Here is a 144179-nt window from a genome sequence, read left to right on the forward strand (position 1 = left end):
AATTTGTTGGATTTTATATTGATATACATTTATTTTTAAAATCAGTTTGAATGTGAGTCAAAATTTCAGGATTAAAAACAGTTCTGACCGCACCGAAATATGCAAAATTTCGTATAATTTTTTAACCGTGGCCACAATATGGGATGTAATGCTAACAAAAAGAATATGGGCTCCAAAAAAATCTTAAGAATTAGCAAATGGGCTGTAAATTATTAGAAATAATGGCAGATGGGTTGTTTGCTGTTTTCCACATATTTGAGGCTTTCCCAAAAAAAGGTTGACGCACAAGCACTGACTGTTGGATGTCCATCCAACGACTGTCGTGCTTCTTCAATCTCTGCTCTTCCTGCTCCAGCCGCTCAAACAAGCGCCGGCGGGACTGCCTGCTCCCTCCTCCCTGCGGCCGGCTGTGCTGCCGCGCAGGCCTCACCACCCCACCATACTCCCATCGCTGGCCTAGCCATCCCTCTACTCACCCACACCTGCTGTTATTACCCGGCGACGGCAGACGAACCAGTAAACCCTCATACAATCGTACTCCCCTCCGCGTGGGAAACAACTGCCGAGTCTTCCCTGCCTCCGTATCGTCCCCTTCCTAGGCCTCGCCGTCGTCCACCGCCGTGGTGCTCTCGGCGCGGCGTGGTCAATGTGGTCAACGACCAACTTCCATCGTAAGAGTACTGTGCGTGGAGACGCTGACAGCTGGGTCCACGGCCACAGCAAGGAAGTGTCTCCTTATTACGCGCAAAATAATTATTCCTCCACCTAACAGCAGGGACCCACCGGACGGGCCACTGTATTTCGCGAAAAAACGTTTGCCCCCTGACTACTAGGACCCACCAGCTACACCTTCGCATGCAAGGAAGTGCGTCCGGGAAAAAAAACGAAACGATTCGCCCCCCTTACTACTGGGACCCACCAGCTACATCTTCGCATGCAAGGAAGTGCCTGATAGTCGGGACCCACCTGGTCGAAGCGTATGTAGCGTTGTCATTCTGGTCGCGAACGTGTACGTACATATATACTGGTGGGTGTAGAGGCGTGCACATGTCGTAATAGAGGAGCGCATGTAGCATGTACACGTACGTACAGCGGCCAGGGTGCAAGAAAGAAAATACGGCCACGTATGTGTACATACGGGCGGGGTCTCGAACGGCTACTCGCGCATACGTACGGCGAGGGCTCGTTGACATGGCTGGGTCGGAACGGAGAAACAACGTCGTCGTTGTGTTCATGGGGAGGCAACGGAATGCGTCGTGTTCATGGGGAGGCAACGGAATGCGTCGTGTTCATCAGGAGGCAACGGAACGCGTGGGAGCTAACCGGCTGGGTCGGAACGAAATGCGTGGTCGTGTTCATCGGGAGGGCTTGGACGGAACAGGCGATGGAAACGAGGCTTGAACGGGGTCCTGTTGATCGGGAGGGGTCTGGCGTACCGCAAAACGGAGGAAACGGACCTCCTATGGTTGAAACGGGGGTCCTGTTGATCGGGAGGGGTGTGGCATACGGCAAAACAGACAAAACGAACCTCCTACGGTCGAAACGGGGGTCCTGTTGATCGGGAGGGGTGTGGCGTACCGCAAAACGGACGAAACAGACCTCCTACGGTCGAAACGGGGGTCCTATTCATCGGGAGGGGTGTGGCATACCGCAAAACGGACGAACGGACTTGTGTTGGAGCGCTACGGTCGAAACGAGGGTCCTGTTCATCGGGAGGGGTGTGGCGTACCGCAAAACGGGACTCCACGGGATAATGTTCATCTCCACCGTCGACCTCCTCCAGCCTCCATGGGCTACCGTCGACCTCCTCCAGCCTCCACGGCCTCCTGTTCATCCGGCCTCCACCGCGCGCTACTCCACCGGCTACTGTTCAACCACCCCTCCACCGTCTACTGTTCATCCAGCCCTCCACACCACGGGGTCCTGTTCTACCACCCCTCCACGGGAACCCCTCCACCGTCTACTGTTCATCCAGCCCTCCACCAGACCATGGGGTCCTGTTCATCCAGAGGCAACGCCACCGCTCACTATTCATCCAAACCCCCCGCAACGCTCACTGTTCATCCCAGAGGCAGCATCGATCGGCTTCAGTTAGCAGCAGTAGCGAAGGAATCGCTCGATCGGGTTCAGTTAACAGCCATCGATCGATCGCTCGGGTTCAGTAACGCGTAGCCTGCAGTGCAATTGCGCGGGTTCAGTTAGAGCCCAACGCCTTGCTTGGGTTCAGTTAGAGCCAACGCCTCGCACACACGCGCGTACGTGTATGAGAGAAACGCGCATCGCTCGGCCCTCGACCTCCCACCGTAACCGGGAACTCCCTGAAATTTTCCTCCCCCTCGCTTCTACCACGAGTTTTTCCGTCATGGATGACCCAAAGAATGTCATGCAGCTGCGTCTCCGGCCCGCCCAGGACGAAAAACCCATTTTCTATCATGATTTTTTGTCAAAGAAGTAGGAGCCCACCACATCTATGATGATACTGGGTTTTGTCACAATTATCGTCATAGAAGTGTCATATGTATGACGGAATTTTTTTCGTTTGGCCCAAAATGTCATGGATGTGTCTTTTTTTGGTAGTGATACTATTGGTGTCTTGGACTAGGGGGTACTCACCACATCGTCTCCTGACCAGGTGGGTCAAGCCGAGTACCCCCATGGCAGTTCACTAATGGACTTCTTCGGGCAGCCCATGATGCATACAAGGGAGATTCTACAAGACTTGGCGCACAAGACAAGGACTCCTATAATCCTAGGCCTCCGGTGCATTATATAAACCAAGGCCAAGCTAGTCATAGACAATAGCAACTTAGATCATATTTGATAACCCACAAGTATAGGGGACCGCAACAGTCTTCAAGGCTAGTATTTCAACCGAATTTATTGATTCAGCACAAGGGGAGCCAAAGAATATTTATGAGCTTATCTGTTGAGTTGTCAATTGAACCACACCTAGAGAACTAAATATCTACAACACAATGTTTAGTAGCACAGTAGTATGATAGTTTGATAACAGTGGTAATAGTAGGAATAGTAATGGTAACAGTAGCAACTTAGCAAAGATCAATACGAGAAAAGCGTAGGCATTGGATCAGTGGTGGATATTCGTGTTGGATAACATTCATCATATAATAGTCACAACCTAGAGCGATACACATTAGCTCCAATTCATCAACGGAATGTAGGCATGTATTTCATAAATAGTCATACATGCTTATAATAAGAACTTGCATGACATATTTTGTCCTACCCTCCCGTGGGAGCGGGGTCCATAAGGAATTCTAAGGGATATTAAGGCCTCCTTTTAATAGAGAACAAGAACAAAGCATTAACACATAGTGAATACATGAACTCCTCATACTATGGTCATCACCGGAGTGAATCCCAATTGTTGTCACTTTGGGGGGGGGGGGTCTGCGGATAACACGTAATAGGTGCATACAACTTGCAAGATAGGATCCAAAGCACACTTATATTCATGAAAACATAATACGTTTAGATCTGAAATCATGGCACTCGGGCCCTAGTGACAAGCATTAAGCATAGAAAAGTCATAACAACATCAATCTTAGAACATAGTGAATACTAGGGATCAAGCCCTAACAAATTGACTCGACTACATGACAAATCTATCCAACTCCATCACCGTCTAGCAAGCCTACAAAGGAATTACTCACTCTCGATGGTGACCATCATGTAATTGTTGATGAAGAAGGGTTGTGATGATGATGGCGACGAATCCCCTTCTCTAGAGCCCTGAGCGTACTCCAAAACAACCCTCCCGATGAAGAACAAGAAGTGGTGGCGGCTCCGTATCGTAAGACGCGATGAAACTTCTCTTATTTTTTTCTTGGGGGAGCGGAATTTATAGCGTTGGAATTAGGTCAGACGGAGCCACACGGGCCCCACAAGGCATCAGGGCGTGCCCTGGGGGTTGGCGTTCCCTGTTGCCTTGTGGGCAACTGGTGGCCCCACTCCAGTGGATCTTCATTCTAGTATTTTTTATATATTCAATTAAAAAATCTCTAGAAAGTTTTGTTCGATTCCGAGAACATTTATTTCTGCCCAAAAAACAACACCATGGTAGTTCTGCTGAAATCAGTGTCTGCCTGGGTTAGTTCCATTCAATTCATGCAAATTTGAGTCCAAAACAAGGGCTAAACTATTTGGAAAAGTAGATACGATGAGACATATCAACTTCCCCAAGCTTAACTCATTGCTTGTCCTCAAACAATTCAGTTGACAAACTAAAAGTGATAAAGAAAAACTTTTACGAACTCTTTTGTTCTTGTATCCCTATATAAGCTTAATTAGTAACCAAGTTTTCAGCAAAGATCATGAAGTAACCATGCGAATGATAACACTTAGAATTAATATTTACTCATATCAATGGCATAATCAACTAGCGAGCAGTAATAACATATCTCCAATGCCAGCAATTTGTCAAAAAAATCATGATATAATATGATAACATGTCATCTCGCTAGCCCTTTATAAGACCACAAAACATAAATGTAGAGCAGCTTTGATTTCAAGCAGCAACTAAACATTGTAATTCAGGGTAGAAGAGATCCATTCATGCTCATATCCAACATTAACTAGACTCAATGCATGTTAAACTAAGAATGACAATAGCTCTCTTGGGATTGGTGCTTTAAATAAGAAGGTGATGACTCAACTTTAAAGTAAATAACACGAAAGTAAATAGATAGGCCCTCTTGGGGAACGTTGCAGAAAACAAAAATTTTCCTACGGTTTCACCAAGATCCATCTATGAGTTCATCTAGCAACGAGTGATCGGATTGCATCTACATACCTTTGTAGATCACGCGCGGAAGCGTTCAAAGAACGGGGATGAGGAAGTCGTACTTGACGTGATCCAAATCACCGGAGATCCTAGCGCTGAACGGACGGCACCTCCGTGTTCAACACACGTACGGTCAGCATGACGTCTCCTCCTTCTTGATCCAGCAAGGGGGGAGGAGAGGTTGATGAAGATCCAGCAGCACGACGGCGTGGTGGTGGATGCAGGGGTCACCGCAGCAGGGCTTCGCCGTTCTACTACGAGAGGGAGAGGTGTAGCAGGGGAAAGGGAGGCGCCAAGACTCAAGGGTGCGGCTGCCCCTCCCCCCTTTATATAGGCTCCCCTAGGGGGGGCGCCGGCCCTAGGAGATGGGATCTCCTAGGGGGGGCGACGGCCAAGGGTGGAGTAGCCCCCAAGGCAAGTGGGGCGCCCCCCCACCCTAGGGTTCCCAACCCTAGGCGCATGGGATGGGCCAAGGGGGGCGCACCAGCCCACTATGGGCTGGTTCCCCTCCCCACTTTGGCCCATGGGGCCCTCCGGGATGGGTGGCCCCACCCGGTGGACCCCCGGGACCTTTCCGGTGGTCCTGGTACAATACCGATGACCCCCGAAACTCTCCCGATGGCCGAAATTGCACTTCCTATATATAATTCTTCACCTCCGGACCATTCCGGAACTCCTTGTGACGTCCGGGATCTCATCTGGGACTCCGAACAACTTTCGGGTTACTGCATATTATATCTCTACAACCCTAGCGTCACCGAACCTTAAGTGTGTAGACCCTACGAGTTCGGGAGACATGTAGACATGACCGAGATGGCTCTCCGGTCAATAACCAACAGCGGGATCTGGATACCCATGTTGGCTCCCACATGCTCCTCGATGATCTCATCGGATGAACCACGATGTCGAGGATTCAAGCAACCCCGTATACAATTCCCTTTGTCAATCGGTACGTTACTTGCCCGAGATTCGATCGTCGGTCTCCCAATACCTCATTTAATCTCGTTACCGGCAAGTCACTTTACTCGTACCGTAATGCATGATCCCGTGACCAGACACTTGGTCACTTTGAGCTCATTATGATGATGCATTACCGAGTGGGCCCAGAGATACCTCTCCATCATACGGAGTGACAAATCCCAGTCTTGATCCGTGTCAACCCAACAGACACTTTCGGAGATACTCGTAGTACACCTTTATAGTCACCCAGTTACGTTGTGACGTTTGGTACACCCAAAGCACTCCTACGGTATCCGGGAGTTACACGATCTCATGGTCTAAGGAAAAGACACTTGACATTGGAAAAACTCTAGCAAACAAACTATACTATCTTGTGCTATGCTTAGGATTGGGTCTTGTCCATCACATCATTCTCCTAATGATGTGATCTCGTTATCAATGACATCCAATGTCCATAGTCAGGAAACCATGACTATCTATTGATCAACGAGCTAGTCAACTAGAGGCTTACTAGGGACATGTTGGTGTCTATGTATTCACACATGTATTACGATTTCCGGATAACACAATTATAGCATGAATAAAAGACAATTATCATGAACAAGGAAATATAATAATAATCCTTTTATTATTGCCTCTAGGGCATATTTCCAATAGTCTCCCACTTGCACTAGAGTCAATAATCTAGTTACATTGTGATGAATCGAACACCCATGGAATTCTGGTGTTGATCATGTTTTGCTCTAGGGAGAGGTTTAGTCAACGGATCTGCTACATTTAGGTCCGTATGTACTTTACAAATATCTATGTCTCCATCTTGAACATTTTCACGAATGGAGTTGAAGCGACGCTTGATGTGCCTTGTCTTCTTGTGAAACCTGGGCTCCTTGGCAAGTGCAATAGCTCTAGTGTTGTCACAGAAGAGTTTGATCGGCCCCGATGCATTGGGTATGACTCCTAGGTCGGTGATGAACTTCTTCACCCAAATTGCTTCATGCGCTGCCTCCGAGGCTGCCATGTACTCCGCTTCAGATGTAGATCCCGCCACGACGCTCTGCTTGCAACTGCACCAGCTTACTTCCCCACCATTCAAAATATACACGTATCCGGTTTGTGACTTAGAGTCATCCAGATCTGTGTCGAAGCTAGCGTCGACGTAACCCTTTACAACGAGCTCTTCGTCACCTCCATAAACGAGAAACATTTCCTTAGTCCTTTTCAGGTACTTCAGGATATTCTTGACCGCTGTCCAGTGTTCCTTGCCGGGATTACTTTGGTACCTACCTACCAAACTTACGGCAAGGTTTACATCAGGTCTGGTACACAGCATGGCATACATAATAGAACCTATGGCAGAGGCATAGGGGATGACACTCATCTCTTCTATATCTTCTGCCGTGGTCGGACATTGAGCTGAGCTCAATTTCACACCTTGCAACACAGGCAAGAACCCCTTCTTAGACTGATCCATATTGAACTTCTTCAATATCTTATCAAGGTATGTGCTTTGTGAAAGACCTATGAGGTGTCTTGATCTATCTCTATAGATCTTGATGCCTAATATATAAGCAGCTTCTCCAAGGTCCTTCATTGAAAAACTCTTATTCAAGTAGGCCTTAATGCTGTCCAAAAGCTCTATATCATTTCCCATCAAAAGTATGTCATCTACATATAATATGAGAAATGCTACAGAGCTCCCACTCACTTTCTTGTAAACGCAGGCTTCTCCATAAGTATGCATAAACCCAAACGCTTTGATCATCTCATCAAAGCGAATGTTCCAACTCCGAGATGCTTGCACTAGCCCATAAATCGAGCGTTGGAGCTTGCACACCTTGTCAGCATTCTTAGGATCGACAAAACCTTCCGGCTGCATCTATACAATTCTTCCTTAAGGAAACCATTAAGGAATGCCGTTTTGACGTCCATTTGCCATATCTCATAATCATAGAATGCGGCAATTGCTAACATGATTCGGACGGACTTCAGCTTCGCTACCGATGAGAAAGCCTCATCATAGTCAACCCCTTGAACTTGTCGATAACCCTTAGCGACAAGTCGAGCTTTATAGATGGTCACATTACCATCCGCGTCTGTCTTCTTCTTAAAGATCCATTTATTTTCTATGGCTCGCCGCTCAACGGGCAAGTCAGTTAAAGTACATACTTCATTTTCATACATGGATCCTATCTCGGATTTCATGGCTTCCAGCCATTTGTCGGAATCCGGGCCCACCATCGCTTCTTCATAGTTCGAAGGTTCACCGTTGTCTAACAACATGATTTCCAAGACAGGGTTGCCGTACCACTCTGGTGCGGAACGTGTCCTTGTGGACCTACGAAGTTCAGTAGCAACTTGATCTGATCATCATCATTAACTTCCTCTCTAGTCGGTGCAGGCACCTCAGGAACATTTTCTTGAGTTGCGCCATTTTCCGGTTCAAGAGGTAATACTTCATCAAGTTCTACTTTCCTCCCACTTACTTCTTTCGAGAGAAACTCCTCTAGAAAGGATCCATTCTTGGCAACAAAGATCTTGCCTTCGGATCTGAGGTAGAAGGTATACCCAATAGTTTCTTTAGGGTATCCTATGAAGACGCATTTTTCCGACTTGGGTTCGAGCTTTTCAGGTTGAAGTTTCTTGACATAAGCATCACATCCCCAAACTTTTAGAAACGACAGCTTAGGTTTCTTCCCAAACCATAACTCAAACGGTGTCGTCTCAACGGATTTTGACAGAGCCCTATTTAAAGTGAATGCGGCAGTCTCTAAAGCATAGCCCCAAAAAGATAGCGGTAAATCGGTAAGAGACATCATAGATCGCACGATATCTAATAGAGTGCAATTACGACGTTCGGACACACCATTACGCTGACGTGTTCCAGGCGGCGTGAGTTGTGAAACTATTCCACATTTTCTTAAGTGTGTGCCAAATTCGTGACTCAAGTATTCTCCTCCACGATCTGATCGCAGGAACTTGATTTTCCTGTCACGTTGATTCTCAACCTCACTCTGAAATTCCTTGAACCTTTCAAAGGTCTCAGACTTGTGTTTCATTAAGTAGACATACCCATATCTACTCAAGTCATCAGTGAGGGTGAGAACATAACGATAACCACCGCGAGCCTCAACACTCATTGGACCGCACACATCAGTATGTATGATTTCCAATAAGTTGGTTTCTCGCTCCATTGTTCCTGAGAACGGAGTCTTGGTCATTTTACCCATGAGGCATGGTTCGCACGTGTCAAATGATTCGTAATCAAGAGACTCTAAAAGTCCATCTGCTCGGAGCTTCTTCATGCGTTTGACACCTATATGACCAAGGCGGCAGTGCCACAAGTATGTGGGACTATCATTATCAACATTACATCTTTTGGTACTCACACTATGGATATGTGTAGCATTATGCTCGAGATTCATTAAGAATAAACCATTCACCATCGGAGCATGACCATAAAACATATCTCTCATATAAATAGAACAACCATTATTCTCGGATTTAAATGAGTAGCCATCTCGTATTAAACGAGATCCTGATACAATGTTCATGCTCAAACTTGGCACTAAATAACAATTATTGAGGTTCAAAACTAATCCCGTAGGTAAATTAGAGGTAGCGTGCCGACGGCGATTACATCGACCTTGGAACCGTTTCCCACGCGCATCGTCACCTCGTCCTTTGCCAGTGCCCGCTTATTCCGCAGCTCCTGCTTTGAGTTACAAATGTGAGCAACTGCACCGTTATCAAATACCCAGGAGCTACTACGAGTACTGGTAAGGTACACATCAATTACATGTATATCACATATACCTTTCGTTTTGCCGGCCTTCTTGTCCGCTAAGTATTTGGGGCAGTTCCGCTTCCAGTGACCACTTTCCTTGCAATAAAAGCACTCAGTCTCGGGCTTGGGTCCATTCTTTGGCTTCTTCCCGGCAGCTTGCTTGCCGGGCGCGGCAACTCCATTGCCGTCCTTCTTGAAAATTTTCTTTCCCTTGCCTTTCTTGAACTTAGTGGTTTTATTCACCATCAACACTTGATGTTCCTTGTTGACTTCTACCTCTGCTGATTTCAGCATTGCAAATACTTCAGGAATGGTCTTTTCCATCCCCTGCATATTGAAGTTCATCACAAAGCTCTTGTAGCTCGGTGGAAGCGACTGAAGGATTCTGTTAATGACCGCGTCATCTGGGAGATTAACTCCCAGCTGAGTCAAGCGGTTATGTAACCCTGACATAGTGAGTATGTGCTCACTGACAGAACTATTTTCCTCCATCTTACAGCTGAAGAACTTGTCGGAGACTTCATATCTCTCGACCCGAGCATGAGCTTGAAAAACCATTTTCAGCTCTTCGAACATCTCATATGCTCCGTGTCTCTCAAAACGCTTTTGGAGTCCCGGTTCTAAGCTGTAAAGCATGCCGCACTGAACGAGGGAGTAATCATCGGTACGTGTCTGCCAAGCGTTCATAACATCTTGTTCTGCAGGGAGAACAGGTGCGTCACCTAGCAGTGCTTGTAGGACATAATCTTTCTTGGCAGCTATGAGGATAATCCTCAGGTTCCGGACCCAGTCCGTATAGTTGCTGCCATCGTCTTTCAGCTTGGTTTTCTCTAGGAACGCGTTGAAGTTGAGGACAACGTTGGCCATTTGATCTACAATACATGTTTTAAAGATTTTAGACTAAGTTCATGATAATTAAGTTCATCTAAATCAAATTATTCAATGAACTCCCACTCAGATAGACATCCCTCCAGTCATCTAAGTATAACATGATCCGAGTTAACTAGGCCGTGTCCGATCATCACGTGAGACGGACTAGTCAACATCGGTGAACATCTTCATGTTGATCGTATCTTCTATACGACTCATGCTCGACCTTTCGGTCTTCTGTGTTCCGAGGCCATGTCTGTACATGCTAGGCTCGTCAAGTCAACCTAAGTGTTTGCATGTGTAAATCTGTCTTACACCCGTTGTATGTGAACGTTGGAATCTATCACACCCGATCATCACGTGGTGCTTCGAAACAACGAACTGTCGCAACGGTGCACAGTTAGGGGGAACACTTTCTTGAAATTATTATGAGGGATCATCTTATTTACTACCATCATTCTAAGTAAACATGATGCAAAAACATGATAAACATCACATGCAATCAAATAATAATAGTGACATGATATGGCCAATATCACATAGCTCCTTTGATCTCCATCTTGGGGCTCCATGATCATCTTGTCACCGGCATGACACCATGATCTCCATCATCATGATCTCCATCATCGTGTCTCCATGAAGTTGCTCACCAACTATTACTTCTACTACTATGGCTAACATGTTTAGCAATAAAGTAAAGTAATTTACATGGCGTTTCTCAATGACACGCAGGTCATACAAAAAAAAATAAAGACAACTCCTATGGCTCCTGCCGGTTGTCATACTCATCGACATGCAAGTCGTGATTCCTATTACAATAGCATGAACATCTCATACATCACATATATATCATTCATCATTCATCACAACTTTGGCCATATCACATCACAAATCACTTGCTGCAAAAACAAGTTAGACGTCCTCTAATTGTTGTTACAAGTTTTACGTGGCTGCAATAGGGTTCTAGCAAGAACGTTTTCTTACCTACGTGAAAGCCACAACGTGATTTGTCAACTTATATTTACCCTTCATAAGGACCCTTTTCATCGAATCCGCTCCAACTAAAGTGGGAGAGACAGACACCCGCCAGCCACCTTATGCAACTAGTGCATGTTAGTCGGTGGAACCGGTCTCACGTAAGCGTACGTGTAAGGTTGGTCCGGGCCGCTTCATCCCACAATACCGTTGAAGCAAAATAAGACTAGTAGCGGTAAGAAAGTTGACAACATCTACGCCCACAAAAAATTGTGTTCTACTCGTGCAAAAGGAACTACGCATAGACCTAGCTGATGATGCCACTGTTGGGGAACGTTGCAGAAAACAAAAATTTTCCTACGGTTTCACCAAGATCCATCTATGAATTCATCTAGCAACGAGTGATCAGATTGCATCTACATACCTTTGTAGATCACGCGCGGAAGCGTTCAAAGAACGGGGATGAGGAAGTCGTACTCGACGTGATCCAAATCACCAGAGATCCTAGCGCCGAACGGATGGCACCTCCGTGTTCAACACACGTACGGTCAGCGTGACGTCTCCTCCTTCTTGATCCAGCAAGGGGGGAGGAGAGGTTGATGAAGATCCAGCAGCACGACGGCGTGGTGGTGGATGCAGGGGTCACCGCAGCAGGGCTTCGCCATTCCACTACGAGAGGGAGAGGTGTAGCAGGGGAGAGGGAGGCGCCAAGACTCAAGGGTGCGGCTGCCCCTCCCTCCCCCCTTTATATAGTCTCCCCTAGGGGGGGCGCCGGCCCTAGGAGATGGGATCTCCTAGGGGGGGCAGCGGCCAAGGGTGGAGTAGCCCCCAAGGCAAGTGGGGTGCCCCCCCACCCTAGGGTTCCCAACCCTAGGCGCATGGGGTGGGCCAAGGGGGGCGCACCAGCCCACTATGGGCTGGTTCCCCTCCCCACTTTGGCCCATGGGGCCCTCCGGGATGGGTGGCCCCACCCGTTGGACCCCCGGGACCCTTCCAGTGGTCCCGGTACAATACCGGTGACCCCCGAAACTCTCCTGATGGCCGAAACTGCACTTCCTATATATAATTCTTCACCTCCGGACCATTCCGGAACTCCTCGTGATGTCTGGGATCTCATCCGGGACTCCGAACAACTTTCGGGTTACTGCATATTATATCTCTACAACCCTAGCGTCACCGAACCTTAAGTGTGTAGACCCTACGGGTTCGGGAGACATGTAGACATGACCGAGATGGCTCTCCGGTCAATAACCAACAGCGGGATCTGGATACCCATGTTGGCTCCCACATGCTCCTCGATGATCTCATCGGATGAACCACGATGTCGAGGATTCAAGCAACCCCGTATACAATTCCCTTTGTCAATCGGTACGTTACTTGCCCGAGATTCGATCGTCAGTATCCCAATACCTCGTTTAATCTCGTTATCGGCAAGTCACTTTACTCGTACCGTAATGCATGATCCTGTGACCAGACACTTGGTCACTTTGAGCTCATTATGATGATGCATTACCGAGTGGGCCCAGAGATACCTCTCCGTCATACGGAGTGACAAATCCCAGTCTTGATCCGTGTCAACCCAACAGACACTTTCAAAGATACCCGTAGTACACCTTTATAGTCACCCAATTACATTGTGACATTTGGTACACCCAAAGTACTCCTACGGTATCCGGGAGTTACACAATCTCATGGTCTAAGGAAAAGACACTTGACATTGGAAAAACTCTAGCAAACGAACTATACGATCTTGTGCTATGCTTAGGATTGGGTCTTGTCCATCACATCATTCTCCTAATGATGTGATCTCGTTATCAATGACATCCAATGTCCATAGTCAGGAAACCATGACTATCTATTGATCAACGAGCTAGTCAACTAGAGGCTTACTAGGGACATGTTGGTGTCTATGTATTCACACATGTATTACGATTTCCGGATAACACAATTATATCATGAATAAAAGACAATTATCATGAACAAGGAAATATAATAATAATCCTTTTATTATCGCCTCTAGGGCATATTTCCACCAGGCCCTTCACAGAGGGAAGCAGAGGTTTGTAGAGGTGCCGGAGCTCGAAGCTTAAATCAGAGATGAATACAATTTTGAGTGGTGCGCCTTTCCCGTCAACGTCATGCCAAAGGATTTTGATATCTTTCATGCTAAACACATTATCGGCGGTTTCCAAGAAGAAAGGTAAAGGTTTACCCCCCCTCATCCGTACAAACACAAAGCCATGGCTAGCCGAATTCACGGGTGCCCTCCAAACAACCAGCTTTGGGAAAACTTTGTTTTTGCCACTCTAGCTTTTGCCCACTTTGCTTATGCCACTCTAGAATTTGACATTTCACTTTTGCCGCTCTTAGATTTTGACAATATATCACATTTTCCATTCCGTGGAAAAAACAAAATTTTCAGAGTGGTAATTGTGGTACATTGCAAAAGCTAAGAGTGGCAAAAGTGAAATGAAAAAGTATCGTTTTTGCCATGAAGTGACATTTGCGATGTATTGTCAAAAGCTAAGAGTGGCAAAAATGAGATGTCAAATTCTAGAGTGGCATAAGCAAAGTGGGAAAAACTAGAGTGGCAAAAACAAAGTTTACCCATCAACTTTCTGGGGAAGTTTGTTTTATTATATTTTTCTTTATTTTTATTACAGGACTAGGCATCCCAATTACCAGCCTCTCTCGTGCAATGACATGTGAATAAACACCCATCATGAGAATAACCCGCTTAGCATGGAAACTATTGACCACCTCGTCGCTCCTTGAGCGGTATGGGCACACAAAATAGATGATTATTTGAATGATTAGAGATGGCACATGAAAATTTACTTGGAATGGCAGGGTAATACCTACTACTTCTTGAGCTTGCATTGGTTTTTCCTTGAAGAGGAAAGGGTTATGCAGCAAAGTAGAGATAAGTATTTCCCTCAGTTTTGAGAACCAAGGTATCAATCCAGTAGGAGGTACAAGCAAGTCTCCAATCTAAGCACCTGCACAAACAATCAAACACTTGCACCCAACACGATAAAGGGGTTGTCAATCCCTTCACGGTCACTTGCAAGGATGAGATCTGATAGAGATAGATATAAAAGATTACTAAAATGTAAAAAAGTAAAAACAAATAAATTGTAGCAAGGTATTTTTGGGTTTTATGGTTTATAGATATAAAAATATATGATTGAAAATAGATCCGGGGGCCATAGGTTTCACCAGAGGCTTCTCTCTTGAAAGAAAATAATACGGTGGGTGAACAAATTACTGTCGAGAAATTGATAGAAAAGCGTAAAGTTATGACGATATCCAAGGCAATGATTATGAATATAGGCATCACATCCATCTCAAGTAGACCGAAGCGATTCTGCATCTACTACTATTACTCCACACATCGACCGCTATCCAGCATGCATCTAGAGTATTAAGTTCATAAGAACGGAGTAACGCCTTAAGTAAGATGACATGATATAGAGGGATAAACTCAAGAAATATGGTGAAAACCCCATCTTTTTACCCTTGATGGCAACAATACAATACATGCCTTGCTACCCCTACTTTGTCACTGGGTGAGGACACCACAAGATTGAACCCAAAACTAAGCACCTCTCCCATTGCAAGAAGAACCAATCTACTTGGCCAAACCAAACCAATAATTCGAAGAGAAATACAAAGATATCAAATCATGCATATAAGAATTCAAAAGTGACTCAAATAATATTCATAGATAAAACCGATCATAAATCCACAATTCATCGGATCTCGACAAACACACCACAAAATAATATTATATCGGATAGATCTCGAAGAACATCGAGGAGAACATGGTATTGAGGATCATAGAGAGAGAAGAAGCCATCTAGCTACTAGCTATGGACCCTTAGGTCCGTGGTAAACTACTCATGCTTCATCGGATGGGCAATAGAGTTGATGTAGAAGCCCTCCGTGATCGAATACCCCTCCGATAGGGTGCCGGAAAAGTCCCTAAGATGGGATCTCACGGGAACAGAAGGTTGCGGCGGTGAAAAAGTATTTTCGTGGATGCCTCTGATGTTGGGGGAATATTTGGGAATTTATAGTGCTGGAATTTGGGTTAGGAGACCTCTGAGGGGCCCACAAGCCTAGGGGCGCGCCCTAGGGCTTGTGGCCTCCTCGAGGATCTTCTGGCCCCCTCTCCAAGTTTGTTGGGTGTCTTCTGGTCCAAGAAAAATCATCATGAAAAGTTTTATTCCGTTTGGACTCCGTTTGATATTCCTTTTCTGTAAAACTCAAAAACAAGGGGAAAACGGAAACTGGCACTAGGCTCTTGGTCAATAAGTTAGTCCCAAAAATAATATAAAATATCATATTAATGCATATAGAACATGCAAAACAGATAATATAATAGCATGGAACAATAAAAAATCATAGATACATTGGAGACGTATCACTACCGTATATAGGTATGGTGGACTCATATGGAACAACTTTGGGTTTAAGGATTTGGATGCATAAGTAGTATTCTCGCTTAGTACAGGCGAAGGCTAGCAAATAGATTGAGAAGCGACTAACTAGAGAGCAACAACAGCCATAATCACGCATTGCGAATAATTAACATTGAATACTAGCATGCGCAGGATATACACACCCTGAGCATAAATATCATGAAGGCTACATTGGTTTTGAATCAACTACATGTGTGAACATGTGCCAAGTCAAGCCAATTGAATTATTCAGAGGAGGATACCATACTGACATACTACATCAGAACTATTTTAATGCATGTTGACATTCAAGATAAATCATTATCACTCCTAGCTACTTAAGCATCGCATGAGCAACCACAATCTCTAACTGTCAGCACAAACATGTTTACTCATAATATGCTGAGTCATGGGTACTGAGTTAAACATATTTACAAAAACAAAAACAAGGAGAGTCCACACCAACTTTTCTTTGCCACATCCACTTCATCAAATCATCGTCATTATTGCCTTTCACTTGCACGACCGAATGATGTGAAAATAATAATAGTGCAAGAGTGTCGTGGACTAAGATGGAATTGCAAACAATTTATTCAAAGGAGAAGACGAGGTAATATTGGCCCTTTGTTAGATCAACAAGAAAGCATATGAGAGCCCCTCAAAAATTCTAACACAGTCTTCTCCATACAACGACTCAACGAAAAGAAAAGAATTTCAAAGAAACACACTAAAATATTTTTGGAGTTTTTGTTTTTTTCCTGAAGAAAGCAAACTAGAGAAGAACAATGAAAAGAGATAAAAACTATTTACACGGGAGAGCTCCCAACAAGCAAGAAAAAGAAGAAACATAAATCTTTTTGAGTTTCCTTTGAATACTATGAACTAACTAAACGAGAAATAAAAACCGAAAATAAGCAAGAAATATTTTTGGATTTTCAAAGTTTTTCAAACACACAAAAGAAAGGCAAAAAATAATCTAAGCATGGATATACAATGAAAATAATGAACACTGACAACTGAATGAATGTGTGATGCATGAATGTAATGTCGGTGAGAATACGTACCCCCCCAAGCTTAGGCTTTTGGCTTAACTTGGTAATCACCACAACTGGTCAGGATAAAACTCGTAATGATAGTTCGTGGAGGCGTTCTGTGCCGCCTCCTCAGCAAGACAGGTAGCCTCTACTGCCGTGTTGTACTCATGCACCTCGTCCTCATAGAAAAAGTGCCTCTGTTTGTTTTGAAAATCAAAGAGGATAGGCACAGGAAAAATAACAGGGACACATGGTATTTATCAAATATCAGGTTATTGTCATATTTGTGATTCACATACTTAATAGACTCATGGTGTTTCATCGCCTCAAAATATAAATACTTATGAGGAAATATGGGGCCATTGGGTCTGGGAGAGACCCCAAGTATTGCAACTATGCGGGAGGCATAAATTCCTCCATATAAATCACAATTCCAGCGTTTCGGTTCAACAGGCGTGCAACAATTGCCCCAAGGTTATAATGTCTACTGCCAGTTAAGGCAGCGTGAATAATGCTCAAATCATGAGCACAAAGTGCACTACAATCATGCTTACCAACAATACACCTCCCATTAAAAATAGCAAAGTATAGAATAGATGGAAAATGAATACTTTTTATTCTAGCTTGTGTCACACCTCTATCTTCACCACTACAAAGACCACTAAGAAACATATCAAAATCTAATTTCCGCTGTTCGGTGCTATTTGTGAAGTGCATTGGGATACACCTAAAAGAGGAGAGGATGATGCAGTAGCGTAGAGATAAGTATTTCCCTCAGTTAAGAACTAAGGTTATCAATACAGTAGGAGAACCACGCAACACCTCGTTAGCAGCACCTGCACACAAACAACAAATCCTTGCAACCTCGTTTGAGACCCGCCTTTGGAAATGAAAGAGTTGGATTTAGAAGCACCTCGTGGCGGCGTTTGCGAGGAACCGACGTGTTTGGTAAGCAGGAAACCAATTCCTCGATACCATCGCTTCGAGTCTTGCGCCTAGCTTTGTGCTGTTGTTTCTTCAAAATAAAGTGGGGATCCAAGTAAGCAAGAGGGTGAGAAAACCTTACTTTCTGGGTCACCTTCCGTGTTTGTTGTCTTGGCAAGTGCTTTGAGTCGGAGGCAATGATATTTACCTTTGCGGATTTTGCCTGGCTAGTCTCTCCATCATCTTGAGAGGAATTAGTGTCAATAAGTTGCATAAACAAAAAGCCAAGGGAATCAAGTTCTACCTCTGACTCATCATCCAGGGTGAATAAGTCTATTGCATCCGACTTCTTTCCTTTGGTCTTCTTTGGAGCCTTGTTTTTGGTTCTGGCCTTCTTTGTAAGACAGCGTTTGATGCGTTCTGGTCCAAACTTAAACGAAAAGCCTCTTCCCTTATCCGCTGCGTCTCAGCCTCCAAGGCGGCTCGCTCCGTGGCCATCCTGACATTTTCTGCCTCAAGATCCTCTCGAGCTTTAGTCACCTCATCGCGTAGCTTTGCAACATCCGCTTTATGCTGTACCTGATTCGCTAGAGTCACCTCCACGGCTAACAAAGTCGCCAAAGCATCCAAGAGTTCGGATAGGACTTGAGCCGGCGGACGTGCAGAGCCATTCGCTCCAACCGTTGCAGCAACACTTGAGCCAGATGTCATGGCCGCAATAGTTGAAGATTGTAACACTGGTTGTGTGCCAACCATGAAAATTGCAGCCCTGCTTGGCGGCTCATAGGGCTCCGGAATACTGTCACCATCGGTATAGCCCCCAAGCCCGCCGTCTTGTAGTTGATAGATTGATTCGGTTTTGCCGGTTGAGGAGTCATCAGCTGAATAGATGGTTGTCTCTCCACCAGACATAGAACCTTCCTCAAGACCCGCCCCATGAACAAAGCCAACAAAAGCGTGCTTCCGGGCGGGTTGGACCTTGACGGGTCATGCGCGCCGGGCTGTCTCAATGATGTTGGTGCAAGCGTCCGGTTCAGGCTCTGACTCGCCGACCTTGCCAATGAAGACGTGAATTCCGCCAAAGGGGACCTGGTACCCATACTCAATTGAGTCGGCCTCGGGACCCCAGCCAGCATTGTCGATGTAGATCTTGCTACGGCGACTCTTGGTCATCTGGCCCACGGCCTATCCCTTGATCCCTGAGAAGCTGCCGTTCAAGAACTTGAAACCACCGTGCTCAGGCCCCACGGTGGGCGCCAACTGTTGTGGTTTTGTCACGGCAGATGCCCTAGTGAAAGGACTTAGGTGTGGAGCCATCAGAACGTAGGTTAGCTCGAAGGGGTTGAACGGGAAAAGGACACAAGAGTTTACCTAGGTTCGGCCCCTCACGACGAGGTAAAAGCCTATGTCCTGCTTCTAGTTGTATTGCTTGAGTTTCGATTACAAGGGAGGGAATACGCCTGAACTAGCTTTCAATCAATTGTTTCTTGAGTTAACTCGCCGTCGGGTCTTGCCTTTGTATACACAGGTCGAGACCTGAGGCTTACAGAGTCCTAGCCGGATCACGCAACACGACCGGCTCGGTTCCTAACTTGTTCTATCTTGCAAGGGAAGTCAGCATCGGGCGGCTCATACGCCGGTTCATGGGCCATCATCAGGCCCCCCTGTTGATCCGCAATCTTCTTGGGCTTCCTCGAATCATCTTTGTATTAAACCGCCAATGGTGTAACCCAGCCCCAGCATGGCAGGTCACACCTCGGGGTTATATCCCCAACAATATCCCTCTTAGATATTCATCATACTGGGACCAAATTCATATCTTGTGTAAATTATCATTACTATTATCAACTCTCAAAAAGATATAAGTGAAGTATGAGAATTCATTTATTTCTTTAAAATATAATCACCGCCATGCTAGAAAAGATATAAGTGAAGCACTAGAGCAACTGCCTAGTTCAAAAGATATAAGTGAAGCACATAGAGTATTCTAACGAATCACGAATAATGTGTCTCTCTCTCAAAAAGGTGTGTTCAGCAAAGATGATTGTGACAAAATAAAAAGCAAACAAAGCAAAGACTCATATAATACACGACGCTCCAAGCAAACAAAGCTTAATTTCTTGGGAGTCCTTGAATATTACCTGGGGGTCCCTCAGGCATTCCCAAGTTTAGGCTCTTGCCGCTCCTTATTCCTTCATCCATCGTGATCTCACTCAAAACTTTAGCACGCAAAATTCAACAAAACCTCATGAGATCCATTAGTATAATAGCACGAATCACTACTTTAGGTACTGTTGCAAACCCATTCATATTTTATTATTGCATTATGCCTATTGTATTCTTACTTCACCATGGCTTATACCCCCTGATACAATCCATAGATTCATCAAAACAAGCGACCAACGCAACGAAAACAGAATCTGTCAAAAACAGAATAGTCTGTAGCAATTTGAACAATGACCATACTTCTGTAAATCCAAAATTCTGAAACATTAGGAAAACATCGGAAATTTGTATATCAATCATGTTTAAAAAATTCAGAATTTTATCACGCTCCAGCAAATTTTTAACAATTCTGCTACTGGACACAAAAGTTTCTGTTTTTGCATAGAATCAAAGCAACTATCATCCAAATCATCCCAAAGGATTTACTTGGCACAAACACTAATAAAAACACAAAACACAACCATAACAGTAGCATAATTGTGTTAACAAGAAAACTAGGAAAAGATAACTGTTGGATTGTCTCCCAATGAGCTCTTTCTTTATAGCCATTAAAATAGGCTTGAGATTTCAATGATGCTCATACGAAAGATAATAATTGAAACAGAAAGAGAGCATCATAAAACATGTGACAAACATATTTAAGTCTAACATACTTCCTATGCATAGGAATTTTATAAGAAAATAGATTATTAAGACAAGAAATATCTAGCATATGCAAGGGACAGGAGTAAAACATTGACAATCTTAACATAACAAGAGGTAATTTAGTAACATGAGAATTTCTACAACCATATTTTCCTCTCTCATAATAATTACATGTAGGATCATAATCAAACTCAACAATATAGCTATCATATAAAAATTTCTCTTCATGATCCACATGCATAAAAGTTTTATAATCTTCCAAGATAGTGGGATTAACATCAACTAAAGTCATGACATCTCCAAACCCACCTTTATCAAAAATTTCATAAGATTGAACACACTCTCCAAATATGTGGGATTATTTTTACCTAAAGTTGACGCTCTTCCAAACCCACTTTCAATATTATTGCAAACATATTCATCACGAGGCTTAAATAAATTTTCAAGATCATAAGAATCATTATCACCCCAATCATGATCATTGCAATAAGTAGTATACATAACAAAATGATCATCCCTAAGCTTGTAGCTTTGCATATCATCAGCATAATTTACATTAATAGAATTTATAGTGACATCATTGCAATCATGCTTTTCATTCAAGAAGCTATCATGAATCAATTTATACATCTCTACTTTCAACACTTCATCACAATTTTCAGATTCATGATTTTCAAGAAAAACTTCATAGAGATAATCAAGTGCACTCAACTCACTAGCAATTGGCGATATAATTAGATATTTTGAAAAGATTAGAAAGTGGATGATGATCCATATGTCTTTACTTTTCTATTTTTGAGTGTTGACATGAAGGGAAAAAGCAAGCAAACCAGCAAACAAAAATATTTTTGTGAAGATGTCTTAGAAGTGGCGGAGATGAAAACAAGAGGCAAATAGCAATAATGTAAATGCAAGGAGATGAAAGTTTATGCATAGGTACTTGATAGATGTTGATGATGTCTCCCCAACAACGGCACCAGTAATTCTTCCTACTACTTGTGATCTGCAAGGACTGCATCTACAGAGTCCTCCATGACGAGCAAACCCCATGTCAATGACGACAACTCCATGATGGCATCTGCAAGGACTGCATCTACAAAGACCTCAAGACTTCAAGACTCGAGACAAGATTTCAATATACCTCTGGGTGGAGAATGTGTAAGAAGGGTATATGGTGCGCCCAATACTCAGTGATTCCGGAGAAGCGTCGTGATATCATGCGGAAAGCTCCACCCATGCTCAAAGAGACGGAAGAATACTTCATGCCTGGAAGCTTACCTATGCAACCACAAGTCACTATGGGCTCTGGCTTGGTTGACCTTAGATGTGACTCTGGCTGGGACGGTGCCAGCAGATGTAGTACTACGATAGGATTGGATGGGCACCAGATAGTGGTCAGAGGAACTCTTCGGAAGACCATGTTTCGATCATCCTGTTCTCAAACATTCTAACTGCGAGAATGAAAATGGAGGGATCAAATCTTGTGGGTAAAGTGTACAAACCTCTACAATGGGTTAAAACCTAATCAATTAGCCGTGTCCCCGGTTACGGACAATTTGAGCCTCTGGACTTGGATCTATCTCGGAACTCTCAACACCAGATCAAAAACTTAACTGTGGGCAACTTATCGATATTATGGGTTATGAGACATCGGTTGGCGGAAACAGGTAGGTATCTGCTTTGTAGTAGAGATTCCTGGACTATTCTTTGTTGTAGGGAAAATAAAAGCAGCTTTTACGCAAACAAAACTCAAACACAAAGCCATATAGTCTTATTGCATATAGAATAGTTTATCATCTGCTTTATCATATTGTGATCTTGCCGGTACATTCAATGTACTGACCTACACAGCTGCAACGTATCATGTTGTAGGATTTCTTCGATGAGTAAGAGTTACGATACATGGTTACAGTCTACACTCAACTTGTCGCTGGCGTTCATAGGACTCCACACTTGATTATTTGTTTCCGCTGAGACTTATGATGTATATATATCAGTTTTACGTTATTTATACATTAGATTGCACTTTGATATATACATTGATGTACTGTGTGTCCCAGCATACTGATCCAGCGATTCCACCGGGGGAACTTCCCTCCCGGAGGGTGAAATCGAAACCATCATCATCACCAACAACCCTCTCATCTTTGGGAGGCCAATTGATGCAGCTTGAACTACGTCGATATTTCCCTAAAGAGGAACTGATGATGCAGCACAACTACGGTAGGTATTTCCCTCAGTGATGAGACCATGGTTATCGAACTAGTAGGAGAACCACGCAACACCACATAAACAACTCCTGCACACATAGAACAAATACTTGCAACCCGATGTAAGTGAGGGGTTGTCAATCCCTCACAGGTAAAAAGATAGGTAAAATTGTAGTAGATTGGATAAATAGATCTCACGCAACGCGAGATAAAATAAATAAATAAAAATTGCTGCAAGGTATTTTTGTATTTTTGGATCAATAGATCTGAAAATAAAATCAAATAAGAAAAGATCACGAAGGCAAATATAATAAAGAAGAGACCCGGGGGCCGTAGATTTCACTAGTGGCTTCTCTCAAGAAAAATAGCATAAGGTGGGTAAACAAATTACTGTTGGGCAATTGATAGAACTTCAAATAATCATGATGATATCCAGGCGATGATCATTATATAGGCATCACGTCCAAGATTAGTAGACCAACTTCTGCCTGCATCTACTACTATCACTCCACACATCGACCGCTATCCTAGTGTATTAAGTTCATGAAGAAATGGAGTAATGCAATAAGAACGATGACATGATGTAGACAAGATCTATTTATGTAGAAATAGACCCCATCTTTTTATCCTTAATAGCAACTAGATGACTCATTGTGCCAATGGCGCAAAGGCCGAGAGGGAACCAAGTATTATGAGAATATTTAGACACTCAAGTCAAAAACCAAATGTGGCCAACACTACCACATCCTCTGCTTGTAAGCCGCCTTTTCTCACCGGATCTAATATAGATACATGATTCTTCAAGAGCAAATTTCAGAGAAAATATAAAGCATGGAAGGCTTTAAGTTGTACTATTGAGACCATACCACCATATCTTCATTTAGTTTCTTTGAAAATCTAAAGGTCTAAGAGGATGGTACATGTGAGAAGCTGTGAATCCACAACAAAAAACTAAACTAACTTCCAAACAAACATTTCAAGTTTGGAAGCCACAAAGAAGCAGCCCAGATCTCTCGTTGTAGTGCAGGTACATGTCCTTAATCCTGCATCCACAACCCATAATTTTTCAACAACTAAATCCATGAAATCCAACCGAAGGAAATCATGGCAGAAACATGCGCCGTGGCTTACGTCTCCGAGAAGGACTTCTTGGCATTCTTGTGCAGGTTGAACACAGCAATCCTCGCCGCGAGCTGCAGAAAAACCACATAGGCACCTTTCTTCACCTTGCCCTTGGGGAGGAGGGGGGCAACACTTGCAGCGCCGCGACAAATATATCTTTTCTGTCCCTCTATCCCTGCTATTTGAAAACAAGGATCTCCACTGATAGAACCAGAATAAGGACAATAAACAAAGTGTACCCGGCAGTTCAGGCTTTACCCCAACAAGAACAGACCATGGTCAATTCACACAAGTATGAAAAAGCAGGCAAAGCACACCATGATACACACACAACCACAAAATATGAATGTCATGAGGCAAACGAAAACACAACGTCGGGCCAAACCCATATAAACACGATCAATGAAGCAAGAATAATGACAATACATAGGTCACACAATAAATGCAATTTCCAGAAAAAAAGGAAAGGAAGAAACCCTGATAAGCATAAGAAAGAAGAAGAAAACTTGATCAACAGAAGAGAGAAAAGGGGACCTCCAAGAACATACAACGTAAAAAAGAAAATAAAAGAAGTAACCAGCCCACATGCATTGCACTAAACAACCCATTATTATTAGGATCTGTGTGCATACCCAAACTTCTTAAGATTCTGTGTAGAGCAGAAATTTTGAAATGACCCAGAAAAATGTAGTAAGAAATAAAATACAGGAACTACAAAAACTAACTAATCCAGGTGGTCTATGCACCACAAATCAGGAATCCTACAATTGCACTACTATAAACATATGTCTACTGCATTCCAAGTGCTCATATATTGCATCCTTCTTTTTAATATGAAATCCATCATCCTAACACATATCTCGTGCTTGATTTTTCTCTAGCAAAACATGAGGCGATAAACGGTTCAGTTCTATGTACATACTCCGATATCCAGGAAGTGACTACTTCCATGTTAGAAAATCACGTAAAGACATGGGTTTGACATAATTTATAACCACTTGATAAAAAAGGGCATCCAACAATTATGGTACCGTAAAAATCCATCATGATGAACCCAATTGACTATCCCATCAGCGTGCAGAAAGGGACACTAACAGCAATAAGTACCTTATAATAAATCAATGATGCTACTCGACAACCACATTTCTGTAGAAACTTAATTAGAAATACATTTAACTATAAAATGTCAGTGACAATGGAATACTACCTTCAGTATGCTTACCACCAAAGTAGCCAAGAATATTTTGAGGAAAAATGTTGGTCTATAAAATGTTAAACTGAAATTTGATTGGAATCCCATTTGCAGAACAAAAGCGAATCTCAGTTGATTCCTTTGTTGATAAACAAGAGATTGTATTTAAGCAATAGCAAAGAAGTGAAAAGAAAACTCATATATTACTTCCTCCTTGAAAGGAAACAAATTAGCCTCTGGATTTGGCCGCCAGCACCAAAGAAAGAAAAAAAATACAGAAGGAAGAAAACAGTAGACAATCGAAACAAACGAAAGCTTACAATAGGAAGCAGAAAGAGGCCATTCTAGAACACAACTGAATAAGTGAATATTAGAGCACCACTTGTTAGAATTACCATACTGATTCATGTTTGGGTAGGCTTCAGAACCACCGCCACTATTATGCCAAGTAAGATAAAATAACATTCAGATGTGCTTTAGTTAATATGTATACTTGACTTGAAAGTAACTAACTTGTAATTTCATAACAAAGTTAAATGTTAGAGTACCACTTCAAGCAGCACAAAAGAAAACAAATCACAAAAGGGCACCACGCCGAGCTCCAGAAGAAATCCCTCCGCAACACCCGTCAGGCACCGTCCCCTAGTAGTTCATGCTCTACCCAGCAAGAACTTGGCTATTTTCAACATAACAATGTAACTATGTTATGGTAGTTCATGTTATATTTATTACTTTGACTAAATTACTGATCGAATTTGAGAGTGCAGCATGAGATGTATACTATCCTCAGCTCACCACAACACTACCATATGACTAAAAAATCGGCGCTGGTTCTAACATTTGCATATAATTTACAAAATGATGATACTAAAACCAATCATGACCAGTGAAGAAAAAATACAAAGAAGGAAAATGAGTATGGATGGCCTTATACCTTATTATGTTCAACACCAATCTGGTGAGGCAGTGGTTAGCATGCAAGGAAGGAAGCGGGAGGCAACAAGCTACTGTGGCCGGAGCTGTGTCGCGGAGGACAAAGAGCAGTGGATAGGAGGGCGACGATGCAGCAAACGAGGCAGGGAGGTGGCGAGCAGTGGCCGTCCTCCCCTCCCCCTCGACCGGTGGCCCTAACCCATCACCTGAATCGCTGCTCCTTCCCCCACCTTCGTCCTCCTCACCCTCCCCGCTCCTCAACACCCACAGTAAAACCACGCCGCCCATGCTCTTGAATTGACAGTTACATGTGCCCAGCTGGACAAAAATGATGGCACTCAACAAGCAGAATCCAGAATTAGAACCACATTTAACTGAAGAAAGCCATGATAATGGAGCACTAACACCTTACAAACATGGATATGAACCAATGGCATATGAGTACTCAATAAAGCAGGAAACGGGCCAGGAGGATATCTATAAAGATAGGCATTCATAACATTGGGAATAAATTGCTGCGTAATGATTGGATTTAATTACCTGAATAAAAATTAATCAGATGCTACCTAGTGCTTTCGGTGATGGGTATCAAGTATCGATAATAATTGAGTTAAAGTGCACTAAAACTAATCTTTGGGAGCAGAACTTTGGTGATCTGAATATGTAACATAGTATGATGATGGTTGTGTTGTTCCGGTCAATAGCATCACCTAAATAGTATGTTTCCCTGTGCAAACCCAGAAGCTAAAGAAACTACATTACATTACATAGAACTGACATTGTTTAGTACATAACAATGGTTCAAAAATTGCATGTTCAACAAAGCGTATACATTTGTTTAGATTCATAAAGCCAAAAAATTATATACGGAATTAACATTACTATATTACTTTTTTACCAATTAACATATTAGGAGGTACACTCAGTCAGCCACTATTGACATCAACATTCGCTATCTGATAATTAATTTGATAAGAACCAACTCTGAAACAGTCAGCCGGTGAAAACTCCGAAACAGTATTGAGTCTAAAATAGTCAACAGTATTAAAAATGAGTCACTTCACATCAACAGCCAACTTTGAAACTAATTAGCAATGGTCACTATTTAAATCAACAGTCACTATTTACATTAGTATATTACCATCTGATTAGCAATTAACATCAAAAGTCAGTTACCACTAAAGTCTAAAACACTCAGACTATGACACAGGAGAGTTTCACTCAATCCCTTGGTTGATACAAAAAATTGCAGATAGTATCCAAGTATTGCATAGAAAGGGCAAAAAAGTACCAACTCTTCCATGAACGCAAGAACATGTCAAGAATGGATTATCTAGGTAATCTGACTCCCTGACGGCAACATCAAATAGGAGAAGAAGAACCATCATCTTCTAAGAAATTAAGAAAATGATGTCATATCAGAAATGTCATAAACGCCAACTCAAATAGTTAATTCACGAGGAACACATAAGATTAAAGAATGAATTATTATTCCTTGATGGTAGACAAAGCAAACTTCTTTATTGTCACTGCAATCAAATAATATATAAAACTGCCAGGCTAATTCTGTACTTCTGTTGTTGGCAATCCATCCATGATTAGATTAATTAGTAGAAAATAGTCAATGGAGTTAGTGAGTGAGGCTCACTGACCATCCCAACTGGAACTCTTGTGCTCTCTTAGCGGACTCAACATCAGCTGTGGAGTTTGAGACAGGCTCGTACCATATCACATCCAACAACACCCCCACCTCTGCATTCTGCTCTGCCTGCATAATATTAATGCACAGAAACTCAATCGTTTATTGTTCATTTCAAACTATATTGCAACTTCAGGCCCAAGGGAAAACCACATCAATTTTCAAAGAGCAAAACCTGAACTAAACCAATATATAGGATGTTCCGACTTCTGACCGACCTTGTACTTCTTCCTGTAGATGTCTGAAACCGTGGCATGAGCGAGGATCATGTTGTGAGTGACAATGTAGGGCTCAGTGCCGGAGCTCCCTTGTTTGCAGTAGAGGTGGCGGAGCATAGAGCAGCGACCCGACGCATGGATCCCACTGTCGTAGCCCTGCACCGCCAGTGTGTGGCTCGTTGAAGGTGATCCAATGCTTCACCCTATCCCAGACGCCTTGAAACACGTCTCTGCATACGCCACGCAGTCATTGCTGCATCTATAATTTGCATGTTTTGGTTGTTTGACCACCATTGCAGGACCCAAGAAAAGTTGCTCCAAATCAAGGTGCCTACGGTACATACATTATCTGCCTGTCAAGCAGCCCACTGTACTTGTCTTCCAGGGCCTGGGAAAGGTCCCAGTGGTAGAGGGTAACATATGGCTCAATCCCTGGAAAAATGATAATTCTAGTTCACATTGTTAGTGAGCTCATAACTAATTTGGATTTAACAGTTATTTTCGATAAAACTTCAACACTGGTCAACAATGTTTTGATCTTTAGAGTGTACAAAAGTTCACCTTTTGCTAGGAGTGCATCAATGACCTTGTTGTAGTGGTCGATGCGTGCCTGGTTGACCTCACCGGTGCCATCTGGACATCAAGCAAAACACACAAGGCTATTACTATTAGTGTGCTGATATATATATGTTGATTTAATTCTCCATAATTGGACAACCCTGTCTATCAGTCAAATTATTAAGGGGCGCAAAAAATTTGTACTGATAATGCATACTTGGGATAATCCGAGACCATGCAATTGAGAATTTGTAGGCATCCAATCCCATATCTGCCATGAGTTGAATGTCCTCCTGAAATAGTTAGTTGTTTCAAGGGCCATGAGTATATTTTACAACGTGTGCATAATTAACTGCTCATGTTCATATTCGACAACACATCCAAGAATCATAGCAAAAATGGGCTAATTAAGAACAAATAAATGCAAACGAGGCACGTACCTGACTGAGAGGGCTGAAGATTTGCGAGGCTGCTCCCCTTCTCCAGATCGAGGCCACACTCCTGGCCTCTCCTTCTCCAGATCGAGGCCATGCTCACCGCCGGTCGACCACGAGCTCCGCCGAATCGGTGATGGCAGAGAAGGAGGACTGGGGGCGAGGCCCTGGATGCGGCATCAGGGGAGGAGGCGGGGGTCGCGGGGAGAGGGTGAGGGCGAGGCCCAGGAGGTGGCGGCAGCAGGGGAGGAGGCGGGGGTCGCGGGGAGGAGGTGGCGGCGGCAGGAGAGGAGGCGGGGGGGACGCGGGTTAGGTCGCTCTCGCGCGGGGGCGGGCGACGACCAGGTTTCTCCATCGCAGCGGGTGACTTTTATACTCAGTACGCGTTTGTACGTGAAGTTACTAAGATGCCCTCGGTGGGGAACGGAAATTACAGGCGGTGGCAGCAGCAATTTAAAGGTGACGTGGCTAGCTTCGTTGTGCCTATGAGTTCTTCAGGGTTTATATGTTCAATGATACATACGTGTCGGCTCCCCTTTTGTCACTGGGATCAAGCACCATAAGATCGAACCCATCACAAAGAACCTTGATGGTGTCCTGGACTAGGGGGTACTCACCACGTCGTCTCTCGACCTGTGGGTTGGGCCGAGGACCCACATGGCGGTTCACTATTGGGCCACTTCGGGAAGCCCATGCCGAATACAAGGAGGATTCCACAAAGACTTGGCGCCCAAGACGAGGACTCCTCTAAACCCTAGGCCTACGGTGCATATATAGACCGAGGCCAGGCTAGTCAATGGACAATCTCCTATTCATTACTATCATCTCGTGGTAGATACATGTACTCTGTACTACACTCATATCAATACAATCAAAAGCAGGACGTAGGGTTTTACCTCCATCAAGAGGGTCCGAACTTGGGTAAAATCCCGTGTCCATGTTACCATCGCTCCAAGACGCCTAGCTTAGGACCCCAAGTACGAGATATGCCGGATATAGAACCGACATTGGTGCTTTCATTGAGAGTCTGCTGGTAGTCACCACAGTGCGATGAGAATTCAGATCGTCTCCCGTGCGATCTATGCGTCAGAGCCGAGCTTTAGTATCGATGTCGGCATCTTCATCGACGGCTCGGTTAGTCACCTTGGCTCGACCGAGGACTGCACTCCGTCTCGGATCATTATATTCGGACGAGGGCCTTCATTATCAACTCCGATCTCTATCAAGATCTTGGAGGAATCATCGATGGAGCTCGGGGGCTCAACATCAACATTGCCCTCGGGCGATCATGCTGTTTTTCTGGACAGAAAACATGTATCCGCTGCCACCGCCTCCTCGAGCGTCGCTTTTCTGATTGCTTTAGTGGAATTGTGTGGAATTGAGTGTACAACAACCCTGTAAAATTTCGTTGCATTCCGATGGAGGAATCTTCGGCGATCTAGGATATACTGTAGGCCTGTCGAGTCTGGACGGGAATCTAGACGAGTTTAGGCGTGCTCACCAGATCCTATCTCGGAGGTTATTTGGAAGATCCAACCGTTCATCTTTTGTGGAATTTCCATATCTACCACCTCTCAAAATTTTAGCTCGATCCGAACGTTCAAACTCCGGGAACCTTCCGATTAGTGCATCACTTTTTGGATCTGTTTTCTGCGCAAATACGAATCCGACCTGAGTTCATCTTTCTTCCTGAACGGAATATTTGACAACCTTTTTGAAAGAATCTCTTTCTAGGGTATTGTGTTTTGTTTCCGAACACATGTTCACAAAGTTTGCTCCTTTTCATAGGTAATCTTCACCGTCGCGCCGATGTCAAACCAGCCCTTACTCCACGTCTGCCGACCTGCGGTAGACAGATCGTCGCTTCATCGAACCGAGCCTAACCTTATTGGATCATCAGCTCGGCAAGTCGAACAAGAGTTCAACATCGCGAAGGCTAAATCATCACCAACACCATTGCCCCACGGATTGCACGGGTCAGGTGCGCCGACATCGTTGCTCGGTCACTTCATCAATCCGGCATTGACCGCATCACAAGTTATGACCAGTGTCGGCATGGCCGCACTGTTGCTTCTTCAAGCCGATGTCCATCACGCCGAACTGCTTCAACACCTCGGCTAACATGGCAGCTGCAATGTCTACTTACCGACCCGCTCCGTCACCTCGACTAGACCGGGGGCTCCGTCATCTCTTCATCAACCTACTCCGGAGACTTTGGCGTCACCAGCCGACCAACTTCGTCACATTAGCTGGACCGGGGGCTTTTCCTCAGCGAGCCAACCTTTTCCAGCATCGCCATGCCGTCGCTTCATCGCCCATCAGGCAATGGGTGCACGGATCAAGTCCCAACTTTGGGAGTAACCTTTCTTCAGATTGCTACAACAGATAAACCAGGTGCTATTAATCCTACTAATTTTTTCTTGCTTGGGTTTTCTTTTTCTGAGGAATTATTACTCTGGTTTGTTCCATCATCTATACACAGGTCTATCAAGTGATGGCCGCATTAACAATGGTTGCGTGATGGTTCAGTAAGTTTCTTGTCCGCAGTTCGGCAAACGCCTCATCAGGACTCAGACCGCCCTATGAATATATGCTTTGTCACGCTAGCGCCCTGCACCAACATCGGCTTCGACGCCAGGCCACATCTCTTTAAAAAATATTTTGCATAATCGACTTTGACTATGTCACGCAGTCACTTCGGCATCGCTGAGAGGGCTCTACCTCATCGAGTGTTCGGCACACGGGCCATATTTCTTATTTCTTTTATTGCTCACTTTGCATAAATTATTTATGCTACGAATTGTTTCTAATTTATTATTATTACTATTATCTCCGGCTTGCACAATTTTCTGTGCATAGGTAAATGATCCGGGTTGGGCAGCGCTGTCACCTCCGCATACTGACATACCAGGTCACCTCGGCTGGACCGGGGACTTCGTCATCACTTCATTAACCCACGCCGGGAACTTCGGCGTCATACTGCCCGCCTGCTCCATCGCCTCGGACGGGCTGGGGGTTCCACCTCGCCACATTGGCCGCACTATGTCGCCACTTCGGAGTGCCGAGCTCTTCACTCTGCCACCTCGAGACCGGCTTGGAGGCTGGGACCTTGTCCCGCCGTAAGCTTGGGTTGTGCATCAACATCGAGGACATTAACCAGGTAAGTCTCTTCCATGCTCAGTTTTTTAAATTCTTGTTTGGTTCGACCAAACATTATATTTGTGTTAAAAATCTAGTTTGTTAACAGACGTTGTTTATTAAAAACACTTCCTTTCCCATGTTAACTGGCGGCTCTTAAATTTATATGAGCCGTTTTATAGTAAATGTGTTTTCTTCTTGGTCGTTGCACAGACTTTTTCTATCACTCCCTTATCGACTTGAGTGTATGGTCAATAGCCGGATAGCCTGTTTTCTCTCTAATGCCGCTCGAGTTTAGTTCAGTAAACTGGCTTAACGAGCAGTACTCCGCCTTCGGGATATGAGGTGGCTGCGGTAGGCTGACCCTCTTGAAGTCTTGAGATCGGATGTGTCATATTAATGCACGACAGAAGCACAAAAGTAAGACCAATTTTCGGATTGGCACCAAATGAATTGATTTAGTTCGGGCGTAAAGTTTTTACTGAAGTTTTCTGTTTTTCCAAGCCTATGGCACTTTTAAACTATTTGTGTGTTTCCAGCATAAGTCTCGCAGTGCAACGCCGGCCACCTTTAGAGATTCGGCAAAACATTCTCGGATATTGCTTTATATGCATCGGTTTCGAATTGTGTCTTCGGTCAATAGTTCGATTGCCTAGCTCATGTGCTTGCCTCCTATGTTCTGTTTTGTTCGGCTAGGTGTGCAAAGGGAGAACCACTGTGATTGTGCTTCTAGTTCGAATGGTTAAGTGCCTCAGTGGAGAAAGTTGAAAACTGACTGCCACAATAAGCGCAAACTGGTCAGTGATCCGATGACTGTGTTAAACTATCAGACCGATAGAGGTCACCCCGTGTTAGATGACGGGCCATTCATAACATTGGCCGAAGTGTTTACGGCTTGACCTTGGCTGTCGCGGAACAATAACTGGGGGCTAGTAACTGGCCTCCCAACTTTAAGCTCCTATGACTAAGTGAAAGTTATAAAGCCCGCATATCTGATTGCCTTGTTTCCGCTAACACAACCGCCTCCGGGCATCGAGACGTCGGCTAAGGTTGTCTTGTTACTATGGAAACACCCTGCGTAGCATCTACAAAGGGGTAGAAGCCGACGATGGGCCACTTTCAAATGATAAACGGTCGTAATGGAGTCAAAATAAATATATATCATCAGCGTTTGTATTCATTATACAAGCGTCTCCTTCCGTAATTATCGTTATAAAGCCATAAATATGCATCAAATTTGACTTAAGATTTTGGCCAAGATGGGTTGCCTACCTCCTGTGTTTACACCCTACATTCCCGATTGTTCGGCTAGGGGGTAAAGGGAGCACCTCTGTGATTGTTACTTCCAGGTCATCTGGGTTAGTACCTTAGACTGGGTGAAGCCGAAAGTTAGCAATCTTAAAGAATATAATTGGTCGGCAATGACGGAAGTGAAAATTTTGGTTCATTAACACCATAGAGTTCGGGAACTTTCCCCGAACTAAATCCTCAATATTTTCCTCCCACATTGATCGGAGGTGAGGTTACATGATTATGATCAGCATGACAACCCAAATAATAGAATCGATAGCGGGATTATTTTCTTTGGAAGATGTTTCATATCTCTCTGTGTACCTTTGTTTATAAAACCGTATGGTCGGATTGCCTTGTTTTCCATAAATCTTTGCCCATATAACGACTTTATAAAGTAGGAAAATACTCCTCGGCTACTAGCCGAAGAGGTTGAAGCCGATGGTCGGTCAACAAAGTTTTGTACAATGCGGATCAGAGCATTAATGATGTAGAGTACTTGGATACATAGAATCATTACACATAATTTGTGATTTTACTCTGGCTATCGATCCTTAATTCGGCCACTCGTGCCCATATTAAGGCTCGGGGGCCATTGGGCTTCAGGCTTATCACTTACAAATATTAAAGGGGTACATCGATCCCCTGATCTGGTGTTGCCACCCGACCAGTGGCTCGGGGGCTACTGCATTGCCTATTCAATGTAGAAAATTCAAAGTGCTCAGTGTTCGGCTTGACCGAACTATGGGAAAACACGTCTTCGGACAACAATAGGTACCATCTATGACTTATCCGGCATCAAGCTAATATATTACGGTGACTTCTCAAGACCCTCTCTCAAGGGCCCGTCTGCCAATCACTCTCTCCTCTAACGCGCATCTCGGGTTTTTAGGCCGACACACACTTTGAGGGCTACTGGCTATATATCTCATCAGTAAATAAATTGCATCAATCGGAAATAAAATCCACAAACAATCAGCCCAAGCCCGAGGTGGTGGATCACCTCGGAAGCAGTCCGTCATAAAACTCGGGTGCAAGTGGCTAGCTCTATAGATGGCATTTCCGACATTAAAAACTCGGCTAAACTCCTTTGACTTTTTCAAGCCAGGTGATCTATGACACCTCGGATATAGTCCGGCATTGGAGCTCGGATATAGTCCGGCGTTGGAGCTCAGATATAGTTCGGCGTTGGTGCTCGACTGCAAAAGATACCTTGAATGCAGTCCAGCGTTGGAGTTCGGATGCGAGAGGACGCTGCCGCATGGGAAACACTTCAAACCCGAGGTGTGGCATAAAAAATAACAAGGCATTAATAAAGGCCGAGAACTTAAAGGGGCTCCTCGGATACCCAACGTGTAAACTTTTCGGATTTAGTTCGGCAATCCTCAAGATCGAAGATTTGTTGAACTAGTTTTCAAGACCGACGACCGAAAATGAAGAATAGTTTGGAAGAATCGAGGAATGTCCCCAACTTGAAGACCGGTTCAAGGGGCTACTAACGGTGTCCTGGACTAGGGGGTACTCACCATGTCGTCTCCCGACCTGTGGGTCGGGCCGAGGACCCCCATGGTGGTTCACTATTGGGCCACTTCGAGCAGCCCATGCCGAATACAAGGAGGATTCCACAAAGACTTGGCGCCCAAGACGAGGAATCCTCTAAACCCTAGGCATACGGTGCATATATAAACCGAGGCCAGGCTAGTCAATGGACAATCTCATATTCATTACTATCATCTCGTGGTAGATACATGTACTCTGTACTACACTCATATCAATACAATCAAAAGCAGGACATAGGGTTTTACCTCCATCAAGAGGGCTCGAACCTGGGTAAAATCCCGTGTCCATGTTACCATCGCTCCAAGACGCCTAGCTTAGGACCCCAACTATGAGGTATGCCGGATATAGAACCGACACACCTCTTCCCATGGCAAGAAAAATCGATCTAGTTGGCCATACTAAACCAAAGATTTGAAGAAGAAATACGAGGCTATATGTAATCATGCATATAAGAGATCAAAAGACTCAAATAACTTCCATGGATAAAAACAAAGATCTGATCATAAACTCAAATTTTATCGGATCCCAACCAACACACCGCAAAAAGAGTTACATCAAATAGATCTCCAAGAGATCATTGTGTCAAGAATCAAAAGAGAGAGAAGAAGCCATCTAGCTACTAACTACAGACTCGTAGGTCTACAATGAACTACTCACGCATCATCGGAGAGGCACCAATGAGGATGGTGAACCCCTCCATGATGGTGTCTAGATTGGATCTGGTGGTTCAAGACATATGATCGTCATCATAAGAGAAATATCAAGAATTAGTCAAAGGTTCATGCCTTGCATGTATCCAAATGGAGTTTCTACTCCAAGTTTGAGGCATCAATGATGTTCAATTCACCTCTCAAACGGCAAAATACTTCCTCATCAAGCAGTTTGGTGAATATATCCGCCGATTGCTTATCAGTACGAACATGCTTAAGATCGATGTCTCCTTTAGCAACATGATCTCAAATGAAATGATGACGAACTTCAATATGCTTAGTTCGAGAGTGTTGCACGGTGTTGTGAGCAATCTTAATAACACTTTCGTTATTGCAAAGCAATGGAACATGTTTCACATATATCTCACAATCTTTAAGAGTTTGGGTCATCCAGAGTAATTGAGCACAACATGAACCGGCGACAATGTATTCCGCTTCGGTGATGGATAAGGATACCGAGTTTTGTTTCTTGGAGGACCAAGACACAAGAGATCTACCAAGAAATTGACAAGTTCCCGAAGTGGACTTTATATCAACCTTGTCACCGGTATAGTATGAATCGGAGTAGCTAACAAGATCAAAAGAAGACCTCTTAGGATACCAAATGCCAAAGTTCGATGTATGAATTAAGTATCTCACTATCCTTTTCACAGCCTTAAGATGACATTCCTTAGGGGTCGCTTGATATCGTGCACACATGCACACACTTAGCATAATATTGGGACGGGAGGCACATAGATATAACAATGAACCAATCATAGAGCGATAAACCTTTTGGGCAACTAGTTTGCCATCCTTAGTAAAGTCAAGATGTCCACTAGTAGGCATGGGTGTTTTCATACCTTCGCTTTCTTGCATGTTGAACTTCTTGAATAAGTCCTTGGTATGCTTTGTTTGGGAAACAAAGGTACCCTCCTTAGTTTTCTTGATTTGCAAACCAAGAAAAAACTTGAGTTCACTCATCATAGACATCTCAAACTTATCCGACATTAGCCTTCCAAACTTTTCACTAAAATGAGGGTTAGTCGAACCAAATATGATATCATCCACATAAATTTGGCACACAAATAATTCACCATTAACCCTTTTAGTAAAAAGAGTAGAATAATTTTTTCCAATCTCAAAGCCTTTTTCAATAAGGAACTTGGTCAAGCATTTATACCACGCTCTAGGAGCTTGTTTAAGACCATAAAGAGCTTTGTGAAGTTTGTAAACATGATCGAGTTTCTTAGGATTAACAAAGCCGAGAGGTTGTTTAACATACACTTCCTCCTCAATTTCACCATTTAGAAAAGCACTTTTAATGTCCATTTGATATAATGTGATATCATGGTGATTGGCATGAGCAAGTAAGATGCGTATGGACTCAAGTCTAGCAACGGGGGCATATGTCTCACCATAGTCCATACCTTTGACTTGAGTGTAGCCTTGGGCGACGAGACGAGCCTTGTTGCATACAACTTGTCCATCTTCATCTTGCTTATTCCGAAACACTCACTTGGTTCCAATGAAATTTTGGTTGTTGTCTGGCTTTTCTACCAAGGTCCACACTTGGTTCCTCTCGAAGTTGTGTAGCTCTTCGTGCATGGTGTTCACCCAATCTGGATCATCAAGCGCTTATTCAACCTTCATAGGTTCAATACTAGAGATGAATGAATAATGTTCACAAAAATTAGCCAAATGAGTTTTAGAGCGAGTAATTCTCCCGGTTTGAATATCATCAAAGATTTGTTCGACGGGATGGTCTCTTGAAACTCTTGCTCTAACTCGTGAGAGCTTTTGTTTGGGTCGGGGTGGAACATCCTCTTAATCATCTTGTTCTTCCTCTTGGCCTTCTTCGTTGTTGGTGTTGATGTCCTCCTGTGGTGGAGAAGGGGGTTGATGAGGTTCATCTAGGTGTACTTCCTCGTTTTCTCCATCTTGGCGTGTCCCACTTGTGGATGCCTCCGAGTCAACTCGTGGTTCACCTTGTCGTGAGGTAGAAGCTTCCACTTGAACGGACGAGGTACTCTCCTTCACATCCATTGGACGAATCTTGCCAATAGACAAGTCTTGGATTGCTTCCGAAGGGTCTTTGTCTCCTACGTCAATTGGAAATGGCTCTACTTGTGAGCCGTTAGATTCATCAAATTTCACATCTACCATCTCTTCAACCTTTCGGGTGAAATTGTTGTAGACACAGTAAGTGTGAGAGTTTGAGCCGTAACCGAGTAGGAAACCTTCATGAGACTTAGGAACAAATTTCGAACAACGATGCTTATCAAGAATATACCACTTTGAGACGAATACTCGAAAGTATCCAACTTGGGGTTTGTTACCGGTGAGAAGCTCGTATGCCATCTTGTCGAGTAGCTTGTGAAGATATAGATGATTTGTTGCATGCCAAGCTGTCTCAACTGCTTCCGCCCAAAAGTGTTTTGGCGTATTGTATTCATCAAGCATCGTTCTTTCCATATCAATAAGAGTTTGGTTCTTCCTCTCAACAACTACATTTTGTTGAGGCATGTACGTAGCCGAGAACTCATGTGAAATCCCTTCTTCATCAAGAAAGGTGTCCACATTGGCATTCTTGAACTCCGTTCCATTGTCCCTGCGAACCTTCTTGATCTTCACTTCAAATTGATTTTGGGCCTTCCTAGCAAAGTTCTTGAAGATCTTTTGGACATGCGATTTATCATCAAGAAAAAACACCCACGTAAATCTTGAAAAGTCATCGACAATGACTAAACCGAATGAGTTACCACCGAGCCTTTTGTAGGCATTGGGACCAAAAAGATCCATATGAAGCAGCTCGAGCGGTCTTCTCGTGGTCATGATTTTTTTCATGGGTGGCTTCCTCCAACCTGTTTTCCTGCTTGACAAGCACTGCATAGTCTATCCTTGTCAAATATAACGTCTTTCACTCCAAGGATATGATCACCTTTAATAAGCTTATCAAGATTTTGCATGCCCACATGACCTAACCTTCTATGCCACAACCAACCTTTAGATGATTTAGCAATTAAGCAAGTTCTAGGTTGAGCCTTTTTAGTGAAATCAACAATGTATAGATCACCTCTACGTATACCGGTAAAGACCATATTATGATTATCTCTTCGAAACACTTGGTAGTCTACTTCAGTAAATAAAACATTGAATCCAAAGTTAGCTAGTCTAGATACGGAAAGTAAATTATAGCCAAGAGATTCGACAAGCATAACATTTTGGATGGAGCTGTCATGTGAGATGTCCACCTTACCAAGGCCAACCACTTTACCCTTTGAGTTATCACCAAAAGTGACATATTTTCGAGGCCGTCATTTTCAGCAAGCTCACGAAACATATCGTTATCTCCGGTCATGTGATTGGTACATCCACTATCAAGAACCCATTCCTTTCCTCCAGCCATGTAGCTGCGAAGGTTAGCCATAAGACCGAAGTGTCTCATAGACTCATCGAGATCAAAGTCACTATCATCATCCTCATCATAGTATCCATGTTCAACATCATCTTGTGATTGATCATCACCTAGAGAGAGTGATTCATTAGATGTATGACCATGGCAATGTTCATCTTTATGAATTGTAATGACTTCAGAGATAATGATACTAATGACTCCAACATCTCCTTTGGCACACATAAGGTCATGAAGCTCAAATAGACAATCATCAAATTTGGGATCACTAGGTTTCATTTTATGAAAAGCTATGGACTTTTGAAGAATCACAACTAGATTTTTCAAGGAATAGTTTGGAAACCCTTCCTCAAGAAATCTCCATATGGTGTAAGCACATTCAAGAGTAGGCAAGGAAACAATCAAATTTCTAGGCAATCCTCTAATGATAAGGTTGATAGTTCTGAGATTGCAGATCATGTCAAGAGATTCATCGGGGGTAGGATGCAATGGGTCAACAAGGGGTGCACCTAATGTACTTGTTCAAATGATATTCATTAAAAAGCTTAAGCATCTCATTTTTCCAAGCATTAAAGAATTCTCCATCAAGCATAGGCACTCTACGTCTAAAACTCCCCATTGTAGACTCATCCATCTTCCTCCAATGGTGATTAAACCAAAGAAATGGAGACCAAAGCTCTGATACCAATTGAAAGGATCGAGAAGAGGTGTCTAGAGGGGGGGGGTGATTAGACCCTCAACAAAGAAAAGTAGCAGTTTTTAAGTTCTTCAAGTTGAGATGGAATTTTAGCACAAGTTTTAGAATTCACAATACATTTCAAGAAAGTGTGGCAAGAGTATATGTGCAGCAGAAAGTAAATCATGCAAGTTGCAAGAAAGTAAAGGGATGGGATTGGAGTATGCAAACGCAATTGGAGACACAGAGATTTTTGGCATGGTTTTGATAGGTGGTGCTATCGTACATCCACATTTTTTGCGAGGGCTATCGTACATCCACGTTGATGGAGAATTCAACCCACAAAGGGTAACGGTTGCGCGAGTCCATGGAGGGCTCCACCCACGAAGGGTCCATGAAGAAGCAACCTTTTCTATCCCACCATGGCCATCGCCCACGAAGGACTTGCCTCACTTGGGTAGATCTTCACGAGGTAGGCGATCTCCTTGCCCTTACAAACTCCTTGGTTCAAGTCCACAATCTTGACGGAGGCTCCCAAGTGACACCTAACCAATCTAGGAGACACCACTCTCCAAAAGGTAATAGATGGTGTGTTGATGATGAACTCCTTGCTCTTGTGCTTCAAATGATAGTCTCCCCAACACTCAACTCTCTCTCACAGATTTGGCTATGGTGGAAAGATGATTTGAGTGGAAAGTAACTTGGGGAAGGCTAGAGATCAATATTCTTGTGGTTGGATTGGAATGTCTTGGTCTCAGCACATGAGTAGGTGGTTCTCTCTCACAAAATAAATGCTGGAAGTGTAGGCACATTCTGATGGCTCTCTCACTCATGGAGAGGAGGGTGGAGGGGTATATATAGCCTCCACACAAAATCTAACCGTTACACACAAAAGAGGCAACTCGGTCAGGCCGAATAGATGAACTCGGTGAGATCGATTCAGTTCAAAATGTGAACGTCAAGCTTTTCGGTGGGACTGATATGCTAGGGTTAGGGTAAAACCGGATCTCGGTTTGACCAATTACTTCAACTCCGTGAGACCAATTTCATTAATAAGCATCCAGAGAGTTGGCTAGGCAAACTCGATGGGGCCGACTGCATATTTCGGTGAGACCGAAATAGTTGCAACAGGCAACAAAGAGTTTGCAATCCCATCTCGGTGAGACCGAGATCCCATCGGTGAGACCAAACTGATTAGGGTTTCTGGCAATGGCTATGTCAAGTGAACTCGGTGGCGCCAGATGAATCAAATCGGTGGGGCCGAGTTTGACTTTAGGTTTAGGACATATTTGGAATTGAGAAAGTGGTTGAGGGCTTTGGAGCATATCACTAAGCACTTTGAGCAAGTAGATCATTAAGAAACACCTCATCCCCTTTTAATAGTATTGGCTTTCCTATGGACTCAATTGATCTTGGATCACTAAAATAGAAATGAAGAGTCTTGAGCTTTTGCCAATCTTCTATCCTTAGCATCTAGATGGGGTTCCACATCCTCTTGTCCATGCCATGCCTCTGCTGAACTTTCTGAAATATACTAGATGAGAATATTAGTCCAACAATAGATATGTTGATATTAATTACCAAAATCACCCAGGGAGCACTTGTGCTTTCACCTTTTTCACAGCAGGTGCAACAGCCATGGATCTCTTGCTGTTGGAGCTTTCTAGCAAGTCATCAACGGGCGCAACACACTCCAAAGAGATATATTCCCCGGATCCCTTGCTGGCATCCTTGCTACCTCTCTTATTTTTCTTGCTTTCCTTGGCGGGAACAGCGACCTCAGTGGCCTCTGCCGCGAATGCGTCCCGGTACATCTTGTCCACGCAAGTGATTGCGTCCTTCTCATCTGATTGAATGGAAATGACACCCACCGACCCTGGCATTTTGAAGGTATTGTAGACATAGTGAGATGCCGCCATGAATTTGGCCAGAGCTGGGCGACCAAGGATCCCATTGTACGGCAGGGGGAGGTCGACCACCTCAAACACAACCTTCTCTGTCAGGTAATTCAGCCCCCCCCCCCGAATGTTACCGGCAACGTGATCTTGCCCTTAGGGAAATTCCTCTCGGGGTTGATCCCTTGGAACGTGCCAGTAGCCTCAAGTTCCTCCTCTGCTATCTGGAGTTTGCTGATGACCTTTGGAGAAATCAGATTCAACCCGGCCCCGCCATCAACCAACATCTTTGTGACTTTGAGGCTGCGGATTGTTGGTGAGACCAACAATGGAAAGCACCCTACCGCAGTGGTGCGATCAGGGTGGTCCTCCTCATCAAAGATGATGGGCGTGCGTGACCACTTGAGTGGCTTCCAAGAATCTGCCGCTGGCTCCATGACATTGACTTCACGTGCCCACCGTTTAAGTTGGCGGTGAGAGGAGTGCAGATATGCACCCTCGTTAATGCACAAGGCGTTAGTGGCCTTCTGGAATTCCTGCTTGCTGGTTTCCTCTTCATCTCCTCCATCACTCTCATCATCGCAATCCTCTTTCTCACGGCCCTTGGCGGGTTTTCCCTGATACCGAGGAGCCTTGTTGGGGCGGCTTACTTCACTGCCTCGGCCCTTCCCGCCATCACCATTTTGACCTTTTTCCTTATCTCGTTTCTCATACTCAGCCGTCTGCTTCTTGACAAGTTGTTGGACCTGATGACACTCCTGGAGATCGTGACCCTTGCTCCCGTGGATCTTGCAGTATGGCCCATCACCTTTCCCAGCCTTCTTGACAGCCACAGCCTCTTAGTAGTTAGTGCATGCGGCAACTTCCCTGCCATGGGCTTCGGTCTTGGCTTTCTTGCCAGTACTAGGAGTGCCCGATCCCTCAACGGTCATTACAGCCTTATCTTTGTGCCTTTTGTTGCGCTTCTTGTTCTTCTTCTTCTGATTGGTGGCCTCGTCATCATCCTCTGAGTCGATGTCGACACCATCCTCTACTCCAAGGAGCTTCCTCCCCTCCTCCACCTGAGCACACTTGTCCACCAAAGTGTAAAGCTCCTTCACAGTCTTGGGCAATCAAACGTCCATCTTGGAACGTATCCGACGATTGCGTACGTTGGACTGGAACATAGCTATCACGGCTGTCGGGTGGATGTCTAGAATATTTGTGTGGACTCGGCTAAACCTATGCATGTACTTCCGCAGAGTCTCTCCTTCCTTCTATAGGAGAAGCTGCTAATCGCTGGGCCGCACTGGTTCTTGATGGCTGCCCGTGGAGGCGCCAACGAACTCATGGCACAGGTCTGCCCAGGACGAAATGGAGTTCTACGGCAGGTGCATTAACCAAGACCTCACATTTGGCTTGGGTGCCAAAGGGAAGTAATTGGCGAATACATTCTCATCTCTTCCCCGGTAGCTTGAACAGCGATGGTGTAGATGCTCAAGAACTCTGCCGGGTTCAGTCTCCAATCATACTTCTCTGGTATCTCTGGCTTGAACGTGCGAGCAGACAGCCAACGGACTTGCCGAGGCTCTCAGGTGAAGGCGGGGCACCCAGCCTCGAAAGGCAGGTACCCGCCCCCGCCGAGCATGGGCTCGTCGACATTGGGGCCATCACGCCCACTGAACTGGTGGTGGTTGTCGCGGCGTCGCTCGATGGTGACATGATGTCTACTACACAACCTTCTACTTGTAGACTAGTGTTGGGCCACCAAGCGCAGCGTTTTGTAGGGCAGTAGCAAATTTCCCTCAAGTGGATGACCTGAGGTTTCTCAATCCGCGGGAGACATAGGATGTAGATGGTCTCTCTCAAACAACCTTGCAACCAAATAACAAAGAGTCTCTTGTGTCCCCAACACACCCAATACAATGGTAAATTGTATAGGTGCACTAGTTCGACGAAGAGATGGTGATACAAGTGTAATATGGATGGTAGATATAGGTTTTTGTATTCTGAAAATATAAAAACAGCAAGGTAACTAGTAACAAAAGTGAGCAAAACGGTATTGCAATGCTTGGAAACAAGGCCTAGGGTTCATACTTTCACTAGTGCAAGTTCTCTCAACAATGATAACATAATTGGATCATATAACAATCCCTCAACGTGCAACAAAGAATCACCCCCAAAGTTTCTATCAAAGAACGTAGGACGAATACGTGCATCAACCCCTATGCATAGATTACCCCAATATCACCTCGGGAATCTGCGAGTTGAGTGCCAAAACATACATCAAGTGAATCAACAGAACATCCCATTGTCACCATAGATATCCCATTGCAAGACATACATCAAGTGTTCTAAAATCCAATACTCAATCCAACATAAAGAAATCTCAAAGAGCAAGACTCAATTCACCATAAGAAGATAGATGGGGAGAAACACCATTTGATTCAACTATAGTAACAAAGCTCGTGGTACATCAAGATCATGCCAAATCAAGAACATGAGAGAGAGAGATCAAACACATAGCTACTGGTACATACCCTCATCCCCGAGGGTGAACTACTCCCTCCTCATCATGGAGAGTACCGGGATGATGAAGATGGCCACCGATGATGGTTTGCCCCTCCGGCAGGGTGCCGGAACGGTGTCCTGATTGGTTTTTCGTGGCTACACAGGCTTGTGGCGGTGGAGCTCCCGATCTAGGTTTATTTCTGGGGGTTTATGGATTTATAGGAATTTTTGGCGTTGGTTTCATGTCAGGGGGGTCCACGAGTCAGCGACAAGGTAGGGGCATGCCCTAGGGGGGTGGGCGCGCCATCCACCCTTGTCGTTGACTCGGGACTCTTCTAGCCCAACTCTTGTGCTTTGGGGGCTTCTTCTGGTCCATAAAAAATAACCGTAAAGTTTCAGCTCGTTTGGACTCCGTTTGGTATTCCTTTTCTGTAAAACTCAAAAACAAGGAAAAATAAAAACTGGCACTGGGCTCTAGGTTAATAGGTTAGTCCCAAAAATAATACAAAATAGCATATAAATGCATATAAAACATCCAAGATGGATAATATAATATCATGGAACAATCAAAAATTATAGATACGTTGGAGATGTATCATGGCGCGCGCGCCTTCCCTCTGTCTATCCTCCGGGGCTCGCCGTTGGTCTTGACGTGCTCGAGGGTCGGATGAAACCATCGAGATGTCGTCAAGCTCTTGGTTGTGTGGCTCCCACGCTGGTTGCGCCGGAGGGGTTGCACCGTGGGGGCGGCCCCTTCCGCACGGCCAACAACGTAGGCCATTGTCATCGCCCAGGGAGGCCGTGGCGGGCCAGCTCGCTGTGATCCTCCCACCTCGGCGAAGCCAATCAGGCTCTGAATGGTGGCTCTCCACTCATCCATCTGATCAGCTACCGGCGGAAATCTCAGCAGGCCCACACCATGGCCTCTGAAGTAGTGCTTGGCATAGGCGATGATGATGTAGATCGTAGTGCCACTCGGCTTCTTACGGTGCCGGTAGTGACCACGCTGTGCTCATGCCGCTGTGAGCCAGCCGCTTGGACGGTGTGGTGACGAGGTGGAGGTGCTTGTGGACCAATCGCTTTGTTTGGTGCATTGGCTGGGTTAGCTTGCTTCGGGGGTGGTGCATGTACTACGACCGCGCCCGCTGTCGGATTGGAGGTTCCGCTGACCCTTGAGAGGTTTGAACTTTGGGGTGCATGCGAAGAACTCCATCTTCCCAATCTTCCTGCCCAACGATCCCATAGCCTAGCTCGACGAACCCAAGGTACAAGGAACACATCAGTTTATCCTGGTTCAGGCCACCTTGTGGTGTAATACCCTACTCGAGCTTTGTGGTGGATTGCCTCGAGGGGCTGAGGATGAACTAGTAGAGTCAACGAACATCGTCAGGAGGTGAGGTGTTCTTGAGCTCGATGAGCTAGTGAGGTGGTCAGGGTGGAATGGATCAGATCCCCTCTATGGTGGTGGATAGGTCCTATTTATAGTGGCCTTGGTCCTCTTCCCAAATGTAGGCGGGAAGGGATTCCTCAATGGCCAAATTTGAAGGGAGACAACTAGTACAACCTATCCTGACAAAAGTAGTCTTCGCCTGCAAAAGGGTCTGGTGGTGACGCTGCGGTGGGCTCTGTGATGACCCCCATCCTGTCGTCCTGGCGGTCTTGGTCTTGTTGCGCCGATATGGAAATCTTTGCTTCCTTGGGACTCCGCGCATGCGCTTGCCTCCTTGGTAGCAAAGGGGAAACTGGTACACTGCGCCCGCTGGCGCCCGCCTGGCCTTGGTTGTCATGGCTCACGTCACATGAACCTCGCGAGGTGCACCTTGCCTTGATATCTCCACTCCTCGGGAGCCAGCCTGGTGAGGCCGCCCCAGGGAGGTCTTGGTGTCGTCCGCCTCGTGAGGCTTGGCCCCTCGCGAGGGCTTGGATCGTTGTTGCTGAAGCTGGGCCGTACCGGGCCGTTGATGGAGCCACGTCGTGGGCCATAGGCAGGCAAGTCTGGGTACCCCTGTTACCAGGACACCGATAGTAGCCCCCGGGCACAAGGCGCGCTCGTACTTGACTTTAAGGCAAAGCCAAAGGGGAAGGGCGGAGCGCTGCGGGCCCCAACCGCCTGTGGCCTTAGACGTCACGTGGCGATTAATGGGACATGGGCGCCCGCGCTTCCCCATGCTGCCTTGGCAACCGTTCGACTTGACGAGACTCTACTGCATGCAGAGAAAAAACATCATTGCGTGCGATTGTGGAGGCCGGCGGTTGGCCTCCTATTGGCTATAAATGAGGGGAGGGGCGGAGCCCCCTTGCTCGTCTCTGTCTTCTCGCAGTCCGCTTCTTCGTTTTCTTCCTGGTCTCTCCACCCTGCTGACTTGCTGTAGCACCCATGGTGCCGACGAGGAAGTTCTCCGCTGCTGAGAAAGGGAAGTCCCACAAGGAGGGACTCGGCTAGCCGCCACCTAAGAGAGGGCGAGGCCGCCCCCGCAAACATGCCGCGACCCCTACAGTGGCTCCTCGGGGGCGTGGGTGTGCCTCGACCGGTCATGGTGGCGCTTCTTCTCGTGGTGGGTGCCGCCGGGGGCGAGGAAGCCCTTGCGAGGAGGGGAGGTGTGCCATCGTCACCCGACCTCCCAGGCCATGCTTCCACTCGGTGGAGGTGCTTCCAGAGTTCATCGTGTGGCCAGAGAAGCCGGCCGGCACCTGGCTCCAGCTTTTGCGCTCCTTCACCAGCGAGGTGCCAACCATGGGTCTTGACGGCCTCTGGCTGCAGGCCGACGGCTACTGCAGCAAGGCCTCATGGGCTGCGGTCGAGATCTCCGCCACGGGCAGCGTGGCCTTGATCCACGGCTGGAAGACGTTCGCCCACGCGCGCGGCCTGAGCGGGAGGTGCACCCTCCACTTAAAGTACAACAGCATCGCGACCCTCTTCGTGAGGGTGTTTGGGGAAGATGGTCATCGCGCAGGGTGCTGCCCCGAAGACAGCGGCGGCAATGAGGAGCTTGGCCTTGAAGTTGGCCGTGACAATGCCGAGGGCGAGCTCGCCCTTGGCGACGGCCGTGGTTCGTCCAGCGGTGGCGGCTCCTTCTCCAGCGATAGTACATGCAGCGGTGGCTATGACCAGCCGCCACGCTGCCCAGCTCTCTTCGAGGACGGTGGTGGGTCGTCTCGTCGCCATGCTTCGATGGAGCGTGAGGAAGGCTCGGGCTGAGCTGGGTCCGGGAGGCCCTTGGAGCCAGGCCTTGTGAGCTGCTGCGGTCGTGTGGGCCGCTTTTTTTAACCTTTCCTTTCTTCCTGCATTTGAGAAAAGTAGAGGGCCCTGCAGGGGCGTGTATTGAACCATGGTATTTATGCTGCTATGCTATGTTTATTGTTCCAATGTTATGCTGCGGTGTTCATGCTTCAAATGGGTATGGTAGGATAACCTTAGCTTGATATACCCGCAGTAGTCTTTCGTCTCGTGATGGCTTGTCCTCCATCGTCTCGCGAGGTCCCCTTACCGCTGCTCAGGGGTCGGTGGCCTCAGGAGACATCGTGAAGCTGCAGAATTGTTGGAAAATTTTTTGTTGGGTGTCCTGTTCTTCCTTGCGCGAGCCCTCGGGCATGAGGTAGTTGTGGCTTAGTGCGCCGCGTCGCGGTACCCTAGGGGCACGAACTTAAGGAGGCGCACAAATCACAAGCTCATTTGGGAGCGTCTCACGAGGATAGGAAAAGCCAAGGCCCTGGGGCATAGGGCTGTGGCGAAGTATGTTCGTGGCACGGGGCGGGCCCGACGTGCATGCACATACCTGCCCAGCCCCCGCGCGTGAGGAAGGGTGGTGGGCAACTTCCGCCCCTCCTGGGCTGTGACCGACTATCAAGAGAAAAGACGAGAGGGAAATCCAACTTGGCAATCCAAAATGGAAGAACTTCAAATTCCACTAAAAAAGATCACAAACCAACTACAAAAAGCAAGCAAACGAACAGCCGCGTCCGGCCCCTAGTCTAGTCTTCTCACCAGCGCGGAGCTAAGTGCTGCCACTAGGATGTTGGAGGGAGCCCCCGAGGCCCGAGGGAAGCTCTCCAGAGACTTCGAGGCATGTACAGCCCCACTCATTATTACGTTAGAGTGTCACGACTGGATAGAACTTCCAGATGTGCTGGATGTTCCAGGCGTTCTGGATGGGGATCCCGTCCTGCGTGTCTAGGCGCGCGGCACCAGGCTTGGAGACGCGGGCGACCCTAAACGGGCCCTCCCACATGAGTGAAAGCTTATGCAGCCCTTCCCTGGAGAGCACCCGCCGTAGGAGGAAATCACCCACCTCGAGCGTCTTGGAGCGGACGCTGCGGAGTGATACTGCCGCATCGCCTGCTAGTACCTTGCCCCTCGGAGTGAGGCTTGACGGCGGCATTCCTCCCCCGGCACGAGGTCCATCCCCCGCGTGGCGTCCTGGCAAGCCTCGTCAAATGCCAAGACCCGCGGAGAGCGATGCCTGACCTCATGTGGGAGAACCGCTTCAGCTCCATAGAAGAATGGAGTTTCGCCAGTCGGCTTGGTCGCCGTGGTGCGGACGAACCACACCACAGACTGGAGCTCATTGAGCTAGCCCTTACCGTAGGCCTCAAGCTTCTTCTTGAAGGTTCTTGTCTTGAGGCTTCTCAGGATCTGCGCGTTGGCGCGCTCAGCTTGGACGTTACTCTGCGGGTGTGCCACCGAGGCGTATTATATCTGCGTTCCAAGGTTAGCACAATATGTTGAGATTGCTAGTGAACTGCGAGCCGTTGTCGGTGATGATGCGATTAGGGACTCCGAACTGGCTCACGAGGCCCTTGATGAACTTGATCGCCAAGCCAGCCGGGATGGTGCGGACTGCTTCCACCTCCGCCCATTTGGTAAACTTGTCGATGGCGACGTAGAGGTAGCGGTAGCCCCCGGGCGCTCGGGGGAACGGACCCAAGATGTCCAATCCCAAGACTACAAACGGCCATGAGAGCGGGATGGTCTGGAGGCCCTGAGCGGGCTGGTCGATTTTCTTGGCATGGAACTAGTAGGCTTCACAGGATCTCACTAGCTCGGTTGCGTCGCTGAGCGCCATGGGCCAATAGAATCCACTGCGGAACGCCTTGCCCATGATGGTGCGTGATGACGAGTCATGCCTGCAGTCTCCGCCATGTATGTTGGCTAACAGCTCGCACCCTTGTTCCCTCGAGATGCATTGCAAGGAAACATCGTTTGGTCGTTCTCGGTAGAGCTCACCGTCCTGAGTGTAGTAGGCTGTGGCTTGCCGAGCCACGCGCTCAGCGTCTTCTTCCTTCTCCGGCAGGGTTCCCCGAAGCAGGTACACCTAGAATTCTTCGGTCCAGCACCCCTCCTGAGGCTCGAGCGCTAGGACCAGGCGTGCTCCTGAAGTCGGGCCACAGGCGGGGGCTCCCGAGGTTGGTGCTGGTGGGAGCTCCTCCTGAGGCAGTGCTGGCTCAACAACCGGAGGGGCCGCCAAAGGCTTGAAGAGCTGCTCCTCAAAGACACCGGACTCCTGAGGCTGGCTCTTGGATGCTCTCTTGGCGATGTCTTCGACTTCCTTGTTCGTGTCTCGGGGCACGTGCTGTAGCTCCAGGCCAAGACTTGTTTCTCCATCTTGCGTACCTCCGCCAGGTATGCCTCCATGTGTTCATCCTTCAGCTTGTACACTTTGTTGGAGAAGTTGACGAGGAGTTGGTAGTCGCCTTTGATGGTGAGGCACTTCACACCCAAAGCGGCTGCGGCCTTGAGGCCGGCAATCAAGCCTTCGTACTCTGCGATGTTGTTGGAGACCTTTTCTCCGTGTTGGTAGCAGAGCTGCGCGGCGTAGTAGAGCTTGTCATGAGTAGGCGAAACAAGCACAGCTCCAGCCCCCGCACCCTACCATGTGACGGCACAGTCGAAATACATGACCCAGCCGTCTGGTGCTTCGCTCCCCGGTGAGAGCGACCGGTCCTCGCCTTCCTTTGCTCCTAGGGCGTCAGTCCATTCCGCCACGAAGTCGGCGAGTGCAGCTCCCTTGATGAACCTGGTGGTGCTGAACTCCAGTTGAAATGCCTACAATTCGATGTTCCATTCGGCGACCCTACCTGCAGCATTGGGGCTCCGGAGCACCCTCTCTATTGGGTAGGCTGAAACAACCTTGATGGGGTAGCCTTGGAAGTAGTGGCGTAGCTTGCGTGAGGTGACGAGAAAGCGCGAGCAAGAGCTTCTGCGGCATGGGGTAGCATGCTCGCACATCCCGTAGTATCGTGCTGACGAAGTACACTGGATGCTCAATGAGGGCAGGACTGTTGGTGTAGTCCGAGACCTCCTGGGGCTGAGGCACCTCCTGAGGCTGGCGGACCTTAGGAGCTTGGTCGCCTGTTGGCACAGCCGTGGCCTCAGGAGCACTGCCTTGAGGCTGCGTCGTCTTGACCGAGCACGTGGAGTCGTGTGGCAGGCCCTTGGGCTGGCGCTCCTCCCTGACGGCCACCAGCACCGCACTGGCTGAGTGAGGCGTGGTGGCCAAGTAAAGCACCAGGGGCTCGAGTGGACACGGTGCCACCATGACCGGCGGGCTGGTGAGGTATCTCTTGAGATCTTGGAATGCGGCATCAGCCTCCGGAGTCCACTCGAACGGTCCCTTCTTCTTCATCATCTAAAAGAACGGGAGGGCGCACTCCCCCAGCTTGGAGATGAAGCACCCTAGCGAGATCACACAGCCCACCAGCTTTTGCATTTCCTTAAGGGCATGCGGCGGACTCATCCTTTCTATCGCCTTGACCTTCTCCGGGTTTGCCTCGATCCCCCCATGTGACACCAGAAAGCCCAATAGCTTGCCGGAGGGGACGCCAAACACACATTTCTCCGGGTTGAGCCGCAAGTCCACCTTGCGCAGGCTGGCGAACGTCTCTTCCAGGTCCTCGATGAGGGTCCTTGCCTCCCAAGAATTCACCACTATGTCGTCGACGTAGGCGTCTGCGTTCCTCCCTAGCTGTTGGCCCAGAGTGATGTGCATCAGCCGCTGGAAGGGTGCTCCGGCGTTACGCAGCCCAAAGGGCATGCAGGTGTAGCAGTACACCCCACACAGGGTCAGGAAGGCCATCCTTCCTGACATCTTGTACCGCCATCTTGATTTGGTGATACCCTGAGAATGCGTCCAAGAAGCACAGCAGGTCGCACTCAGCGGTGGAGTCGACAATCTGGTCGATGCATGGTAGCAAAAAGGGATCTTGAGGGCATGCCTTGTTGAGGTTGGTGAAGTCGACGCACATGAGCTCCTTCCCCCCTTTCTTGGGCACGACGACCGGGTTTGCCAGCCACTCTGGGTACCCCACCTCGCGGATCACACTAGCTTCTTGTAGTTTGCGGGTCTCCTGGACGATGAAGGACTGCTTCTCCGTGGACTGCCGCCGCGCCTTCTGCTTTACTGGGCGTACATTGGGGCACACATTCAGGTGATGCTTGATCACTCCCCTTCGGACTCCAGCCAGGTCCTTGGGCTCCCATGCGAACACCTCCTTGTTCGCGCGCAAGAAATCGACCAGTGCCCTTTCTTGGTCCGGGCCGAGGTTGGCACCTATGGTGAAGGTGGCTTCTGATGCCCCATCTTGGTCGACAGGCACCTGCTTCATCTCGGCCTGGTCTTGAGAGAACAACTACTTATTTTTTGCTGGCGGAACCCCAGAGCCTCTGGGTTCCTTCCTACACCGGCCGCGTGGCAGCCACAGTCCTGAAGGCGAGCTTGAGAGCCGCTAGTGCTTCCTTGGTATCCCCGGCCACTATGAGGACGCCGCTTCTCCCTGGCATCTTCATGAGGTTGTAGGCGGGGTGAGTTTCCGCCATGAACTTGGCTAAGGCCGAGTACCCGAAGATGGCGTTGTACGGGAGGCCGATGCGGGTGATGTCGAAGTCGATGAGCTCGGTGCGGTAGTTGTAGCAGGTTCCGAAGGTGACTGGGAGGCAGATCTATCCCAGGGGGCTGGTGGAGCCGTCGATGACCCCGAAGAACGGCTTGGTGGGGCGAAGCCGGCCGTGTGATACGTGAAGAAAGCCAGAAGCTTCTACGGAGAGCATGTTTAGCTCGGCCCCATAGTCGATGAGAGTCTTGGTCACCGCCACATTACAAATGGTGGGGGTGCAGAGCATCGGGAGCGCACCTGCACCCGCGGTGGTCACATGATGGTCTCTTGAGTCGATGGTGAGGTCGGCCTCAGGTGCCGCCCATCCTGGAGGAGCTCCCTGCTGCACGCATGCGGCACCCGCTTGGTGAAAGAACTGCTTGACATGGCGGTCCGAGGGCTGCGCCTGAGAACCGCCGAGGAGGGATGCAACGGCGTGGGGCGCCAGTGCCGCGAAGCGCGTGAGGAAGAAGCCGCGCAGCTCATCCCAGGAAGCCACCGAAGATGCTGGGAGATTGAGAAGCCAGGCGTGCGGTACGCTGCTACCTCTTGAGCACTCCGTTGGTTTTCCCTTGAAGAGGAAAGGGTGATGCAGCAAAGTAGCATAAGTATTTCCGTCAGTTTTTGAGAACCCGGGTATCAATCCAGTAGGAGACTACAGGCAAGTCACCTCGCACCTACACAAACAAATAAGAACCTCGCAACCAACGCGATAAATGGGTTGTCAATCCCTTCACGGTCACTTACGAGAGTGAGATCTGATAGAGATAGGAAAATAAATATTGCAAAATAAAATAGATTGGAAACTTATATGATGGAAAATAGACCCGGGGGCCATAGGTTTCACTAGTGGCTTCTCTCAAAATAGCACAAGTATTACGGTGGGTAAACAAATTACTGTCGAGCAATTGATAGAAAAGTGCATAATTATGAGAATATCTAGGCATGATCATGTATATAGGCATCACGTCCGCGACAAGTAGACCGAAACGATTCTGAATCTACTACTATTACTCCACACATCAATCGCTATCCAGCATGCATCTAGAGTATTAAGTTCATAAGAACAGAGTAACACATTAGGCAAGATGACATGATGTAGAGGGATAAACTCTAGCAATATGATATAAACCCCATCTTTTTATCCGCGATGGCAACAATACAATACGTGCCTTGTTGCCCCTGCTGTCACTGGGTAAGGACACCGCAAGATTGAACCCAAAGCTAAGCACTCCTCCCATTGCAAGAAAGATCAATCTACTAGGCCAAACCAAACTGATAATTCAAAGAGACTTGCAAAGATAACAAATCATACATAAAAGATTACAGAGAAGAATCAAATATTGTTCATAGATAATCTTGATCATAAACCCACAATTCATCGGATCTCGACAAACACACCGCAAAAAGAATTACATTGAATAGATCTCCAAGAAGATCAAGGAGAACTTTGTATTGAGATCCAAAGAGAGAGAAGAAGCCATCTAGCTAATAACTATGGACCCGAAGGTCTGTGGTAAACTACTCACACATCATCGGAGGGGCTATGGTGTTGATGTAGAAGCCCTCCGTGATCGATCCCCCCTCCGGCGGAGCTCCAGAAAAAGCCCCAAGATGGGATCTCTTGGGTATAGTAGGTTGCGGCGGTGGAAATAGGGTCTCCTGGTGCTCCTGGATGTTTTTAGGGTATATGGATATATATATAGGAGGAAGAAGTAGGTCGGTGGAGCTGTGAGGGGCCCACTAGGGTGGGGGCGCGCCCGAGAGGGGGGGGGGGTAGGCACGCCTCCCTACCTCGTGGCCTCCTCGCTCCTTTCTTGACGTCTACTCTAAGTCCCCTGGATCACATTCGTTCCAAAAATAACTCTCCAGAAGGTTTCATTCCATTTGGATCCCATTTGATATTCCTTTTCTGCGAAACACTGAAATAGGCAAAAAACAAACAATTTGCACTATGCCTTGGCTTAGTAGGTTAGTCCCAAAAATAATATAAAAGTGCATAATAAAGCCCATTAAACATCCAAAACAGATAATATAATAGCATGGAACAATCAAAAATTATAGATACATTGGAGACCTATCATATGCCAGTGAGAGCCATGGGGAACCAGTTGGCCACGACCTTGTCGCCGCCGCCGGCCGCCCAAATGGCCTCCTCATAGGCCTGGAGGAAACCTGTCGGATCCGCCACGCCGTCGTAGCGAGGCGGCATCTCTGGCCTAAACTTGTGCGGCCACAACACCTATCGCAAGGTGGGGGTGAAAGCCCTGAGGCCCACAATGCCGCCGCGCGCGCTCGTCGGTCCGGCTGGTGCAGCGGCGCTTGCCATGGGAACTGGTCGATGGAGCGAAATGGCCGGAGAAGCGAAGCGGACGAAGAGGCGAAGCTTTCAATGCACCCCTACCCGGCGCGCCAAATGTCAGATTTGGAGTTCCCCTGACCCTTGAGAGGTTCGAACTCTAGGGTGCATGCGAAGAACTCGCTCTTCCCAATCTGCCTGCCAACGATCCCACAACTTAGCTCGATGATACGTCCATTTTGCATCATGCTTTTATATCGATATTTATTGCATTATGGGCTGTTATTACACATTATGTCAAAATACTTATGTAGATCGTAGTGTCACTCGGCTTCTTACGGTGCCGGTAGTGGCCACGCTGTGCTCACGCCGCCGCGAGCCAGCTGCTTGGACGGTGTGGTGACGAGGTGGACGTGCTTGTGGACCAACCGCTTTGTTTGGTGCATTGGCTGGGTTAGCTTGCTTCCGGGGTGGTGCATGTACTACAGCCGCGCCCGCTGTCAGATTCGAGGTTCCGCTGACCCTTGAGAGGTTTGAACTTTGGGGTGCATGCAAAGAACTCCATCTTCCCAATCTGCCTGCCCAACGATCCCATAGCCTAGCTCGACGAACCCAAGGTACAAGGAACACATCAGTTTATCCTGGTTCGGGCCACCTTGCGGTGTAATACCCTACTCGAGCTTTGTGGTGGATTGCCTCGAGGGGCTGAGGATGAACTAGTAGAGTCAACGAACATCGTCAGGAGGTGAGGTGTTTTTGAGCTCGATGAGCTAGTGAGGTGGTCAGGGTGGAATGGATCAGATCCCCTCTATGGTGGTGGATAGGTCCTATTTATAGTGGCCTTGGTCCTCTTCCAAAATGTAGGCGGGAAGGGATTCCTCAATGGCCAAATTTGAAGGGAGACAACTAGTACAACCTATCCTGACAAAAGTAGTCTTCGCCTGCAAAAGGGTCTGGTGGTGACGTTGCGGTGGGCTCTGCGATGACCCCCATCCTGTCGTCCTGGCGGTCTTGGTCTTGTTGCACCGATATGAAAACCTTTGCTTGATTCCTCGGGACTCCTCGCATGCGCTTGCCTCCTTGATAGCACAGGGGAAACTGGTACACTGCGCCCGCTGGCACCCGCCTGGCCTTGGTTGTCATGGCTCATGTCACATGAACCTCGCGAGGTGCACCTTGCCTTGATATCTCCACTCCTCGGGAGCCAGCCTGGTGAGGCCGCCCAAGGGAGGTCTTGGTGTCGTCCGCCTCGTGAGGCTCGGCCCCTCGCGAGGGCTTGGATAGTTTTTGTTGAAGCTGGGCCGTACCAGGCCGTTGATGGAGCCACGTCATGGGCCGTAGGCAGGCAAGTCTGGGTACCCCTGTTACCAGGACACCGATAGTAGCCCCCGGGCACAAGGCGCGCTCGTACTTGACTTTGAGGCGAAGCCAAAGGGCAAGGGCGGAGCGCTGCGGGCCCCAACCGCCTGTGGCCTTAGACGACACGTGGCGATTAATGGGACATGGGTGCCTGCGCATCCCATATTGCCTTGGCAACCGTTCGACTTGACGTGACTCTGCTGCATGCAGAGAAAAACTATCATTGCGTGCGATTGTGGAGGCCAGCGGTTGGCCTCCTCTTGGCTATAAGGTGAGGGGCGGAGCCCCCTTGCTTGTCTCTGTCTTCTCGCAGTCTGCTTCTTCGTCTTCTTCCTGGTCTCTCCACCCTGCTGACTTGCCGTAGCACCCATGGTGCCGACGAGGAAGTTCTCCGCTGCTGAGAAAGGGAAGGCCCACAAGGAGGGACTCTGCTAGCCGCCGCCTAAGAGAGGGCGAGCCCGCCCCCGCAAACATGCCGCGACCCCTACAGTGGCTCCTCGGGGGCGTGGGTGTGCCTCGACCGGTCGTGGCGGTGCTTCTTCTCGTGGTGGGTGCTGCCGGGGGCGAGGAAGCCCTTGCGAGGAGGGGAGGTGTGCCATGGTCGCCCGACCTCCCAGGCCATGCTTCCACTCGGTGGAGGTGCTTCCGGAGTTCATCGTGTGGTCGGAGAGGCCGGCCGGCACCTGGCTCCAGCTTTTGCGCTCCTTCACCAGTGAGCTGCCAACCATGGGTCTTGACGGCCTCTAGCTGCAGTCCGACGGCTGCTGCAGGAAGGCCTCATGGGCTGCGGTCGAGATCTCCGCCATGGGCAGCGTGGCCTTGACCCACGGCTGGCAGACGTTCGCCCACGCGCGCGGCCTGAGCGGGAGGTGCACCCTCCACTTAAAGTACGATGGCATCGCGACCCTCTTCGTGAGGGTGTTTGGGGAAGATGGTCATCGCGCAGGGTGCTGCCCCGAAGACGGCGGCGGCGACGACGAGCTTGGCCTTGAAGACGGCCGTGACGATGCCGAGGGCGAGCTCGCCCTTGGCGACGGCCGCGGTTCGTCCAGCGGTGGCGGCTCCTTCTCCAGCGAGAGTACATGCAGCGGTGGCTATGACCAGCCGCCACGCTTCCCGACTCGCTTTGAGGACGGTGGCGGGTCGTCTCGTCGCCATGCTTCGTTGAAGCGTGAGGAAGGCTCGGGCTGAGCTGAGTACGGGAGGCCCTTGGAGCCAGGCCTTATGAGCTGCTGCGGTCATGTGGGCCGCTTTTTTTAACCTTTCTTTTCTTCCTGCATTTGAGAAAAGTAGAGGGCCCTACAGGGGCGTGTATTGAACCATGGTATTTACGCTGCTATGCTATGTTTATTGTTCCAATGTTATGCTGCGGTGTTCATGCTTCAAATGGGTATGGTAGGATAACCTTAGCTTGATATACCCGCGGTAGTCTTGCGTCTCATGATGACTTGTCCTCCATCGTCTCATGAGGTCCCCTTACCGCTGCTCAGGGGTCGGTGGCCTCAGGAGACATCGTGAAGCTGCAGAATTGTTGGAAAAATTTTGTTGGGTGTCCTGTTCTTCCTTGCGCGAACCCTCGGGCATGAGCTAGTTGTGGCTTAGTGCGCCGCGTCGCGGTACCCGAGGGGCACGGACTTAAGGAGGCGCACAAATCACAAGCTCATTTGGGAGCGTCTCACGAGGATAGGAAAAGCCAAGGCCCTAGGGGATAGGGCTATGGCGAAGTATGTTCGTGGCATGGGGCGGGCCCGACGTGCACGCACATACCTGCCCAGCCCCCACGCGTGAGGAAGGGTGGTGGGCAACTGCCGCCCCTCCTGGGCCGTGACCGACTATCAAGAGAAAAGACGAGAGGGAAATCCAACTTGGCAATCCAAAATGCAAGAACTTCAAATTCCACTAAAAAAGATCGCAAACCAACTACAGAAAGCAAGCAAATGAACAGCCGCGTCCGGCCCCTAGTCTAGTCTTCTCACCAGCGCGGAGCTAAGTGCTGCCACTAGGACGTTGGAGGGAGCCCCGAGGCCCGAGGGAAGCTCTCCGGACACTTTGAGGCATGTACAGCCCCACTCATTATTATGTGAGAGTGTCACGAGTGGAGGCCTTCAGAGGCACTGGGCCTTGCTTCATGGATAGAACTTCCGGATGTGCTGGATGTTCCAGGCGTTCTGGATGGGGATCCCGTCCTGCGTCTCTAGGCGCGCGGCACCAGGCCTGGAGACGCGGGCGACCCTAAATGGGCCCTCCTACATGAGTGAAAGCTTATGCAGCCCTTCCCTGGAGAGCACCCGCCATAGGAGGAAATCACCCACCTCGAGCGTCTTGGAGCGGACGCTGCGGAGTGATACCGCGGTAGCGCCTGCTAGTACCTTGCCCCTTGGAGTGAGGCTTGACGGCGGCATTCCTCCCCCAGCACGAGGTCCATCCCCCGCGTGGCGTCCTGGCGAGCCTCGTCAAATGCCAAGACCCATGCGGAGCGATGCCTGACCTCATGTGGGAGAACCGCTTCAGCTCCATAGACGTGGAAGAATGGAGTTTCGCTGGTCGGCTTGGTCGCCGTGGTGCGGACGAACCACACCACAGACTGGAGCTCATTGAGCTAGCCCCTACCGTAGGCCTCGAGCTTCTTCTTGAAGGTTCTTGTCTTGAGGCTTCTCAGGATCTGCGTGTTGGCGCGCTCAGCTTGGACGTTACTCTGCGGGTGTGCCACCGAGGTGTAGTATATATGTGTTCCAAGGTTAGCACAATATGTTGAGATTGCTAGTGAACTACGAGCCGTTGTCGGTGATGATGCGATTAGGGACTCCGAACTGGCTCACGAGGCCCTTGATGAACTTGATCGCCAAGCCGGCCGGGATGGTGCGGACTGCTTCCACCTCCGCCCATTTGGTAAACTTGTCGATGGCGACGTAGAGGTAGCGGTAGCCCCCGGGAGCTCGGGGGAACGGACCCAAGATGTCCAACCCCAAGACTACAAATGGCCACGAGAGCGGGATGGTCTGGAGGCCCTGAGCGGGCTGGTCGATTTTCTTGGCATGGAACTGGTAGGCTTCACAGGATCTCACCAGCTCGGTTGCGTCGCTGAGCGCCATGGGCCAATAGAATCCACTGCGGAATGCCTTGCCCACGATGGTGCGTGATGACGAGTCATGCCTGCAGTCTCCTCCATGTATGTCGGCTAACAGCTCGCACCCTTGTTCCCTCGAGATGCATCGCAAGGAAACATCGTTTGGTCGTTTTCGGTAGAGCTCACCGTCCTGAATGCAGTAGGCTGTGGCCTGCCGAGCCACGCGCTCAGCGTCTTCTTCCTTCTCCGGAAGGGTTCCCTGAAGCAGGTACGCCTAAAATTCTTCGGTCCAGCACCCATCCTGAGGCTCGAGCGCTAGGAGCAGGCGTGCTCCTGAAGTCGGGCCATGGGCGTGGCTCCCGAGGTTGGTGCTGGTGGGAGCTCCTCCTGAGGCAGTGCTGGCTCCACAACAGGAGGGGCCGCCAAAGGCTTGAAGAGCCGCTCCTCAAAGACACCGGACTCCTGAGGCTGGCGCTTGGATACTCTCTTGGCGATGTCGTCGGCTTCCTTGTTCGTGTCTCGGGGCACGTGCTGTAGCTCCAGGCCCAAGACTTGTTTCTCCATCTTGTGTACCTCCGCCAGGTATGCCTCCATGTGTTCATCCTTCGGCTTGTTCACTTTGTTGGAGAAGTTGACGAGGAGTTGGGAGTCGCCTTTGATGGTGAGGCGCTTCACACCCAAAGCGGCTGCGGCCTTGAGGCCGGCAATCAAGCCTTCGTACTCTGCGATGTTGTTGGAGACCTTTTCTCCATGTTGGTAGCAGAGCTGCGAGGCATAGTAGAGCTTGTCCTGAGTAGGCGAAACAAGCACAGCTCCAGCCCCCGCACCCTATCGTGCAAGGCACAATCGAAGTACATCACCCAGCCGTCTGGTGCTTCGCTCCCCGGCGAGAGCGACTGGTCCTCGCCTTCCTTTGCTCCTAGGGCGTCAGTCCATTCCGCCACGAAGTCGGCGAGTGCAGCTCCCTTGATGACCCTGGTGGTGCTGAACTCCAGTTGAAATGCCTACAATTTGATGTTCCATTCGGCGACCCTACCTGCAGCATTGGGGCTCCGGAGCACCCTCTCTAGTGGGTAGGCTGAAACAACCTTGATGGGGTAGCCTTGGAAGTAGTGGCGTAGCTTGCGCGAGGTGACGAGAAAGCGCGAGCAAGAGCTTCTGCGGCATGGGGTAGCATGCTCGCACATCCCGTAGTATTGTGCTGACGAGGTACACTGGATGCTCGATGAGGGCAGGACTGTTGGTGTAGTCCGAGACCTCCTAGGGCTGAGGCACCTCCTGAGGCTGGCGGACCTTAGGAGCTTGGTCGCCCGTTGGCACAGCCGTGGCCTCAGGAGCGCTGCCTTGAGGCTGCATCGTCTTGACCGAGCACGTGGAGTCATGTGGCAGGCCCTTGGGCTGGCGCTCCTCCCTGACGGCCACCAGCGCCGCACTGGCTGAGTGAGGCGTGGCAGCCAAGTAAAGCACCAGGGGCTCGAGTGGATGCGGTGCCACCATGACCGGCGGGCTGGTGAGGTATCTCTTGAGATCTTGGAATGCGGCATCAGCCTCCAGAGTCCACTCGAACGGTCCCTTCTTCTTCATCATTTTAAAGAACGGGAGGGCGCACTCCCCCAGCTTGGAGATGAAGCACCCCAGCGAGATCACAAGCCCACCAGCTTTTGCATTTCCTTAAGGGCATGTGGCGGACTCATCCATTCTATCGTCTTGACCTTCTCCGGATTTGCCTCGATCCCCCTGTGTGACACCAGAAAGCCCAACAGCTTGCCGGAGGGGATGCCAAACACACATTTCTTCGGGTTGAGCCGCAAGTCCACCTTGCGCAGGCTGGCGAACGTCTCTTCCAGGTCCTCGATGAGGGTCCTTGCCTCCCAAGACTTCACCACTATGTTGTCGACGTAGGCGTCAGCGTTCCTCCCTAGCTGTCGGCCCAGAGCGATGTGCATCAGCCGCTGGAAGGTTGCTCCGGCATTACGCAGCCCAAAGGGCATGCAGGTGTAGCAGTACACCCCGCACGGGGTCAGGAAGGCCGTCTTCCTGACATCTTGTACCGCCATCTTGATTTGGTGATACCCTGAGAATATGTCCAAGAAGCACAGCAGGTCGCACTCAGCGATGGAGTCGACGATCTGGTCGATGCATGGTAGCGAAAAGGGATCTTGAGGGAACGCCTTGTTGAGGTTGGTGAAGTCGACACACATGTGCTCCTTCCCCCCTTTCTTGGGCACGATGACCGAGTTTTCCAGCCACTCTGGGTACCGCACCTTGCGGATCACACTAGCTTCTTGTAGTTTGTGGGTCTCCTGGACGATGAAGGACTGCTTCACCGTGGACTGCCGCCGCGCCTTCTGCTTTACTGGGCGTACATTGGGGCACACATTCAGGTGATGCTTGATCACTCCCCTTGGGACTCCAGCCAGGTCCTTGGACTCCAGCCACTGTGAGGACGACGCTGCTTCTTGGCATCTTCATGATGTTGTAGGCGGGGTGAGTTGCCGCCATGAACTTGGCTAAGGCCGAGTACCCGAGGATGGCGTTGTATGGGAGGCCGATGCGGGTGATGTCGAAGTCTATGAGCTCGGTGCGGTAGTTGTAGCGGGTTCCGAAGGTGACTGGGAGGCAGATCTATCCCAGGGGGCTGGTGGAGCCGTCGACGACCCCGAAGAACGGCTTGGTGGGGTGGAGCCGGCCGTGTGATACATGAAGAAAGCCAGAAGCTTCCACGGAGAGCATGTTTAGCCCGACCCCACCGTCGAAGAGAGTCTTGGTTACCGCCACATTACAAATGGTGGGGGTGCAGAGCATCGGGAGCGCCCCTGCACTTGTGGTGGTCACATGATGGTCTCTTGAGTCGAAGGTGAGGTCGGCCTCAGGTGCCGCCCATCCTAGAGGAGCTCCCTGCTGCACGCATGTGGCACCCGCTTGGTGAAAGAACTGCTTGACATGGCGGTCCGAGGGCTGCGCCTGAGAACCGCTGAGGAGGGATGCAACGGCGTGGGGCGCCAGTGCCGCGAAGTGCGTGAGTAAGAAGCCGCGCAGCTCGTCCTAGGAAGCCACCGAAGATGCTGGGAGATTGAGAAGCCAGGCGTGCGGTACGCTACTACCTCTTGAGCACTCCGTTGGACCTGTGATCGATTCCCTCTCCGGCGGAGCTCCAGAAAAGGCCCCAAGATGGGATCTCTTGGGTATAGAAGGTTGCAGCGGTGGAAATAGGGTCTCGTGGTGCTCCTGGAGTTTTTAGGGTATATGGATATATATATAGGAGGAAGAAGTAGGTCGGTGGAGCTGTGAGGGGCCCATGAGGGTGGGGGGCGCGCCCGAGAGGGGGGGGGGGTAGGCGCGCCTCCCTACCTCGTGGCCTCCTCGCTCCTTTCTTGACGTCTACTCTAAGTCCCCTAGATCACATTCGTTCCAAAAATAACTCTCCAGAAGGTTTCATTCCATTTGGATTCCGTTTGATATTCCTTTTCTACGACACACTGAAATAGGCAAAAAAACAACAATTTGCACTGTGCCTTGGGTTAGTAGGTTAGTCCCAAAAATAATATAAAAGTGTATAATAAAGCCCATTAAACAACCAAAATAGATAATATAATAGCATGGAACAATAAAAATTATAGATACGTTGGAGACGTATCATACGCCAGTGAGGGCCATGGGGAACCAATTGGTCACGACCTTGTCGCCGCCGCCGGCCGCCCAAATGGCCTCCTCGTAGGCCTGGAGGAAACCTGCCGGATCCGCCACGCCGTCGTAGCGAGGCGGCATCTCTGGCCTGAACTTGTGCGGCCACAGCACCTATCGCAAGGTGGGGGTGAAAGCCCTGAGGCCCGCAATGCCGCCGCGCGCGCTCGTCGGTCCGGCTGGTGGAGCGGCGCTTGCCATGGGAACTGGTCGATGGAGCGAAATGGCCGGAGAAGCGAAGCGGACGAAGAGGCGAAGCTTTCGATGCACCCCTACCCGGCGCGCCAAATGTCAGATTTGGAGTTCCCCTGACCCTTGAGAGGTTCGAACTCTAGGGTGCGTGCGAAGAACTCCCTCTTCCCAATCTGCCTGCCAACGATCCCACAACTTAGCTCGATGATACATCCATTTTGCATCATGCTTTTATATCTATATTTATTGCATTATGGGCTGTTATTACACATTATGTAAAAATAATTATGCCTATTCTCTCTTATTTTACAGGGTTTACACGAAGAGGGAGAATGCTGGCAGCTGAAATTCTGGGCTGGACAAGGAGAAAATATTAGAGACCTATTCTGCACAACTCCAAAAGTCCTGAAACTCCACGGAAGTAAGTTTTGGAATATATAAAAAATATTGGGTGAAGAAAGCACCGGAGGGGGCCACCCATCATCCTCGAGGGTGGGGGCGCGCCCTCTGTCTCGGGGGCCCCCTGGCAGGCCCCCGGTGCCCATCTTTGGCTATATGAAGTCTTTTTCCCTGGAAAAAAATCATAAGCAAGCTTTCGGGACGAGACACCGCCGCCATGAGGCGGAACCTTGGCGGAACCAATCCAGGGCTCCGGCGGAGCTGTTCTGCCGGGGAAGCATCCCTCCGGGTGGGGGAAATCATCACCATTGTCATCACCGTCGATCCTCTCATCGGGAGGGGGTCAATCTCCATCAACATCTTCACTAGCACCATCTCATCTCAAACCCTAGTTCATCTCTTGTATCCAATCTTTGTCCCAAAACCTCAGATTGGTACCTGTGGGTTGCTAGTAGTATTGGTTACTCCTTGTAGTTGATGCTAGTTGGTTTATTTGGTGGAATATCATATGTTCAGATCCTGTATGCATATTAATACCCCTCTGAATATGAACATGAATATGTTTTGTGAGTAGTTACGTTTGTTCCCGAGGACATGGGAGAAGTCTTGCTATAAGTAGTCATGTGAATTTGGTATTCGTTCGATATTTTGATGAGATGTATGTTGTCTTTCCTCTTGTGGTTTCATGTGAACGTCGAGTACATGACACTTCACCATTGTTTGGGCCTAGGGGAAGGCATTGGGAAGTAATAAGTAGATTATGGGTTGCTAGAGTGACAGAAGCTTATACCCTAGTTTATGTGTTGCTTTGTAAGGGGCTAATTTGTATCCATATGTTTCATGCTATGGTTTGGTTTACGTTAATACTTCTTTTGTAGTTGCAGATGCTTTCAAGAGGGGTTAATCATAAGTGGGATGCTTGTCCAAGTAAGGGAAGTACCCAAGCACCGGTCCACCCACATATCAAATTATCAAAGGACCGAACGCGAATCAAATGAGCGTGATGCAAACTAGCTTGACGATAATTCCCATGTGTCCTCGGGAGCGTTTTCCTTTATATACGAATCTGTCCAGGCTTGTCCTTTGTGACAAAAAGGATTGGGCCATCTTGCTGCACCTTATTTACTTTTATTACTTGTTACCCGTTACAAATTACCTCATCACAAAACTATCTGTTACCGATAATTTCAGTGCATGCAGAGAATACCTTACTGAAAACTGCCTATCATTTCCTTCTGCTCCTCATTGGGTTCAACACTCTTACTTATCTAAAGGACTACGATAGATCCCCTATACTTGTGGGTCATCAAGACTATTTTCTGGCGCCGTTGCCGGGGAGTGAAGCGCCTTTGGTAGGTGGAATTTGGTAAGGGAAAATTTATATATATAGTGTGCTGAAATTTACTGTCACTTGTTCCTATGGAAAGTAATCCTTTGAGGGGCTTGTTCGGGGTATCTTCACCCCGACCAGTAGAGCAAAGAGTTCCTCCTCAACCTACTGAACCTACTGAAAATGTTTACATTGAAATTCCTTCAGGTATGATAGAGAAACTTCTAGCTAATCCTTTTACAGGAGATGGAGCATTGCATCCCTACTTGCACCTAATCTATGTGGATGAAGTTTGTGGATTATTTAAGCTTGTAGGTATGCCCGAGGATGTTATCAAGAAGAAGGTCTTCCCTTTATCTTTGAAGGGAAAGGCATTGACATGGTTTAGGTTATGTGATGATATTGGATCATGGAACTACAACCGATTGAAATTGGAATTTCATCAGAAGTTTTATCCTATGCATCTGGTTCATCGTGATCATAATTATATATATAATTTTTGGCCTCGCAAAGGAGAAAGCATCGCTCAAGCTTGGGGGAGGCTTAATTCAATGTTATATTCATGCCCCAATCATGAGCTCTCAAGAGAAATTATTATTCAAAAATTTTATGCTCGGCTTTCTCTCAATAATCGCTCCATGCTCGATACTTCTTGTACTGGTTCTTTTATGATGAAGACTATTGAATTCAAATGGGATTTATTGGAAAGAATTAAACGCAACTTTGAGGATTGGGAACTCGACGAAGGTAAGGAGTTAGGTATAACACCTAAGTTTGATTATGTTAAATCTTTTATGGATACCGATGTTTTCCGTGAATTTAGCACTAAATATCACTACAAAAAAATACAGTTCCGTGATGATACGTGTTTGTCACAGTAGGTCACGTTTTCTGTCATGCATGTACATCCATGACAAATTTATGAAAGAATCAAGATAGTCATACCTATGCTGTCGTACAAGTGTTCCATGACATTACCAAAATTATCATCACGGAAGTGTCCACTTCCATGACGATAAATCGCGCGTCACAGAAGTGCTTTCGTCAAGGGTGACCGACATGTGGCATCCACCGTAATGGAACGCCGTTAAGCTATCGGGTCTGGTTTTGGATCCGCTAACCCGTTAACAGCCCCGACCAATGGGGATTTTCCACATGTAAAATCGTCATTGGCTGGAGGAAACACGTGTCGGCTCACCGTTGGGACAGATGTCATCCACTCATTGGACCCAAAGCGCCTATGATATGCCGACACGTGGCACGGCCCAACAGAGGCCCATTCCTGTGAAAAGGCCGGGCCGTTTGACTTGGTCAAAAGGTGGCGGGCCAGCCCACGACAAGCCTGTTAATGGCCCGTTCGCATATAGCTCATTTACAGCCCGCTATCCCAGGGCCCGTTTACGGCCTATCCGAATTAGGCCTAGTAGCGTCATCTGGGCCGTCCAATATAATTCCAGCCCGTTTTAACTTCCGGCCCATGTATGGCCCATGACGTCTTTCGGCCCATATGATGCCCTTAGTAACCCTCGGCCCCTTAACGGCCCGTGGTAAAACTGGCCCGTAATGAACAGTGTATCACTTTATACCCATTAACGGCCCATTATTCCGTTGGCCTGTTTCTAGCCCATGATATCTTTCGGCCTTCTCAGGGCCCATTTATTCTTGGGCTCATTTCCAGCATTCGGTTACTTACGGCCCGTTACTGTCATTTTCTGCTTGTGGGCCAAATTGAGCCCATGGTTACAGTCGGCCCGTTTGTGGCCCGTTAATACGTTGGGACGTTTTCATGTCGAAAGAAACCCGTTGGGATGTTTTCATAGAATTATCAAATACGGCCAATAAACGACCCGTTATTGTCCATGAATAGTACGGCCCATGATTGGCGAAATGACGATACGCCCCGTAGAAGGCCCATGGATCCTACGGTCCGTAAAAGGCCCATGGATCGTATGGCCTGTAGAAGGCCCATGGATCCTACGGCCCGTATAGAAGGCCAATGGATCCTACGGCCCGTAGAAGGCCCATGGATCATACGGCTCGCAGGAGGCCCATTGTTACAACAGTCCGTGTGTTGCCATGATTATTTTGGCCTAGTTTCCAAAAATAGGTTATTGTGCTAAAAAACACAGAAAAAGAACTGCAGTGACTACAAGCAAACAACTAAACAATACAGTAAGGAAATAATTAAGCAAGCAATTAACACTAGCCTATTACCGCTATTACACATATTACATCCACTGGGCATCAAAGTTCGCCACCAGTGCAAATATAGGGAACAAAGCAATATATTACATACACTGGCCGTCAAAATTGGCCACCAGTGCAAATAAATGCGGCAGCAAAACAAGAGCATAACTGAAACAACTTCAGAAGAGCTCAAGAAACGTGGTATCCACGATGCTGGCAATAAGCTTAGCAAGCTTATTAGCTTTGTCTTGTTTGGCGCTAAAATCCTCCAACGCTTGCTATTGCACCAGAAAGTATGCATCTGAATGCTCCAGGGACTTCTGTAGTGAAGGAAATATGCCCTAGAGGCAATAATAAAGTTATTATTTATTTCCTTATTTCATGATAAATGTTTATTATTCATGCTAGAATTGTATTAATCGGAAACATAATACATGTGTGAATACATAGACAAACAGAGTGTCACTAGTATGCCTCTACTTGACTAGCTCGTTAATCAAAGATGGTTATGTTTCCTAACCATAGACAAAGAGTTGTTATTTGATTAACGAGGTCACATCATTAGTTGAATGATCTGATTGACATGACCCATTCCATTAGCTTAGCACCCGATCGTTTAGTATGTTGCTATTGCTTTCTTCATGACTTATACATGTTCCTATGACTATGAGATTATGCAACTCCCGTTTGCCGGAGGAACACTTTGGATGCTACCAAACATCACAACGTAACTGGGTGATTATAAAGGAGCATTATAGGTGTCTCCAAAGGTATATGTTGGGTTGGCGTATTTCGAGATTAGGATTTGTCACTCCGATTGTCGGAGAGGTATCTCTGGGCCCTCTCGGTAATGCACATCACATAAGCCTTGCAAGCATTGCAACTAAGATGTTAGTTGTGAGATGATATAGTACGGAACGAGTAAAGAGACTTGCCGGTAACGAGATTGAACTAGGTATTGGATACCGACGATCGAATCTCGGGCAAGTAACATACCGATGACAAAGGGAACAACGTATGTTGTTATGCGGTCTGACCGATAAAGATCTTCGTAGAATATGTAGGAGCCAATATGGGCATCCAGGTCCCGCTATTGGTTATTGATCGGAGACGTGTCTCGGTCATGTCTACATTGTTCTCGAACCGTAGGGTCCGCACACTTAAGGTTTCGATGATAGTTATATTATGAGTTTATGAGTTTTGATGTACCGAAGGAGTTCGGAGTCCCGGATGAGATTGGGGACATGACGAGGAGTCTCGAAATGGTCGAGACGTAAAGATCGATATATTGGACGACTATATTCGGACATCGGAAAGGTTCCGAGTGATTCGGGTATTTTTCGGAGTACCGGGTAGTTACGGGAGAAGTAATGGGCCTTGATGGGCTTTAGTGGGAAGAGGAAAAAGGCTGCTGCGCCCCCCCTCCCCTCTAGTCCGAATTGGACTAGGGAAAAGGGGGCCGGCCACCTTTCCTACTCCTCCACTTCCTTCTCCCTTCCTCCCCTCTTGGTGGACTCCTACTAGGACTTGGAGTCCTAGTAGGACTCCACATCCTGGCCGCGCCTAGCCTTGGCCGGCCTCCTCCTCCTCCATCCTTTATATACAGGGGTAGGGGGCACCCCATAGACACACAAGTTGATCCACGTGATCGTTCCTTAGCCGTGTGCGGTGCCCCCTGCCACCATATTCCACCTCGGTCATATTGTAGCGGTGCTTAGTTGAAGCCCTGCGACAGTAGAACATCAAGATCGCCACCACGCTGTCGTGCTGGCAGAACTCCTCCCCGAAGCTTTGCTGGATCGGAGCCCGGGGATCGTCATCGAGCTGTACGTGTGCTAAGAACTCGGAGGTGCCGGAGTAACGGTGCTTGGATCGGTCGGATCGGGAAGACGTACGACTACTTCCTCTACGTTGTGTGATCGCTTCCGCAGTCGGTCTGCGTGGGTACGTAGACAACACTCTCCCCTCTCGTTGCTGTGCATCACCATGATCTTGCGTGTGCGTAGGAATTTTTTTGAAATTACTACGAAACCCAACAGTGGCATCCGAGCCTAGGTTTTATGGTTTGATGTTATATGCACGAGTAGAACACAAGTGAGTTGTGGGCGATATAAGTCATACTGCCTACCAGCATGTCATACTTTGGTTCGGCGGTATTGTTGGATGAAGTGGCCCGGACCGACATTACGCGCACTCTTACGCGAGACCGGTTTCCCCGACGTGCTTTGCACATAGGTGACTTGCGGGTGACTGTTTCTCCAACTTTAGTTGAACCGAGTGTGGCTACGCCCGGTCCTTGCGAAGGTTAAAACGGAGTCTATTTGACAAACTATCATTGTGGTTTTGATGCGTAGGTGAGATTGGTTCTTACTTAAGCCCATAGCAGCCATGTAAAACTTGCAACAACATAGTAGAGGAGGTCTAACTTGTTTTTGTAGGGCATGTTGTGATGTGATATGGTCAAAACGTGATGAGATATAAGTTGTTGTATGAGATGATCATGTTTTGTTGAAGTTATCGGCAACTGGCAAAAGCCTTATGGTTGTCTCTTTATTGCATAAGATGCAAGCGCCAAATAATTACTTTACTTTAACGCTATGTGATAGCAATAGTTGCAAGAGCAATAGTTGGCGAGACGACCATGTGACGACATATTGATATAGATCAAGATGATGGAGATCATGGTGTCATGCCGGTGACGATGGAAATCATGATGATGCTTTGGAGATGGAGATCAAAGGCACAAGATGATGATGGCCATATCATGTCACATATTTTGATTGCATGTGATGTTTATCTTTTATACATCTTATTTTGCTTAGTTTGATGGTAGCATTTTAAGATGATCTCTCACTAATTATCAAGAAGTGTTCTCCCTGAGTATGCGCCGTTGCCAAAGTTCGTCGTGCCCAGACACCACGTGATGATCGGGTGTGATAAGCTCTACGTCCATCTACAACGGGTGCAAGCCAGTTTTGCACACGCGGAATACTCAGGTTAAACTTGACGAGCCTAGCATATGCAGATATGGCCTCGGAACACAGAGACCGAAAGGTCGAGCGTGAATCATATAGTAGACATGATCAACACAACGATGTTCACCATTGAAAACTACTCCATCTCACGTGATGATCGGTCATGGTTTAGTTGATTTGGATCACGTAATCACTTAGAGGATTAGAGGGATGTCTATCTAAGTGGGAGTTCTTAAGTAATATGATTAATTGAACTTAAATTTATCATGAACTTAGTCCTGGTAGTATTTTGCAAATTATGTTGTAGATCAATAGCTTGCGTTGTTGCTTTCATATATTTATTTTGATATGTTCCTAGAGAAAAATTGTGTTGAAAGATGTTAGTAGCAATGATGCGGATTGGATCCGTGATCTGAGGTTTATCCTCATTGCTGCATAGAAGAATTATGTCCTTGATGCACCGCTAGGTGACAGACCTATTGCAGGAGCATATGCAGACGTTGTGAATGTTTGGCTAGCTCAATATGATGACTACTTGATGGTTTAGTGCACCATGCTTAACGGCTTAGAATCGGGACTTCAAAGGCGTTTTGAACGTCATGGACCATATGAGATGTTCCAGGAGTTGAAGTTAATATTTCAAGCAAATACCCGAGTTGAGAGATATGAAGTCTCCAACAAGTTCTATAGCTAAAAGATGGAGGAGATTCGCTCAACTAGTGAGCATGTGCTCAGATTGTCTGAGTACTACAATCGCTTGAATCAAGTGGGAGTTAATCTTCCAGATAAGATAGTGATTGACAGAATTCTCTAGTCACCATCACCATGTTAGTAGAACTTCATGATGAACTATAATATTCAAGGGATAACGGAAACAACTCCCAAGCTCTTCGTGATGCTGAAATCAACGAAGGTAGAAATCAAGAAAAAACATCAAGTGTTGATGGTTGACAAGACCACTAGTTTCAAGAAAAGGGCAAAGGGAAGAAGGGGAACTTCAAGAAGAACGGCAAGCAAGTTGCTGCTCAAGTGAAGAAGCCCAAGTCTGGTCCTAAGCCTGAGACTAAGTGCTTCTACTACAAAGGGACTGGTCACTGGAAGCGGAACTGCCCCAAGTATTTGGCGGATAAGAAGGATGGCAAAGTGAACATAAGTATATTTGATATACATGTTATTGATGTGTACTTTACTAGTGTTTATAGCAACCCCTCAGTATTTGATACTAGTTCAGTTGCTAAGAGTAGTAACTCGAAACAGGAGTTGCAGAATGAACAGAGACTAGTTAAGGGTGAAGTGACAATGTGTGTTGGAAGTGGTTCCAAGATTGATTTGATCATCATCGCACACTTCCCTATACTTTCGGGATTAGTGTTGAACCTAAATAAGTGTTATTTAGTGTTTGCGTTGAGCATGAATATGATTTGATCATGTTTATTGTAATACGGTTATTCATTTAAGTAAGAGAATAAATTGTTGTTCTGTTTACATGAATAAAACCTTATATGGTTACACACCCAATGAAAATAGTTCGTTGGATCTCGATCGTAGTGATACACATAATCATAATATTGAAACCAAAAGATGCAAAGTTAATAATGATAGTGCAACTTATTTGTGGCACTGCTGTTTAGGTCATATTGGTGTAAAGCGCATGAAGAAACTCCATGCTGATGGGCTTTTGGAATCACTTGATTATGAATCAGTTGATGCTTGCGAACCATGCCTCATGGGCAAGATGACTAAGATTCCGTTCTTCAGAACAATGGAGCGAGCAACAAATTTCAATGGAAATCATACATACTAATGTATGTGGTCCGATGAATATTGAGACTCGCGACAGGTATCATTATTTTCTGAACTTCACAGATGATTTGAGCAGATATGGGTATATCTACTTGATGAAACATAAGTCTGAAACATTTGAACAGTTCAAAGAATTTCAGAGTGAAGTGGAAAATCATCGTGACAAGAAAATAAAAGTTTCTACGATGTGATCGCAGAGGTAAAATATTTGAGTTACGAGTTTGGTCTTCAATTAAAACAATGTGGAATAGTTTCACAAACTCATGCCACATAGAACACCACAGCATAATGGTGTGTCCGAACGTCATAATCGTACTTTATTGGATATAGTGCAATCTATGATGTCTCTTACCGATCTACCACTATCGTTTTGGGGTTATGCATTAGAGACAGCTGCAGTCACGTTAAAAAGGGCACCATCTAAATCCGTTGAGACGACACCGTGTGAACTATGGTTTGGAAAGAAACCTAAGCTGTCGTTTCTTAAAGTTTGGGACTGCGATGCTTATGTGAAAAAGTTTCAACATGATAAGCTCGAACCCAAATCGGAGAAATATGTCTTCATAGGATACCCAAAGGAGACTGTTGGGTACACCTTCTATCACAAATCCGAAGGCAAAACTTTTGTTGCTAAATTCTGAGTTTTTCTAGAGAAGGAGTTTCTCTCGAAAGAAGTGAGTGGGAGGAAAGTAGAACTTGACGAGGTAACTGTACCTGCTCCCTTACTGGAAAGTAGTACATCATAGAAAACTGTTTCAGTGACACCTACACCAGTTAGTGAGGAAGCTAATGATAATGATCATGAAACTTCAGATCAAGATACTACTGAACCTCGTAGATCAACCAGAGTAAGATCCGCACCAGAGTGGTAGATAATCCTGTTCTGGAAGTCATGCTACTAGATCATGATGAACCTACGAACTATGAAGAAGCGATGGTGAGCCCAGATTCCGCAAAGCGGCTTGAAGCCATGAAATCTGAGATGGGATCCATGTATGAGAACAAAGTATGGACTTTGGTTGACTTGCCCGATGATCGGCAAGCAATTGAGAATAAATGGATCTTCAAGAGGAAGACGGACGCTGATAGTAGTGTTACTATCTACAAAACTAGAATTGTCGCAAAAGGTTTTCGACAAGTTCAAGGTCTTGACTACGATGAGAGTTTCTCACTCGTATCTATGCTTAAGTCTGTCCGAATCATGTTAGCAATTGCCGCGTTTTATGAAATCTGGCAAATGGATAAACAAAACTGCATTCCTTAATGGATTTACTAAAGAAGAGTTGTATACGATGCAACCAGAAGGTTTTGTCAATCCGAAAGGTGCTAACAAAATGTGCAAACTCCAGCGATCCATCTGTGGACTGGTGCAAGCATCTCGGAGTTGGAATATACGCTTTGATGAGTTGATCAAAGCATATAGTTTTATACAGACTTGCGATGAAGCCTGTATTTACGAGAAAGTGAGTGGGAGCACTATAGCGTTTCTGATAAGTATATGTGAATGACATATTGTTGATCGGAAATAATGTAGAATTATTCTGTAAAGCATAAAAGGAGTGTTTGAAAGGAGTTTTTCAAAGAAAGACTTCGGTGAAGCTGCTTACATATTGAGCTTCAAGATCTATAGAGATAGATCAAGACGCTTGATAAGTTTTTTCAATGAGTACATACCTTGACAAGATTTTGAAGTAATTCAAAATGGAACAGTCAAAGAAAGAGTTCTTGCCTGTGTAACAAGGCGTGAAGTTGAGTAAGACTCAAAGCCCGACCACGGCAGAAGATAGAAAGAGAATGAAAGTCATTCCCTATGCCTCAGTCATAGGTTCTATAAAGTATGCCATGCTGTATACCAGATCTATTGTATGCCCTACCACTGAGCTTGGCAAGGGAGTACAATAGTGATCTAGGAGTAGATCACTGGACAACGGTCAAAATTATCCTTAGTGGAATAAGGGTATGTTTCTCGATTATGGAAGTGGAAAAAGGTTCGTCATAAAGGGTTACGCCGATGCAAGTTTGACACTAATCTAGATGACTCTAAGTCTCGGTCTAGATACATATTGAAAGTGGGAGAAATTAGCTAGAGTAGCTCCATGCAGAGCACTGTTGACATAGAAATTTGCAAAATACATGCGGATCTGAATGTGGCAGACCCGTTGACTAAGATTCTCTCACAAGCAAAACATGATCACACCTTAGTACTCCTTGGGTGTTAATCACATAGCGATGTGAACTAGATTACTGAATCTAGTAAACCCTTTGGGTGTTGGTCACATGGCGATGTGAACTATGGGTGTTAACCACATGATGATGTGAACTATCAATGTTAATCACATGGTGATGTGATCTAGATTATTGACTCTAGTGCAAGTGGGAGACTGAAGAAAATATGCCCTAGAGGCAATAATAAAGTTATTATTTATTTCCTTATTTCATGATAAATGTTTATTATTCATGCTAGAATTGTATTAACCGGAAACATAATACATGTGTGAATACATAGACAAACAGAGTGTCACTAGTATGCCTCTACTTGACTAGCTCGTTAATCAAAGATGGTTATGTTTCCTAACCATAGACAAAGAGTTGTTATTTGATTAATGAGGTCACATCATTAGTTGAATGATCTGATTGACATGACCCATTCCATTAGCTTCGCACCTGATCGTTTAGTATGTTGCTATTGCTTTCTTCATGACTTATACATGTTCCTATGACTATGAGATTATGCAACTCCCGTTTGCCAGAGGAACACTTTGGATGCTACCAAACATCACAACATAACTGGGTGATTATAAAGGAGCATTACAGGTGTCTCCAAAGGTAGATGTTGGGTTGGCGTATTTCGAGATTAGGATTTGTCACTCCGATTGTCGGAGAGGTATCTCTGGGCCCTCTCGGTAATGCACATCACATAAGCCTTGCAAGCATTGCAACTAAGATGTTAGTTGTGAGATGATATATTACGGAACGAGTAAAGAGACTTGCCGGTAACGAGATTGAACTAGGTATTGGATACCGACGATTGAATCTCGGGCAAGTAACATACCGATGACAAAGGGAACAACGTATGTTGTTATGCGGTCTGACCGATAAAGATCTCCGTAGAATATGTAGGAGCCAATATGGGCATCCAGGTCCCGCTATTGGTTATTGACCGGAGACGTGTCTCGGTCATGTCTACATTGTTCTCGAACCGTAGGGTCCGCACGCTTAAGGTTTCGATGACAGTTATATTATGAGTTTATGAGTTTTGATGTACCGAAGGAGTTCGGAGTCCCGGATGAGATCGGGGACATGACGAGGAGTCTCGAAATGGTCGAGACGTAAAGATCGATATATTGGACGACTATATTCGGACATCGGAAAGGTTTCGAGTGATTCGGGTATTTTTCGGAGTACCGGGTAGTTACGGGAGAAGTAATGGGCCTTGATGGGCTTTAGTGGGAAGAGGAAAAAGGCTGCTGCGCCCCCCCTCCCCTCTAGTCCGAATTGGACTAGGGAAAAGGGGGCCGGCCACCTTTCCTACTCCTCCACTTCCTTCTCCCTTCCTCCCCTCTTGGTGGACTCCTACTAGGACTTGGAGTCCTAGTAGGACTCCACATCCTGGCCGCGCCTAGCCTTGGCCGGCCTCCTCCTCCTCCATCCTTTATATACAGGGGCAGGGGGCACCCCATAGACACACAAGTTGATCCACGTGATCGTTCCTTAGCCGTGTGCGGTGCCCCCTGCCACCATATTCCACCTCGGTCATATTGTAGCGGTGCTTAGTTGAAGCCCTGCGACAGTAGAACATCAAGATCGCCACCACGCTGTCGTGCTGGCGGAACTCCTCCCCGAAGCTTTGCTGGATCGGAGCCCGGGGATCGTCATCGAGCTGTACGTGTGCTAAGAACTCGGAGGTGCCGGAGTAACGGTGCTTGGATCGGTCGGATCGGGAAGACGTACGACTACTTCCTCTACGTTGTGTGATCGCTTCCGCAGTCGGTCTGCGTGGGTACGTAGACAACACTCTCCCCTCTCGTTGCTGTGCATCACCATGATCTTGCGTGTGCGTAGGAAATTTTTTGAAATTACTACGTTCCCCAACACGTAGTCCTTCCGCTTCTTGTCGCAGCACAACTGATCGATGTCTTTCAGCTTGTAGTTGAGACTCAAGAAACCGAACTGATTCAGACAGTGAGTTTGAATAGCTTGTGCAAGCGGTAGTGGCCAGTAACTCCAACACTAAACCAAGACAGGACTTTGGGGTTGTCTCACTGTCTTCGAGATAGTCTTCCTTAGCTGTTTTATCATCTTTGTTGGAGACCAACAATGATGTGTCACTATCCTGAACCTTATCTGCATTACTTCCTTTACCATTGCTTAATAAGGCACTCTTCCCCAATATTCTGTCAGCATTCTAAAAGAAGAAACAAGCAGACACATAAAAGTTTAGCATGTACTAGTATATGAAACTCATTTCGGTGAACCAGTTCATTAGTAAGGTGGATAGGATTAAACTACCAATTCTTCTATTGCCAAGTACTAGTACATAATAAAAGCATCAAACAAACATATATCTATGTCCTATGGTCACTGCATTGTCTTGCCAAATCAAAATAGAGACATGGTTCAAATCATATCAGTTCAAGACAAAGCAGCAGTGAAAGAATACAAAGCGTGGGAAACTACATGGCACAACAAGATTTCAGATGGGTACCACGGGTCTACATGTACAACAACACTATTGGCTATGTTGTGATGCTAGTAATGTGCATGATATGAGAAGTCAACTGTATACACAATTGAAATTGAAATCAACAGAGCTATTGATAAGAGCAAGCCTGTTAAAGAAACAAGCGTGAACATACCTGTTGTGCCATTGAAGTTTCGATTGGATCCTTCAATTTAAAAATAAGTTTGTATGAGTAAATACAGTGATACAAGAGCAAAGCAGTATGCATGATAGCAATCATAGTTAAAAAAGGTGCGCCTAAGCGAGCGCTTAAGCGCGCCTAGGCTCTAGGTGTTGGCGAAACGCATTGCGCATAACTACGCTTAATCTGTGCATAACTGCGCATAAGCATGCACTTTGTTCAGTAAAGTGCAAGGCAGTGGCAAAACACACAATTAATGCCTAGCGCTTTTTGAACTATGATAGCAATGGAATCTTAAATTAGAACAGTTGTTCTTCAGGTTTAGGCACTTGTTCTACAAGAACAGAGTACAGTAAGACGCAAGAATATAGTACTTAAAAATATAAAATGAGCTCATAGACCTTACCACATTCTTGGTTCGGGACCAGTACAGAATAAGGCATTCCCAGTCATCATCCAGTAAATGTGTCTCAGGAGAACCTAAGGTAATTTGATGAGTTTCTTTTGCCGGTGAAGTATGTTTTCTTCAGGTAATTCCGATACTGCCACCAAGCATTCTTGAAGATAGCAGAGGTATTAGCACAGGTTACCTCATCCTGAGTTTCCAAATCGGTCCTTACCTATAGAGAAAAATGGGAAAATTTGTTGTATTATAACCATCATGGAGGTAGGATGTATGGGACAAAGCAAAGTAATTGCCATGAATAACGTTACTTACACATAACTCCTGGACAAATACCCACAACTGGCATTTTCCTTCATCTTCAGTATAATATTTCCAAGATGGGAAGATACGCAGATACGATTTAACAACATCAAATGCGATAGATGCTAAACTACGACTAGCTGGTTGTGCTTCCTCCACAGGAATAAGCATACTAACTGGTGGAGTTGGGGTTCGCCGTGGTAGTACTGGCCCTTTGGGCACTGGAGCTACCTTACTAACTTCTCTTGTTTGGGAGCTCTGTGGTGGAGATGGTGTTGTGTCAACAGGAACTGGGTTACTATCTGCTGGGGTTGGGGTTAGATTGGGTGAAGCTGGTTCTCTGTCCATCACAGTAGGGGTACAATCTGCAAGAGTTTGAGTTATGTGTGGTAGGGCTGGTTCTCGTGCATGTACAACCGGGATGCTATCTCCACCAAGAGGTAGCACTGTTTTATTTGAAGACCGTGTTTTTAGTCCGCTAGATGCTGGCATCACCCGCTCCAATTCAAATGGCTGATAAACAGGAAACATAGTTGAATGTACAGACATTGTATGAGAGACAGATGCAATAGATAGTGTGGAAAAAAGAGGGCATGAAATAGTTGACATGTATATTGTTTAATTAAAACAGATAGCATGACATAATTTCACATATATGATGTCTATCTAAACTGGACAACATAGCATAACATAATTCAAAGATATGATGAATAACTAAACAGGAACGCATGACATAATTCACCTACATGTTATCTAAGTAATTAGGATCACATCATTTTATTCACATATGTGATTTATATGCTAAACAGAGGGCATTAGATATGATGTCTGAACTAAGAACATGGTGTTGAATATTGTGTATATGATGTCTAATCTATGCAATGCAAGACACCATATGCATGATATGAGCAGTATAACCATGCCAAGTTAGAGCATACACCCCGGTGGGGGAATAGGACTGGTCATCTGTCTCTGAATCCATCTCTGAGGAGCTATCGGGACCCAACAAGAGATCTGCTTCGACAAGTAGCACTCTCTGCGCTGAAGGCCTTGTTTTCACTCCAGATTTTTCAATCTCCCACCCAAATGGCTGATTCACAGGAAGAGTAGTTTAATGTACAAACATTGTCGACAAATGAAAATTTAATGAAGAAAAGGATGGGCAAGATATCATTCAAATATATGATGCTTGGTTAAACAGGATGGCATTGCACATTTCACGTATATTATGGCTGGCTAAAAGACATGTGACTGCACAATTCCCATATATGATATAGAAACTAAACATGTGGCATTACAGAACATGTCTAAACTAAGCAGATGACATATATGATGTCAAAAGTAGGCACTGCAAGGCAACATATGCATGATATGACTAACATCATCATGCCAAGGTAGAGCAAACACCTTGGGGTGTAAATAGGAGTGGTCAGCAGCGTCTGAATCTGCCTCAGAACAGATATCTTCCTCTGAATTACAATCTGGAGAGGGGCGGGGAGGGTTTGCCATTGAACCCACCATGGAGCGATGTCTGCATGACATTGTATTGCCGCGCAAAACTCTTCTCTTTTTCTCTACATGTTCAGCATGACTGTGTACAATATCTGACATGCATACGAAAAAAATATGGTGAGATTATGTAAGGAGAGCATGTAGAAATTTGGAGTAATGGTAACAACCAGTGGATGGATCCAAAAATAATGATAGCAGGCTGATGATTGCTTTAATTTAATAAAAAGACAGATGATGATTTCTTTACTATTTGTTTCCCACCCAAGATGAACAACATAGGCATACCCTAGGTGAACCAGTTATTAGACAGAGATACTATTCATTGCTTCCTCGATATGTTCCCCACAACTAATTTAGAACTCAAGTTTTAACATTAATTTGGACCTGACTTGGATTCCAAGAGGTGAACAAGATGATAAAGCAGCAAGTAATTTTAAGCAATGCATAACATAAGTAGAAACAAAAGAGTGTGACCTCTCTTGTGAACCCGTGTACTCCTTAGGTTCATCTGCTGAGTCAATGATGGTGATGCCGTTGCGGTGGGTGATGGCGGCAGGGAAGGACATCTGAGGCGGCGAAAGACGGTCAGGAGTCGTGATGTCTGGTTTGGTGGATGTTTCTGTCGATGGAGCAGCTTAGTTGAGGTGGACGACGTCGCGGCAGGAGCAGGACAAACCACACAAAGTTCCCTTTGACACCTACCTGTAACTGAAGTAATTCTGTAAGGGCTCATTTGGCTTGCATGATTCTAAAAATGCAGGGATAGGAAAAACACCGGAATAGGATATGAATGCACATGGTAAACAGAGCATTTGTAAACACAGGATTTCTGTCAAATTGAGTGTTTGGTTTACATGAATTGGAAGAGCAGAGGAATGCAAAGAAACATGGCCAAAATAAAGTGAAACCATATGAAAGCGTGTACAGTTAGAATGTTATTCTGCCACTAATGCACTTGGTCTTGTTTTCATGCATAGGATTTTGAAAAGTAGGTCCAGGTGGATGTTTTGCTTCATTCCTTTCAATAAAATGCATGAATAATTGAATAGTAGAGTGCCATTGGAAAATTCCATATTGCTATATTTTTCCGTTGAACAAAAATAGCCCTAATGGATCGACATGAATGTATAGTAATAAGTGATGCAACAAGTGTACAACCTCTTTGCCGTAGCCGTGTCGACCTCAACATCATTGGGTTGGTCGCTGAAGTAGTTGAGGCAGAGGTGGCTGTCGGAGGTGTGGAGGAAGATCTGAGGAATCTGTAGACGGCGTCCAGGGCACTGCTCTGTTGTGATGGATCATTCTGTCGTTGGAGTAGCCCTGGTGAGCTGTAAGACGTCAAGGCTGAAGCAGCACAAGACATACATCGTCAATATCAAGTGGGATTCTAATAGCATCTCCAACAGATGATGTCAAATATATGTAAAATTTACATCACCAAAAACCACCTCACTACAACAGATGAGGTAAAAACTGTTGACTCTGAACTTAACTGTCAAACAAAAATTTACCGTGGAATCTGAATGTTACTGTCGAAACTGAACGCAATGGTAGCAGAAAGGCACTTGACATGTAGTTTAGGGAGGGCCTGCAGTTCATCTTCATCCTGCACCCCCCTAAGCCGCCAGCCACCACCGGCCGAACCGCCGGCCCCAGCGTCGCCTCGCCGCCTTGAAACAACTCCCCACCGCCGGTCCGCCGCCGCCCCGGCCAGCCCTATAGGCCCCACCCTGAACCCTAAGATAGATAGTGGGGTACCTCTCCGACGAGCCCCCGCCCCTGCTGCGGGTGGTTCTTCCTTAACTCCGGCGAGCCCCCCACCCCCTAAAAATCGACTGGCCCAAAAGTCGATTCAGTCGACTGAAGTGTAGCTAAATCGGAGCAGAGCAGTAGCACGAGCGAGGGGGGGAGCAGCAGCAGCAGCGCGAGCGAGCGAGAGCCGAAGCAGCAGTAGCTGGGCGAGCGAGCAATCGAGCGAGAGCCGGAGCAGCAGCAGCACATCCGACTGGTATGGACGCCACTGCCGAAGGGGCCTCGCACTGGGGGAGAGCCGCCGTGGAGATGTCGCCCGCGACACCGGCTTCAAGGTAGCTGCTCCATGGGGGTGTGGGATGGAGCACTGTCGGTGCTGGGATGTCGAGCTAAGGAGTAGGTGCGATGCGATGAGTGTACAACCTCTTTGGTGGCGCCGAGTAGGCCTCGGCTTCGTCCAAGGATTCAGTGAGATGTTGCGGTTCCGGTGGAGCAGTTTAAGGCGACACTGTGGGGATGGAGCAGCCGCGATGGACGAGGCGATCGTCGGAGCAGCTCCTTGGAGGTGGAGGACGGGGCGGCTGAACCGACGGGACGACGAGATGGACGACAGATCCTCATCCGGGGAGGTGGACGAGGGACGTTGAGCTGTTGCGGTGGACGACGTCGTCGGGGAAGAGGCTCCGGCTGGGCAGCGGTGAGGTGGCGGATGGAGGAGGGTGGGGTTTCGCGGTTGGAGCGGAGAGGTTATGGCGGCCTGGGATTTCGAATGGCAAAAAGGAGGCGATGGGAGGGGTGAACCATGACTTAGGGACGCGCTTGTCCAAAATGTAGGGTGTGTTACAAAAGTACCCCGCGCTGATTTGAACTAGCGGCCCTTTCGGCTCAGGATTAGAAGGGGGATTTCGCGTGTCAGGATTTGGCAGCTAGACGGAGTTTTCGCGCGCATTGTAATTTCGGGATAGCAAGGCGCGGGTCGTGAAGGCGCCAGTTTTGGGAGCACGATATCTGAATTTTCGGGATATAACAAGGCGCGGGTTGAATTTTAGGGACAAGCCTAACATGTAATATTGTACTTGTACGTACCAAATCAATTCGCACTTCCCTCAACCAAAAAGAAAACGAAAAGAATAAAACTATTCACACCACACAAAGAGAGAGTCTTGCCCAATTTTACTATGAAAATGCTATTTAAAGCTACTCATACCAACAATTTAGTGCAATTAAATGCTATTCGGTAGTATGAATCCATGTTATGTCCAATTAAATTTTTCGCTTGCTGTATAATGCATGTAACCTACTCATACCAACATTTTAGTGCATTCCAAATGTCTATACTACCGCTGCAATTCGAACTGAATTTGAATTCATTTCTCTATTTCAATAACAATCTACAATCATGATTGTTGCCAACTTCAACCATCATTCGTGTATTACCTTAATAACACACCACATGATTACTATAGAGATAGATATGAACTATGTGTACTACATGAACTTGAATTCTATTTTTTGAATACACTTGATGTTGATTCCAAATAATAGTACATTTGATGTACTAACTATATATTCATAATCTAAACCATGTTCCATACGTGTACACCATGTTTATCACACATAGTATAGTACCCCGCCCCCTACATTATGACAAGTATTTAGACCTGAGCTGCAAAAGCCACACATTGGCCCAAATTATGATCAATGTTCTATATGTTATACGTAGTACTAGCAAGATGCCCATGCGTTCCACAGAACATCAACATGATCAAGGGGAGGCCTAATTTGCAAATATGGAGAGGGGTGTGGGTATCTTTTTTCAAAATTGCCATAGTTTCCTTCCTATCCGTCAGATATAAATCGGATGGCCTATATTGTAGGATGGAACCATCATCAACAACTCCGTTTTTTATAAGAGTAGAGATAAAATATATTATATGTAGTATAACATGTTCATAACCACACCATGTGTATCGTCGTTATATATATTCACACATGCGTCGGTTTAAAACACTATGATAAATTCTTCAAATATCCGAATTCGCTTTTTATAATGAAGTATGATCCTCTATTCATCTTTTACACCCACACAATCCTCTTACCTTTGTAGCTAGCTAGCGCTAACTTTCTCTCGTTCATGCAGACGCCCGCATCCCTCTAACCCTCCCTCAGCATTCTCTAGCTCCATCGCGCAAATTCATCTTTTCACTTTAGGTCATTCACCCACGTTGTGTGTAGGCCCCCCCAGCTCCTTCTTTACGGCACACATCGATCTATATGCCTCTCTAGCCAGGTGTGCCTAGCACAAAACACAAGCTTCCCCTCTTCTCTTATCACCGTCCATGCCTCACTCCCACCACTCTTTTCATCGATCTCGTACTCGCACACTTCTCCCCGCTCAATATAGTATGACTCTCGCACCACCTCCTAGATGCATCCCTCTCTCTCTCTATCCTTCTCCCTGTGCCCCATTTGCTTCTAACACACACATGCATGTATACCGATCGATCTCCCAACATATACCTAGGTCGACTTTAACTATTCCCCCCATCGATCGACGTACCTCACAAGCTATGTCTCTCCTTTCTCTGACAAAGGACGATTGATCTTCCTATGTAGTTATGTCTGCTTACCACATCCATATCGCCCCCCTCATCATTCGTGCATGCCTCCTGACCCGTCTCTCACACGCACGTGCACAGACAGGTAGCCATCCCCTCTCTTATTGATATTGCAGGCATGCCCTCCGGTTGTCTAGCAAGCCTATCCCACCATTTGTTAGAAGCAACTCCACTACCACCCCTCCAACACTCTTGCTCTGTCTCTCTCCCAACCTTATTCCTCTCCTACACATATGCATGGATGGAGATCGATCTCCCTTAATACATGAGGTAGATTGATCTCCCCTAATACATGAGGTAGGCCTCTCTCCTCCTCCACACATATACCAGCCATTGTACCTCTATAGTTAATTAGGCCTCCCTCCCCCACCACACACCGATAGTCAAGCACTGTAGGTAGGTATCCATGCACAGAGACAAACTGCACCTGCCCCATCTCACGTTCCAGTAGGCCAGCCACTCTATATCTTTGATGTGGGCACACACAAATTCGATGGCACTCTTTATCGATCGCGCGCGCGCACTCACACACACATCATCCCTCTCTTCGATTCTATGGACACCTCAAGCCGATGATACCTCCACTCTCTTCTCGTGGATCGCCCCCTCTATATATATATGATATATCCAGGACTCTATTTCACACACATTGCATATGTTACATGTTTTGATTGACCCCACCCCCCAAGAAAACTCTCACGAACCCACACACTATATCTCTCTACGTTTGCATCTCTCTCACACAACCCCACGTAGGTGGTGTACGTATACAAGAAGAGAATAGGTGCACCGTGCACGTACTCATGCTTCGTGCCCAGCCACACCCGAGCGGGTACATGGTGGAGCTCATTTCTGTACGAAATGGCAGCCCATGTGCTAATTTGAATGCGTGTGGCGGTTGTTTACCTACGGAGGTCGTGTACCACACATGCACGAAACAAAGTTTGACTTGATGCGTTGGCGCGTTATTTTTAAATAAAGTTATATCGCTCAATGGCACGTACACAGAATATAAAACGATTTTTATGGAGAAAAAGGTAGTCCGCTCCACTATATACAATGGAGCATGCCTGCCTGGTTTGTCTCTCTTCAGAGTATCTCACACAAGGCTGCGGTGGCCTCTCTCTCTCTCTCACCATTGGTCACTGATCCGGCCGCATCTCGTCCGCTGGCGGAAAGGGAGGACGTGCATCGTTTCTCCGTTCGACGGCGCCGAGGCAGCACGTCCCGATCTTCGGTACACACCGTTCTCTCAGACCAAGCTCCGGCGTGGTAGGGCCTACGCCCCCTGCTCGCTGCCGCAGTATGGGCAGATTCCGCCCGCCGCCACTCACCTAGTTACATCCCGACGACCTCCAGGTATCCCCTCCGGCCTTGCTCCACTGCCCGTCTTCCCACATCGCTGCATGTGGATCTTCCATAGTTCTTTGCCCAAAACGTAGCTTGTCTGGCGTACTTTCCATATTGGAATCTCGTCCTCACACCGTTTTAGACAAACACAACTGTGTTGTTATCTTCCCTTAGGACAAGGAATATGCTTCTTTTTTTTCGTTGCATGTGTCATCAACTGTTATTGGCTAGTAATTGTTTCATTTCTACCTCTTTTTTGCAAACAGGGCTATCCATTTCACCTCGTTGCTATTGCGACCTTTTGGTGAACTGCACAAATCACTTTTTTCTTAAGAGTGTTTCGTGCAGTTCTGCCAAAATGTCACACGGCCAACGTCTCTACATTTCATTGTGACTGCACAAAGGGAGATTGGTTTTGCTCTATCCTCCTCATCCAACTCCGAGCCTAATCTTCTCCAGATAGTCTTAAGAGGACTGCAATGGTGACCGGCTTCTATTTGTGTGTTTATTGTTTCATCAGCAGTCCTCTATTATCGTAATCACACTTAATATCTTTGGAACAGGGACACTCAGCTCTATTTTAGTGGAATTGCACAAAATGATCGGAATCTTGCATGCTCTAGACAATTACTTTTTTTCCCAACATGCCTTGTTGATTTAGACAGAGCTGGGGGGACGTTGCTGCCAATGAAAGCATGGATCAAATTTAATTTAACACCTTCTCACAACTTTGTCTTTAGTTGTGATGTAAATATTAGCTCTGATTAGCAAGGAAGTTAGTTTTTTATTGTTTCTGAAAGAGCATCGATGGCAAGACACATGAAACAAAAGCTGAAAGCTCACACCATTGTACAATTCCATGTCATTGGAAAATTATTAGTATAGTACGTCAATTGTGTAAACAAATGCTGGAAGCTCGATAGCATTGCCAGAACCCTCTTCGGCATCCGGGTCCATGTGCCATGCACAAAATTATACTCCTTCATTCCTAAATATTTGTCTTTTTACAAATTTCAGATGGGCATATTTTAGAGTGTAGATTCACTAATTTTGCTTCGTATGTGTACTCCCTCCGTTCCTAAATATTTGTATTTCTAGAGATTTCAACAAGTGACTACATATGGAGCAAAATTAGTGAATCTACACTCTAAAATATGTCTATATACATTCGTATGTAGTAGTCCATTTGAATCTCTAAAAAGACAAATATTTGAGTAGTCACTCGTTGAAATCTCTAGAAAGACAAATACTCCGGAGTATATTTAAGAACCGAGGGAGTAGTGCACAGCCGCATGGGAGACTCAGACCGGTCGTTGCGCCGCATTAATAGTGAGTAATGAACAGTCAAATCATAAGCCCCACCTTTCCCACTGTAAGTTGCTCGAAAGAAGCAACCATCAATACACTCTTCTTTGAATCCGCTCATACTACTCCATCCGTCACTGTTTATAGAGAGCGCTTCAGAAAAAGAGAAAATCTCTGGGACCAAGGCGACTAGCGATCGGCCTGAAAAATAGCATTGGTAGTTATAGCACGACATCTATTACTAGAGGAAATAATGCGTACACACATGCATGCAGTGCTTCCACCCCCGGTAGACACATGCATGCACTTACTCCACTCTGTAGTACTACATCGAGAGAAAATTGCGGTTACCACGCCCTAATCAATTGAGCATTAAACCAAACGCGTCTAAAGTCTCTCTAGTGGTGGAAATGCATTGAGATAAATGCATCATAATGAAGCGCGCCCTGTAAACTGTGACAGAGGGAGTAGTAGTATGAAGGTGCAAAACCTAGTACAGGTATGGCCAGTCAGTCAACGCACCTCCTCTTGGCATATCACTGACATGTGGGACCGGAGTGTGAGCAAACCGATCTCAATTGATGGCAAAATGGCCAACCCACCGTTCCTTGAGAGAGACGAGGAGCGAGAACACACAGACGGGCTCGCACGGAGGCCAAGATATATTCGAGCATGGTTGATCGATATCATCATTACATGTTGGGCTGCTGTTTGACGCCCTTCTTCGGAATAAATGTGTACTTTATAAAAGATTAAGAAAAATAAGAGTACAAAGGATCCACCATGAGGTTCTAGTAGTAGTACTACTCGTACTACTAAACCTTGCGCTTGGATCTTCGCCTCTTCGTGAAGTCGAACAATGATGGTACTCCGCATGTTCGGTACTACAGTGTATGCCTTTGGCAATCTGACACCGAATGAACTGATGCATGTCCACCGCCTGGGCGAGGGTGCGTTGCATTAGTCAAAAGGCGTAAGCGAGCTTCACCTTGTCCTGCAAGCTTCTCCATGTTCTGCGAGTTGAGGGGACACACCAACAAGTAGTGCTAGTCCATAGTCCCTCCTTTCCGGTTAATATGGATTAATATTTTTTGCGGGTATACGAGAGAGCTTTATTCATATATAAGAATTCTTAGGATGATCAGCCAAGACACTGGTCACTAGGAAGCGAGGTACCCCGCAAAAAAGAAGTAGGAAGCGAGGTGTTTCATCAAGCCAGCTCTCGGCCACATTCAAAGTGCAGCAAGCACGGTACCCACAAAGATGCGTGATACGTCTCCAACGTATCTATAATTTTTGATTGCTCCATGCTATATTATCTACTATTTTGGACTATATTGGGCTTTATTTTCCACTTTTATATTATTTTTGGGACTAACCTATTAACCGGAGGCCCAACCCAGAATTGCTGTTTTTTTGCCTATTTCAGTGTTTCGGATAAACAGAATATCAAACGGAGTCCAAACGGAATAAAATCTTCGGAAACGTGATTTTCTCACCGAACGTGATCTAGGAGACTTGGACCCTACTGCAAGGGATCAAAGAGGTGGTCACGAGGGTGGGGGCGCCCCCACTAGGGCGCGCCCCCTGCCTCGTGGGCCCCTCGGTGCTCCACCGACGTACTCCTTCCTCCTATATATACACACGTACCCCCAAACGATTAGAACAGGAGCCAAAAACCTAATTCCACCGCCGCAACTTTCTGTATCCACGAGATCCCATCTTGGGGCCTATTCCGGAGCTCTGCCGGAAGAGGGCCGTCATCACGGAGGGCTTCTACATCATCATAGCCTCTCCGATGAAGTGTGAGTAGTTTACCTCAGACCTTCGGGTCCATAGTTAGTAGCTAGATGGCTTCTTCTCTCTCTTTGAATCTCAATACAAAGTTCTCCCCCTCTCTTGTGGAGATCTATTCGATGTAATCTTCTTTTTGCGGTGTGTTTGTTGAGACCGATGAATTGTGGGTTTATGATCAAGCCTATCTATGAATAATATTTGAATCTTCTCTGAATTCCTTTATGCATGATTGGTTATCTTTGCAAGTCTCTTCGAATTATGCGTTTGGTTTGGCCAACTAGATTGGTAGTTCTTGCCATGGGAGAAGTGCTTAGCTTTGGGTTCTATCTTGCGGTGTCCTTACCCAATGACAGAAGGGGCAGCAAGGCACGTATTGTATCGTTGCCATCGAGGATAACAAGATGGGGTTTATTTCATATTGCATGAATTTATCTCTCTACATCATGTCATCTTGCTTAAGGCGTTACTCTGTTTTTAACTTAATACTCTAGATGCATGCTGGATAGCGGTCGATGAGTGGAGTAATAGTATTAGATGCAGAATCGTTTCGATCTACTTGTTACGGACGTGATGCCTATATACATGATCATGCCTAGATATTCTCATAATTATGCTCAATTCTATCAATTGCTCAACAGTAATTTGTTCACCCACCGTAGAATACTTATGCTCTTGAGAGAAGCCACTAGTGAAACCTATGGCCCCCGGGTCTATTCTCATCGTATCAATCTCCATCACTTTTATATTGTTTTGCTATTTACTTTGCTTTTACTTTTTACTTTGCATCTTCATATCAAAAATACCAAAAATATTCTATCTATCTGATCTCACTCTCGTAAGTGACCGTGAAGGGCTTGACAACCCCTAATCGCGTTGGTTGCGAGTAGCTATCGCTTTGTGCAGGTACGAGGGACTTGAGCGTGGGCTCCTACTGGATTGATACCTTGGTTCTCAAAAACTGAGGGAAATACTTACGCTACTCTGCTGCATCATCCCTTCCTCTTCGGGGAAAACCAACGCAAGCTCAAGACGTAGCAAGAAGGATTTTTGGCGTCGTTGCTGGGAAGTCTACGCAAAAAGTCAATATACCAAGTACCCATCACAATCCCTATCTCTCGCATTACATTATTTGCCATTTGCCTCTCGTTTTCCTCTCCCCCCAATTCACCCTTGCTGTTTTATTCGCCCTCTCTCCCTATACTCCCTCTCTGTTTGCCTCTTTTGTCCGCTTGCTTTTTGTTTGCCCGTGTGTTAGATTGCTTGTTTGTTGCGATGGCTCAAGATACTACCAAATTGTGTGACTTCACCAATACCAATAATAATGATTTCCTTAGCACTCCGATTGCTCCTCTTACCGATGCTGAATCTTGTGAAATTAATACTGCTTTGTTGAATCTTGTTATGAAAGATCAATTCGCCGGCCTTCCTAGTGAAGATGCCGCTACTCATCTGAAGAGCTTCGTTGATTTATGTGATATGCAAAAGAAAAAAGATGTCAATAATGATGTCGTTGCCTAAGAATAGTATTGATTCATGGAACAAATGCAAAGATGCTTTTATCTCTAAGTATTTTCCTCCCATTAAGATCATCTCTCTTAGAAACGATATAATGAACTTTAAACAACTTGATCATGAACATGTTGCACAAGCTTGGGAGAGAATGAAATTAATGATATGTAATTGCGCTACTCATGGTTTGAATTTGTGGATGATTATACAAAATTTTTATGCCGGATTGAATTTTGCTTCTAGAAATCTTTTAGATTCGGCCGCGGGAGGCACTTTTATGGAAATCACTTTAGGAGATGCTACTAAAATCCTAGATAATATTATGGTTAATTATTCTCAATGGCATACTGAAAGAACTTCTAATAAAAAAGTGCATGCAATAGAAGAAATTAATGTGTTGAGTGGAAAGATGGATGAACTTATGAAATTATTTTCTACTAAGAGTGTTTCTTCTGATCCTAATGATATGCCTTTGTCTACTTTGATTGAGAATAATAATGAATCTATGAATGTGAATTTTTTTGGTAGGAATAATTTTGGTCACAATGCTTATAGAGGGAATTTTAATCCTAGGCCATATCCTAGTAATCCTTCTAATAATTATGAGAATTCCTACAACAACTCTTATGGAAATTATAATAAGACGCCCTCTGATTTTGAATCTAATATTAAAGAATTTATTTCTTCGAAAAAGAATTTTTATGCTATGATTGAAGAAAAATTGCTTAAGATTGATGATTTGGCTAGGAACGTTGATAGAATTGCTCTTGATGTTGATGCTTTGAAACTTAGATCTATTCGACCTAAGCATGATATTAATGAGTCTCTAAAAGCCATGAGAATTTCAATTGATGAGTGTAAGGAAAGAACCGCTAGGATGAGTGCTTCCAAAGATGCCTTTATTAAAGCGTCTTCTTCCAATTCCTATGAAAATCAATATGAAGATCTAAAAGTTATTGATGTGTCTCCAATTAAATCTTTATTTTGCAATATGAATCTTGATGAAACTGAATATGATCTTCCTTTACCTAGAAGGCGTTCTAAAAATTCGGAGTGTTTAGATCTTAATGATGAAATTGATGAAAGTGGGATTGAAAGAAATAAAAATCTAGATGTTGCTAAACCCACTATATTGGATTTCAAGGAATTTAATTATGAAAATTGCTCTTTGATTGATTGTATTTCCTTGTTGCAATCCGTGCTAAATTCTCCACATGCTTATAGTCGAAATAAAGCCTTCACCGAACATATTGTTGATGCCTTGATGCAATCTTATGAAGAAAAACTTGAGTTGAAAGTTTCTATCCCTAGAAAACTCTATGATGAGTGGGAACCAACTATTAAAATTAAAATTAAAGATCATGAATTTTATGCTTTGTGTGATTTGGGTGCTAGTGTCTCTACTATTCCCAAGATTTTGTTTGATTTAGTAGATTTCCGTAATTTTGATGATTGCTCTCTAAACTTGCATCTTGCGGATTCCACTATTAAGAAACCTATGGGAAGAACTAATGATGTTCTTATTTTTGCAAATAGGAATTATGTGCCCATAGATTTCATTGTTCTTGATATAGATTGCAATCCTTCTTGCCCTATTATTCTTGGTAGACCTTTCCTTAGAACGGTTGGTGCGATTATTGATATGAAGGAAGGGAATATTAGATTTCAATTTACATTAAAAAAGGGCATGGAACACTTTCCAAGAAATAAAATAAAATTACCATATGAAACTATCATGAGAGCCACTTATGGATTACCTACCAAAGATGGCAATACCTAGATCTATCCTTGCTTGTTATGCCTAGCTAGGGGCGTTAAACGATAGGGCTTGTTGGGAGGCAACCCAATTTTATTTTTATTCCTTGCTTTTTGATAATGTTTAGTAATAAATAAATTATTTAGCCTCTGTTTTGGTTGTGTTTTTTTGTGTTTAATTAGTGTTTGTGCCAAGTAGAACCGTTGGGAAGACTTGGGGAAAGTCTTGTTGAACTTGCTGTAAAAAACAGAAACTTTAGCGCTCACGAGAACTGCTGTCATTTTTATTTGAAGAGTGATATTTAGTTCATTCTTTTTGCAGATGATTAATAGATAAATTCCTCACGTCCAGCAATTTATTTTAGAATTTTTGGGGTTCCATATCTTGCGCTAGCTACAGATTACTACAGACTGTTCTGTTTTTGACAGATTCTATTTTTCGTGTGTTGTTTGCTTATTTTGATGAATCTATGGCTAATAAAATAGTTATAATCCATAGAGAAGTTGGAATACAGTGGGTTTAACACCAATATAAATAAAGAATGAGTTCATTACAGTACCTTGAAGTGGTATTTTGTTTTCTTTCGCTAATGGAGCTCACGAGTTTTGTCGTGGAATTGTCACGGCAGATGTCCTTAGTGTCAGGACTTAGTCGCGAGGCCAACGCATCTATGTGGTAGCTTGAGAGGGGTTGAGCGGGACGAGAGACGCGATATTTTACCCAGGTTCGGCCCCTCACGGTGGAGGTAAAAGCCTACATCCTGCTTCATTGATATTGATGATGATGATCACGGTTACAAGAGTGCTCATCTCGAGAGCTGTTGTCTAAACCTAACTTGTCCAACTTGTGGAACTTGTCAATCTTCTCCCCCTTGGGGTGCCCTGCCCCTCCTTATATATGTTGAAGGGGTGGTTTACATGACTAGTCCTATTAGGATTAGGATTACTCTATTACAAGTGGAGTCCTAGTCTTGCTTCCTTTGTAAGGGAATATTCTTTGTGCTTTCCTCATAAACCGGCCCACCATTAAACATGAACCGGCCTTCTGGGCCACGGGCCTCGTCATCCATCTGACCCGCCCGCCGGGTTACTAATGAACCGCCAAGACTGGGCGGGTAGCCCGTGAACCGCCAAGCTCCGGGCGGGTTACCAGTGAGTCATCCAGTCCGGCCGGTTTATACTTCCGGCCGGTTTATGCCACGGGGTATATCCCCGACATTAGCCCCCAGTTTAATTTGGATTTATCCATGTTAAACTGATCTGCAACATAAACTCAAGAACCAATTTGACAGGTTATGCTCCGGGTTAAAACTTCTTGTAAATCGGTACCTGATCACCCTTAAGTCCTTGTTATTTCCTCCTTATGGGAAGTCCGGGTCAACAGACCAGCTTCATAATCAATTTGCCGACATTGGTTTGTCAGAGAGAAATATTGTGAATAATAACTCCTTTGACTCAGCTCCCAAAGAGCTGGTTTAAGAAATATGGGTCTAAAAATACTTATCTGATATTCAACCGGTTTGAAGATGTAAAACTTGCCGGTTTAATATTACCAAAATGGCCGGTTTATAAATATTGATGGCGCCGGGTTATAATTGTTGTCGACACCGGGTCATGTAATTGATCTTCCTGATTTTCTCAAAACTGATAAAATGAAGATGTTCCTCCTTTATATGCATAATACCTGTAGCCCCGAAGTCTTAAGAAGAGAACATAGTGATAACTTAAGACTTGCTCCAATAAGTGTTTCAACCTTCAAGAAATCCGATTAGTTCATCTCAATCATATAAACTGAATACTCCATATATGTAGCCCCCAAGTGCCGGGTTGTCATGCTTGCAGCAACCTGGGACTTGTAATTTGCTTATAAAAACTTCAATCAGTGTAACCCCCAAGGACCGGGTCATTATGCAATAATGAGCAGGAACTTTGTAAATATAATAATGTAGATTTTAGCAGTGATGTGTAGCCCCCAAGGGCCAACTTAGTAAGATAATACTGAACCGGGACTTGATATATACTTCAATGAAAATAACATCTTATAATGTAGCTTCCATCGTAGGGCTTGAACCCAAGTCCACAAGGTTAAGAGCTTTGTGCTTTACCAACTGAGCAATGGATCCTTCAATATTATGGACGAAAACTTGTGTACCTTGAATTGTTGACAGGAGCAATTGGTAGCCCCCAAGGGCCGGCTCATGATAATATGATGAGTCGGGTCTTCAATAAGACTAGTAAAAATGACTTTGCATTAGCCCCCAAGTGTCATGGTGCATGCTTGCAGCGACATGAGACTTGCATGTAATCTCAATTTGAATAATGTAGCCCCCAAGTGCCGGGTTGTAAGCCTGCAGCGACTTGGGACTATTCCTTCCATTGTACAATAAATCATATCCTTTGATAAAATAATAGCCATTGCGCTAAAGCGACTTTGAAAACTCAATAATACCAGTTATTAATAACCATAAAAATCCAGCCATGTTGGCTATTCAAGATAGTATAATCCAGTATGAAAACCTTATTCATTCAATATCATAGTGAAAATTCAGCCAAGTTTGGCTATTTGAATAATATAACCCAATGATTTATGAGCGCATGATTCCAATGGCGCAATCCAAATATATACTGGCGACTTATAGTCGAAAGCCAGGCCGTTTTAATAAACACCGGATAATTTATCGTCATACTTTATTCAACCTGTTTCTGCATACAACAAGTTTAAAGTGTCCCGGCGGTTTACCGCCGGACAGGTCATAATGCCTGACATATAACCTGGGTTTATAACCGAGGCTGCACTTAATAATAATCAAATATGAAATACATCATACCTGTGACATAGAATCACATTGTTGGTTTTACCAACTTTTGTAGTAAGAGTGATAACCCCAATCTTGAGTAATGATAACTCCTTTCATATTGTGCCGGTTTATGATAAAACCGTACCGGGTTGTGATAAACACCGGTTTAACCATATATAATATTGGCGACTCGTAGTCAAACCAGACCGGGCTGATAGTTTCCGGATTATAATTTGATCGTGTACTGACAACTTGTAGTTGAAAGCCGAGCCGGGTTGATAAACACCGATTTAGTCCATAATAGGATGGTAACAGAAAATCAAACCGGGCAGATAGTCTCCAGATTAAGATTTGACCGTGTTCCGTCAATTTGTAATTGACAGTTTGGGCCGGTTTAAAACTCTGTCGGTTTAAAAATGCAACAAAAATAAAAATAAACAATTATCAAGGAAAATATTGAAGCAAAGGCAATGATAAAACCATTTGCAAAAAGAAGCTTATTTGAGCTGATCAGATGGCGTTACCATGGTCGGACAAGACCAAGCTCCCGATAGGTGTAGCTATGGTTCAAGTCAGCCAGGTCCCAAAATGAAACCGTGGCATTTATGCTGATCAAGTGGCATGGCAATGGTTCGGGTTCGACCAAGCCCCTAAGTGATTCTGTGGCCTTAGGCCGATCAAGAGGCATGACTGGTTTAGACGTGACCAAGTCCCCAAGTGATCTGGTGGCTCTCTCCTATCAAGAGGTATTGCATTGGTTCAGACACAACCAAGCCCCCAAGTGATGTTTATAAAATTTTCAAGGGGTAAACCGGAGGCCGCTTTAAGACAAAACAGCTCCGTGTAACCACGCATGATGTAAAAGAACAGAGACCCCGCTTTATGAAGCAGAAGCCCCCATGCGATCAATAATATGTCAGGCTAGTAAGGCGGGATACCCATGTTTGAACCGCACATCATGGCAGCAGGTCCTCTTTGGCAATTTTTAACTTTTTGCAAGAGATAAATTCTTCTTGAACCGGGATCTTGAACCGGATATTGAGAGCTTCAAAGCTTTGTGGAAGATATCTTTCCCTTGAACCGGATTTCAAACCGGAATCTTTATTTTTAGCCGGAAATTTTCTGACGGCCTTTATACTTGAACTTGCGAGAAGTTAATTCCCTTTTGAACCGGACATTGTTAAACCGGATTTGAGCGCTTCAGAGCTTTGTAGGAGAATAGATTTTTCTTGAACCGGATTGTAAACCGGAGTCATTTCTGATGACCCGGAACTTCTTCATCGAGCCGGGATTTTATAACTGTCATATACTTTCTAAGCCGGAAATTTTCTGACGGCCTTTAAACTTTCATCAATATAACAGTAGCCTCCAGGACCGGGTTATCCTTCCCTTCATCGTCCTGGGGTTCTTAAATTTGCTGAAACTGGCAAGATTCGCTGAGTCATGTCATCGTAGCCCCCGAGTCTCAAAGGTGACTCGAGGAGTTGGCTTGAGACTCTCCATATTTGACCGTGATGTAAACCGGCATAACTTGTATATCATTGGCATTGATAGCACGATGTGAATCCATAGAAGGTTGAGGTAACTGCGGCGGGTTGTAAATGATCGCATATGAGCCGTGTCAGTAACTCGGCCAATAGTTCCTTCCAACTGGCGATTTGAAGCTTAATCAAAACTATAGTGGCGGCGACTTGTGCGCCTGCTCATTGAACCATCCACTGCAAACGGCGGTTGATGATAATTTGTCTCCAATTTGAAAGAAAACCGGGCTACCCAGGCTATGACTTGCTCATACCCAATAAACAGCTCATGCAGACAGGTGCGGCCCGGTATGTTGATGTAGACCAGGCCGTGAGAGACGGACAGCAAAGACGACCGCAGCATTAGTGGCGGCTCCGATAGATGAGTCGGTCGCGGTGTTGTAAGCCGGTACGGACGGGGAAAATCTTCACCGGTGTTGTAAACCGGCACGGACGGGCGAGTTAATCGCGGGTGCGGTCCCGGTGAGTCGAAGTAGTCTGGGCCACAAGGGCGGCGTCTTGCACACATATTCTTTGATCATTGTGGCACGGTATATGCTAGCACATGACAGTAATTATGCAATTTATATATCCATGATCCGGCCATCGGTTTTGCAATGACCAATTGTCCTGCATATAAAATGCAAAGACCAAAGTAATTGCGCTCTGACAAAAACAATATTTGCTAAATTATACTTAGAGGGATATCACCTGATTCGCCCGAACAACATATGAGTCGGCCGTGGCATTGTAAGCCGGCGTGGACGCGTGAACCGCCGTGAGGGCAGATGGACAAGTCGTTCATGGCATTTGTAAAGCGGCGCGGGTGGCGATTCAAACATGATGTTGTTTAACCGGTGTAGATGCACGAATCGGCGGCAGGTGCGGACAGATGTAATCCGAACATCGGGGCAGCGACTTGCACGTATATCCGTCGATCATCCTAGCACGGACAAACACCAATGCAAAAAGTGATATTGATGCGCCCCCTTAGGCGACACCTTTTCGTAACGGTCCTGCAAAAATATTACAAGACCAAGTAATTGTTCTTTGATAAAAACAATATGTTTAATAAAATAAACTTTAGATGGATACCACCTCGTCGTTTTTCCTTGCGGCAACTTTGACCGGCCAGTGGCGACTTGGGCTGCAGCGAGAGAGCCCCGGCGAAGTAGAGCAGGAGTGACTGGAAGCTAGGCACTGTCTTTGATCCGCCACCATATATGCATGTACACTGTTGCATAGTTTCCCTCCAATCTGCTCGTAGGTACAGTAGCTAATTTAAGCTTGCGTATCTTCATTGCTTGGAATAATACTCCTTGGCACTACCACTTGATTCCTTTGCACAGGGACAACAGCATTCGGATGGAAAGTCATGCGCTTCGAGTAAAAACAGCAAGGCGCTCGGCCACAAGACGGCGGAAGGCCACGACGGTTCAGCAGGACATGCCGGCTCAACATGCGGCCAAGGACACGGCAGGGCCGGCTTTTGCAGCAGAGGTAAGCTCCTGGCAACGAGGTGAAGTGGCGGCAGTCTTCAGCTGCTTGGAGGTTCGATGATGCCACGAATGTGAGGTTTCAGGCGTGCTGAGCTGGTCAAAGCGACGGGCGTCCGGGCACACAACTCAACAGAAGGTGGGGATGACCCGTCGGACGGCTTGCGGAGGAGCGACGGGTTATGGAAGGGACGAGTCTGAGTGGTGGACCGATTCTGCACAGTAACTTGACCGGACTAGTCTCGTCCCCTTGCTGACTCGGTTTTTGCATCTGACATCGTGATTGATAACTAATCCGGACGGATTACCCGGTCACGTGTGGAGGCAAAACAGTGAAGTCAAATTCGACGGATCACCTAGCAACATGTGCGATGATACACGCGATCCTTCTCGATCTGCAGCGACGCGCACGATGGTTCAAGACGTCTGCGCTGTCCCACGCCGGTTTATTCAGCGTCATCAGTCCGTGCAGCAAAGTTGACTTTAACTTCAGATCCGGCGAATCACGTTGCGTCGGAGGCTCACAGCAGAAACTCAAAACCCTAATTTGTTTTGAAATCAAAACTCATACTTCTTCATCCGGCCAATTGCGAGCTTCTCGAAACCTTGGAAAAAAATCCCTCAAAGAACTCAAACACCACCGTGCGCAGGCCCCATAGTGGGCGCCAACTGTCGTGGAATTGTCATGGCAGATGTCCTTAGTGTCAGGACTTAGTCGCGAGGCCAACGCATCTATGTGGTAGCTTGAGAGGGGTTGAGCGGGACGAGAGACGTGATATTTTACCCAGGTTCGGCCCCTCACGGTGGAGGTAAAAGCCTACATCCTGCTTCATTGATATTGATGATGATGATCACGGTTACAAGAGTGCTCATCTCGAGAGCTATTGTCTAAACCTAACTTGTCCAACTTGTGGAACTTGTCAATCTTCTCCCCCTTGGGGTGCCCTGCCCCTCCTTATATATGTTGAAGGGGCGGTTTACATGACTAGTCCTATTAGGATTAGGACTACTCTATTACAAGTGGAGTCCTAGTCTTGCTTCCTTTGTAAGGGAATATTCTTTGTGCTTTCCTCATAAACCGGCCCACCATTAAATGTGAACCGGCCTTCTGGGCCATGGGCATTGTCATCCATCTGACCCGCCCGCTGGGTTACTAATGAACCGCCATGACCGGGCGGGTAGCCCGTGAACCGCCAAGCTCCGGGCGGGTTACCAATGAGTCATCCAGTCTGGCCGGTTTATACTTCCGGTCGGTTTACGCCACGGGGTATATCCCCGACCAGTTTTCTATTTTGAGTTTTATGTTGTGAAGTTTTCAAGTTTTGGGTGAATTCTTTTGATGGATCATGGAACAAGGAGTGGCAAGAGCCTAAGCTTGGGGATGCCCATGGCACCCCCAAGATAATCCAAAGGACACCAAAAAGTCAAAGCTTGGGGATGCCCCGGAAGGCATCCCCTCTTTCGTCCACTACCATCGGTAATTTACTTGGAGCTATATTTTTATTCACCAACATGATATGTGTTTTGCTTGGAGCGTCTTGTATTATTTGTGTCTTTGTTTGTTAGTATGCCACAATCATCCTTGCTGTACACACCTTTTGAGAGAGCCATACATGAATTAAAATTTGATAGAACGCTCTATGTGCTTCACTTATATCTTTTGAGCTAGATAATTTTGCTCTATGTGCTTCACTTATATCTTTTGAGCTAGATAATTTTGCTCTATGTGCTTCACTTATATCTTTTGAGCTAGATAATTTTGCTCTATGTGCTTCACTTAGATCTTTTAGAGAACGGTGGTGGATTCATTTTAAAGAAACTATTGATCTCTCATGCTTCACTTAAATTAATTTGAGAGTCTCTTAATAGCATGGTAATTTGCCTAATAATAATATGCTTGGTATTCAAGATTTGTGAAACTTTCTTTTGAGTGTGTTGAATACTAAGAAAAGATTGAAGCATGATAATTGTTTTGAGATATGGAGGTGATAATATTAAAGTCATGCTAGTTGAGTAGTTGTGAATTTAAAGAATACTTGTGTTGAAGTTTGTGATTCCCGTAGCATGCACGTATGGTGAACCGTTATGTGATGAAGTCGGAGCATGATTTATTTATTGATTGTCTTCCTTATGAGTGGCGGTCGGGGACGAGTGATGGTCTTTTCCTACCAATCTATCCCCCTAGGAGCATGCGCGTAATACTTTTCTTTGATAACTTCTAAATTTTTGCAATAAGTATATGAGTTCTTTATGACTAATGTTGAGTCCATGGATTATACACACTCCCACCCTTCCACCCTTGCTAGCCTCTCTAATACCGCGCAACTTTCCCTGGTATCATACACCTACCATATACCTTCCTCAAAATAGCTACCATACCTACCTATTATGGCATTTCCATAGCCATTCCTAGATATATTGCCCTGCAACTTTCCACCATCTAGTTCATCATGACACATCCATCATTGTCATATTGCTTAGCATGATCATGTAGTTGACATAGTATTTGTGGCAAAGCCACCGTTCATAATTCTTTCATACTTGTCACTCGTGATTCATTGCATATCCTGGTACACCGCCGGAGGCATTCATATAGAGTCATACTTTGTTTTAGTATCGAGTTGTAATCATTGAGTTGTAAATAAATAGAAGTGTGATGATCATCATTCAATAGAGCATTGTCCCAAAAAAATGGGGGAAGGCCAAAGAAAAAAAAAGAAGGCCCAAAAAAGGGGCAATGCTACTATCCTTTTTTTTCCACACTTGTGCTTCAAAGTAGCACCATGATATAGCAAGTATCATATATTGTGCTTCAAAGTAGCACCATGTTCTTCATATAGAGAGTCTCATATGTTGTCACTTTCATATACTAGTGGGAATTTTACGTTATAGAACTTGGCTTGTATATTCTAATGACGGGCTTCCTCAAATTGCCCTAGGTCTTCGTGAGCAAGCAAGTTGGATGCACACCCACTAGTTTCTTTTGTTGAGCTTTCATACATTTATAGCTCTAGTGCATCCGTTGCATGGCAATCCCTACTCACTCACATTGATATCTATTGATGGGCATCTCCATAGCCCATTGATACGCCTAGTCGATGTGAGACTATCTTCTCCTTTTTGTCTTCTCCACAACCACCATTCTATTCCACCTATAGTGCTATATCCATGGCTCACGCTCATGTATTGCGTGAAGATTGAAAAAGTTTTGAAAAAGTTAGAGTATGAAACAATTGCTTGGCTTGTCATCGGGGTTGTGCATGATTCAAATACTTTGTGTGGGGAAGATGGAGCATAGCCAGACTATATGATTCTGTAGGGATAACTTTCTTTGGCCATGTTATTTTGAGAAGACATAATTGCTTTGTTAGTATGCTTGAAGTATTATTATTTTCCATGTCAATATAAACTTTTGTCTTGAATCTTTCTTATCTGAATATTCATACCAAAATTAAGAAGATTTGCATTGAAATTATGCCAAGTAGCACTCCGCATCAAAAATTCTCTTTTTATCATTTACCTACTCGAGGACGAGCAAGATTAAGCTTGGGGATGCCTGATACGTCTCCAACGTATCTATAATTTTTGATTGCTCCATGCTATATTATCTACTGTTTTGGACTATATTGGGCTTTATTTTCCACTTTTATATTATTTTTGGGACTAACCTATTAACCGGAGGCCCAGCCCAGAATTGCTGTTTTTTTGCCTATTTCAGTGTTTCGGATAAACAGAATATCAAACAGAGTCCAAACGGAATAAAATCTTCGGAAACGTGATTTTCTCACCGAACGTGATCTAGGAGACTTGGACCCTACTGCAAGGGATCAAAGCGGTGGTCACGAGCGTGGGGGCGCCCCCACTAGGGCGCGCCCCCTGCCTCGTGGGCCCCTCGGTGCTCCACCGACGTGCTCCTTCCTCCTATATATACACACGTACCCCCAAACGATTAGAACAGGAGCCAAAAACCTAATTCCACCGCCGCAACTTTCTGTATCCACGAGATCCCATCTTGGGGCCTGTTCCGGAGCTCTGCCGGAAGAGGGCCGTCATCTCGGAGGGCTTCTACATCATCATTGCCTCTCCGATGAAGTGTGAGTAGTTTACCTCAGACCTTTGGGTCCATAGTTAGTAGCTAGATGGCTTCTTCTCTCTCTTTGAATCTCAATACAAAGTTCTCCCCCTCTCTTGTGGAGATCTATTCGATGTAATCTTCTTTTTGCGCTGTGTTTGTTGAGACCGATGAATTGTGGGTTTATGATCAAGTCTATCTATGAATAATATTTGTATCTTCTCTGAATTCCTTTATGCATGATTGGTTATCTTTGCAAGTCTCTTCGAATTATGCATTTGGTTTGGCCAACTAGATTGGTAGTTCTTGCCATGGGAGAAGTGCTTAGCTTTGGGTTCTATCTTGCGGTGTCCTTACCCAGTGACAGAAGGGGCAGCAAGGCACGTATTGTATCGTTGCCATCGAGGATAACAAGATGGGGTTTATTTCATATTGCATGAATTTATCTCTCTACATCATGTCATCTTGCTTAAGGCGTTACTCTGTTTTTAACTTAATACTCTAGATGCATGCTGGATAGCGGTCGATGAGTGGAGTAATAGTATTAGATGCAGAATCGTTTCGATCTACTTGTCACGGACGTGATGCCTATATACATGATCATGCCTAGATATTCTCATAATTATGCTCAATTCTATCAATTGCTCAACAGTAATTTGTTCACCCACCATAGAATACTTATGCTCTTGAGAGAAGCCACTAGTGAAACCTATGGCCCCCGGGTCTATTCTCATCATATCAATCTCCATCACTTTTATATTGTTTTGCTACTTACTTTTCTTTTACTTTTTATTTGCATCTTTATATCAAAAATACCAAAAATATTCTATCTATCATATCTCACTCTTGTAAGTGACCGTGGAGGGCTTGACAACCCCTAATCGCGTTGGTTGCAAGTAGCTATCGCTTTGTGCAGGTACGAGGGACTTGAGCGTGGGCTCCTACTGGATTGATACCTTGGTTCTCAAAAGCTGAGGGAAATACTTACGCTACTCTGCTGCATCATCCCTTCCTCTTCGGGGAAAACCAATGCAAGCTCAAGACGTAGCAATGCGCCGCAAGGTTTGCTGACCTGTTTACATGCTGAATAACAAAAAAAGAGGAAATATTACCGAGCGCTCCTATTTGTAACAACATATGAGCCAGAATTAAGCGAGAATTGTGGCGAGTGTTCCATGCAATCAACTTCCATTATCACATGCGAGAACCCTCGAAGAGAACCAAATGTGCTGAAGATATCTTTATCACATTTTAAAAATATAATAAGAGTGCAGACGCTCCTCCATCCGGTTCCTAGTACTATTATTGTAGCTCTATAGACTATAGTAGTAGTACTAGTAAACTTTGCGCTTGGTTGTTCGCCTCTTCGGGAAGTGCAACAATAATAGTACTAGTATAGTGTATGCTTCTGGCAATCTGACACCGAATTAACTGTTGCACGTCCACCGCCTGAGCGAACGACAGCTTGCATTAGTCAAAAGTTTCTCCTTGTCCTGCGAGCCACCGCGTGCAAGCTTCTCCTCGTTCGGCAAGTTGACGGGACACATCAAAGTAATGGTAGTCCATACTGGCTCCTCTCTGGTTAATATGGCTTAATTTCAAATGAGATAAATACACCGTCTGTCACTATATATTTGTAAAAATATGGTCAGTGGACTCCATAATACTCTCATTACACTCAACATATACATTCTCCGGTGTTTATACGGTCACTAGCTCACTTTGGCTGAGTATGTGTGTGCATGCACGTGTAGGTTGAGCACTTGAGCGTGACCGTGTGTGTTCCGTCGTGTGCTCGGACATGCATGCATTAGGGCGTCGCGCGCGTTTTTGCGTCCATGTGTACGTGTGACTGTTGCATACACATAGGGGGAGTACGTGTAGGGGCCACTAAAGGAGCAGTCAAATCACACAGTAAGTTAGTCGGAAGAAGCAACCATCATTTCACTCTTCAATGACACGCACGCAATATAAAATGGTTGATATGGAGAGAAAAAGAAAACCACTATATATACACTAGCAGGAGCCTAAGCTACAAGCCTTCTTGCTTGGGTTGCTCTGTTCACAAGCATGGAACGACGGTGGCCACACTGCTGGTCACATATCCGGCCTGATCCCGCAGCTAGGGGAAGGGAACAATGTTCTGCGTAGACGCGGTCGACATCGGCGAGGGAGAAAATCTATAGTCAGTGCATCCCAATCGGGGGTCACCATGGTATGGGCTGATGCCGCGTCCCAACCGCCCTTCTAACTACAGCCCGACGTCCCAGGTAGTCCATCTTCCTTTTGGAGCCGGCTTGCTCCACTGCCGTAGCTCCCCACGTAGCTCCATCTCCATGTCGATCTTTCTCTACTTCTACCGGCTTCTACTTGTGATGAGTTTATGTCTCATGAACTAGTGGCAGTACTATTATTCTAATCACACTTCTTCAATCTTTGCCATCAGGGATGCTCAGCTTGATTTTAGTGGAACTACACAAAAGCATCGTATGATCCGAGGGTGCCAGCCGTCTTTCCTTCGACAGGTTCTACTTGGCTAGGAAATTAAATCCTGTTTAGGGTTTAGGGTTTAAGTCATAGTGACCCCATAAGTAGTTTTTCTTTCGTACATGCTCTCACAACTTTTGTCTTTAGTTGTGAAGTAAATATTGGCTATGATCTGTGAATCATTGATATGCATCAGCATGCGTGTTAGTTTTACTTTGTATTTGATGGAATGTTGTAATGGGGCAACCTTGGAGTAGGAATGAAAATGGAGTGGAAAGTTTCCGTTCTTCTAGAGAAAAAATGGAAACGGAGAGAAACCAACGTTTCGTTTTGTTGGATCGCACCATCGAGCAAAACCAACATTTAAATCACGCCTGTCGCATTCGTGTCTCACCCTCCTCCAGGGCTCGACCCCACACGGTCCCTCGGCATGCCACTCACCGCAAACCGAGTATACAATAACTTTCCCGCCTGCTTGTCGATGGATCACGCCATGGAGTACTAGTACTACTGGAAGAGATTGATGAGTTGGGGAGGACAGCTAGCTGTAGCACAGACTCCCAAGAACTTTTTACATGCATGTTGTGGCCAGCTATTGCGACCTTTGAATGTGGAGCAGTCGCGTGCACCAGGAAGCGGCACGTGCGACACTCTCTCGGCCGACGCACCGCTTCAATGCCAGCACCAGTGAGAGGTCGCGTCCGCTCTTGCCGGGCTTGAATGCGGCACTGACCTTTTCAGGTGGGAAGCACGGGTGGGTGATGAAGAGGGTTCGGGTTGGTCAGGAGCGGCCGTGGCAGCGTTCCGGACGCCCGCAAACAAGAGATGTTGTATGTTAATATTGTCGCGTATATAATTAACAACATAAATAATGTGCCAGTTGGACAAATATGATTGGAGATGGAGATGGAAATGGAATTTTACGTAAACACGGATATGCATGTCTATGTGTGTGTGCATGACGACTCTCGTGACCTGGAAGCGGGGGCGTGTTTTTGATCGAGTTTTCTTTCTTGGTACGTTAAAAAATTGTCCGCCAGTTTTCGTTTCTTTTTTCGGGAACACGCGTATTCTATTTAAAACCACTGCTATGGAGAGATTGTTTTACTCCATTATAGCCTCTTGTTTGATAGAGTTTCTTGCGTCTCTCTCTCCCACCCTCTCCATATCAAAACAAGATGACAGTGTCCACACTATCTCTCTCCTCACCGGTGGTCACAGATCCGGCCGAATTCCGTCCGCTGCCGGAGGTGAGGAGGTGCAGCATTGACATTGTCGTCGTCGGCGATGGAGGAAGCCGATTTGCACCGTCCTCTCGGAGCCGGCGCTGGCACAGACGAAGGCCCTCCGTGCCCTTGTTCGCTGCCGTCGTGTGGGCAGATCCTGCCCGCCCGTCTAAGCGACATCTCGCCCACCTGAGGTATAACATCTTGTACTGGTCCAGCTCCCCAGGTCGCTGCATGCGGGTTTTCTTCTATGCGACTACTCCCCAGCTCCCCATGTATAGTAGCTAGGGTTCGTCAGCTAGTCCAACATCACCTACTATTATAGAGGAAATGCCACTCGAAAAGTTGTCCTGATTTATGCCTCGGTGGAGGTATACATTTTTTTTCGACAAAAAGTACATGGTGGTTGTGCGGTCATTGTCCATATGCTCCTATTGCTGCTACTAATCTAATACTATCACTGGTTAAATGAAGAAATGCTTTTTTTCTTGGGTATCCTGGTTTAGTTCCCATCAAGATAATCATGATGCTTCTGTTTGTTGGTGTACTTTTCATAATTCTTATTGACAATTGAGATGTCGTTGTTAATCTTGTAAAACAAAGTAACAACACTATATCCCTTTTTATATTTTTGGAAACAGCGATGCATATCTCCATACCCGAGCATGTCTTCCTCAATTTTAGTGGAACTGCACAAAATTGGATGGCCATTGTTGTTTCGCCTCACTGTCCTCTACCACGTGGTTCTTCCTTCCTCGAGCTTGACTACAGAGAAGAAACAGACCACAATGAGGATTTTTCGAACTTCATAGGTGCCTCACCCAAACTTGGTGCCAAATGGATGATACATCACCATGATGACCTATCGATGCTCATGGTTGCGCCTCATGGTTGCGTCGGCTGGTGAAGCTGATCGATTTTCAATGAAAAACAAGCTGTCTTCCATCAGTGCTCTTTGCTTGTTACCCACAAAGATGATATCCTTCGTCAGTTCACCTTGGTTGCGTTGGAGACGCAGTCGTCTTTCACGTTGGTAAAATTTTATCACACATGAACCAAATGTTTCCTCGAAGAAGGATCGACATTGGTACTAAGAGCATAAGTTTTGTATTGATTTCTAAGCCTTCTCACAACTTTGTCTCCAGCTCATTTTGCTCCGTATGTAGTCATTTGTTGAAATTTCTAGAAAGACAAATATTTAGGAACAGAGGGAGTAGTAGTTTTCTTCACTGGTACGTTAAATAAAGAGTTACGTTTCGTACTTACACAATTTAAAACGATTGTTATGGAGAGAATAAGAAAACCACTCCACTATATATTAGTCGTATACACGAGTACTTATGGGCGCAGCTTCATTGACTTTAGTGCACCTGCCTTTGGGTTTATGACAGGTGGGCCTAAAATGTGTCTGGCCCACCTATCATACAGCGAAAAGCAGGTGCAGTTAAGGCACAGGAGCTCAGTCCGTACTACATTATATATATAAGCTGGAGCCTCAGCGCTTGTTCGCTAGGGTTTGCACTCTCCACACTCTCGCTGCACTATATATATATATACACGCTGGAGGCTCAGCGTTCCTTTGCTAGGGTTTGCTATATTCACCGTCTCTCACCCTCTTCACCAGATCTAAACAAGACTGTGTTGTGGCCTTTGTCTCTCTCACCCCCCTCACAGATAGCTGGCGAAGGAGGCATCCGGATCCCGTCGCACCGGGAAGGGGAGGAGGTGCAACGTTCACTCTATCACCTTCGGCGAGGGAGGCAATCCACTGCCGGCTGCGCTTTTCTCTTTCACCCAGCGCTTGTGCGGGAGGGCCACCGACCCCTTCTTCCTCGCTACCGTACATAGTGTGGGCAGATCCGACCTCCCGCCGCACGCCTTGCCACATCCCGACGACCCTAAGGTATAAGTTTCTTTGAAACCATCATTGGTCTAGCTGCATGCTGATCTTTTTTGATTCTGTAGTTGAATCTAGGTCTTGGTTCAAAGAGGAAAGAAGGGTGCAGTGGGGTGGAGCATGAATCTAGGACATGGTTTAATGAGGAAAGGAGGGAGGGAAAGTAGTATAGAGTAGCTATCCAGCCGCCTTGTTGGTTGAAAAGGGAAAAAGGGGTAACCCAGTACACACATCTGTAAGGAACCAAACTCTTTGTTGAAAAGGGAAAGAAACTGGGAGGTCAGGTAGTTTGTGCAGGACTAGATTTGCTACCCTCACAATGGAAAAAGTTTCAAAGAGAACAAATATGGGACCAACACAGATATGCTGCTTGGCTACATACTCTGCATCACCCATTTATACATGTGGACGCACATGGTGCTGCCATGTCCCATGTCCCATCCACATGATCGTGCAGTGTGTTTTGAGATGTTGTGCTACTTGTATTGGTACTATTTTAAATAAATGTTGAATTGAAGCTATTGTATTTTAAGCAATGCCACTCTCAGAATTAACTACTAAACTATTTTAAGAGAATTTCTCTGTTAATATGAATCAATGCAACCGTTTTAGAAATTCTACTGTCCTATACTTTGTTTTCCATCAAGATAAGGTAGATGCTTCTTTTTGTGGCCGCATGTTTCATCCTCCTTTATTGGCAGTAATTGTTTCCTTTTTTGCCTCTGTTAAATCAGGGATATCTATTCAACTTGTTGCTATAGCAAACTTAAATGTCTCACCGGAGCCTTTACTTGATTTCAGAGTAACTGCGCAAAACGAGATTGGATTTCCTATGCGTGTTGGCAGATTCGTACGTGATCTTGTGTGCGTCATGACATTTTTGTACTTGCCTTCATCCACATGATCGTGCGGTGTGTTTTGAGATGTTGTGCTACTTGTATTGGTACTATTTTAAATAAATGTTGAATTGAAGCTATTTATTGCTGTCTTTTCCCATTAAGTAGTGAACAAAAATGGGACCAACCCAGACATTATGCTTGTTGCTTTGTTACAACAAGCTCTACATCACCCCCTTTATAAGTAGATGGAAGCACATGTTGTTGTTGCGCCCACTCTCCCCTGGAACTGTTTATGCTTTTTGTTAATCTAATGCCACTCTCAGAATTAACTACTGAATCTTATTTCAAAACTACAACACTTGTTAGGGATTGGCGGGATTACCATTTTTGTGGCCGCATGTTTCATCCTCCTTTATTGGCCAGTAAGTGATTCCTTTTTTGCCTCTGTTAAAACAGGGATATCCATTCAACTTGTTGCTATTGTGACATTTTTCTTCGCTTAATTTTGGTGGAACTGCACAAAATGAGACCAGATTTCCATATATGTGTTGAGATCTCTTTTAGATCCACCTCAGGCATTGTTTCAAATCTTGGTCTTGAAAGGTCAGTACCTACTTTCCTCAGAATTAACTACTGAATCTTAGTTCAAAACTGCAACACTTGTCAGGGATCGGTGGGAGTACCATTTCTATCAGGGATCGGTCGGAGTACATGTTTAAGAAATGTATTGTTCAAACAATGTCTCTGTTATTATATATCAGTTATAGTGTTTTACAAATGGTACTATCCTGCTTTGTAGTTCTTTCTACATGTTTAACCAAGGTATTGTTAAGATAATGTCTCTGTTAAAATGAATCAGTCGCATTATTTTAGCAATGATACTTTTTTGCTTTGTCGTTCTTTATACATGTTGAAACAAGGCATTGTTAAGATAATGTCTCAGTTAATATGAATGAATCACACTGATTGAGAATTGATACTCTCCTGCTTTGTTTCCCATTAAGATAAGGTAGATCAGCAGATGTTTTTCTTCTGGGAGTACAAGTCATCAACCGTTATTTCTCAGTAATTGTTTCCCTTATACCTTTTGTTGCTTACAGTGATATCAAAATTAAAGCTTGGTTTTATTCCGACTTTGATTTTAGTTAAACTGCACAAAAGGAGCCAATGTGTCTAAGGAAAACTGCTGCATTAGTGGGTCCAGTTGGTCTTACCACTTTGCAGAAAGAAGTTGTCACTATTTGCGCTACATTACATAAGGAATGATCGAGAAGCTTTACAGAGTATTAGTAGACGCTGGTGACATGACTAGTCTGCAGAGATGGCTGCTTTACTTGTGGTTCGTAGGAACACTGAGCAAACAAGTGCCCAAACAAGTACTAAGAAGCTAGGACAGGACTCCAAGTCTGTGAATGTCACTCTAAGCAACAATGATGGGGCATCTGGGTATGGTAATCTGTTTAACGTACTTTCAGTTGTTTAGTCCACCGATTGGTGGGTTGACACTGGGGCCAATATTCATGTGTGTGCTGAAGTGTCTTTGTTTTCTGGCAGCATATAAATATGAAATCCACAGGGATGCTCAGCTTGATTTTAGTGGAACTGCACAAAATTTTCAGATGGTTCATGCCCTCCATAATAATACTTCATCATGCACAATACATCGAATGGTTCTCAAATCATTCGTCGTCACCTTGAGCCACCGGACTATCAGATGACAAACCCTGCCCATTCCACAATCATAGGCATTACATATTTTGAATGGGAAAATCTTGTCAAAGTTGACATTAGTTTAATATATTGGAATTGGAAAACCTTGTCAATTTTTGCTAATTGATGTTAGCCAGAAGACATGCATTTGATATTTTTGAGTGGGACGCCCTTTGCTGTGAGCAACGTCGATCGTTTTTTCCTATTCCTGTCTTTAGTTCAGAAGTAAATATTTACTCTGCTGAGATGCATAGTCACATGAATGTTGACTTATGTAAGATATTTTAAGAGTTTGTTCTGAATATTGTCTATGTAATGCGAGGCCTTGTGTTTTATTGCAAAGTTGAGCTTGGAATTTTGTGGCATGCGTTATCACGAGCCGTTCACCGTGCCTCCTGAGAATAATGATTCGTATTGTTTTGCATGTCGATCTAATGCCAGTGATTTGCTTGTTAGGAAGATCATCCTCTTCTGTTGTTTCCGTGCTTAAGAAGTTCATCGTCCTATGTTTCATTCATAGCCTATACGACAAGTTGGGTAGGTTAGATGTGAAACCATATGATCTTCCGACCAACTCATCATATTAGGCCGTGATTGGATCGTCGTTTTCCAACCAAAACCGCTTGTAAAACTGACGCTTGTAAATAAAATCAAATGGTCTCGGGCGAAGTGCTTGGTTGGTTGATTTCGACTAGTAAAATATACATCGGTCTTTCAAATTACACGCGTAACCCGCCGGTTTTACTTACAGACCTCGGGCCCTCGGTTTCATTACGCCTGTATTTTACGCGTTGTTTCCCATGACGAGTAAATTACACTTGTATCTTAATATAGTTGTGAAATAAACCAGAGCTCCCAAGCGCGACCTTACCGTTTCATGCCGTCTCAGTCTCTCGAAGGTGCTCATAGGTGTCCGATGATCCTGGCTTCCTGAATGATCAGCGAGCGCTGTATCAGACCATCCGTAGGGCCCGCGAGGCCCTCTCTGTCGTCCTTCAAGTTGTTGCACTTGCCGTCCCGCCAAGCATTGTTATCATGGTCAATGAACATGAGGATTCAGGAGATGACTTTATTTTGACTGGTTGACAGTAGGGACCCACTAGGGCCATAGCCGTACGTACGCAAGTGCATCCTTATTATGTACAACTATTTTTTTGCTTCCTCCTGGTTTCCTGATATCACGGTCCCACACCATTGTGAACCTATGTAGTCAATAAACGAGAGAATTGCACAAGGTGCGGCCGACAGCTGGGACCAAGCAGCTCGAGCAGTATTTGTGTTTTTGAGGCGTGAGCACTGTAGAGTTTTTCTTGGTGATGTTTTCGTTGTTGTTCAGAGGAGAGCAGGGTATTAACTGGGCGGGCTGTGGCCCTTCTAGGGACAGATATCCAGCCTAGATATTAATTTTTTTTCAACATGAAAATGGCTAGCCCAGCTATACATTTTTTGAGGAATATCCAAGCAAGGTCAACTTGTTATTCTCCGCCCCGCTGGGCTGCACATCTTTCCTAGGAGGGATGCATTAGGCTTAATAGGAAAATGGGCTTTAAAAAATAATAAATGGGATGTAATTATAAAAACTAGGGAGTAACTATAAAAAGATGCACCAAGCACGGAATTAGTTTATAAAATACTATTTATGGATTTTGAAAATCTTAATTTTTAATTGTTGCGCGCGCAATGTTTCGTTAGATTTTTACGCAATATAAATTTATATTTAATCTGACTAGAAATTTCAGGATAAAAATATTTCGGATCCCATCAAAATGTGGGAAATTTTATTGAGTTCTGTCTTGAACGGTTGGTTGAAATTATTAATTGTTGTCCTAGCTAGAAAATGGGCTGTACTTTTAACAAACTGTAAATGGGCTGTAGTAAATTCCATTAGAATTCAAAAATGGGCTATACATTCTTACAAATCGCAAATGGGCTATAAGTTCTCTCCCACACACTTGTGGGCCTACTAAGTTGACGCGTCCCTAAAAAAAGAAGTTGACGCATATGCAAGGCTTTGTGAACTTATTATAGTCAACACACGGTTCTAGCAGCAGTGGCCGTTGGATGTCCATCCAACGGATGCCATGCTTCTTCTTCAATCTCGGATATTCTAGCTTCACCCACCCAAAAAATGATTCCTCCCTCTGACATCTGGGGTGCACTGTTTTGGAAGCTGACCTGTGGGATTACTAAGTTGACGCGTACCAAGGGCTTTGTCAACTTAGTCAATATGAACGGTTCTAGATGCAGTGACAGTACAATGTCCATCCAATGGCCGTAGTGCTTCTTCAACCTCTGGTCTTGTTGCTCCAGCTGCCCAAAGTAGCGCCGGTCGTGTCGCGTGCTCCTTCCTCCCGTGGCCGGCTGTGATGCCACGGAGGCCTCACCGCCCCCTACTACTCCCACCGCTGGCCAGGGCATCCCTCTACTCACCCACACCCCCTGTTATTCCGTGGCGACGGAAGCCTTACACCGCAGCCGAACTAGTGAACCCTCGTACTCCTCTCCGCGCGGGCTTACACTGCCGCGTCTGCCCCGGCTCTGCGTCGTCCCCTTCCTAGGCCTTGCCGTCGTCCACCGCCCTGGTGCTCTCGGCGCGGCGTGGTCAACATGGTCAAGGAATGGCTTCCATCGGACGTGGACTGTACGTGGAGAGGCTGACAGCTAGGTCCATGACGGCAGCAAGGAAGTGCCTCCTTATTACGCGGAAAATAATGATTCCTCCACCTGACAGCGGGGACCCACCGGACAGGCCACCGTATTTCATGAAAAAACGTTTGCCCCCTGACTGCTGGGACCCACCAGACAGGCCATCGTATTGCGTGAAAAAACCTTCCCCCTACTGTCAGCTTGGACCCACCGGAAGTGCCTCCTTATTACGCACAAAAAAATGAATACTCCCCCTGCTGGTTGGGACCCACCTTGGTGGGAGGCTGACTTGTGGGCCTACTAAGTTGACGGGGATTGAGTGCTTTGTCAACTTAGTCAATATGAACGATTCTAGCTCTAGTGACCGTACGATGTCCATCCAATGGCCGTAGTGCTTCTTCAACCTCTGGTCTTGTTGCTCCAGCCACCCAAAGCAGCGCCGGTCGTGTTGCATGCTCCTGCCTCCCGTGGCCGGCTGTGCTGCCGCGGAGGCCTCACCGCCCCCTACCATTTCCACCGCTGGCCAGGCCCTGCGGCAACGGCAGCCTCACACTGCAGCCGAACCAGAGAACCCTCGTACTCCTCTCCGCGCGGGCTTCCACTGCCGCGTCTTCCCCGGCTCCGCGTCGTCCCCTTCCTAGGCCTCGCCGTCGTCCACCGCCCTGGTGCTCTCGGCGCGGCGTGGTCAACATGGTTAAGGAATGGCTTCCATCGGACGTGGATTGTACGTGGAGAGGCTGACAGCTGGGTCCACGGCCGCAGCAAGGAAGTGCCTCCTTATTACGCGCAAAATAATTATTCCTCCACCTGATAGTGGGGACCCACCGGACGGGCCATCGTATTTTGCGAAAAAAACGTTTCCCCTTGACTGCTGGGACCCACCAGCTACATCTTCGCACGCAAGGAAGTGCGTCCGGGCAAAAAAAATGATTCGCCCTCCTGATAGCTGGGACCCACCAGCTACATCTTTGCACGCAAGGAAGTGCCTGCGTAGCATTGTCATTCTGGTCACGAACGTGTACGTACATACTGGTCGATGTGGAGGCGCACACGTGTTGTAGTAGAGGCGCGCACGTAGCATGTACACATACATACAGCGGCCAGTGTGCAAGAAAGAAAATACAGCCACATACGTACATACAGACAGGGTCTCGAATGCCTACTCGCGCATACGTATGGCCAGGGCTCGTGTACATGGCTAGGTCGAAACAGAGAAACTGTGTCATCGTCGTGTTCATGGGGAGCCAACCGGCTGGGTCGGAACGGAATGCGTCGTCGTGTTCATTGGGAGGGCTTGGACGGAACAGCCGATGGAAACGAGGCCTGGCATACCGCAGGACAGAGGAAATGGCCTTGTGTTCGACTGGCCACGTTCGAAATGGGATCATGTTCATCGGGAGGGGTATGGCGTACTGCAAAACGGAGGAAACGGACCTCCTACGGTCGAAACGGGGGTCCTGTTGATCGGGAGGGGTGTGGCGTACCGCAAAACGGAGGAAACAGACTTGTGTTGGAGCGCTACGGTCGAAACAGGGGTCATGTTCATCGGGAGGGGTGTGGTGTACCGCAAAACGGGACTCCACGGGATACTGATCATCTCCACCGTCGACCCCCTCCAGCCTCCACGGGCTACTGTTCATCCACCGTCGACCTCCTCCAGCCTCCAGATGCGACTGTTCATCCACGGGCTCCTGTTCATCCAGCCTCCACCACACGCTACTCCACTGGCTACTGTTCAACCAGCCCTCTCCACGGGCTCCTGTTCAACCACCCCTCCACGGGCTACTGTTCATCCAGCCCTCCACCATCTATTGTTCATCCTGCCCTACACAGGGTCCTGTTCATCCAGCCCCAACCGGCTCGATCGATCAGGGTCTTGTTCATCCAGAGGCAACACCACGGGGTCCTGTTCATCCACCCCCACCGGGAACTGTTCATCCAAACCCCCCAGCAACGCTCACTGTTCATCCAGAGGCAGCATCGATCGACTTCAGTTAGCAGCAGTAGCGAAGGAATCGCTCGATCGGGTTCAGTTAACAGCCATCAATCGATCGCTCTGGTTCAGTAACGCATAGCCTGTAGTGCAATCGCTCGGGTTCAGTTAGAGCCCAACGCCTCGCTCGGGTTCAGTTAGAGCCCAACGCCTCGCACCCACACGCGTGCGTGTACGAAAGAAACGCGCATCGCTCAGCCCCGACCACCCACCGTAACCGGGAACACCCCGATATTTTCCTCGCCCTCGCTTCTACCACGGTTTTTTCCGTCATGGACGACCCATAGAATGTCATGCAGCTGCGTCTCCGGCCCACCCAGGACAAAAAGCCCATTTTCTATCATGATTTTTTGTCATAGAAGTAGGAGCCCACCACATCTATGATGATACCGGGTTATGTCACAATTATCGTCATAGAAGTGTCATAAGTATGACATAAATTTTTTTCGTTCGGCCCAAAAGGTCACGGATGTGTCTTTTTTTTGTAGTGTATGGACTTGACTCTGAGCAAATGTTGATCTCCCTAAGGAGCTTTTTTCTGTGAATCATTATCGTCATAGTAGCTTTTTTCTGTGAATCATTTGCTACTCATGTTGATCTCCCTAAGGAGAAGGGGCTTAAATATCATCCTCCCATTGAAGTAAAAGTAGTTGAGCCTATTAAAGTTGAAGAAAAGACTATCACTTATAATGTTGATCCTATTGTCCCTGCTAGAATAAAGGATCATGCTAAAGCTTCAATTGTGGTTTGTAAGAGTAATACTAGAACACCTACACCCTCTGACAAAATTAAAGTTGAACCTAGTATTGCTATGGTTAAAGATCTCTTGTCCGATAATATTGATGTTCTTGTTATTTACTTCTGTGATGAAGCTGCTAGAATTGCTAGACCCGATACTAAAAATAAACATAGACCTGTCGTAGGCATGCGTGTTATTTCTGTTAAAATAGGAGATCATTGCTATCATGTCTTATGTGATATGGGTGCTAGTGCGAGTTGTGACACCCCCGATTTGACCGTACACTAATCATACACGCAAACAAGTACGATCAAGATCAAGGACTCACGGGAAGATATCACAACACAACTCTACAAATAAAATAAGTCATACAAGAATCATATTACAAGCCAGGGGCCTCGATGGCTCGAATACAAGAGCTCGATCATAGACGAGTCAGCGGAAGCAACAATATTTGAGTACAGACATAAGTTAAACAAGTTTGCCTTAAGAAGGCTAGCACAAACTGGGATACAGATCGAAAGAGGCACGGGCCTCCTGCCTGGGATCCTCCTAAAGTACTCCTGGTCGCCGTCAGCGGCCTGCACGTAGTAGTAGGCACCTCCCGAGTAGTAGGAGTCGTCGTTGACGATGGCATTTGGCTCCTGGACTCCAACGCTTGGTCGCAACAAACGGGTATAGAAATGGGAAAAAGGGGGAGCAAAGCAACCATGAGTACTCATCCAAAGTACTCGCAAGCAAGGAGCTACACTACATATGTATGCATTGGTATCAAATGGAAAAGGGTAGCATATGTGGACTGGACTGCAGAATGCCGGAATAAGAGGGGGATAGCTAGTCCTATCGAAGACTACGCTTCTGGCAACCTCCATCTTGTAGCATGTAGAAGAGACTAGATGGTAAGCTCACCAAGTAACATCGCATAGCATAACCCTACTCGGTGATCCTCCCCTCGTCGCCCTGTGAGAGAGCGATCACCGGTTGTATCTAGCACTTAGAAGGGTGTGTTTTATTAAGTATCTGGTTCTAGTTGTCATAAGGTCAAGGTACAACTCCGGGTCGTCCTTTTACCGAGGGACACGGCTATTCGAATAGATCAACTTCCCTGTAGGGGTGCACCACATTTCCCAACATGCTCGATCCCCTTTGTCCGGACACACTTTCCTGGGTCATGCCCAGCCTCGGAAGATCAACACGTCGCAGCCCCACCTAGTCACAACAGAGAGGTCAGCACGCCGGTCTAAATCCTAAGCGCGCAGGGGTCTGGGCCCATCGCCCATTGCACACCTGCACGTTGCGTACGTAGCCGGTGAGCAGACCTAGCAACCTCCATTACGAAGGAAGTTGCATTACGCGGTCCAACCCGGCGCGCGCCGCTCAGTCGCTGACGTCACGAAGGCTTCGGCTGATACCACGACGTCGAGTGCTCATAACTGTTCACGCGTAGTTGGTTAGTGCGTATAGGCCAGTGGCCAGACTCAGATCAAATACCAAGATCTCGTTAAGCATGTTATTTTGAAATAACCGCGGACGCCGACCAGGGCCAGGCCCACCTCTCCCCTAGGTGGTCTCGACCTACCCTGTTGCTCCGCCACAAAGATCCACACAGAGGGCCGTCAGGAAAGTATGTCCTTTCAGCCCCCAATCCGTGAATCAACCGCAGGTACTCAACGAGCCGACCCGACTTTAGTCACCACAAGTATCGTATATGATGTATATAAGTATATACCCGTGATCCCCTCCCGAGTGATCACGACCCGACAGTATAGCATAGCAGACGAACAAGAATGTAGGGCCACTGATGAATACTAGCATCCTATACTAAGCATTTAGGATTGCAGGTAAAGGTAACAACAGTAGTAGCAAAGACAAGCTATGCATCAGGATAGGATTAACGGAAAGCAGTAACATGCTACACTACTCTAATGCAAGCAGTAGAGAGAAGAATAGGCGATATCTGGTGATCAAAGGGGGGGGGCTTGCCTGGTTGCTCTGGCAAGAAGGAGGGGTCATCTTCAATGTAGTCGAATACACGGACATCGGCAGCAGTCTCGGAGTCTACCGGAAAGAAGTAACGGAGGGGGAACACAATAAATAACAGAGCAATCAGGTGTAACACAAAGCAAGAGACGACAACATGTGCTAGGGGTGACCTAATGTAGGGATAGGCGATACCGGCGAAGGGGGGAAACATCCGGGAAGTATTCCCGGTGTTTCGCGTTTTCGGACAGATGAACTGGAGGGGGAAAGTTGCGTGTTCGCTATGCTATGGACGCGTGGCGGGCGAAGAGGCTGCATATCCGGATTCGTCTCGTCGTTTTGAGCAACTTTCATGTGCAAAGTTTTTCCATCCGAGCTACGGTTTATTTATATTGTTTTTAAAAGATTTAAAACATTTTTAGCATTTATTTAATTATTTTAACCCAACATTATCTAGAATAGTGTTTGTTGACGTCAGCATGACGTCAACAGTCAACAGGGGTGTTGACTGGTCAAACTGACGTGTGGGTCCCACATGTCATAAGCTGAAGACTAATTATTTGTTAACATTTAATTAGCAGGTTTAATCAGAGTTAATTAGTTAACTAAACAATGTTAATTAGGTTAATTACTCAATTAGGTTAATCTAACCAGGATTGATTAAGTTAATTAATTCTCTAATTAATAATTTATTTAATTGTTTTTTTAGTTTTTAATTTTATTTAATTCTTCTTTTTTATAAAACGTTCAGGTGGTGGGCCCCTGTGTCATAGGCAGGGGGTGTTAGTGGGTTCAGTAACCACCGGTGCTAATCCGGCGGCTCCGGCGATCGCCGACAGGCCGACTCCGGTCGAGGGAGCTCACATGGGAGGTGGCGTTGGAAAGCCCGTTCAACGGCGAATCGGGTGGTGGTCGTGGGGCGGTCGGAGGTGGAGCGTAGAGGCAGTGGCGTTGAGCGGGGCGGCGGCGGCGCTTCTGCTTGAGGGGCGCGACGCACGGGAGGTCGGGAGCAGCGACGAGTGCCATTGCGGGCCGGCGCAGACGACTGCAGTGCCGCGCGGGGGGGAGGGGAGAAACAACAGCAGCAGGAGCTACAGGGGACAGGAGGCACGGGCGGCTGCAGTCCATAGCGACGCGGGCGAGGCCAGGCAACACGGTAGCGGCGGTTGCGTCGCGTCGGGCGTAGGCACGTGCGGGCGATGGGTCGGCAGGGTGCGCGCGTCGTGTGCCTGCATGGAGCGCGGCGACGAGCGGGGGCTAGGGACGGTGAGCGCGGTGAGACGTGGCGGCGGGCGCGCGGTGCACGGCACGGGGGCGAGGCAGCAGAGAGGAGAAGTGGAGGCCGAGGGCCTCACCATGGGCCGTAGGGAAATGGCAGCGGTTGTCGGGGAGGAAGTCGGGGACGACATATGACGGGGCCGGGGATGGCGGTCCGGCGAGGAAGCGTTCCGGCGAGGAGAAGAGAACGTCGGGGCGGTGCTGGGGAGGCGGTTCGGTGACAGAGAGGAGGGGAGAGGAGGCAACGACGACCGCAGGCGACGGCGGTCCATGGCGGTGGTGTCTGGTCGCGGGGGGGGGGGGGGGGGGTGGTACGGTCGATGGGTCGGGCGCCGTTGCCCCGATCTGGATCGAGGGGGAAACCAGAGGGAGAGGGGATCGTGGGGGTGGGGGAGTTAGGGTTTCGGGGGGGGGGGCGTGGGCATATAGGCCTGGGGTTAGTCGGTTGGCCCAGGGGAGTCTTTTTGTTTGTTTTATCCGTTTCTATTTTCTTTTAGTTTCATTTTAATTTTAGATTTTTAAAATATAATGCTACCTCTAAATTATTATTTATAATTAGGCTTCTGCCACAATTAATTTGGCACTTTAATTTAATAGTTTAGTATTTGCTTAGTAATTAAAGCATTTAATAATTGTTTTTATTCACAGTTTTAATTATAATAGGTCATTAAAACACTATACAAAAATGTTGGTTCACCACCATATTTAATTATGGAATATGTGCCACACTTGGAACATTTTTGTTTGGTATGTTTGTGAACTTTTATCGTTTGACTTTAATTCAAACTTGAATTTGAATCGGTTTCAAACTAACGCGAGATTAAGAACAATAAACGAGGTGACGTGGCATCATTAGCGTGGAATTACTGTAGCTTAATTACCCAGGCATCACACGAGTGCAATACCTCATTCTTTATATGATGAAATTATGCATGATATTGCACCTGCTGAGATAGAAGGTATTGATGTTACAATTAAGCTTGCCAATAGAGATACTATTTCACCGATTGGGATTGTTAGATATGTTGAAGTCTTGTGTGGGAAAGTTAAATATCCTGCTGATTTTCTTGTTCTTGGTTCCCCACAAGATGACTTTTCTCCCATTATATTTGGTATACCCTTCTTGAATACTGTTAATGCTAAGATAGACTGCAAAAGGATATTGTTTCTGTTGGTTTAGGGGATATGTCTCATGATTTTAATTTTGCTAAATTTCGTAGACAACCCCATGATCAAGAATTTCCTAGTAAAGATGAAATTATTGGTCTTGCTTCTATTGCCGTGCCTCCTAATGATCGTTTAGAACAATATTTGCTAGACCATGAAAATGATATGTTTACGAATGAAAGAAGGGAAATAGATGAAGTATTTTTTAAACAGGGACCTATTTTGAAACACAACTTGCCTATCGAAATTCTAGGGGATCCTCCTCCACCCAAGGGTGATCCATGTTTGATCTTAAACCATTGATTGATACTCTTAAATCTGCTTATATTGATGAAAAGAAGACATATCCTGTTATTATTAGTGCTAACCTATCAGAGCAAGAAGAAGAGAAATTATTGAAAACTCTGAAGAAGCACCGTGCCGCTATTGGATATACTCTTGATGATCTTAAGGGCATTAGTCCCACTCTATGCCAGCACAAAATAAAATTAGAGAGAGATGCTAAACCGGTTGTTGATCACCAACGATGGTTAAATCCTAAGATGAAAGAAGTGGTAAGAAAAGAAATACTAAAGCTTGTGGAGGCAGGTATAATTTATCCCGTTGCTGATAGTCAGTGGGTAACTTGTCAGGACCCCGATTCCAAGTCACATCGATCTAGCCGGTAAATCCTCATATCACTTTGCGGCCTCACGCACGGTATTCCCACAGGTGTCGCCTTACCATGGCCCGGGACCGTTTGCGCCTTTTGGCTCATGTATATGATAGTGTTGCTAGCATCCATATGACAGAGAACCCGGGCCGACATGGCTAGTCATGAACCCAAAGCGGCACCAACCTATGGGAACAGGCATACATGAATCGCATCGAGCATGTCGGTCAGCAGCGTGTGAATCCGGGCTGTAGCACTGGGCTAACAGGACTCTGGGAACCCGGGCTGTAGCAGGCTAGGCAGGACTCCGGATGTCACGCGTGACATTTCCCCGAAGGGACAGACACAGGAACAAAGTGAAACACATGCCGGCCAGTCAAGTGTCCTGAGCAGTAGTGGTGGGCTAGCAGGACTCTGGTGAACCGGGCTGTAGCGGACTACTATGGCTCATGGAAGCACTAGATTACATTTCCCCATAAGAGAGGCTGCCAAGGATAAACAACTAGATTGTCGGATCCCACACATACCAAGCATTTCAATCATACACACAATATGCTCGATATGTGTAAATACAACATGGCATCACAACATAACTCTACGACTCAAGTATTTATTCATTAGGCTCCGAGGAGCGAGATATTACAAACATGGGTCTCATGACCCAACAATCATAGCATACAAATCAAAGCACATGCGGAAGCTTAACATGTCTGAGTACAGACATCTACAAATGAAAAAGGCTAAGAAGCCTGACTATCTACTAGATCCTACCGAGGGCACAAGATCGTAGCTGAGGTATCAAGCTAAACGTCGAAGTCAACACGGAACTACTAGCGAGACTGACGTCTCTCTGCAAAACATAAAATAGGCAAACGTGAGTACAAATGTACTCAGCAAGACTTACATCAGAACTAACTACATATGCATCGGTATCAACAAGGGGGGTGGTGGAGTTTAACTGCAGCAAGCCAGCTTTGACTCAGTGGCTAACCTGAACTACGACTGCAAGCAACTCTTTTGAGGTGGCGCACACGAGTCCACATATTCACCATTCAATACAACACTATGGATCCGCTCTCGTCTCCCTACGAGAAGGCCATCCATAGCACTCACACTTATCTTGCGAGTTTTAGAGTATCCACTTTCACTTGTCTATGAACTGTTATAGGCAACCCAGAAGTCCATTACCGCGGATACGGCTATTCGAATAGATGATGTTAACCCTGCAGGGGTGTACTTCTTCACACACGCTCTCACCACTTACCGCTGTTTACACGACATGTACTCGGCAACCTTCAAGCGAAATCCCAACGAGGGTGTCGGCCACGGCCTACCTAAACACTCAAGTCTCTAGTCCAGGTTTATCGCCTATCCAGGTTCCATCCACAGGGAGTCCGGCCGAGGTTTCCACATACGACCCCGGACGATGTGTACAGGGTTTCGAGACACCAAACGGGCGCCCGACATGCCCGGCCACGGTGTATCTACCGCATCATAGCCCACCCCTAGGGTCAGCGCTACGCACGGCCACCAACACATATCCTATAAACACCAGAAACTAGTTGCAACTCCTGGACAGAGGACAAGGGTGATCAAGAAGCCGAGAGGGTCCATTGGTTTCGGGCCTAATGCGTGGCAGTAACTGTTTCATGGATCACAAACACAGAACTCAGTTCCTGAGGACGGTTTCAATGAGACAACCCACCATGTACTCCTACATGGCCTCTCACCGCTACCTTTACCAAATCGTGTTCACACACTTAGCTCTCAACAGTAGGACATGTTTACACACCTCCGATTCATCCCCGATGAATCAGACCTGACTCAACTCTAAGTAGTAGCAGGCATGACAAACAAACATGAATGAGTAGGCACATCAGGGCTCAAACAACTCCTACTCGTGCTAGTGGGTTTCATCTATTTACTGTGGCAATGACAGGTCATGCAGAGGAAAGGGGTTCAACTACCGCAGCATGTAACAATTCAATCGTTGTTGTCCTAAAGCAGTAAAAGAGAGCAGGCGCGAGAGAGTGGGATTGTATCGGAATGAACAAGGGGGTTTTGCTTGCCTGGCACTTCTGAAGATAGCATTGAGTCTTCATCAGTGTCAACGATCACAACGTTGAAACAACGTCTATCGAGAGGGGACAAATACCGGCAACAGAGAAAGAAACACAATCAATGCAATGCACAATATGTTGCATGATCATGACATGTCAATATGCTGTGGTTTGAGCTAATGCAACTAGCAACATGTTAAATGGAGTTGGTTTGAACCCTAGGTTCAAATTCAAACTCCATATGTGAGAGTTTAAATTCCATTTATGTGAATTGTCCTAAACAGCAGCCATAAGTTGGTCTAACATGCATGAAAATGCCATAAACAGATTCCTTGAATTTTTCTGATAATTTTTCATATATAAATTATTTCATTCTGAGCTACGGTTGATTTTCTATGAATTTTTAAAGTTTTGGTTATTTTCTGGAATTTCCTGAATTAGATTTAATCCAGAAGTTCCTTTCCTGCATCAGCAATGTGTAAGCATGACATCAGCAGGTCAAAGGGGCTGGTCCAGGTCAAACCTGACCAGTGGGACCCGCACGTCAGTGAAACAGGGCAGGAACAGAGGCTGACTAGTGGGCCCAGGTCAACGGCCACGTCAGCATTGTCAAAGCTGACGCGTGGGGCCACTGTGTTTAATTAGAGCTAAACAGGAATTAAGCTATGGTTAGTTAAAGGCGTGGGACCCATATGTAAGTGACTAGTGGGGTGGTGATTAGAGGGGTCATTAGTGCTAATGACGGACACGTCGGCAGTCGCCGGAGCCTGGCCGGCGGTGACCAAAACGACGGTGGCGCGGCTCGGATTTGAGCTTCGGGCGGTGGTTTGGCACGCTGAGCACACAGGGGAGGAGCTCTTGCTCATCCGCATCCAAAGGGCAGGACGAGAGGCTGCGGGGTGGCCGGGAGCAGCGTCGGCGGCGAGCGAGGCGGTGGCCGGAGCTACGGCTCCACGGGCGCGAGGACTGCAGCGCGCTAGCGAGCGAGCTGATGGCCGCGTTGGGCTCCTGGGAGCTCCCTAAGCACATACCAGTGCTCGGATGCGAGAGAAACTCGCTCTAGCCACGATAGCTTCATGGCCGGCGGGCAGAAGCTCTCGGCTCCGACGAAAAACGAGCTAGGGGAGAGGAATGGAGGGGGAGAGCATGGGGAAGGAGCAGGAGCTCACAAGGAAGGCGAATAACGGCTCAGCGGGCTTGGGGACATCCTCGATGGCGCGAATTGACCGACGGTGATCCACGGGTCCGAGGAGGAAGAAGAGCTCGGGGTCGTCATCACGGAGCTCCTGGCAGCGCCTGGATTGGTGTAGAGGACGCGGGGGTCGAGGCGGAACTCGTGGCATAGCTGGATGGGCGTGGGGAGGTCGATGGCAGCGGCGAACGGCGGCGGTGCGTCCATGGAGGCTTCGGCCATGGTGGGGAACGGGCGAGGGGGAGAGCGAGGGAGGGAGAGATCGATCCATACGGGTCTTGGGGGGGTGGCGTGGCGCAACGGAAGGCTCAGGGTGCCCCGGGAAAGCAGGAGGTGGCCGGGCGCACGCGTGCGTGCCGCGGGCACACGCCCTCGTGCCTACTGGCACGAGGTTGAAGACAGGGGAGGAGTTGGGCTGGGCTGGCTACAGTGCTGGGCTGAGGTAAGTGGCCAAGTAAGCCCAGGTAGCTCCTCTATCTCTCTCTTTTATTTCTTTACCTTTTCTAATTTCTGTTTTTCTGTTCTGGTTTAAAATAAATAGTAAACCATTCATAAAATCCTGGAAATAATTATGGGTGCTTTCTGAGTTATTCCAGTGACCCTTAACAATTTCCAACATTTTTGGAGCATCTAAAATATATATAGCATTTAAATAGCTCCAATTCAAATATGGTTGAATTAATTCAAAGTCCAAATATGTCCTGCAAAAATGTCAACCATTTTCGGTAGATGCTTCGACCTTGATCCAGAAATGATGAACATTTTTAAAGGGCATTTTGAAATTATTGAAAAAGATTTTAGTAAACCCTAGTTAGTTTAAGAGGGGTGTTGGGGGTTCTGTCATCCCCATTTTAGTTTCATAAAAAAAATAAACATGATGCCATGATGATCATGCAAGAGTAAGCAAAGCTAAGCTAGGGCTGTGACAACTCACCCCCTGTCCATTGTGTCCCTAAGAAGGGAGGTATTACTGTTGTTCCTAATGATAAAGATGAATTGATCCCATAAACAATTGTTACAGGTTATAGAATGGTAATTGATTTCCCAAACTAAATAAAGCTACTAAAAAGGATCATTACCCTTTACCTTCTATTGATCAAATGCTAGAAAGAGTATCCAAACATACACATCTTTGCTTTCTAGACGGTTATTCTGGTTTCTCTCAAATACTTGTGTCAAAAGAAGATCAAGAAAAGACCACTTTTACTTGCCCTTTCGGTACCTTTGCTTATAGACATATGCCTTTTGGTTTATGTAATGCACCCTCTACCTTTCAAAGATGTATGACTGCTATATTCTCTGACTTTTGTGAAAAGATTGTTGAGGTTTTCATGGATGATTTTTCTGTATATGGAACTACTTTTGATGATTGCTTAAGCAACCTTGATCGAGTTTTGCAGAGATGTGAAGAAACTAATCTTGTCTTGAATTGGGAGAAGTGCCACTTTATGGTTAATGAAGGCATTGTCTTGGGGCATAAAATTTCTGAAAGAGGTATTCAAGTTGATAAAGCTAAAGTTGATGCTATTGAAAAGATGTCGTGTCCTAAGGACATTAAAGGTACAAGAAGTTTCCTTGGTCATGCCAGTTTTTATAGGAGGTTCATTAAAGACTTCTCAAAAATTTCTAGGCCTCTGACTAACCTCTTAGAAAAAGATGTTCCCTTTGTCTTTGATGATGATTGTGTAGAAGCATTTGAAATACTTAAGAAAGCCTTGATTTCTGCACCTATTGTTCAACCTCCTGATTGGAATTTACCCTTTGAAATTATGTGTGATGCTAGTGATTATGTTGTAGGTGTTGTTTTAGGACAAAGAGTTGATAAGAAATTAAATGTTATCCAATATGCTAGTAAAACTCTAGACAGTGCTCAGAGGTTTGGAGTCCCTAGATATTTAATGACTGATGGTGGTTCACATTTTATTCATGGTGATTTTCGTAAAATACTTGCTAAGTATGATGTTAATCATAGAATTGCATCTCCATATCACCCACAGTCTAGTGGTCAAGTAGAGCTGAGTAATAGAGAGCTTAAATTAATTTTGCAAAAGACTGTTAATAGATCTAGACAGAATTGGTCCAAGATACTTGATGATGCATTATGGGCCTATAGAACTGCATATAAAAATCATATGGGTATGTCGCCATATAAAATGGTTTATGGAAAAGCATGTCACTTACCTCTCGAACTAGAACATAAGGCATATTGGGCCATTAGAGAGCTTAATTATGATTTCAAACTTGCCGGTGAGAAGAGACTATTTGACATTATCTCACTTGATGAGTGCATAACCCAAGCCTATGAAAATGCCAAACTGTTTAAAGAAAAGGTTAAAAGATGGCATGACAAAAGTATGCAAAAACATGAGTTTAATGTAGGTGATTATGTATTGTTATACAACTCTCGATTAAGTTTTTTTGCAGGAAAACTCCTCTCTAAATGGGAAGGTCCTTACGTTATTGAGGAGGTCTATCGTTCCGGTGCCACAAAAATCAACAACTTCGAAAGCACAAATCCGAGGGTGGTGAACGATCAAAGAATCAAACATTATATCTCAGGTAATCCTATAAATGTTGAAACTAATGTTATTGAAACCGTAACCCCGGAGGAGTATATAAGGGACACCTTCCAGAACGTTTCAGCCTCCAAAAAGGAAGAGGTATGTGGTACGGTAAGTAAACCGACTCCAAAACAGTTCTAATAGCAATTTTTCTCTATTTTGGAATATTTATGAAAATAGGAAAATAAGAAGCAGTCCGGAAAGGACACGAGGCGTCCACGAGGGTGGAGGGCACGCCCTACCCCCTGGGCGCTCCCCCTACCTCGTGGGTACCTCGTGTGCCCTCCGGACTCCGTTTTCTTGCAGATCCTTCTTTTGGTCGGTAAAAAATCATTATATAATCTCCCGAAGGTTTCGACCACCGTACCACGCAAATATCCTCTATTATTGTTTTGAGTTGTTTCTGCAGCATATTTAGAGCAAGATGTCATCTCAAGACTCCGACGGATAGAGCTATGTCTCACATCTCATTGCTGACCCAAAGAGCTATGGGGACCTATCTCCTTGTGGTCCAACTACGGATGATGAGGAGGATGCTCATTTGAGGAGGATCAACAATTCAAGTTCGGAGGAGGAGGATGATCCTCTACCTCAAGCTGGGGATATGCACGTGAAGTTCAAGAAGTCTAGGCTCCCTAAGAGGGCTAAACTGTCTAACAACTGATCTATTCCTTCTCGTTTTTGGCAGAAAAGCAAAGGAGATTTATGGGACAAGATCTTGAAGCTGGAATGGAGGTCGATGATTTAAAGGAGGAGATCACTCTTCTCAATTACAATATGAAAAAGCTGAAGGCACAATTGTCATCATCATCACCATCTCCTTCACCTCCGAAGAAAGAGACATAAATACATGGGTATGGGCACTCCCCTTGGCAACTGCCAAGCTTGGGGGAGTGCCCCGGTATCGTATCACCATCACACTTTTATCTTTACTATTTTTCTTAGTTCGATCCTTTTGGTAATATCTTGATCTAGTAGAATAAAGTGTTATTATGATTTAGTTTTGAGTTTTGCTTTATGATCCTTCTATGTAATTGAGTCTGTGAGCTATATATAATAAATATTAGTTTTGAGTCAAGGGCTTGGTTATCTTGCTATGATCTTGAGAAAAAAGAAAGAATAAAAAGAAATAAAGAGATCATATTGATCTTATGGAGAGTAATGACTTCACATATAAAGAGTATGATGAATAAAAGTTGTGAGAGTTGACAAACATAGTTTTGGTCAACACTGCAATTAATAGGAAGTAATAAAGAAAGAGAGATTTTCACATATAAATATACTATCTTGGACATCTTTTATGATCATGAGCACTCATTAAAATATGACATGCTAAAAAGTTGACGTTGGACAGGGAAGACAACGTAATGGGTTATGTTTTCTTACATCCAAAATAAATTATATTGTCATGGATCATCCAACATGTTGAGCTTACCTTCCCCCCTCATGCTAGCCAAATTCTTTGCACCAAGTAGAGATACTACTTGTGCTTCTAAATATCCTCAAACCCAGTTTTGCCATGAGAGTCCACCATATCTACCTATGGATTGAGTAAGATCCTTCAAGTAAGTTGTCATTGTTGCAAGCAATAAAAATTGCTCTCTAATTATGTATGATTTATTAGTGTGGAGAAAATAAGCTTTATACAATCTTGTGATGTGGAAGGCATAAAAGCGATGAACTGCATAATAAAGGTCCATATCACAAGTGGCAATATAAAGTGACGTTCTTTTGCATTAAGATTTTGTCCATCCAACCATAAAAGCACATGACAACCTCTGCTTCCCTCTGTGAAGGGCCTATCTTTTATTTTTGTCCTATACTTTATACAAGAGTCATGGTGATCTTCACCTTTCCTTTTTATATTTTATCCTTTGGCAAGCACTGTGTGTTGGAAAGATCCTAATATATATAGCTAATTGGATGTGAGTTTTCATGAACTATTATTGTTGACATTACCCTTGAGGTAAAAGGTTGGGAGGCAAAACTATAAGCCCCTATCTTTCTCTGTGTACGATTAAAGCTTCATACCCAAAATTATTGCGTGAGTGTTAGCCATTGTGAAAGACTAAATGATAGTTGAGTATGTGGACTTGCTGAAAAGATCTTATATTGACTCTTTCCGATGTTATGATAAATTGCAATTGCTTCAATGGTTGAGACTATAGTTTGTTAGTTTTCAATGAAGTTTCCGATTCATACTTGAAATTGTGACTGAATTGTTACTTTAGCATAAGAAATCATATGACAATATATATAATATATATATGTTTCTGTTCTAAGAATGATCATGATGCCCTCGTGTCCATATTTTATTTTATCGACACCTCTATCTCTAAACATGTGGACATATTTTTTGTTATCGGCTTCCGCTTGAGGATAAGCGAGGTCTAAGCTTGGGGGAGTTGATACGTCCATTTTGCATCATGCTTTTATATCGATATTTATTGCATTATGGGCTGTTATTACACATTATGTCACAATACTTATGCCTATTCTCTCTTATTTTACAAGGTTTACACGAAGAGGGAGGATGCCGGCAGCTGGAAAAGGAGCAAATATTAGAGACCTATTCCGCACAACTCCAAAAGTCCCGAAACTCCACAGAAGTCAGTTTTGGAATATATAAAAAATATTCAGCGAAGAAAGCACCGGAGGGGGGGCACCCATCATCCACGAGGGTTAGGGGCGTGCCCTACCCCCCTGGGCGTGCCCCTGTCTCGTGGGCCCCCTGGCAGGCCTCCGGTGCCCATCTTTGGTTATATGAAGTTTTTCGCCCTGGAAAAAAATCATAAGCAAGCTTTCGGGATGAGACACCGCCGCCACGAGGAGGAACCTTGGCGGAACCAATCTAGGGCTTCGGCGGAGCTGTTTTGCCAGGGAAGCATCCCTCCGGGAGGGGGAAATCATCACCATCGTCATCACCATCGATCCTCTCATCGGGAGGGGGTCAATCTCCATCAACATCTTCACCAGCACCATCTCATCTCAAACCCTAGTTCATCTCTTGTATCCAATCTTTGTCCCAAAACCTCAGATTGGTACCTGTGGATTGTTAGTAGTGTTGATTACTCCTTGTAGTTGATGCTAGTTGGTTTATTTGGTGGAAGATCATATATTCAGATCCTTTATGCATATTAATACCCCTCTGATTATGAACATGAATATGATTTGTGAGTAGTTACGTTTGTTCCTGAGGACATGGGAGAAGTCTTGCTATAAGTAGTCATGTGAATTTGGTATTCGTTCGATATTTTGATGAGATGTATGTTGTCTTTCCTCTAGTGGTGTCATGTGAACATTGACTACATGACACTTCACCATTGTTTGGGCCTAGGGGAAGGCATTGGGAAGTAATAAGTAGATGATGGGTTGCTAGAGTGACAGAAGCTTAAACCCTAGTTTATGCGTTGCTTCGTAAGGGGCTGATTTGGATCCATATGTTTCATGCTATGGTTAGGTTTACCTTAATACTTCTTTTGTAGTTGCGGATGCTTGCAAGTGGGGTTAATCATAAGTGTGATGCTTGTCCAAGTAAGGGCAGTACGCAAGCACCGGTCCACCCACATATCAAACTATCAAAGTACCGAACGCGTATCATATGAGGGTGATGAAAACTAGCTTGACGATAATTCCCATGTGTCCTCGGGAGCGTTTTCCTTTATATAAGAATTTTTCCAGGCTTGTACTTTGCTACAAAAAGGATTGGGCCATCTTGCTGCACCTTATTTACTTTTATTATTTGTTACCCGTTACAAATTACCTCATCACAAAACTATCTGTTATCGATAATTTCAGTGCTTGCAGAGAATACCTTACTTAAAACTGCTTATCATTTCCTTCTGCTCCTCGTTGGGTTCGACACTCTAACTTATCGAAAGGACTACTTGTGGGTCATCACTCGACAAACCCAAGGGACAAGGAAGACAACTGTTTATCCTAGTTCGGGCCACCTTGCGGTGTAATACCCTACTCCAGCTTTGTGGTGGATTGCATCGAGGGGCTGACGATGAACTAGTACAGTCGACGAACAGCCTCAGGAGGTGAGGTGTTCTTGAGCTCGATGAGCTAGTGAGGTGGTCAGGGTGGAATGGATCTGATCCCCTATATGGTGGTGGCTAGGTCCTATTTATAGTGGCCTTGGTCCTCTTCCCAATTGTAGGCGGGAAGGGATTCCTCAACGGCCAAATTTAAAGGGATACAACTAGTACAAGCCACCCTAACAAAAGTAGTCTTCGCCTGCAAAAGGCTCTGGTGGTGACGCTACGGTGGGCTCCGCAATGATCTCCGTCCTGTCGTCCTGGCAGTCTGGGTCTTGTTGCACCGATATGGAAACCTTTGCTTGATTCCTTGGGACTCCGCGGCCGCGCTTGACTCCTTGGTACCAAAGGGGAAACTGGTACACTACGCCCGCAGGCGCCCACCTGGCCTTGGTCGTCATGTCTCACGTCACATGAATCTCGCGAGGTGCACCTTGCCTTGATATCTCCGCTCCTCGGGAGCCAGCCTGGTGAGGCGGCCCCCAGGGAGGTCTTGGTGTCGTCCGCCTCGTGAGGCTTGATCCCTCGCGAGGTTCTTGGATCGTTGTTGTTGAAGCTGGGCCATACCGGGTCATTGATGGAGCCACGTCGTGGGCCGCAGGTAGGCAAGTTTGGGTACCCCCTTTCCTAGGACACCGACACCCGTGGTAGTGTATATCAGTGTATATCAGTCAAGTCTCTATGTACCAGTGCCATCCCTAGATCAGTATGCTGGCACACACAGAACATCAGTGTATATATCAAAGTGCAATCACATGTATAAATAACGTAAAACTGATATATACCTCATAAGTCTCAGTGGAAACAAACAATCGGGTGTGGAGTCCCATCAACTCCATCAGCAGGTTGAGTGTAGACCGTAACCCAATAACGGAACTCACCCGTCGTAGGAAATAATCCTGCAACATGATACGTTGCATCTGCAGTACATTGAATGTACCGGTGATACGTTTCCAACGTATCTACTTTTTCTCACGCTTTTCCTCTTGTTTTGGACTCTAATTTGCATGATTTGAATGAAACTAACCCCGGACTGATGTTGTTTTCAACAGAACTACCATGGTGCTGTTTTTGTGCAGAAATAAAAGTTCTCAGAATGGAATGAAACTTTGCGAGGATTTTTTATATCAATAATAAGAATTACTAGAGCCAAGATCCACCAGAGAGGGGCCCCTGGGTGGGCACAACCCACTAGGGCGCGCCCCCCTCTCCTGGTGCGCCCAAGTGGGTTGTACCCACCTGGTGGCCCGCTGACCCTGAAACCAACGCAATAAAATCCATATTTTCGAAGAGAAAAATCAGGGACAAGAATTATGCGATCCACGAGACGGAGCCACCGCCAAGCCCTGTTCTTCCTCGGGAGGGCAGATCTGGAGTGCATTTGGTGCTCCGGAGAGGGGGATCTTCGTTCTTCATCATCACCAACCCTTCTCCATCCCCAATTCCATGATGCTCCCCACTGGGAGTGAGTAATTCCTTCGTAAGCTCGCTGGTTGGTGAGGAGTTGGATGAGATTCATCATGTAATTGAGTTAGTTTTGTTAGGGTTTGATCCCTAGTATCCACTATGCTCTTAGATTGATGTTGCTATGACTTTTCTATGCTTCATGCTTGTCACTTTGGGCCCGAGTGCAACAATTTCAGATCTGAACCGTTTATGTTATCATCATTATATCCATGTTCTAGATCCGATCTTGCAAGTTATAGTCACCTGCTACGTGTTATGATCTGGCAACCCCGGAGTGACAACAAACGGGCCCACTCCCGGTGATGACCGTAGTTTGAGGAGTTCATGTATTCACTATGTGTTAATGCTTTGTTCCGGTTCTCTATTAAAAGGGGGCCTTAATATCCCTTAGTTTTCAATATGGACCCCGCTGCCATGGGAGGGTAGGACAAAAGATGTCATGCAAGTTCTTTTAATAAAGCACGTATGACTATTTACGGAATACATACCTACATTATATCGATTAACTGGAGCTAGTGTTGTATCGCCCTATGTTATAACTGTCACATGATGAATGTCATCCAACAAGTCACTGAGCCAATGCCTACTAACTATTCCATATTGTTTCTGCTAAGTTGCTACTGCTACAAAATTATTGCTATCATTGTTACTGTTACTATTGCTGCTACTACTACTATCGAAACTATCAAACTACTTTTCTGCTGATCACTTTGTTGCAGATAATTAATCTCCAAGTGTGTTTGAATTGACAACTCAGCTGCTAATACCTTCAAATATTCTTTGGCTCCCCTTGTGTCGAATCTATAAATTTGGGTTGAATACTTTACCCTTGAAAACTGTTGCGATCGCCTATACTTGTCGGTTATCAAGACCTTTTTCTGGCGCCATTGCCGGGGAGCATAGCTATATTTGTCGAGTCACTTGGGATTATTATCATATTATCACTATGAAGAATCTGAAGGATCCAAAGACTAAGATATTTCCCTCAAGGACGAGGGGAGGTAAGGAACTGCCATCCAGTTCTTCATTAGATTCACCTTCTATTATGAATAAACTTGCAACACCACCACATGCTATTAATTTTGATATGTCGCAAGTTATTGATGATTCTACTTCTACTATGAATGATGCTTATGGTGATGCTAGTACCTTGCTTGATAATGATGATGTGCCACTTGGTGAATTTCTTGATAAACAAATTGCTAGAGTTATACAACATGATGTTGTTGAATCTAATGATGAGCTTGAAACTGAAACTCCTGAAACACCTGCTAGAACTAGCCTTCCTAGATATGAATTGCCTAAGGTACCGGAAGGTTATGTTATGAGTGAAGAGAAAACTAGAGATATTCTTGCTTGCAATGATATAGATGATCTAGAGAAATTACTACACAAGTATAAAGAAAAAATCTCTGAATGATAGAATGAAATGTGATCCTAAGTTTGCTACTTCACCTATCTTTATTGATTACAAGGATTATGAATTCTCTATCGAACCAGAGTTAATTACTATGGTTGAATCTGATCCTTTCCATGGTTATGAAACTGTTGTGACACATCTTGCTAAGTTGAATGACATAGCCACCCTTTTTTACTAATGATGAGAAAACTCATTATTACTTTATTCTCAAATTATTTCATTTCTCATTAAAGGGTGATGCTAAAGCTTGGTAGAATACTCTTGCTCATGGTTGTGTGCGTAGTTCCCAGGATATGATTTATTACTTCTCTGAAAAATATTTTCCTACTCATATGAAACAAGCTGCCTTACAGGAAACATTTAACTTTGTGCAAACTAAATTAGAGAGTCTCCCACAAGCTTGGGGGGCTTTGCTAGTTAATTAATGCTTTGCCTGATCATCCTCTTAAGAAAAATGAAATACTTGATATCTTCTGTAATGGACTCACCGATGCTTCTAGGGACTTCCTAGATAGTTGTGCCGGTTGTGTTTTCAGGGAACGAACTATTGGACAAGCTGAAGAATTATTGAATAACATATTGAAAAATTATGATGATTGGACTACTCCTGAACCACCGCCTAAACCCACTCCAAAGAAGAGGGGTATATTATATCTTAGTCCCGAAGATATGCAAGAGGCAAAGAAATTTATGAAGGAAAAGGTATTAAAGCTGAGGATGTTAAAAATTTACCTCCTATTGAAGAAATACATGGGCTTAATACACCACCAATGCCTAAGGTGGTAGAGGTAAATTCTCTTATGAATTTCAATGACAGTGATAATCCTCACAATATGCATCCTAGTCAATGCCTTTATGAGTTTGAAAACTACATTAGAAAACAAGATAACTTCAATGCAAATGTTATGAACCAATTGAAATACAACTCTGATATGATTGCTAGCTTGAGTGACTTGTTATTTAGAATATCAAATGATGTTAGAGGTGTTGGAAAACATGCTTCTATGGTTCAAACCCAGTTAGAACAAGTTGCTAAATCACAAAGAGAATTGCTTGATGAAATGAATAATAATATGCATGACTTTGCTGTTAGACCGAGTTGCAACTAGAGGAGGTAAAATGACTCATGAACCACTTTATCCTAAGGGACACCCTAAAAGAATTGAACAAGATTCACAAAGAGCTAACACTAGTGCACCTAGTCCTTCTAAAAAGAAAAAGAAAAATGATAGGACTTTGCACACTCCTAGTGAACCTGAAATAGAGAAACCTCCTGATAATGATAATGAAATTTCTTTCTATGATGCTAAAACTCAGTCTAGTAATGAACACTCACATACTGATAATGAAAAAGTTAATGATGAGGTTCATGAAGACTGTCAACCAACCAATGATAAAGAACCAAATAATGATGTTGAGATAGAACCACCTGTTAATCTTGATAACCCACAAGCTAAGAATAAAAGATATGACAAAAGAGACTTTGTTGCTAGGGAACATGCTAAAGAATGAGAACCGTGGGTTAAAAAACCTATGCCTTTTCCACCTAAGTCAACTAAAAATAATGATGATGAAGAATTTGAACACTTTGCTGAAATGCCGAGGCTAGTCTTTTTGCGTACCCGCTGGACTGATATCTTGAAAATGCCTCCTTATGCGAAATATATGAAAGACATCATCACAAATAAGAGAAAAATACTGGAAGCTGAAATCTCCACTATGCTTGCTAATTATACTTTTATGGATGGAGTACCTAAAAAACTTGGAGATCCAGGAATACCAACTATACCTTACTCTATCAAAAAGAGTTATGTGAAAACTGCTTTGTGTGATTTAGGAGCTGGTGTTAGTGCTATGCCTTTCTCTTTATATAGAAGACTTGACTTGAATAAACTCACACCTACTGAAATATCTTTGCAAATGGCTGATAAATCAACTGCCATACCTATCGGTCTCTGTGAGGATGTGCCCGTTGTTGTTGCTAATGTTACTATTTTGAATGACTTTGTTATACTTGAGATGCCCGAGGACGACAACATGCCGATTATCCTTGGTAGACCATTCTTAAATACTGCAGGGGCTGTTATTGATTGCAATAAAAGCAAGGTCACTTTTCATATCAATGGTAATGAGCATATGGTGCACTTTCCGAAGAAACAATTCCAAGTGAATGGTATTAATGTTATTGAAAAATCTCTGAAAATCACTATTGGAAGTTTTCAAATACCTCTACCTACTTTCAAAAACAAATATGAAATACTTATTGTTGGGGAAATGCATATCCCCATAGAGGCAACTTAGTGATTTACGAAAGTTCTTCGGTTTCATGCTAATCGAAAGTGGTTGTTAATAAGACTTGATCAACCTTATTAATGGATCATTTTTGAACGGTATGAAGTTGATGAATTTACGAAGCACTACTTTCTGTCCCTACTTTTTATTCTCTGTTTTTGTTAAATAAAATAAAATGCCATGTTTTGTCTGTTTTCTAAATTTCCCGTGCAATAAAAAATGACCCAAAAATAAAAGTTCTCAGAATGCCTTGAAAATTTTACACGATTCTTTTTCTGAATATTTGAGAATTTTTGGTGCAGATAATACCAGACGGAGGTGCACGAGGTGGGCACAACCCACCTAGGCGCGCCAGCACCCCCAGGCGCACCCTGGTGGGTTGTGGTCCCCACGTGGGCCCCCTCACTTATCTCTATAGCCCACATCATCACTTACCTCCAGAAAAAAATCCCCATTGCTCTCTCTCCCGTGTTCTTGAGCTCAAACCCGCAGATTTCGATCTCTTTGCTCGAAGCTCCGTTTCGGAAACTGTTTCGGGAGATTGTTGCTTGGTATGTGACTCCACCATTTGTATAATAAGTTTTTGTTTTAGTGGTTTATACTTTGAGTAATTAGCTACTCTTGGTGCTGCTGTAGATGTGCTTGCGTGTTAAATTCTTAGTGTTCTAAGTAGTTTGAATGCTTTCTATGGCTTCTATGTATCCCTATGAGTAGTTGCTATCAATTTTGTGAAGTTTTGTTGAGAAAATTTTGTGGACTAAAAATTCAGATTTTTATTCATAGGAAAAATTGTACGCGGACATGAATATCTTCAGGAAGTTTGGCTCTAAGAAGAACTCCAAGGGTGTTACTGGAAAGTCTTCTGACAGTGATGTCCACCCCCGAAGGTTGGCGGAAGTACGGCCGTGCGAGTGGGCGCACATCCTGTTCCTGCAAGAGGCTGGAATTCTTGAGGAGTTCATGCAATATATTGCTAATGCCGGCCTCACTGACTTCATTGCAGATGAGTGTGACCAGCACCACATTCTCACAAACATCTTTGTTCCGAGCTTTACTTTCTTGCCTAGAAATAATCCTCCTGAAGTGAGCTTTGATTTATATGCTGAAAACCATCAGATACCACTTACTGAGTTTTGTGACATATGCAAGATCCCATCTGATGGGAGCTTGGCTGAGCCTAGGCCGGCTGGGTTTGAGGATTTTATCGCACTCTGACAGTGGGTGATGAGAGAGGAGTGTCAGCCACCACGGCTGCTAGCATACATTTTCCTATCGTACATTATTTTGCTTTATTGCTAATTGCTTTCTTGCTAGAAAGAAAGTAGGTGCGCTCAATGCACCAGACTTTGCTGTTTTACGCTGAGCACTAGAGGGCGACAACACTCATAGCTTGGGAGCTATTGTGGCTCAACGCCTCCATCTTAATAAATCCCAAGGTGAAATACATGGTGGTATTTTTGCTACTCGTTTGGCAGCTCACATCGAGGTTGAGAGACACCCTCATGATTTCCCTCTGACCAAAGTTTACCTAGACCATGCAGACATGGATCACCACCATTTTTACCAATATCGAATCTCCTCACATCCCTATTCCGTATAACCTGGTTTTTAGTGTGAGGACTCGTGATGTTATTCGATTTCCTGCTCCTGCTTTATTTGATCCTGCTGCCAGGGGCGGATATAGGATCATGCCCGCGGACATCATCGCCTACCAGAACGCTCAGGCTGCTGAGGAGGCAGCACAGGAGGAGCCTCCATAGTGGGACAAGTGGATGCCCGCTCCTCAGGATCCATACTACCCTCCAGGATACTAATCGACGACCAAGTTAAGCCAAAAGCCTAAGCTTGGGGGAGTACATGTTTCCACCGACTTTACATTCATGTCTACTCATTCCATTTGTCGGTGTTCACACTTTTTCATTGTATCATCCATGCTTAGATTTATTTTCTTGCTTTCTTCTTGTGTGTTTGATAAACTTTAGAAAAACCAAAAAAATTAGTTGTAGTTAATTTACTTTCTATGCATGCTTAGTAGTAGTACTAAAAAGAAAATCCAAAAAGATTTCCTTGTTCTTCTTTTGCTTGTTGGGAGCTTTCCCGTGTAAATAGTTTTTCTCGTTTTTGCTTGCTAAAGAAAACCAAAAACTCCAAAGATATTTCAGTGTGTTTCTCTGAATTTCTTTTCTTTTACTCGATTTGTACCGAGGAGAAGACCACGATGAAAATGTTGAGTGGCTCTGATATGAATAATTGTTGAACTAATAAAGAGCCCATTTTACCTTGTTTTCTCCTGTTGAATAAAATGTTTGCAGATTCCAGCTTAGTCCACGACACTGTTGCACTATTATTATTTTCATATCATTTGGTCATGCAAGTGAAAGGCAATAATGATGACATTTGATGAGCTGGTCGTGTCAAAGAGAAACTGCTATGAACTCGACTTGTCCTGTCCGTGTAAATATTTTTAACCTAGCATCCATGATTCAGCCCGTTATTATTAAACATGTTTGCAATGACAATTAGAGATTATAGTTTCTCATGTCATGCATAAGTAGCTGGGAGTTAATAATGATTTATCTTGGATATCAACATAGCGTTAAGATGATTGTGATGTAGTATGATGATATGGTATCCTCATCTGAATGTTCAGGTGGATTGACTTGGTACATGTTCATGCATGTAGTTGAATCAAAACCAACATAGCCTCTATAATGTTTATGTTCATGGTGTTCATATCCTACTCATGCTAGTGTCCAATGTTACTTACGCATAATGCATGGTTATGATCGTTGTTGCTCTCTAGCTGGCCGCTTCTCAATCTAAATTGCTAGCCTTCGCCTGTACTAAGTGGGGATTCTGCTTGTACATCAAAAACCTTGAACCCAAAGTTATTCCAGATGAGTCCACCATACCTGCCTATATACGGTATTACCCTGCCGTCCTAAGTAAATTTGCATGTGCCACCTCTAAAAACTTCTAAATAATTATCCGTTTTGTGTGCCTGGATCGTTCATGGAACGATAGGAAGTGCTCGGTATCTTCCATGCTAAGTGGGTTATTCTCAGGTCGAGTGTTTATTCACTCGCCATCGCACGAGAAAATGGACGGTAATAGGGATTCCCAGTCCCGAACTCAAATATGCAAATAATTAAACAAAACTCCCCCGGGACTGATGTTGGTATGGATGGCACCCATTGTTTTGGACAAGCCGTGGAGTGTGATTGATGGTGGAGGGGGAGTAAACCTTTACTTTTATCGCCTGGGAACCGCCACTAGCGTGCTTAGTGTCGTGGAATTGTCACGGCAGATGTCCTAGCAGAAGGACTTAGTTGTGGAGCCATCTCAACTAGGCTAGCTTAAAGGGGTTAAATGGGACAAAGGACATAGGGAGTTTATACTGGTTCGTCCCCTTGCGGTGAAGATAAAGGCCTAGTCCAGTTTGAGGTGGTATTAATTGGGTTTCGATTACCAGGGAGCGAATACGCCAGACCTAGCTTTCGATCTCTTGTTTCTTGTCCTGAACTGCCGCCGGGTCGTCCCTTTATATACACAGGTTGACGCCCAGCGGCTCATGGAGTCCCGGCCGGCTCATACACAACGTGTCCGGCTCGGTGACTAACTAAACATGCCTTACAATACAAGTCATACATATATGGCGGTTTACATATATAAGCTTTAAGTCGCCTTTGGGCTTTGGGCCTTCAGTAAGCCTGCTTTGTGAACCGCCATCTTCAACATCTTCATGGGCTTTGTATTTTATGAACCGCTAGCGGTATGACCCGGCCCCTCCTGGGCGGGTCATACCCAATAGTTATATCCCCAACATTAGGCCCCAGGTTGATGTGAACTTTGTTCATATCAATCTTTCAACACTTGGAAAAAAATCCTTCTTCATCTGCTCTTGCAAGATCTTATAACCCGCCATGACGTCATCTCCTAGGATTGTGATAACCCGCCGTGACGTCACCTGTCATTAGTATAACGCAAAGTCCAAATCTCAATATATGTATAAGTTTCTCGAAAATCGAGGCGCCTGTGCTGTTGCATATCCATTTTTGGCCTTCTCGATTCCCGCGCATGTCACTTATCCTTTCGTTGTTATAAATAGGGCCAGGGATCCCTTTCACTTTCCCTCCTTGCCTTCTCGTCTCCATCTTGTTCCTCGTGTCGCTTCAGCACCCGAGCTCTGCCGCCGCCATCGACTCTCGCCACCGCCTCGACAACGGCCGCTGCATCAACCTGATTTGACCAGAGTTTGTCCGCGCGCCTCCGCTATTCAACAACTTTGGTGAGTTCTCCTCCTCTAGATCCTGTTAGGGTTTCCACGAGTTCGTCGGTAGTTCATCCTCGTTCTTCGCTGTAGCTTGTAACTTTTGATTCAGACTTAGTACCCTCCTGTGCGGCGGTAGACATGGTACTCATTTTTGTTATTAGAACATCTCCCTTGCGTAAGAAAACCAATCTGGACACATGAACTACTCACGTACTGCAACTTAGGTCTAAATATTTTCCATTCTCTGAAGTGTCGTAGATCCAAAATTGTAGCATCAATCTGTGAAATCTGTTTTTCCAACACTTAGCAATTTTCCCATTCTCAGATCTGTGAAATTAATATTTGTGCGTGCGGCTTAACTCAGAAACTTTAACCCGCCAGGTACCATTAGTCCCCTCTTAAGCCGCCAATAGCTTATCTTTATAACTTCATTGCCATCCTCCGGTTTAACATCTATGCATGCTTCATTATTTTTTGCCTTTAAACCAACAGCCGGCTTGACCAGATAATCTTAAACCGGCATAATATTTATTTTAGATCATCGAAAAAATGGCTAAGACATATACCTCGTGCAACTGGGTCCAATCCCAGGTCTCTGAAGAAGACCTGAACAACTTTGTTGCTACTGTCGCTCTAGCTAATAAAGAAGATATCCACTGGAGGGTTCCTGGTGAAGAAAACCCTCCAATACCCAGGGACGGAGAAGTAATTGTCTTCAATGACCACCTGAGCCGGGGGTTCAGCCCGCCCGGCTCAAAGTTTTTCGGCGGCGTGCTTCATTTCTTCAAACTTCACCCTCAAGATATTGGGCCCAACTCTGTATCTAATATTTGCAATTTCCAAGTTTTCTGTGAATCCTATCTTCAAGAAGAACCCACAGTTGAATTGTTCAGAGAATTTTACTATTTAAACTGTCAGACAGAGTTTACTGACGGCCCAGCTTGGAACTCAGTGGGATCTCAATTTAGAAAGGAAAGAAGTCAACTTTCCTTATGCCAAGCCGCCGAGTCACCCCAAAGACTGGAACCAAACTTGGTTCTATTGTAAAGACACTTCTGTAACACCCCGGTGTAATGATGCTACACTAACCCTTGGGGTTCAGTTAATTATTTTGCTAAACAAGTGCTTGATCATCTTTGTCTCCTCTCTCTTTCAATTTCCAGTTGAATTCAAATTCAAATTTTGTGTGGAATTCAAAATGCTCAAACATGAAAACTAAAATGTTCATCATGTGTAAAATATTCTCCTGGTAATATTGGTGGTGATCTAGCATTTTTGCAAAATGCCTAGGTGGCATAAAATGGCTAAGACAGAAAAGCAAAAAAGAAAAGAAAAAGGGAAAGCAAATAAAAAAGGGGAAGGGGCCAGAGCCCCTGGCCTCCGCCTGGGCCTCGGCCCACCCTTCCACCCGAGTCAACTGGCCCAACAGGCCATGTGGCCCACTCCCCCTCCCCCTGTCGCTCTCCCCTCCCCCTGTTCAACCGACCGTGGGCGCGCGCCGACGCCTCGGGCTCCCTTCTCCCCTCCCACTTGCCCTGCCGCCCCCACTCGCGCCAGTCCCTATCCCCTCTCCCCGCTCGCTCCGTCGCCTCGCCTCCTTCTCAGAGCCACCACCCGAGCGCGGTCGCCGCCGTCCTCCGTCATCACCGCGGCCACAGCCACCGCCTCGCTCCGCCGTCTTGTCGTGAAGCTCCGCCGGGGTCGACTCCGTCGTCTGGTGCCCTTAGGTGGAGATGGGAAGCACCGCAGCCGCCGTTCGTCCTCGTCCCCATCTCCGGCTGCCGTCGATCTTCTTCGTCTCCGGCGCCGCCCCTGCAGCTCCTAAACCGCCACCGAGCCTCCTTGTGCTCCATGGTCAGCTCCTCCCTTCCTCCATTCCTCTCCTCGTGTCGTGCCTTTCGCCGTAGCTAGCTCGTCCGCAAGCCGAGCTCCGCCGTCCGCCATTGCCGTCGTAGGGCTCGCCACCGAGCTCCTCCGCTCGAGCTAGTAGCTCCGACGAGCTCCTGGAGCGCCATACACCTCGCCTAGCCCTTTACTTCGCTCGCACGCCCTCTGTAGCACCGATCCCGAACTCCATCTGAACGCACCGCCCGCCGCCGTCGATGTAGCGCTCCACTCCGGCCGAGTTAGCCCACGGGACCGCCATAGATCGATGCGGCGTCGGACGCCCGATCGAACGCACTAGGCCACACACCCTCTCGCGCCCTGTGCGCGAATTCCGGCGCAGATCCGCCGCGGATGGCCTCACCGGCGTTGCTCCGGCGCCGGCGCTGACCTGGCACCAGTGGGGCCTGCCTCTCGGTCACTGCCGATGGGCTCCATGGCCCCAGTTGACCGTGGTCAACTGTGCTGACTGGGCACACAGTGTCACTGACATGCGGGCCCCATCGCTTATTATGTTAAATAAACGTTTTTCTAAATAAAAATGATTAGTTAAGCTAAATAGTCACTGACATGTGGGGCCCAACTGTTAATTAACCTCTTTGAGTTAGTTTAAAGTTCTGTTAATCCACTCACTATGACAGGTGGGACCCACTAGTCAGTTTGACCAGTCAGCGGGTCTGTTGACCTGCTGATGTCATGTTGACACTCTGCTGACGTCACAATTCCTTTTCTGTTAATATTAATAATTCCAGAAAATGCTTTAATCCTTGAAAATTCATAGAAAATAAACCGTGCCTCGGATGAAAATGTTTTCTATATGAAAGTTGCTCAGAAAAATCGATTGAATCCGAATACGTGGTCCGTTCATCGGTCACATGCCCCTAGCATGCTGAACAAGGAACCATTCCTCTCTCTTTCATCTGTCGGAATCCGCCTAACGCCGGGAATTCATCCTCGGATGTTTATCCCCTCCGTCTGCAACGTGTAGTACTACGTTAGGGCAACCCTAGCTCTGCCCGTCGTCATGTTATGCCTTGTGATGCTTTGATTGCTCTGTATTTACTGTTTCTTCCCCCTCTTCTCTCCGGTAGACCCCGAGACCGATGATGCCGCTGTGATCGATTACGTCACCGACGACCTCTTCTTCTTGTCTGAGCAACCAGGCAAGCAAACCCCCCTTGAGCATTCTGATATCGCCTATTTCTTTTCCTCTCATGCTTGCATTAGAACTGCTACTGCTTTTTGTATGATCCTACTCTGATGCATAGCCTGTTGTTGTTACCTGCTTTTATACCTTACCTACTTATCCTAAGCTGCTTAGTATAGGTTGGTTAGAGCTCCATCAGTGACCCCCACCTTGTCCCAGTTGCCTTGCTTTATGTTTGATGACTCGATCAACGTGATTGACGTCCAGGCCCCGACACCGCACATCACCCCCCTAGTTGTACGACTCTGCGGAGTTACCATCGAGTGCCGAGGGTGGGACCTCTTACATCACTCCTGATGAGATCTCTGTAGTGTAGCTATACGGTCGAGGTCATCGAGGGTGATTTCCTCCTTAACCACTTCCGTTACCGCTCTGTCGTGCAACCCCTCAAGTGTGAACCTCGAGGGTGGATCCTCTTACGTTCACCTTGATGATAACATCGAGTGGGATTCACCGGGGGTGATCCCTCGGGTTTTCCCCTTGGTGTTAGACACACAGTTACTATGGTTACTATGACTTTACACTGCGCCATGTTACTAAAGACGGGTCGACCCTGAGGGGTACCCGCGCGAGCTTAATAGCGAGTGATGTGGAGTCGGGTTGACGTGGAAGGTGCCCGCGAGATACTTACGAGACGTGGCCGGGCATTCTTAGCCGTTGCCGCAAGTACTCGAGACGGCGCAACGGGGTCACATCTTTCGTGAGTCTCTGCTTGTTACCACACGTTCCTAATCCAGTATGATTTGGATATTCGATCCGAGGGGCCTCTGGCCTGATAGCACTAACCATCACGTGGGCATAGTATGGGCGTTCTGCGTCGTATGCATCAGGCGAAGCTTAATAGACGTCAGCGACTGAGCGGCGCGCACCGGGTTGGACTGTGTAAGCACCTGCCTTGTTGAAGGAGGTAGCTAGGTCTGCTCACCGGCCGCCCACGCAACATGCAGGAGTTCCCGGGGAGATGGCCCATGACCCTTGGGGGCATAGGTTTAGTCCGGCGTGCTGACCTCTCTATTAAGCCTAGGTAGGGTTGCAGCGTATTGTTTGGCCGAGGCCGGGCATGACCCAGGAAAGTGTGTCCGGCCGGAGTTAATCGAGCGTGGTGGGTAAGTTGGTGCACCCCTGCAGGGAAGAAAACATCTATCGATAGCCTGTCCTACGGTAACGAACACTTGGAGTTGTATCCCAATCGATACAACTAGAACTGGATACTTGAGATGAGAAATGGATTGTGATGAGACTTGGATATGAGATGATAACTGGATAGTATGGCTCTGGGATTGCTTTCTCGTAGGGAGTCGAGAAAGGATCTCTGGCCGAGGTTGATAACACTACTACTACTTTACTTTATGCTACTCTACTCCCTCCTGTTGCTGGAAGATGGTGGTTTCCAGGAGATGCCAGTCTTCGATAGGACTAGGCCTTCTCTCTATTCTGGCATTTCTGCAGCCCAGTCCACATATACAACCCATTCCTTTGATACAGATGCATACTTAGTTTAGATCTGATGTAAGTCTTGCGAGTACTTTGGATGAGTACTTAAGGTTGCTTTGCTACTTCTTTTTCCCCCATACCCGATTGTTGCGACCAGATGACGGATCCCAGGAGCCAGACGACACCACATAAGACTACTGCTACCCCGAGGGTGCCTACTACTACATGACGGCCGCTGACGACTTTTAGTAGTTAGGAGGCTCCCAGGCAGGAGGCCTTGCCTTTTCGATCGTTGTTGCTTTTGTGCTAGCCTTCTTAAGGCAAACTTGTTTAACTCATGTCTATACTCAGATATTGTTGCTTCCGCTAACTCTGGTGTATTCGAGCTTATGTATTCGAGCCCTTGAGGCCCCTGGCTTGTAATATAAAGCTTGTATTATTTTAATTTGTGTCTAGAGTTGTGTTGTGATATCTTCCCGTGAGTCCTTGATCTTGATCATACACATTTGCGTGTATGATTAGTGTACGATTGAATCGAGGGCGTCAGAAGTTGGTATCAGAGCCGACTGCCTATAGGTATCCCCCTTTCCAACTCCTTGGCCGAAGTTGAGTCTAGTCACTACAAAAACTTTACTAACATGGTTGTGTGGCTTACGGGCCCACGTCGCCATTGGGTGGTATTAGGATCTTTTATTCCTCGTCTATACTCTGGGACTCTGATCTCTCTTCTATTCGGGTTAAAATGGTTTTACTAACTCTAACATTAGGATCCTGTGACCACATCCACCCCAAAGCTGGATAAGCCATAGTTTTCCTTAGAATAGTGTTCTGGATAGTACACACACCGTCGTGATGACAACGAGGTGGTATCCATCGTACCTCTTTCATTATGCATCTTTCGTCATGAATGATCCTTGTTTTTACAAATGCTCAATGCTGAACTACCCCCTGTTACTTGTTAGCAGGATGGTTAGACCCGCTGGTCGTGGCCGTGGTGCCAACGATCCACCATCGCCCGAATTCTTTGTTGGAATGATGCAACAGTTTGAGCTGAATCGCCAATTCATGGAAGGAATGATGGCTCAGTTTCCTTGTTTGAACATGAATCAACAGCCAACCCCAGGAACTCTGCAGGACTTCATGCGTCTCAACCCAACTATTTACCGTAGCTCAACTCAACCTCTTGATGCTGATGACTGGCTCCGCGACATCACATATGAAATGGAGTCTGCTAGTGTGGCCCCCTGCTAGCTATGTCACCTTTGCATCTTTCTTTCTGAAGGGTCCCGCTGCTCAATGGTGGGACAGCCACAGG

The 144179-nt window shown here is 45.9% G+C and overlaps 1 protein-coding gene across 1 annotated transcript; it reads right to left on the minus strand.

Moving 5' to 3' along the window:
- Positions 1–23720: 23720 nt before the first annotated feature.
- On the minus strand, positions 23721–26430 carry LOC125519068. Its single transcript, XM_048683955.1, has 3 exons — positions 26144–26430; positions 24027–24218; positions 23721–23938 (listed from the first exon to the last, which is right to left on the minus strand). The coding sequence occupies exons 1-3, from the start codon at positions 26428–26430 to the stop codon at positions 23872–23874; spliced, it is 546 nt and encodes a 181-aa protein (XP_048539912.1). The 3' UTR covers positions 23721–23871.
- Positions 26431–144179: the final 117749 nt, after the last annotated feature.

The sequence above is a fragment of the Triticum urartu genome, chromosome 7 (genome assembly GCF_003073215.2).
Source record: "Triticum urartu cultivar G1812 chromosome 7, Tu2.1, whole genome shotgun sequence".
Classification (NCBI taxonomy): domain Eukaryota; kingdom Viridiplantae; phylum Streptophyta; class Magnoliopsida; order Poales; family Poaceae; genus Triticum; species Triticum urartu.

Bases quoted from the DNA above. Each gene is read 5' to 3' on its own strand.
- LOC125519068 (XM_048683955.1), bottom strand. From the start codon at position 26,430: ATGGGCGGCGTGGTTTTACTGTGGGTGTTGAGGAGCGGGGAGGGTGAG. The intron at 24,219-26,143 runs GTATAAGGCCAT...TGGTTCTATCAG, and splicing joins TTGGTGTTGAACATAATAAG to TGGAGATCCTTGTTTTCAAA. The intron at 23,939-24,026 runs GTAAGCCACGGC...TTGTGGATGCAG, and splicing joins AAGAAGTCCTTCTCGGAGAC to GATTAAGGACATGTACCTGC.